This window comes from Hibiscus syriacus, unplaced genomic scaffold (genome assembly GCF_006381635.1).
Source record: "Hibiscus syriacus cultivar Baekdansim isolate YM2019G1 unplaced genomic scaffold, ASM638163v2 tig00111105_pilon, whole genome shotgun sequence".
In the NCBI taxonomy this organism is placed as follows: Eukaryota; Viridiplantae; Streptophyta; class Magnoliopsida; order Malvales; family Malvaceae; genus Hibiscus; species Hibiscus syriacus.
Window position 1 is genome coordinate 3,425,803 of NW_024062987.1, and position 110,010 is coordinate 3,535,812.

The following is a 110,010-nucleotide window of genomic DNA, read 5'->3' on the forward strand; positions in this document are numbered from 1 at the left end:
ACAATCAAACTAAAAATAATAGTCAACAGTGTAGATTATGGATAAATGAAATTATTTTTTCCTACATGATGAATTCAAAGATGGAAACATGAATATAAATTTGCTAAATATGATTGACTTTTAACTAATGATAAATCCACTCAAATGTGCCGAAAAGGTAAATTCCTTACTTGGTCGATCAATTAGTAAAGAATAATTATGGAAAACTTTTTTGTACCTTGGCAAAGTGCACCCTTTAGGCTTCCATTTCCATTTCAGATAACCTTCATCACGCCTTCCATTGGCAAAACAACTAAACTGATGATCCACAAAGGAACAAGACCCGGGTTTATAAAGCGGATACGATTTATCCTTCACCCATTTCCCGTCGAAAAAATCGCAATTCATCAATGACCCGACCCAATTATCAGTCCCTTCATTAGAAGACGCCCTCGAACTAGATTTAGCAGGAGGAATCGTGCTCTGATTTGCTACAACGGTGGAGTTTTCAGTGACGGTTGTGCTCCGATTAGCCTTCGAAACCTGTTTCATTTCACCCTGATTGCTTGAACTAGGCGGATTTGCAGGCGGGAATGGAGTCTGGGTGTTGTTTGTATTCGTGTTAGGAGGCTGAAAACTCGTGTTTTCCGAACTTGTCTTGCCGGAAGAATCAGATATATCCGGGGAATTTTCGGTCTGATTAGCTAAACCGGCACCGTTTTCAGTCACGATTGTAGTCCGATTACCCTCGGGAATTTCTTCCTTTTGACCCTGGTTTCTTATACTAGTAAGATTTGCATGCGAGAATGAATTCTGGGTGTTATTCGAACTGGGAGAACGGGTTTCGGGTAACCGCTGTGACGTGTTACTAAACGAAGAAGATGAAGTGTTGGGAAAAAAGTAATCAAAAAGGGAAGGAAATCGGGATCTATAAGAGTCACCGGAAGTTGAAAACCAAGGAGAAGAAGGGTTCGAAGAAGGGCTAAACGCAAAGAAAACAGTGGAACCGACTAAGGCAAACAAGAAGAAAGCAACCGTTCTTCTCGTTTTAATGATTGAAAACAGATTCTTAAACTCTGTTTTGACGTTTGTCATGAACTTCGCGATTTCCACCATGGAAGGGGAAAGCCTTTAAACCTTCTTTTGAAGTCTCTTTGTAAAAACTCGAAAATAGAATGGAAGTGTTGCAGATAAAGAAAATGGTGCTTGGGGAGAGGGAAAATCGAATAGTAGGAGAAGGTCGTTTATTAGACTTGCATTTTCCTTCATTCCAGATTGAACTTTCCTTGTAAATTTATGCAAATATTTTAAATTGTTTACCATATTTATTCCAGATATGTCTAAACATTTTCAAATACATTTTTTTAGAAATCTACGAATCGTAGATGGTCACATATTTTGATTGAATCCTTTCATCTTCAGATTTATTTCTTAAATTATTAAAAAAAAGTTTACATAATTGAGAGAGTTTCAGATGTATGAAAAAATAAATTTAATAAATTAGTTTTTACTAACCTATAAGACAGTCTCAACTCTATAAATTTAAAACAACATATATTAATTATTAAATTTTAATCGATTATTCAACGTATGATATATATATTCTGAAATTTTTACTGAATGAATCAAAACATCATCAACCAAATCATATCATATCATATCTGTTATAAGACAAAAAAGAAAATGCATAAAATAAATTATTTTAAAATAAGCTATGAATACAATATTGGTTTTTGTCCGTACGATTCAAACAGATACGGCGGATTGATCAGAAATAGTAAATTAGTAATGGAACTGGACGCCAAGTACCGACAGGCCCTGGCGAAATTTGTAATTGATTTGAAAGCCCGGATGCCACGTGGCAACAAGCAAACCTCAAACTACACTTGCTTCGTCGTTTTATTCGAGTTTTGTCAAGTCTATCTGGTAGTGGATGCATTGTATTTATCTCAGCTTTCATTTTTAAATGAATTAATATTCAATTAATTTACGATATAAATTTAAAATTTTAATAATAAAATAGATTCAGACAGATATTTTCATACTAACATATATATATACATTTTTAAAAATATTTTTATTATTTCATTCAAATTAAAGTCTAATTGACCAATCCAGTGTGAAGTAAATCTCATTCAAGCCTACCCAAATTATCATACTTTGACTAAAGTAACTAAAAGAATGTAAAAATTGAATGATATCATCATAAAAGGACAAAAAAGCAATTGTAATGACACCAAATATGATGATTTTTTCTTAAGATTACACTCTTCTTATATGCTTAATTGAAAATATCTGTTAGAGAAAACGTGAGATTGGTGTGTGTGTTTGAATGGTTCACCTACCACTTAAGGATGAAAATGGTGCAATTATTGATTAAATGTCATTTTTGTTGTCGGTCATTATAGACACTCGTTTTTGTCTAGGTCTACAAAAATATATTATTATTATTATTATTTTTATTAAATACTTAATTACATACTTTGCAGGCCTTAATTAACAGCTCAGATACAATTACAATACAAACCCACCAGAAACCCAACAACAGATCCGACCCAATACTGGCCCAAGAACTAACCCGAACCGACTTGATTTTCAACCCAAATCATTTAGGGTTTTAAAACCCTAAATATATAAACTTCAACAGCAACATCCGTCGCCAATAACAACTATTCACCAGACCGACGCGTGAACCCCACCGACTGTTGTCCCAGTTGCGTGAGCCGTCGACGATCACTCCCGAGCCACTGGCGTCATCAATAGAAGCCACACATTGTCCAAAATAGCAAAACATCAAACCAAAATATCAGCCACAATACTAAATCAAAAACCCTAAATTAAAATTCCCCTAAAATCTTGATAAATCGGGAAATTTGTTCCCTACCCTTAGACCAAATCATTTACCCCGAATATCACCCTAAAAAGAGAGGGGGCAACCATTTTTCAAAAGGGAGAGAACCGAAACGAAGGGAAAAAATGAGAGAAAACAAACAAAAAGTAAAAAAGAAAAATCGAAAGGTCTTACCTTTCGAGCCTTCACCGCTGTGAGCATCACTCTGATCTAAGCCACACCACCGTTGAAGGTAAAAATCTTACCTTTGGGTTGGGGTTTTGTTTTTTTCGTTGTGGGGAGGGGTTTTAAGGAGTGTAGATTTGAGGTTTTGAGCAAATAAAGGGTTGGGTTTGAAAGGCTCGTCGAGCTTATTAACCCCGTGGCCACCGATTTACGGTGGCTGGGGCTTTGGGTTCTTTTTCCTCGACGGTGAGGGTGCGAAGAGACGGAGAGGATGAGAAGATTGAGAGTATTTAGGCCCTCTATTTTTGAGGAGAGAGAAACAAATGAGGAAAATGGTGGGTTATGGTCGAATTTTGACCTATTGTTGGGCTTATATAACATATGTGAAACAACACCGTTTAAGGGACTTGGTGTTCAGATTATTTTGGTTTAAGAGTTTAGGGTTATATTAGTCCTCGTTATTTTGTAACATCACACGCGTGTTTTCAAATTTTGGGGGTAAATCGTAATTTCAATCATTTCTCATTTGTAATATCTCATTTTAATTATTAATAAATTTATGTGTTATTTCATTTTAAGCTTCTATTTTGCATCGTTTACATTTAAGTCACTAGTATATTTATTATGCAATATTTGTTAATATTTGAATTTGTTCCTATTTTATTTGATTCTTTTGTTTTAGTCACTATTTAATAAATACATTTTAGGGTTAATTATTATTTGCATATTTGTGTTTCTACTTTGTTTCATTTTAATCCTTAATATTATTTATGGTTATTTTAGTTTCCAGTACTTGTATGTTTTAATTTATGTGATATTGGCTATGGTTTATGGGTATTTATTATTTAGTCTTTCAAGTTGTTATTAATGCTAATTGGTCCCTGATTTATTTGCAATTTTTGTATTATTAGTTTAACCTTGCTTTTTTAATCACCATGGTTTTAATGTACAAAAATAAAAAAGAAATTTCAATGTGAGGGAAATCTATGAAGATATCTCTCAACTAAAGGGAATGTGTCTCTTCAAGGATTTTTTGCATAAATGTTTGTTTTGTATTCGATAATTATCTTTGTTCCACATTTTTTTATTTTGATTATTTTCAACTCTTTTTTACTTTTACTTTTATTTTGTTTTATTTTATTTGCGAAAAATGTAAAATAATAGTTTTTTGTGAGGGGTAATCTATGGGAAAGTCTCATAACTGTAAAGGAAGTGATTTCCCAAAGATTGTTCAAACAAAAAGGCATTCGCAATCCGAATTAACACTTTTTGAATAAATTCGAATAAATAACAGGATCATAATTTAAATATATTTTCGAGTGTGTAATTCCCAATATTTAAACAACATATAATCATTTAGGTACCAAAATTTGGGCGTTGTGGGGGTGCTAACCCTTCCTCACAAGTAACCGACTCCCGAACTCTTAAAAATGAATTTTTGGTAAAATGCATACCATTTTTTGTTGTTTAAGGTTTCCAACCCACCTAACTTAAAGGTTGGTGGTGACTCTAAAATCAAACCGTTTTTCAAATTAAATTTCATCACCTTCCCCGAAAACTAAATTTTTTAAGTCTAACGGATCCCCGGGGAAACGTTATGACAGGTCATATTTGATTTGACATTTCTTGAAAGAGACAATTATCATGGCCCATATAAATAGGTCGTTGTTGAGTGCACATTTCACTTTTTTTAAGGGGTTTTGTATTTATTTGGGAAATTTGAAAACAAAAAAAATTTCCTCGTTAAAAAACCTTCATAATCCTAGGTGAAGGAAAAAGAGTATACCATGTTATGTCGAAAAGCGAATAATCAACCAATACTCATACACAACGAAACAAACCTCACAATGTAATTAATAACCCAACATTTATACATGCAAACATCACTGCAACACAACCTTCCCATGCAGCCTTGGAGGCAATCCAACGCAGCAGTTAACTCTATGAACCAAGCATAACAACCACAACAACAAGAGGACACCAAATCCATAAGGAATCAGTACGCAAAAATGCTCACCCATATGTATTAAATTTGTACTTCCAGCACGACCGCTCTATCACACCCAACACCAAGCAAATCAAAGTTCTCTACAAATAACCCAACCACCATAGCAAAGCAACCATGCAAGCCAATATAATATATTATACCCGCATGCAACAACGCATGAATTCACCAATAACACCCAAAACAAAACAGTATACAACACTGTCACCGGTTCCATCACATTCAACATAACCAGTAGATAGACACTATGCTAAAAAATGTAAAAATTCAAAGACAACATCCCCACAAATCAAAAACTTTTACGCAACAATAACAAGAACTAGCACGTGACCATACATGCAGCAAACCACCAACCTAACTTCCGATAACGTCTAAGGTACCACCAACAATCAACCCATTACCCGATAAAACAGTCTCCAGAAGGACCCATCAGAAACCAGCACAAGCCAAGTAACGATCACCTACCATGCTCGATCGACAATCACACACACCCGCACCGAAGTAACACTAACAAAATTAAACGCAAGTACACCAGCAACACGCTAACACAACTTCTCACTCAAAAATTAAACCATCACAACTGCTGCAAATTTGGCCAGCGAATGAATTCCTTGATGCTAACAAGACTAGAATGTTGAAAGTCTTCATTCGGTGCATTAATGCACCGAATATCATTAGTTAACAATAGGGGGCACCGAATGGAAATGGTCAAATGAGCAGATTTTGTTGAATTTTTTATAAGGAAAAATTACCAAATTTAGTCCATGTACATTAGGATATTTACAAGATTAGTCCTTAAGCTTCAACTATAAATTCCCTGACCCATTTAGCTTCAAAATTATCCCAAATCATTTCTTTCTCCCAATACTAAAGAGTTTATAAAGTTTTCTTGTGAGTTGTGAGTGTTTTGTAAACACCTGTAAATTTTCTCTCTTTAATAAAAGATCTGCAGTAGTCTGGAAACGTATGCATAATTTACTTCCGTTATCAATTTCGGGTATTATTTTTCCACTTTTGTTTCGCATTCTCACTAATTTGATTATAGGGAAATTACTCATTTAATTTTCCAATAATTAGTATCAGAGCTTTTGGTGGTGAATTTTGTCAGTTTTTTTGGCGAGGTTACTAGTCACGTGAATAATGAATTTTGTGAATAGTAAAATTTGGTCGGCGATACGAATTTATCGACGGATATGTTCTAATACACGGTGGTTCGCAGGAATTGTCAAAAACGATCCAAAAAAATCCAAATTCGAGTTGGAGCGATGGTTGTAGACGAAGGGAATGTGAAAATTGAAAAAGTTCGATGGTGCAGACTTTGGCTTTTGGAAGATGCAGATTAAAGATTTTCTGTAATAGAAAAAACTATATCAACCTCTCTCAGGAAAGCAACCAGACGACATGAAGGATGAAGATTGGGCTCTTCTCGACAGACAAGCCCTCGGAGTTATCCGACTAACGTTATTCTGCAATGTTACTTTCAACATAGCAAAGGAAAAAGACCACAGCGAGTCTTATGGCGGCTCTCTCCAGTATGTATGAGACTCCACCGGCCTCAAACAAAGTTCATTAAATTTGTGAATGGCAGAAGGGGTATCGGTGGCTCAACACCTAAATGAACTCAACACAATCATAACCCAATTGAGTTACGTGGAAATTGAATTCGATGATGAAGTTCGAGCTTTAATTATCTTATTATCTTTGCCAGATAGTTGGAATGCTACTGTTACAGTAGTCAGCAGCTCGTCGGGAAACAATAAATTGAAATTCGACGATGTTCAGGATTTGGTATTGAGTGTAGAAATTCGACGGAGAGAATCGGGTGAAACATCAAGCTCTTCAGCCTTGCACACGGAGTCTAGAGGGAGAACTTCAGAAAGAAATCTAAATCATGATAGATCGAAATCTAGAAGAGGAAAATCAAAAACGAGAAAGAAATATTTTAATTGTTATAATTGCGGCAAGAAGGGTCACTTTAAAAGAGATTACCGAGTACCGAAGAAATATATCGGCGTACAGGAATCTGCCAACGTGATAGAGGAAACAGGTGATGCCATGATTCTAAGCGTTAACAGTCTGATTGAATCATGGATCTTGGATTCAGGGACATCTTTCCACTCCACCCCATGCCAAGAAATCATGGAGAACTATGTCAGTGGTGATTTTTGGGAAGGTTTATCTAGCTGATGATGAAACCTTGAAGATAGTCGGAAAAGGAGACGTCCAATTAAAGTTGCCAAACCAGTCCACCTGGAAGTTGAAAGGAATGAGACATATTCCTAGCCTCAAAAGAAATTTGATTTATGTTGGACAACTTGATGGAGAAGGATATTGTACAACCTTTTCAGACTATGAATGGAAGATTACCAAAGGAATACTCGTCATTGCTCGTGGTAAGAAGATTGATACTCTCTATATAACCTCAAACTTAGAGAATATCATTGCATTAGTAGATGTTGATAGAAAATCAAACCTATGGCACCAAAGGCTTGGTCATATGAGCGAGAAAGGGATGAAGACACTTTTATCAACAGGGAAGCTATCGGATCTAAAGAGTATAGATGTCGGATTATGTAAGGATTGCATATTTGGCAAACAAAAGAAAGTTAGTTTTGCAAAGATTGGCAAGACACCCAAGGATGAAAAGTTAGAGTTGGTTCATACTGATGTATGGGGACCATCTTCAGTTCTATCTCTTGCAGGCTCACTATATTATGTCACCTTCATCGATGATTCTACAAGGAAGATGTGAGTTTATTTTCTGAAGAATAAATCAGAAGTCTTTGATATCTTCAGAAAATAGAATATCATGGTGGAAAATGAGACTGGTTTGAAAGTCAAGCGGTTGAGGTCTGATAATGGAGAAGAGTACAAAAATAGTAGATTCAGAGAATTTTGTATAAATAATGAGATCAAGATAGAGACAACAATTCCCATGACACCGCAAGAGAATAGCGTAACAGAGCGTATGAATAGAACTTTGAATGAACGTGCCAGAATCATGAGGATACATGTCAGCTTGCCCAAATTGCTATGGGCTGAAACTATCAATACTACAACTTACCTGATCAACTGTGGGCCCTCAGTTCCCTTAGATGGTGGAATACCATAGAAAGTTTGGAGCATAAAAGAAATAAACCTTTCATACTTAAGGGTGTTTGGTTGTATTTCTTATGTACACATAAATTCTACCAAAAGAAATAAACTTAATGCAAAGTCCAACAAATGTGTCTTTGTTGGTTATGGCGGTGATGAGTTTGGTTACCATTTTTGGGACTATGAAAATCGAAATATCGTTAAAAGCAGAGATGTCATTTTAAATGAGAATGTGATGTACAAAGACATGTCAACCATAGAATCAAGTAGCTCCAATATCAAAGCTGAAACAAAAGAATTTGCTGCGTTAGAGGATGTTGAAAACATTTTGATATTTCGATATAACAAATTAAGTTAAATGAATTTTAAGATTTTCCAAAAAGATTTTCTAAGTATATTCGATATAATTATTCGAATATCAAAATATTACTCCAAATCTTTCAAATGTAATTTTTAATCCTTACTCAAGTGTAAAATTAAGTTTTAATCTTAAAATAATTTCAAAACGATTTTACAAAATATTTCGAATCATCTCAAAGCCAAAAATTCCAGATTGCTCAAAGGGAACCAATTTCCCCCCAAGGGGGTACCGATTCCCCCATGAATGGTTTGGCTCCTAGAATTCCAGTATGCTCGGAGGGAACCGATTCTCCCCAGGGGGTACCGATTCCCCCTGTTTAACGGTCGAAATATTTGAATTTTACACTTAGGGAACCGATTCCCCTTAAGGGGTACCGATTCCCCCCACGCTCCAAACTGTTTTATTAATTGATTTCACACCAAAACGGCTATATTATCTTCATTAATGATCCCCAACATTCAGAAGTGATTCAAGGTGTATTTAAGCAAGCTTAGAAGCCATTGATCAATAACAAGAAACATCACGCAACTAGAATCAAGATAGAATCAAAGAGAAAGCATCAAACCTCAAGTTTGAGCATTTCAAGCCTATTTTTCATTCAATATTCATTTTGCTTTCAAGAACACTTATTGTGCTCAATTGTATTCATTCTTGAGTGTTCTTTTCTTTGTTCTAGAATTGTGCAAACAATCTACCTTGTGAGGATTTCCTTGTAAGTTTGCAAATTTGTATTGTTCTCTTTAGGAGAGAGTGTTCTCAAGAATTTGGGGTATAATTCTTGAGGGTTTGTAAGGTTACTCTTTGTCCTCAAAAGAAAGACAAATTAGTGAATTTGTGGAAAATCCTTAGTGTGGATAGCTAAGGTAGTGGACGTAGACTTTGGTTGAGAAAGTCGAACCACTTTAAATCGCTGTGCAATTTCTTTCAATTTTCTGCAAAAGTTTCCACCAAAATTTTTATTGCCAATTCACCCCCTCTTGGCCGATTCCGTCAATCGATTAACTCAGGAGAGGAGATTTCTGGAAATGATGTTCAGATCAGTCCTGAAGCAGTTCAAGAAGAACCAGTCAAACCAGAACTGAGATGCTCCTCCAGAATTCCTAAACCAACCTAACGTTATTTGCCTTCTTTGCACTACTTGTTGCTGTCTGACAATGGTGAACCAGAGTGCTATGATGAAGCAATGCAGGTGGAGTATTCAGTCAAGTGGGAGTCTTCCATGAAAGATGAGATAAACTCACTTATGTCAAATCAGACGTGGGAATTAGCTGAATTACAACCAGGCAAGAAAGCACTCCATAACAAGTGGGTTTACAGGATCATAAAAGAGCACGATGGGAGCAAACTCTACAAAGAAAGATTGGGTTTTAATGGTTTTCAGCAAAAGAAAGGTATTGACTACAATGAAATTTTCTCTCCAGTCGTGAAGCTGTATACAATCATATTGGTGTTGAAAATTGTAGTTGCAGAGAATCTACATCTTGAGTAGTTAGATGTAAAAGACAACTTTCCTTCATGGTGATTTGGAGGAAGAAATCTATATGAGGCAACCAGAAGGCTTTATAGAGGCAGACAAGAAAAACCTGGTATGCAGGTTAAAGAAGAGTTTGTATGGTTTAAAACAAGCTCCTAGACAGTGGTACAAGACGTTTGATAGCTTCATGGGTAGCAATGGTTTTACCAGATGTCAAGCAGATCATTGTTGCTACATCAAGAAGTTCAACAACAACTTCATTATTTTATTATTGTATGTTGATGACATGCTCGTTGCAGACTCAGACATACAAGAGATTATAAACTTGAAGCAAAAATTGTCGAAGCAATTTGCAATGAAAGATATGGGGGCTGCAAAGTAGATCCTTGGGATGAAGATTAAGAGAGACACAAAGTCGGGGACTTTGATGTTATCACATGCTGAGTACATTAACAAAGTACTCTCCAGGTTCAACATGCAATATGCTAAACCAGTAGTACACCTTTAGGTGTTCATTTTAGACTCTCCAAAGAACAATCACCAAAAACAAAGGAATAATGTGCACACATGGTGAAGATATCATATGCCTCAATAATTGGAAATCTGATGTATGCCATGGTTTGTACTAGACCAGATATTGCTCAAGCAGTAGGAGCTGTTAGCACGTACATGAATAATCCGGGCAAGGTACACTGGTAAACAGTAAAATGGATCCTCAGATATCTGTGGGGTACCACAAACAAAACACTTTGTTTCAAAGATGGAGATACGATACTGACAGGCTTTGTAGATGATGGCTTAGCCAGAAATGTTGACATCAGAAGAAGCACTACAGGGTATGTCTATACTCTAGGAGGTACCGCAGTGAGTTGGGTTTCTCAACTACAGAAGATAGTTGCTCTCTCCATAATTGAAGCATAATATGTCACTGTTACGGAAGCCAGTAAGGAGATGGTTTGGCTCCAAAGTTTCTTGGAAGAGATAGGCAAGAAACAAGAAAACATTGTCTTGTATTACGACAGTCAAAGTGTTATCCATATAGCGAAGAATTCGTCTTTTCATTCTAGGACGAAGTACATACAATTGCGATATTATTTTATCCAGTCTCTTCTGGAAGATAGGATTTTGAAACTTGAAAAGATTAGTGGAGCTCAAAATCAAGCAGACATGTTAACAAAGACGATGACTATGGACAAACTAAAGTTATTTTCAGCTTCGTTGGCATGCTAGAGTAACAATACCAAAAATGTTGTTGCATTGATCAAGGTGTGAAGATAAATTAAAATCAGTCTTCAAGTGGGAGATTATTGAAATTCTTTATTCGGTGCATTAATGCACCGAATAACATTAGTCAACAATAGGGGACACCGAATGGCAATGGTCAAAACAGTAGATTTTGTTAAAATTTTTGTAAGGAAAAATTATCAAATTTAGTCTCTGTACTTCAAGGTATTTATAGGATTAATCCTTAAGCTTTAACTATAAATACCATAACCCATTTAGCTTCAAAATTATCCCAAATCATTTATTTCTCTCAATACTAAAGAGTTTAGAGAGTTTTCTTGTGAGTGTTTTGTAAACACCTGTAATTTTTCTCCTTTTAATAAAAGATCTGTAACAGTCTAAAGACATAGACATAATTGGCCGAACTCCGTTATCAATTTCGGGTATTATTTTTCCGCTTTTATTTCACATTCTCATTAATATGGTTATAAGGAAATTACTCGTTTAATTTCCCAACATAGAAGGTGTAACATCCTCAATACCGGGTTAGTGACTAAATTGGAAAGTTTCAGATTTTAGTGATTAAAGTAGAAGAATGGCTCCAAAGGAATTACAAGAATTAAAGATTCAATTAAAGGAGTTATTGGACAAAGGGTTTATTAGACCAAGTGTATCACCTTGGGGAGCTCCAGTTCTATTTGTTAAGAAGAAAGATGGATCAATGTGTCTTTGTATCGATTACAGACAACTCAATAAAGTGACCATCAAGAACAAGTATCCACTTCCCCGAATCGACGATTTATTTGATCAATTAAAGGAAGCTTCAGTATTCTCAAAAAATTGATCTACGTTCGGGTTATCATCAATTAAAGATTCAAGAAAAAGACATTTCAAAAACGAAGTTTAGAACAAGATATGGTCATTATGAATTTATCGTGATGCCATTTGGAGTTACGAATGCACCAGCTGCTTTTATGGATTAAATGAATAGAATTTTCCAACCGTATTTGGATCAGTTTGCTGTGGTGTTTATTGATGATATTTTAATATATTCAAAGTTAGAAGAAGAGCATAGTTCACACTTACAGATTGTTTTACAGATTTTACGAGACAAGAAGCTTTATGCTAAATTCTCTAAATGTGAATTCTGGTTGAATGAAGTGGCATTCCTTGGACATGTAATTTATGCAGAAGGAGTTCGAGTGGATCCCCAAAAGATTAAAGCTATTATGGAGTGGAAAGTTCCAAAGAATATATCGGAAGTTAGAAGTTTTCTGGGGTTAGCTAGTTATTATCGAAGGTTTGTTAAAAACTTTTCGATTATGGCATTACCCATGACTAAACTGTTGAAAAAGGAAGTAAAATTTGTTTGGACTCAAGAATGTCAAGAGAGTTTTGAAAAGTTAAAGAAGATTCTTACATAAGCTCCAGTGTTAGTTCAACTCGAGTCTGGAAAAAACTTTATAGTGTATAGTGATGCGTCTCATAGTGGTTTGGGATGCGTATTAATGCAAGAAGGCAAATTGGTAGCCTATGCTTCGAGACAACTTAAACCGCACGAGAAAAATTATCCAACACACGACCTAAAAATGATGGCAGTAGTGTTTGCTTTAAAGATCTAGCGTCACTACTTGTATGGCGAAAAGTGCTACTTGTATACGGATCATAAGAGCTTAAAATACTTGATGACTCATAAAGAGTTGAATTTAAGACAAAGAAGATGGGTGAAATTTCTCAAGGATTATGATGTGGTGATTGATTTACATCCTAGAAAGGCAAATGTGGTAGCTGATGCGTTGAGTCGAAAGACGTTTGCAGCTTTGCGAACTCTTGATGCTAGATTATCGTTAAGAGAAGATGGTGCAATTTGTGCAGAATTGACAGTCAAGCCCGTTTGGCTAAATCGAATTAAAGAATTGCAAGTTAAAGATGAAAAGTGTTTAAAGAGGATACAACAGATAAAGAATGGAGAGGGTACGGATTATGAGATTAAGTCTGATGAGAACTTGTATTATCAAGAAAGATTAGTAATTTCGAATGATGATGAATTAAAGAATGATTTGTTAACGGAAGCTCATTGTAGTCCATTGACAATGCATCCGGGAGGGAACAAAATGTATATGGATTTTAAGAGTCGATATTGGTGGCCGGGAATGAAGAAAGACATTTCGGAACAAGTCAAAGGTGAACATCAAGTTCCGTCAGGATTGTTACAACCAATTTCAATTCCTCAATGGAAATGGGAAAACATAACGATGGATTTTGTGACGGGTTTGCCTTTAACTCTGAACAAAAAGGATTCAATCTGGGTAATCGTGGATAGATTGACTAAGTCAGCCCATTTTATTCCAGTACGAACTGATTTCTCCATGGATAGGTATGCTGAATTATATATTAGAGAGATTATACGGTTGCATGGTGTACCTATTTCCATAGTTTCTGATCGGGATCCTAGATTCACATCACGGTTTTGGAAGTCATTATATAGAGCATTGAGAACTCGGTTAAACTTCAGTACATCGTTTCATCCTCAAACTGATGGTCAATCCGAGCGAACTATTCAAATTCTGGAGGATATGCTAAGTGCTTGTGTTATTGAATACAAAGGATCGTGGGAAAGATATTTACCACTTGCTGAATTTGCGTACAATAATAGTTATCAGTCAAGCATCAAAATGGCTCCCTATGAAGCTCTATACGGAAGAAGATGTCGTACGCCCTTGAACTGGTATGAACTTAAGGATCGAGAAGTTATTGGTCCTGAGTTGATTCAGAATACAGAAGAGAAAGTTCAAGTAATTCAAAATAATCTGAAAGCTGCAGCTGATAGACAGAAATCGTATGCTGATTTAAAAAGGAAAGAAATTGAATTTCAAGTCGGAGATAAAGTGTTCTTAAAAGTGTCTCCGTGGAAGAAAATATTGAGGTTTGGACGTAAAGGAAAGTTGAGTCCTCAGTTCATTGGACCTTATGAGATTACTAAGAGGGTAGGATCAGTAGCATATCAGTTATTTTTGCCACCTAAAATGGAAAAGATACACAATGTTTTTCATGTCTCAATGCTTAGGAAATATAGATCTGATCCATCTCACATTGTGACTCTTGAAGAAATTGAAGTCCGACCAGATTTAACTTATGAGGAAGAACCTATTCAAATATTAGCTCACGAAGTTAAACAACTAAGGAACAAGACTATTCCATTGGTTAAGGTCTTGTGGAGGAATCACAAAGTAGAGGAAGCAACATGGGAACGTGAAGAGGACATGAGGATTAAGTACCCCTACCTCTTTGCATAATGAAAATTCGAGGATGAATTTTCTTAAGAGGTGGAGAGTTGTAACATCCTCAATACCGGGTTAGTGACTAAATTGGAAAGTTTCAGATTTTGGTGATTAAAATAGAATGAATAGTATAAAGATTTATATGTAAATGATTGTGTGGGATTGAATTGAAAGGAAGAAGGAATGGAAGGGCAAAAGAGCCATTTGCAAGGAAAATTAATTAAAGAATGGATAAGGATATATATGAGTACAAGTGGGATGAAAAGAAGAGAACACCAAAGCCTTCCAGAGTTATCTTCTTCTTCTTTCTTCCTTGTACGTGTGAACCAAAGCAAAGGTAAGATTTCTGATTATTGAGTTTCTTGTTAAATTTAATATTGGGTTTTGATTATTAGATGATAACTAAGCTTAAGGAAAGCTTAAGTTATCTTAACATCAAAGGATGATTGAGTTAGGAGAGATTTAAGATTTGAAGTTCTTAAATGAAATCTTGGAATAGAGTTCATAACTAGAATTGAAAGTTATATTTGACTTGTCATCAATCTAGTTAAGATATACGAAGTGTTAAAAACGGAATTCAAACATGTTGATTTATTAATGTAATTCTTGAATTACATATGAAGGATAGGATTTGAAGGTTTAAGATGAAATAAATGAGTATAAATTGGTTTAAGGATGTGTACTAGAGTTAAGAATGAAAAAGGGGATTAAACATGAAGGATTTAATCCAAATGAATGAACTTTCGGGTTCAAAAAGAGGATTCTGGGCAGAGTGCACCGATGCACATTCATGGTGCATCGATGCATCAAGGTTAAAACCCAGAAATTGTACGAATGTGCATCGATGCATTGGTAGTGCATCGATGCACTCTTTTAAAATAAAAACATCGAATGCAATTGGTGCATCGATGCATAAGGAGTGCATCGATGCATCCCAGCAATAATACTACATCGAATACCTTTTATGCACCGATGCATCAGCAGTGCATCGATGCATATCTTCATTAAGAGATGAAATTGAATTTTCTCTTAGTATAAAGAGTGAATCATTAGAGTATATTAGTTATAATACTAATATAGATCCATGTGCGATTATGTAGATACTAAAAGTAAGCTTATTCCGGAACGATCAAATGATTAGAATCGAATCAAAGCAAAGCTAAGGTGAGTGCATACTATATGTATATTATAATGGAATAAGACTTGTGATAAGCCTAATCCATATGTTGATTTTTATAATACAGTAGTTGTGAACATGCATACATGATAATTATTGTGATACATGCATAAGATATGTATATATGTTCATGTGATATGATATGTGATATGACCTGTGATATGAGAACATGATATGAAGTGATATGAGATACATGATCACAAGAGAAATGATATGAGTACATGAACATATGAAATATAAGAATAATGTCCATAGTATACGATATGAGAATTATAGGTGTAATTGGCATGCCAAGAGTCGAGGGTATAATAGTCCTTCGGGATGTAGGAGTCCTACGGGACGAATACTGAACTAAGGTTCGGTGCCCCATGAGGGAATAGATACGAGCTGTGGTGACAGCATTAGTGCACAACCTCAATGCACTCACATACCTCTAATCTCAATAATATACATGGGCTATGCAATTGAAATACCGATTTACAGTGAAAGTGATACAAGAAGGTAAGTTTCGTATATGCATTATATGTTATCGTGCGATAGATACATGCATATTGAAATGTCATGATCCAATTGTAAGTATGAACATTCATAAGTTTATTGTTGCATATTCATTTATTGCCTCACTAAGTCTATGACTTAGCGTGTAAGTGATTTACACGTAGGTACCAAGAATCAGGAAAAGTGAAAATAGAAGTAGCACGGACAGCAATACTTCTAAGAGATCAGATCAGAAGTAATTGACAAAGTATGTACTTGGTTATGTATAGAGTGTTGGCATGTAATAAGTGTTAATTACGAATACTCTGATCGATTTTGTATTTTATGGTTTTATGTAAATTAATGTGTTTCTTTTTAATGAAAGTTTTAAAAAAAATTCCCGGGATTTTTAATAAGAGTCAAAGTTTGAAAAGTCAATGTGACACATTGGACTTGTATTCGGGTCGGATATGAGTTAAGGGTGTTACAGAAGGCCACTTGCTTTTGCACTAGTACTACCCTGCATAACATTAGATCAATTAGCTGGTTTTCACAACATGGTTTACCATTAAAAAAAATGTCGTTCTGATACAATCAAATAGACCACAAGATTCCAAATAGGGCCGTGTTCCATATTGTCCTCGAAGCTTTCTTAACCGGATACGAAGCCCAAGAACAAATGAAACCTTTTACACTACCCGGAATAATAAACATGATCGACTACCGGGAGCACCACCTTTGCCAGATCTGCCAAACTATGTTGCAATGACAAAACAAATGTTCAACCTATTCCACCTCTTTGCAACACAACACAAACGTTAGAAACAACGTAAATATCACGCTTTTCTATTTCAAAAAGAGTTGGGACCCTTTGGAGCACTAGTCTCCACACAAAGGCCTCCACCTTAGATGGGGCGAGGTTTATCCAAACTAATTTCCACACCGGGTCTTTGTCAAGTCTTTCACACACAAACACTACTATAAAAACTTCTACAGAAATATATACCATCTCCAGAGAGTTTCCATACTAGATGATCGCGTGACTCGCTACCGTCTACTGAAGTATTTATCATCCTGGTAAACTCATCCCAAATGAGAATCTCCCAATCAAACAATGGCCGACGCAACTCTATATTCCAATGCCAAACTCCATTTTACTTAGAACCAAATGATCTAATTTTCCTGATTTTCTAATTGCGACAGAAAAAATTCAAGGAAACACGCTTTTAACGAATGAACCTTTGTCCAGTTGTCCTCCCAAAACTCAATAGCACTATAATCTCCAACATAACACCTGGTATTTGGTGTGAACGCGTCAACCTCCATCGCAGGCAAAGTGAAGATGTTCCTTCACTTAACTATGTAATTCTTTACTTTAGTCACTGATCTTTTAATTTTGTCAATCACATCACTTAACTGTTTAATTTGTTCAATTAAACCACTAACCGTTAACAATTAATGGATGCGGTGATGCTACAGTTAAAACATTTGATATAATTACATATCTAGTTACTGTTACTTACATATTATATTAATTTGATCTTAATTTTTATAAATTAAAATAAATTTAATCATCGAATCAAATGAAGACATATGTCATCATCTAATTGGATGATTAATTATATTATAATTTATTTTTATTTCAATATATTTTTCACCAATCACATGGTGACACGTGTCAACCTACGGTGAAAAGAAAATGAAGCAAACACAATGCTTTTCACGGGGGTTTAAACATAGAACACAGTGTGAGAAAATATAGATAGACTAAGTATTAGTTGAAAACACAATTTTTTAAAATGGTATGAGATCACTATATAATCAAATTGATGTTTTTTTTAAAGAAATCAAATTGATGTTTTTTAAAGAAATCAAATTGATATTAAATTAATTGAAAATAATTTTTTTTAAAATGGTCTGAGATCACTATTGAGATCAATTGAAAACCTAACTTAATATTAAAAGTATAGATAATATAGATAGACTAAGTACTAGTCGAGTTTAATTTTTAAATGAGAAAATATAAGACATAATCGTCTAATTTAATGTTAAAAAATGATAACAAATTAATACAATTAAAAATATATATATTATTTTCGGTTAAATATAATGTAAAATGTTAAATTTTTAATATTTCCCGTTATTAGATGATCGTACAACATGAGTTTCCCTCCAAGTACCCTTTCTTCCTCCCGTATGTAATTTTTTTTCAATAATTAAAAATATTAAAATTTAATTGAAATTAAGAGTTCTAAAATTAAACTAGTACTTTTTTTCTTTCATGGCAGTCGATCAAACGCGTTTGCATTTGCAAAAAAGCGTATGGGCATCTTTTGATGCAAAACAAGTCTCTAATGATTTTTCCTATCATCTGATCTCCATGTGATCAGTTTAAAACTTGTAAGTTTTGCTCCTCCTTCTTTGGCACCTTTATCTTACTTATCATTATTATTTCACTGTTTTGAGCACAACCCATATGTTATTTGTTTATTTTAATGGTGTTAAGACTCGCTAAGCTTGGAAATCTCAGCTGGGCATCTGATTTTCTTTTTGTCTCCCTGTTTGGGTTTGTATTTTTCTATGATTTTGTTTTTTTTTTTTTTGTTTTTCTTGTGATTGGTAATGTTTGAAACTTTATAAATTAAATGCTTTTGTTTTGCCTCGTTGTTGTTTGTGTCTTCATTAATCCAAATGGGCAAGTTTCGACGTTGCATCGAAAAGGAGGGAGCATTGTTGGAATTTGAAAAGGACCGGAGGGGCTTGTTTTCTTTCATGTTTCCCCTCATTTTCTGGGTTTTTGTAGGGTAAAATCCAATTGAATACTGGTGGATTTGCTTGTAAGTTGGTTGCTTTTTTATGGTTATTTGTTTCATCAATCATGAGATCTTTCTTGTTTCTGCATGATTCAACTTTATGTTTGATTGAAATTGAAAGACTTTTCATTGAAAAAAAATCTGGGAATGTTGCTTTCTTAGATGACCATGTTATCAAGAAAGGTAGCTTGTAGTGACCTGGGTTCTATTTTGATTGATTATATAGCATATTTGTAATAAGAGCTTTCAAAGAGTTCTCATATTATGCTCTGTCTGCCTTGTTTTTTTTTTCTGGATGTTCAACTGCATATGAATTCGTAGTTCGCTTTGGCATGTTTTGTTTAAGTATCTTTCTTATGGGAGTTTATATCCTTTATTACAGGGGAATAGAGAGTGAGCTGTTTGAAAAATAGGTGAATATATTCGGAGTGGCAATGGCTCCTGGTGGCAGTTCTTGCAAAGAAGTTGTTGAATCTCTTCCAACGTTGCAGACTATGATGTTGGTATAACAAAAACCGAGAGTAATCCTACAACAACAAAAAGTTCTGTTGGTTTCGTTGGCAAACACGGAGTTCATTCAAACAATGGTTTTTGAGCTCCTTGAGTGTCCTTTATGCAAAAATTTGATGTACAAACTGTTAGAGTGGAAAACGGGCTATCTATGTCTATTAAAGGAATAGCTTTTCATCTTGGAGATTAGGTGCCTGCATTGTTTGATCTTTACTGAAATATCGTTAGTTTCTATGCGGATTTTGAATACGGTAAAGAAAATTTGTTCTTAACATCAAATTTGTAAAAAGTACTGTTACCGAAAATTTTATACGGTTTGTGTTCAATCTTCTTTTTCAGTGCCCAAGTGGACACACTTTGTGTTTGAACTGCAAGATTAGAGTGCACAATTGTTGTCCGTCATGCCACTATGATATTGGAAATATAAGGTGTTTAGCTTTGGTGAAATTTGCGGAATCCTTGGAAATCCCTTGTAAATATCAGAGCCTTGGTTGCCATGATATCTTCCCCTATTATGGCAAGCTTAAGCATGAGCAGCACTGTCGGTTTCGTCCCTACCATTGCCCCTATGTTGGTTCTGATTGCTCCGTCACAGGTGATATCCCAACCCTCGTTGCACATCTCAAGGATGATCACAAGGTCGACATGCATGATTGTTGTACCTTCAACCATCGATACGTGAAATTGAATCCACATGAGGTTGACAATGCAACATGGATGCTTACTGTAAGTTTATGCTACAATACATGACAATCAATGTTCCTATGCTACTCCCGGAATAGTTTATTTGTGAACTGCGATAAACATTAGGATTATTGAAGTTTTAGTTAATGCCACTCTCAAACTGCAAATCTTATGCTTTGGAAACGATTCCTATTCTTACTCTTTAACTTTCAATGCAATATGTCATAATATGTTCATCTACTGTTCTTCAGATCACATTAAACCCTGTATTTATGTGAATCCCGGTTCTACTTTTAACGTAAACATCGTGTGCAGGTGTTTAATTGTTTCGGAAAACAATTTTGCTTGCATTTCGAGGCTTTCCAGATCAGGGTTGCACATGTATATATGGCCTTTTTACGTTTTATGGGTGACAATAACGAAGCAAAAATGTTCAGTTATTGTTTGGAAGTTGGTGCCAACGGTCGTAAGCTAATATGGCAGGGGATTCCCAGGAGCATCCGGGACAGTCATCGGAAAGTTCGCGACAGTCAGGATGGACTTATTATTCAAAGGAATCTAGCTCACTTTTTCTCCGGTGGCGATAGGCAAGAGCTGAAGTTAACTGGCCGAATATGGAAAGAATGAGATGGAAGACCGTGTAGAATTCAGGTGATTTCTACAGTTTTCGAAAATTTCCCAGTCTCGTTTGCAAACATATGAAGCTTTCGATTTTTTCCCTCGAATAGGGCTTTCTTTTGTAGTTTACGTATTGCTTAGTGGGAAATCATGGTTTGTTTGACGCAATTTGGTTGCTTAAAGTCCAATGCACCATGTATTCAGAGTTCCTGTTGAATCATTGAAAGGCTTTCGCCATCTATTTTGCAAATCTAACTTGATTTTTCCGGCAAATTTTCCGAGAAAAAAAAAATGTAACGTCCCTGGTCGACCTGGAAGCTCGCTCAGACGAGAGACTTTGCACTCTCATATCGAAGCAAAATTGGACTAAATTTAATCTTTCACAACTTTTGCCAGTCAATTCAAACAAGTAGGGATCACATTGCAAACATGCAAAATCATCATAACAATAATAGATTTATCACCGCATATGATGTTTCAATAGTTTCAATAATAATTAATGAAATGTTTACACATATCGGGACTATTTTGAAATAAGTATAAAAGTTGGGTGGCAGACAGACAAGTTATACCAATAAATTACACTTTTATAAACAATTAAGTGAGCTTCGTGTCTAATAATAATTAAATATGAATGTAAAAAAAATAATAACTGGTACTAACATAATTCACACATTCTTCAGCCTCCCCCTCCCCCACCCTCTCTCTTCAGCCTTTCATAGCTTATTATTATTATTATTATTATTATTATTATTATTTCAATTTTATTTTTCAATCATAGCTTTCCAGAGAATTCAATCTAAAGGAGTTTTCTCTGCATGAAAAAAGCTAACATTATTATTATTATTATTATTTCCATTTTATTTTTCAATCATAGCTTTCCAGAGAATTCAATCTAAAGGAGTTTTCTCTGCATGAAAAAAGCTAACAATTTAACATCCTAAGCTATGTCGAGCTGCGGAGGTGCGGAGGAGGAACTCGACTGTCCATCACCGAACCAATATCAAGCTCGGCCAAGTCAATACGGTGGTGCAGGTTATTGCTCCCTCCATGCCCCGATTGTTCTATTTGAGTTAAATTATGGTTTTGGTTCTTATTATACATACATACATACATACATACATACATACATACATACATACATACATACATACATACATACATACATACATACATACATACATACATACATACATACATACATACATACATACATACATACATACATACATACATACATACATACATACATACATACATACATACATACATACATACATACATACATACATACATACATACATACATACATACATACATACATACATACATACATACATACATACATACATACATACATACATACATACATACATGCATGCATGCATGCATGCATACATACATACATACATACATACATACATACATACATACATACATACATACATACATACATACATACATACATACATACATACATACATACATACATACATACATACATACATACATACATACATACATACATACATACATACATACATACATACATACATACATACATACATACATGCATACATGCATACATGCATACATACATACATACATACATACATACATACATACATACATACATACATACATACATACATGCATACATACATACATACATACATACATACATACATACATACATACATACATACATACATACATGCATACATACATGCATGCATACATTCATGCATGTATGTACATACATACATACATACATACATACATACATACATACATACATACATACATACATACATACATACATACATACATACATACATACATACATACATACATACATACATACATACATACATACATACATACATACATACATACATACATACATACATACATACATGCATACATACATACATACATACATGCATGCATGCATGCATACATACATACATACATACATACATACATACATACATACATACATACATACATACATACATACATACATACATACATACATACATACATACATACATACATACATGCATACATACATACATACATACATACATACATACATACATACATACATGCATACATACATACATACATACATACATACATACATACATACATACATACATACATACATACATACATACATACATACATACATACATGCATACATACATACATACATACATACATATACATACATACATACATACATACATACATACATACATACATACATACATACATACATACATACATACATACATACATACATACATACATACATACATACATACATACATACATACATACATACATACATACATACATACATACATACATACATACATACATACATACATACATACATACATACATACATACACATACATACATACATACATACATACATACATACATACATACATACATACATACACATACATACATACATACATACATACATACATACATACATACATACATACATACATACATACATACATACATACATACATACATACATACATCCATACATACATACATACATACATATATGTATGGGTTGTGTAGTAGTAACTCTTTTCTTCATGTTTTGTAATATGATCTAATATATTTCCCCGTAAGGGTTTTACTTTGACTGAAGAAGATGATACTGTTTCTTGGACACTCAGTGGTATCATCTTAAAACCAACTGCAATGTAATTTTTTTGGCAAGTCTGAAGTGCATTAAACAACTGATGTTATTTGTTCAACTGCTAAGTTTTCATTCTTTGTTTTGGTTTTGCTTTTTTTTTCATGCTACTTTTGCTTATTATCTTTTCCGATTTTTACATATGATGGGCTCTATTTTGTAATTAAAAAATTATTCTCCATTGATTTTTTTTTTTGTAAAAATTCTCTATTGAAATTTAAATATTTCTCTCAAATTTAGTCATATTAAAATTATCATTTAGATATATTACAAATTGTTGTTATTATTATTATTATGATAATATATCAAATGAGATTTATATAAAATCTATCAATTTCTATCAATATGATGCTATATCTCTTTCTCTAAAAAAATATTTATTTTATTCCAGAGGGTTTTCTCTTTCTCAACACCCAATCATCTATTTATTTTCAAAGTTCTCAACTCAACTTTAAATTTGATTTGATAATCATTATTGGTGATTCTTCTCTAAATTAAAAGTGAGTCGTCTTCAAATCATTATTGTAGATCTTATCCATCAATACAAAATTATATTGGATTATGGATTTTCATCCAAATAAAACAATATCTAAATCTTTGGTTTAATCATCATTTTTTCATCAACTTAAGCTATTTATCTTAACGCTAGTCTTTGAAAAATAAAAATATTGAAAATATTTAATAAAGAATAAAAACTCAAATTATTAAGCAGGCAATAATGTCTAAAATTAATAATAAAAGCAAAAAAATACTAGTTGGGCTATTTTCTCTTGGATCCTTCTAGAAACCAGATAAGGATTAGAAAGCTATTTGCATTGCATATTTTATTTCTGGCTGCTGGACTGTCTGGTTTTAACCCAGTTTTATCTAAGACTAAGAGAATAGCAATAAAGATTCTTGAACCTAAACAAATAAGAAAGAAATATAAAAGGAGCAAGAAACAACCTTTACTTGAACAAAAAGAAAAGGCAACAACAAATTTAAAACACTCTACTCAGGGATGAACCGAGAGAGTAATCGCTCCTAACAAAAATAATTTTTATATATTTTCTTATATTCTTATTAAAAATATATTTTTATTACTAACATGATTGGTTAAAGTGGTAAGCAACTTGATGTCGCTTAAGCAAGGTCTCAGTTCGAATCATCGTGTATGAAAAAAATCTCTGTTGGGAGACTTACCTAATAACGCCATATATGCGACCCGGTCATTCCAGATTAGTCAAGGCGAAGTCTTCAAACTGAAGGACAACAAAAAAAAATCTATTTTTTATTCTCTAATAATTAAAAAAAAATCATTCCTATAACATAAATTCTTGACTCTATTCGTGACCCAAACAAAATGCTTCCCTACACGTAAACAAATTACAGAACCCTAGACCAATATCCACTTAGCGATTGGTTTGAAAAATATTATTATTAGAGATAATAATATGTAAATTTTTGGTGATTTTTTCGATATATCATCGGTGATTGATAATATTATCGATCTAACACCGATCAGATTATATTTCCCGATCTAACACCCTTAGCAGTAAAGCGCGCCCACTGCACCGCGCTATACAATGATTTGGCGCCACGTGGGGTATAGCGCGCCCCCTGCACCGCACTATACGGTGAGCTGGCGCCACGTGGGTATAGCGCGGCCCCTGTAGCGCGCTATACCTGTATATCTGACACGTGAGGTATAGCACGGTGCAGGGGGCGCGCTATACCCCTAACTACCGACCCCTCCTCCCTATAAATACCCCCATTCTCAATCAATTTTATCACACCAAATTCTCTCAAATTCTCTAAATTTCTCTCAAATATTCTCTTTTTAAGGTATATTTTATAATATTTTTACTATTATATTTGTACTTTATTTAATATTTTAGTAATATAATTCTTTTGCAGATATATAATGGAAGGCAGTCTACTTCGCTCGGATGGAAATAATATATCTCTACACTTTGCTGATACGGTAACATTTTAACATTTTAATTTAATTTAAATTATTAGTAATATTTAGTTATTTATTTAATGCATGATTATTATATTAATAATTAAATATCTCGACACTTTGTTGATACGATAACATTTTAACGTTTTAATTTAATTTAAATTATTATTAATAATTAGTTGATTCATTTAATGCATGATTATTAGATTAAGAATTAATTTTTGTAATTATTTATTTTTAGGAGAAGGACCGTGTATTAGATCCTTTTAGTAGGAATATTAAGTTAGTGATACCCAGTCGTGTCTTGCCGTATTTAGTAGAGGCTGGATTCGGTTACATAGGTAGATATAAGGGTCACTGTAAGATAGAGTCAGACCTAATTTATGCCTTAGTAGAGCGGTGGAGGCCGAAGACCCACACATTCCATCTTCCGTGCGGAGAGTGCACGATCACGCTTGAGGATGTTTCTATGCACCTGGGGCTTCTTGTGGATGGAGATGTGATATCAGGGATAGCTTCCGGTTCTTGGACTGGTTTGTGTCGGGATAGTCTAGGACGTGTCCCGGAAAATTTTATCGGAGGTAGGATACCGTTAAATTGGTTAGATGCCAATTTTCGGGATTTGAGCACAGATGCCTCTGAGGATGAGGTTAAGATGTATGCACGGGCATGCATACTGCAGCTGATAGGAGGGTTGCTGATGCCGGACAAATCACGCAACCTAGTTCACTGCATGTGGTTGCGACATCTTAGCGACTTTCGTCTCGTCGGATCATTCAGTTGGGGCTCGGCAGTTTTGGCTTTGTTGTACAGGGAGATGTGTGGAGCCACTGACTACAGGCGTAATGCTATCGGCGGATGTCTCCTGCTGCTGCAGCCTTGGGCATGATATCGATTGCCCTTTTTATGTCCCGTTGTGAAGAACCCATTCGTATTTCCACTACTTCTGAGGTAATTATAAAACTGATTTTGTATATTAATAATTTTATACAGCGTATAACAAAATTTTTCCCTTGAATAGGTGGTCTACTGATAGAAAAAATCATCAGGAGCTACCCGATGATTTAGAAAAGATTAGGGTGCTAATCTATCAGAAGGCTGGCACACATGTATGAATTTTAATGTTTAAAAATCGATTTTAGATTATAGTTATATAATTAGATTATTATTTTGATAAAAATTATATATTATTTGTTTTAGTTTGAATGGGTGTCATATTCTACTGATGATGTGAGGGCGGTGATCCCACCTGAGTTGAGGGGTCCATTAGATGTTTGGATGGTGATGGTCCCTCTGATCTGTTATGCGACTGTTGAGTGGCACTCCACTGATCGCGTGCTCTGGCAGTTTGGTTGTTTTCAACCAATTCCGGAAGCACCTCGCAATATGGATGAGTTGCATAGCTTAGATAGACACGACAAGACAGATACAGATTGGCTGGTGAGGCATCATGAGTGGGTCGTGTTGTGGGAGGATCGACATCGGCGCCTTCCACATAGAGAGCCCATTTTTACTGACTTCTTGATGTATGCTGAGGATTATTATGAGTGGTTCAACAGTAACGGGAAACCGTTTCTACTTCCCAGGGATGCACGAGGGCATACCTTTCCACGACGTCGACAGAGTCGTTCACCGACATAGCACCATCATCCCCTGACTCGTGGACGGAGAGCAGGTACTTCCGGTTCATCCTCAGCTGCACCAGCAGGACCTTCCCAACAGCCACCGCAGCCATATATGATGCCGCAATCGCCTTTCTATTACCAGATGCCGCTGCCGCCGCCTTTACCTGGTTTTATGACCCTGCCACCGCCACCTTCACAGATGACCCCTCTTGGAGGCCATTATGGGTCTATGTTTATAGACCCGACTTGGGGTTCATATACTGGATATTTGGCAGGTTCAGCCTCATCACCCATGGGCGCAGCACAGACACCGCCTCCTGTACAGTTTTCATACTCAGCGATGTCTGGGTTTTATGACTTTTCCCAGTTTTCGTAGACCGGTGGGATAGTCAGTCATACACCCCCAGGGTCCTTATTCTACGGAGGTGCTTCATCGTCATCAGCTCCTCATGTACCTGCGCAAGACGACAAAAATGACGGTGACGATGACGACGATGGTGATGATGATGACAGCGAGGAGTTAGAACCAGTGATACGAAGAAATCCTCCTCGAGACCGACAACCACCGCCCTGCGGAACACATTCGCGTCGCATGCATCGATAGATTTTATTTTTTATTATATTTGTATTTACTTTATTTTGTTAAATTGTAATTTTTTTATTTCTCATTTAATACTTACTTTATTTTGTTTTTTAATGTATTTCAGTTCGTTTTTTTATTACCATTTAATATCAGTTATTATAATTTGGTTATCATTTACCATTTAATACTTATTGTTATTAGTTTGTTAAAATTTAATGATTGTGTTTGTTTTTTTAATCTTCATCGGTGATTATCAAATGACATTAACTTGAAGTAAATGCAAATTAAAGTAGAAGAATTATTATTTGATAATAAAATACATCATTTCCTCATCAATTGTTACTTGATGACAACAGAAGTGGACATGTTTTTCTAGTGTGTCATGGGTTTCTACAATGCCCACATCTTCTGTCTTGTCTAGATCTTTCTCTAATATCCATATCGCAATGAATTCGATTGGATTTTGGACGACCACACTCCCTCAATAAACTCAGATTTGGTACAATCGGAAGCCAATCTTGAACCTCATCAGGGTCTTTGTCATTACCTATGGGGGAAACTCAAATTCGTATACCTTAAAAACTTCATATAGTAGGTATATGGGATCCTCAAAATGGTTATAGTCTTGACGTGTATGCAAGCAAGCTGCTATCACATGAGAGCATGGATACTTCAGAGCTTGAAAAAACCTGCAGTCGCACGTTCTGTCCCTTAGATTTACTCTTAACGACACAGCTTCAATCCCTTGAAGAGGTCGCGGTAACTCTGTGACACGAAACATTTCATGCCTTCTAGAGAAGCTTGTTACAGACATTCCATTTGATGCAACAATTTTTTTCTGTAGATCTGCAACTAATATAGGGTGATAGACATGACCGCCTTGCATCCAGGTTTGAGCTTGTCCCCCGAGTTTTGCAAAAAGCACCCCCAAACGAAAATATGTAGTCTTTACCAAAGCCATTACAGGTAAGTGACGTGCACCCTTTAAGGTTGAATTGATTGCCTTTGCCAAGTTGGTCATCATGTGTCCATATCGATATCCACCATCATATGTGTTCGTCCACGTTTCTTTATCGATGAGGCTGATGTAATAATATCCTTCCTCGTTCTTCGCCCGTAACTCTTGAAACATTGATTCAAACGTTCGAGGAAGTAGTTCGTAACCTGATTAAAAAATATATAACTTACTAACTTGCTGTCTTTGCAAAATTAAAACGATCGAAAGATAACAAACTTGCTAAGTTTCACTTACACATGCGCATAATTAATTGACGCTCATCATTCTTCTTGTACCTTCCATGGTAGTTCGCGGCAATGTGTCGAAGACAATACCTATGTTGGACAAAGGGTGGTTGCCACATTGGACCCAAAGACTCTATTGATGCTTTGATCCCAGCTCCGCGATCTGAAATGACACAGATGTTTTCCCTCGTGATAACATGTGCACGTAAATTTCAGAGGAAAAAAGCCCAAGAAGCTGTATCTTCTCATTCGACAAGAGCAAAAGCAACTGGAAGAATGTTGCGATTGCCATCTTGGACAACTGCCAATAATAAAACTTGTTTGTATTTTCCATACAAGAAAGTCCCGTCGATCTGGACCACAGGCTTGCAGAATTTGACAGCATTAATGCACTGTGGGTAACTCCAAAAAACCCGGTAGAATTGGCATCGATCGCGAAGAACTCGATCATTATGGTATGCATAGGAGGTTTCGAAGTCCACAATTTTCCCAAGATTCAACGTTCGCACCAGCCTAAACCAACCTGGAAGTTCGTTGTAAGATGCATCTCATTCGCCATGAAGTTTGACAATGGCATTTTGTTTTTCCAACCAAGCTTTTTTATAGGAGACAGTGTACCCATACTGCGATTGTATAGTTGAAATCAACACTACAACAGCTATATGAGAGCTTGCTTTAACCATGGGCATGATGGCTTGACATATCACTTCAGAGTCCAAGTTGGGATGATCTTGGTTGACCCTTCCAGCACAACATGTGTGAGGACCGTTGTATACTGTTAGTTCCCATCTGTTGTTTTTCCTCTTCGATACGCGAACCATCCAATTGCATCCATTTTCGCGCTGGGCACAGCAGCATACATATTTTTCGGTCGTGGAGCGGTCTACTCTGGACTCAACAGAATTACGAATATTGTAATTTTTGATAGCCATCCTCGCTTCTTCTTTGCTTGAAAACTCCATGCCTAAAGATAACTCACCATTATTTATTGATGAGTAATACCCATAGTCACCGAGATGAGGCTTATCTGCAAATTCTGGCCCGTACATTGCATCATAATCAGCTTCATACATGTGTACAAGAGGGTCAGTTTGTGCCATATTTCCTGGAACTTCATCATCATCGGAGTTGAATTGCGGTGATTCTGGGTCAATGAACAGTCCAGTCTCAGCACCATCCGCACCAGGCTCACGAAGCGGTTCTTCTGGTGGAGATGATGGTTCCTCCATTCTCTCCACATTTAGGTCAAAGAACCTACTACTTGCACGCCTTCCCCTTGAACTGGAAGGCATATCGACATTGAGATCGAAAAAGCTCGCAGTCGAATGCCTCCCCCTAGAGCTTGAAGCCATCGCGTCAAATGGAAACTGCACAGATGGTTGCATCGATGGCATCTCCATATTAAGGTCAAAGGGATTTGCAGATGAATGCTTTCCCCTTGAACTGGACGCGATGTTGCCATACGGATTGTTCGTCGACCTACCTTGGTACATATCGTAAGAAGTTGCGGATGAATGTCTCCCCATTATGGCATTAAAATCATTACACATTACTGTCGTCGGACTGTCAACTTGATCAACTTGTTCAGTCAGCCCATAGTGGGAGCTTAATGATTGACCCCGAACAACACGCACTTGAACAAAATGTGCATACATCTCAATAGCGGCGTCTGAATAATTACTTTGAGCTTCAACCATCATTTCAACATCATCATTATTCGAAAGTTAGAACGCTGTATAAGTTAATGGCAACAATGATGTTGGAAATCTATACTACAACGACGACACTCTTCTACTACTTCCAACATGAATCTTCCTCGAAATCTTCGTTATAAGCTCCTCAAGAGTTATGTTTCTGTTGAATGATATTTTAACACGCTCATTTGATACGAAAACAACGCCAGTTTCATCTTCTCGAATTTCACCATCATAATAAACAATAGCTGAAAGTCGCGCCATTATTTGAGTTTAAAAGTGCGACACTATTATATCTGAAAAAATGAAACAAACCTGATTTAATAAATTATATATGAACGAACATATAACACAATAAAATTTTTACACATCAACGTAAATAAATTAAATAATATAATTTAATATTATTACCTGCACCGCAAAACTATTTCGACGTATGCTCCCGCTTTCCAATTTTACAAACACAAAAATTAATTGAAAATAATTAGTGTAATATTTTTTTCAAATAATCATAATAAACAATAAATAACAAAATTATAACAAAATTATCTTATAACGACAAAATCGCACGAATTTCTAAATAAAATATGAGAAGATTACCAGAATTATTGACTCGTTGACGGAATTGTTGTATTAATTTATAAGTTGAGATGAGAGATGTGAGAAATTAACCGGCGGATAATGGTATTTATAGCGATGAAAGTTATACAAAACGCGGTACCTGCCCCGCGCTATATAAAATTATTAGGAGTAAAGGTATAGCGCGATACCTGATCCGTGCTATACCCCTACGTGGCGTATAGCGCGCTGCAGGGGCCGCGTTATACCCACGTGGCACCAGCTCACCGTATAGCGCGGTGCAGAGGGCGCGCTATACCCCACGTGGTGCCAAATCATCGTATTGCGCGGTGCAGGGGGTGCGGTGCAGGGGGCGCGCTTTACTGCTAAGGGTGTTAGATCAGAAAATATAGTCTGACCGGTGTTAGATCGATAATATTACCGGTCACCGGTGATATATCGGGAAAATCGCCTAAATTTTTTATAATCTATTTATAAACATTTTTAAAAGAATATGTTTTTAAATAAACAAATAACTGTTAATTCTTTTTTAAATTTTATACATTATAGAAAAACTAATTATACATTAAATAAAAATTCAATTCAATTCAATTAAAATAACTATAAATTTTTAATTTATAACCATAAGACATCAAAAAATTTATATTTTTATTCATCCCAAATTCTATTTATGATTTTTCTAGTCAACCGAAGAAAACCTTTTAAATTAAAATTTCAAAAATAACCGACAATGATAAATGAAAGGGAAAGGGCCCACCGTGTTTGTTTGTTAGCAAAATTCCATCCTTGATGACAGGGGCATACGTGGCTGTTTTTGGTTGGGCTTTGACATGTAATATTCGACTATGTACTGTCTGATTTGACCCTTTCTGTTTTCCTCATTAAACGGCGTAGCTTTGTACATCCTTTTCTTCAAACGAAAACAATTTTAATTAAATTAAAATTTTTAATATATTAAAGATTATTACTTTATGCATTAATAGTAGCTGAAGGGAATCCATAGAAGCGTTATGTAGTTATAATGTGTTTTTATTTTTTTCATTTTTAATATAATTAGAAGACATTATAATAATACAATCCCTTGTAGAATATTTTTTCTTTATTATGAGTACATAAAAATAATTACCTATATATTAATATTAATTGTTATATAATATGAAAAATATGTACATTAATCACTATTATTGCATCCTTTATGTCATGCTTCTCTGAATATTTTATTCTAAAAATTCATGCAAATGTTCCAGAATAAAGGTACGCTTAACATGTTCTTGATAAGCAATTGATATGTCCAATCGCCTTACTTGTAGATAATCTATTAGTTAATCCAATAGGCCTATGTTGATCTCGATATCACTTATCGATAAATGTCATATTCTATCTATTTGAATTAATCACATGATATTAGAGATATAGAGTATACACTTTTTTTCTTAAGAAAAAATAGGATAATTTATCTCTCTAGGTGTCCATTCTTCTTTCTCTCCCCTCTTGAAAATAGGATAGTAACAAGTTTTTATATTTCATAATTGACATTCCTCTAATTGTTCGTTGTTCAAAACAGAGAAAAATGAATTGTCTTTATTAGTATCCTCGTTCAACGACTTTTCACTCAAACAAAAAGGGGTAACAATAATCAAACACCATCGAAATCTCATTTCTTTAGTCGTACATCAACATAATGATGCAGTGAGTGTGAATGATATTTTCTGACTAAAATAATCATTCGTAATGTTGATTATATTCAAACGCTCCTCTCCTGTAATCAAATTAAAAACACGTTGAAAACCAAATCGTGAATGAAGAGATGCCAACGACACCAAGACATAATTAGTTCACCTAAGATATCGAGAAAAAATTGAATAAATTTTAATTCTTATGAGATGATGGTGATAATAGGATAACATTGAAAAGATGAGAGAAAACACATCATCAATGCAAACAACATCGATCGAGAAAGTAAATATCTCCCAACACCAAATATTGTCACGCGAACAGTCCCAACAACTAAATACGATGCTTATTATAATTCATTTAGCCATGAAAATTAATTAGAAAGAGCTAGCTAGAAAGTATAAGGGGTTATAATCATATTCGGGAAATACATTAATAAAAGTATCTTTAAGAAAATACGAAAGGACACTGTTTTTAGATACGTGTGCTTCTATCGTATACAATGATTCAGATTTAATTTGTAAACAGTTAAAATATATTTTACGTCATATCTGAACTAAGATTTAATATTTGAATTCACTATTAGATCAACTAAAAATTTGATTATTATAGTTCTAAAAAAATAAAATCCTACACTTTAGATACGTCTAGTACAATTAGACCTATTTTTAATTAAAACTAATTATCATCTACATGATTAAAAAAACCCTTATTATTTATTTATTTATATATACCTTTTTACCTCGGATAGTTAAAAACTGTAATGTAACAGTCTTGTTTGCCAATTTAACCGTCCTCGCCTTTCCCCCATTGCCAAACAATGCATCCTCTCAAAATCTTCCCTCACTGATTTTCTCCAACAAATATAAAAGGAAATATGCAGCACCAATTCTGATCTTCCTCGACAATCCCTCGACACCCATCCTTTTTCAATTTTCAGTTTCACCTTCTCTTTTTTTTTCGATCTCTTTCTCAAATTCAATCCGATTTGGTTTTTGGATCATCGTTTTTGTTAAATCCGATTCAATTTTATCGAATTTTAGGATCGGTAAACCAAAAAGGGAATTGAAGGGCGGGAATGGAAAGATTGACAAACAATCATAAAGCAAAGAGAGATTGAGAAATCAAAGGATGCCGGGATTAGCGCAAAGAAATGAGCAATATAGTAATGCGTTTTGGTCTAAGCATAATGACGATGTTAGCTACAATCAGCTCCAGAAGGTATTTGGTTTTCAAATTTTTCCGGTTTATTATGTTCTTATTGGGTTGTATTTTTTGTCGAATCTTTTTGGTGATATAATTGTTTTTACTGAATCGGGATTGGATGTTTACGTTAACGGGTAATTTAAGTTTGGATTGGATCTTAATAGTTTGGATTTTTATTTCTCTTTTATTGTTTACGAGATCCAGTTCATAGAATTTATTTAATTTTTATTTTGTGCCAATTTTCACTCTGGTATTGGATTTCTTTTAAAATGAAATATACCGTTTGCTTAGAGACGATAGACATATAGAGGCCTATTTTTTTTTTTTGTTTAGAGCCAAGGCACTGATATTTTAGTGTTATTCCTGGTTTTGAATTGAGTATTGGAAGCAATAAAAACTAGAAATTTGATAATTATCTTCCAACCTTTTTGGATTTTCTTTTTACGCTTTTTGAGCTCAATGTGGCTTCCTGCTGTTGTCTATTGCCTTTTTTTTTCCTTATAATTTTTTGGTTGTCAAATGAAAGTGACTGAGGAATTGGGAATTTCAGAAATGGTGCTTTTTTACCTATTAGCAAGTTAGGATGGAGCACCCGAATGGTCAGAATGTGGAAACTCTGATTGTGAATTGCATGGGAAGGTGCTTTTTCCCTACTAGCAAATAAGGATGGAACACCCAAATGGTTAGAAACTTAGAATGTGAAACTCCGAATAACACAAAATGGTGTTTTTTCCCTACTAGAAAATAAGGTTGGAACACCCAAATAGTTAGATTGTGAAACTACGATTTTGAATCACTGGTTCGAGTCCTTAAGATGGGAGTTGGCAGGGTCTATGGATCATACAAAAGACCTAGCCCTTCATGAAAAATTAAATCCAACTAAGATATTTATAAGAATTTTCTAAAAATTTTTGAATCCCCCTGTAACTGGTTTGAATCAACTAAGATATTTAGATATTTAAAAAATTCTTCTAACTTTTTTTTTCATTTTTTTAATTTTTTATATTCATGAAGAAATTTTGAATCCGCCTGTAACTGGTTTGAGTCCTTAAGATGGGAGTTGGCAGGGTCTATGGCATAAGTTAGTGCTGCCCCCTGTTGTGTAACCCAAGACGTAGCCCTTCTCTGCACTCGGCTCTCCTTGCTTCAGTTTATGAAAAAAGGGGTAGTATTGATTATGCAATTTAATAATGGATCTGTTTTATAAATATGTGATTTATTGATTTTATTTTCTATTCCCTTACTAAGAGCTTTGGTTTTGTTTTATAGTTCTGGAGTGAGCTGTCATTGCAAGCAAGGCAGGAGCTCCTTAGAATTGATAAACAAGCCCTCTTTGAGCGAGCTCGCAAGAATATTTACTGCTCCAGATGTAATGGGCTTCTGCTTGAAGGTTTTCTGCAGATAGTCATGTATGGAAAATCCTTGCAGCTGGAGGGAGTAGCTGGTAACCTTCATCACAACAGGTCAAGAGTCCCAAAAAATGGAATTGATGATGGATTGAGTTTGACAAATGGGACACAAGAAGAAATTCAAGATCCATCTGTTCATCCTTGGGGAGGTTTGACAACAACTCGTGATGGTTCATTGACGCTTCTTGACTGCTATTTGTGTCCAAAGTCACTGAGGGGTCTACAAAAAGTTTGTATTGATCAAATTGTTTTCTCTGGGCATGTTTTCTATTTTCTTGTGGTTGTTAATGTTTCAATTGAATCAGGTGTTTGATAGTTCACGAGCGAGGGAGCGAGAGCGCGAATTGCTGTATCCTGATGCTTGTGGAGGGGAAGGTCGGGGTTGGATAAGCCAAGGAATTGCAAGTTATGGTAGATTCCATGGAGCAAGAGAAACATGTGCACTGCACACTGCCAGGCTTTCTTGTGACACCTTGGTGGATTTCTGGTCAGCTCTTGGAGAAGAAACTCGGCGATCTCTTTTAAGAATGAAGGAAGAGGATTTTATTGAGAGGCTCATGTACAGGTGTGTTTGTGGTTAAATGTTTTTCATTTGCTATATTGGTCTGCTAGCAAACTTTATGAAGACAGATGACCATTGATCAAGCTACTCTCAGTAGAGCTAAAACTACAAGACTAATGGCTATAAAGAAGAAAAAAGTTTTGTTTGATGGTATTCAAGACATGAAAGTTCCATTTTCTAATTGATTTTTCTGCAATGCTCACATGCTTATTATCTTTTTTTTTACTTCTTCAATTCAGTCAATATTTGTTATCATGATGGAGTCAAATTTCTCTCTTTGTGTCTTTATCTCAGGTTTGACAGCAAGAGGTTTTGCAGAGATTGCAGAAGAAACGTTATCCGTGAGTTCAAGGAGTTGAAGGAGCTAAAACGGATGCGTAGAGAACCTCGATGCACTAGTTGGTTTTGTGTTGCTGATACAACCTTTCTGTATGAGGTGTTGCAACCATATCTTTAACCTTTTAGCGCACTGACTATTGATTGATACTGTCATATGTTCATCTCTTATTCTAATTGTCCATAAAGAATGTAGACATAAACTTTCTTCTTCTCTCTTTACTACTTCCCAGGTATCTGATGACACAGTCAAGGCTGATTGGCACCAAACTTTTGCCGACACTATTGGAACTTACCATCACTTTGAATGGGCAGTTGGAACTGGGGAAGGAAAATCAGATATTATGGAATTTGAAAATGTTGGCATGAGTGGAAGTGTTCGAGTCAGTGGTTTGGATCTTGATGGCTTGAGTTCGTGTTATATTACCCTGAGGGCCTGGAAATTGGATGGCCGCTGCTCTGAAATTTCTGTAAAAGCCCATGCATTAAAGGGCCAACAATGTGTGCATTGCAGGCTTGTAGTTGGAGATGGTTATGTTACAATCACAAGGGGTGAAAATATTAGAAGATTTTTTGAACATGCCGAAGAGGCTGACGAAGAAGAGGTAACTCATACTCTGCGAGACATAGGGAAAAATTGTTTGGATATTAGAGATGTTATACTTTTGCTCATTTTTTCAGGATGATGATTCCATGGACAAGGATGGAAATGACGTCGATGGAGAATGCTTCCGTCCCCAAAAGCATGCGAAGAGTCCTGAACTTGCTCGAGAGTTTCTTCTTGATGCGGCTACTGTTATATTTAAGGAACAGGCATGTTCCTATCTTTTCTCCTATGTTATGCTTTAGAGTCTTGCAATATGCATGATAATTTTTTCAATTCTTTACTTAAAAAACTCTGTTTAGAATAATGCTGTCATTAGGAAGGTAACAAAAATATGGTGTATATAAATGAGTAGATGTATCTGTTAGCAGCTAGTTATTAGTCACACTTTCATCTAATTTTTTCTTGAAAGAACACTGTTTCAATTTTTTTTTGTTGACTCTTGTTATTTAGAGTAGCAGGGCTAATGAGAAATTAAGAAGTTGCATTTGGTTAAACTTCAAGAAGGATAAGCAAATGCTTTAAACTCGATGATTGGGAAATCTCTATACGAGCAATAAATAAGTTTGAGAATATTGTAACTAGTTTGAAAATACTACATTGGATGTTCATCATAATTTAGATACTCTGCTGGAGCGAAGAAAGGCAATTAGTTGTTGTGTAAGCAATGATATCATGAGACAAGTATGACTTTATGATTGTAAACTGACTACATGCTGTTAGTTTGTTTGGAGACAAATGCTAATATGACATCTTGTTAGTTGCTTTGAAATTGTCAAACAAATCCCTTGCAGGTGTTCAACCTCATTCACTTTGCTCAAATTCATGTTAATACAGAGGCGGTAGCGCACTTTTTACTTGAGAAAAGCAAATGTTTTTTGTTGTAGTTTATAAAGATACTATTTCTAAGAAATAATCAGTAATTATTCACTCTAAAGGAGCAGTAGTACACTAAAGATTTTGAATAGGTAAGAGCACCAGGGTTTGCCTGTCCAGTAGGGAAGTCGGCGTTGATCTTAGTTTCATAATGAACTGCTTTGAGAAGAGGAACATTGGAAACTATAATTTAAGTGAGGGCTGAGGCCATCTACAATCAAGGCTAATGAGATCAAATTTAAGGCTACATAAATCCTTTCTTCTGATGTAGTTGATTGCCATAGTTTGGATTTTTTTTAAAGAAATGATTTGTTTATATACATGATTAACACGAGTTTTAAAAGATCTTCTAACTGAATCACGGAGTTAAATGAGTTTTTGTTGAATACCCATAAAACTCGATGGAAATTAGAATAAACTTTGGGCTTTGTTCGGTGGTTCTTGTGGGTTGGGTTGTCTATGGCGTAACGGCAGATCAATCATACAAGTCAGACTGTTTCAGTTGTTTGTTTGCATTAACAATTGAATTTTGATTTTCAGGTTGAAAAGGCTTTTAGGGAAGGAACTGCACGCCAGAATGCACACAGTATCTTTGTTTGTCTTGCAATAAAGCTGTTGGAGGAACGTGTTCATGTTGCATGCAAGGAAATTATTACATTGGAAAAGCAGGTCTGAATAATTGGGCATACTTCAAAATAGGCTTTCCTTTCTGGGTATTAGTAGCTATAGGGGGTTACTTTTCAATTTTTGATAAATATTACCAACGTTAAATGGTTCTGCAGATGAAGCTTCTCGAAGAAGAAGAGAAGGAAAAGCGTGAAGAAGAAGAACAGAAGGAGAGGAAAAGAAAAAAAGAACGAGAGAAAAAGCTCAGGAGAAAGGAGAGGCTGAAAGGAAAGGAAAGAGAGAAAGAGAAAAAATGTGCGGAGTCGAGCATTGCACCTGCTGCTCCTGATTTATCCAAGGAATTATCTTCAACAAATATCGAAGTTGAAGAAAATATTGCTATTGATTGCAGTGACTCCGTGAGTGAGACAGGTGATATGATTGTGTGTACACAGGATTCTATAGACAATCTAGGAGAACGGTTTTTAGATGAGGATTCGACTACAAGTTTGCAAAGTCACTCTTTTGGTAGTCCTGACGGAGAAGATGCAAAAGTAAAAGATGGTAATGGCTCTTTCACTATGGAACGATCAAAATTTTCTCGACGGAGATTGAAATTTTGCAAGGATGGTCAATTTGATACTTCTGTGAAATGGTCTGATCGGCGTCGGTTTGCTGTTTCTGAAAGTTCTCCTGTTAATAGATGTGAAGCTAGATATAGAAGTGAAAACTTTGAGGTTCCTTCAAGGAGCACCAATGGATTAAATAGGCAGTCCAGGATAAGCAGTGCAAAGTCCAGTAGCCGGAATTCTGATGTTAAGTATGCTGAAAAGTTTCAGTGTCCAAACAGTCGGAGTGAGAGATATGAATTTTGCAGTTGTGGCCAACACAATGAGTACAGAACCAAGATTGAGCCATATGTTTCTGCTACTAGAGAAGGCCGAGAACTGAAGTCCGTAAGCAAGTCAAATTCTGCATTGGATGTGTCCAAGCAAGTCTATCGTGGTAACAAGTATAATCAACAAGAGTACATACACGAAGAATGTGGAAGACTAAAAAATAAAATTATTGCAGGTAACAACCTTTCTGGTCGAGATTCACTTCTTTCCAAGAAAGTTTGGGAGCCAGCAGAAGCCCAGAGAAATTACCCACGGAGCAACTCAGATACAGATGTTACTCTAAGGTCATCTAGTTACAATGAAGGAGCTGGAGCTGATCATAACTTTGTTAAGTCATCTGGTGAGACATGCTCAAGCGAAGCTAGTTTAAATTTGGGTGAAATTAATCACGAGCACAGCAAAGTTAACAAGTCAAGCACTCTTGCAACAGATGAGGACTGTTATGTTGAAACTCAGGATAAATGCTCTTCGCGGGATGCAGCATCCAAGGAAGTTGGAGTTTGTGCTAATAATAGAAACCCTACCTTGAATGGAAATTCTCATTCTACGATGAGTAGCACTTCTAGTTCTGATAACTGCTCTTCATGCCTTAGCGAAGGAGACAGCAATACCTCCTCTTCTAATCATGGGAATTTAGAATCTTCATCATCAGATTCTGAAGAGATCAGTCAACAATCAGATGGGAAAGATACTTCAATCTCCATTCAAAATGGTTTCTCTGAGCATCAGGTGAAAGGGATTGATAGCATACAGCATGCAAATGGAGGGGTTGCTTTGGAAAGCCAGCCATTGTTTGGACACTCACCTAATGGGAGAGATTCTTCAGTTTGCATTCAAAATGGTTTCACCAAATGTCGAGCGAAAGGAATTGATAAAAGTCAGGATGTCAATATAGGGGTTGCTTTGGAAAGCCAGGCATCGTTTGCACAGACACCAGATGGTGGAGGGAACAAGGTTTCCGGAAATCCACCGACGACCGTTGAAATTCCTGATAATGAAAAATCAACTGCTATTATGGGTTCTCAAGATCAAGGCATGTTCCCATCAGTCCATAACCAAACTATACAGTTTCCGGTATATCAAGCTCCTTCAACCATGAGTTACTACCATCATAATCCTGTTCCTTGGCCAGCTACACCTGCTAATGGATTAATGCCATTTCCTCCACCAAACCCTTACTTTTATACCGACCCTATTGGCTATGGTTTAAATGGGAACTCAGGTTTATGCATGTCGTATGGCACTCTGCAGCATTTTGGTAACCACCTGCTTAATCCTAGTACGGTTCCAGTGTATCAACCAGTTTCAAAGGTCAATGGCTTGTATGCCGAGGATCATATTCAGGTTCTCAAGTCTGTTACAGCAAAAGAAGAAGCTTTCACCGGAGTTAATACCGGGAGGGTTACTTCTGGCAGGTTGCATACAATAGAACAAGCAGCAAATGGAGAAGGTAGGCGAAACGATGTCTCTTCCAAATCACACAGGGATGACACTAACTTTTCCTTGTTCCATTTCGGTGGGCCGGTGGCTCTTTCAACAGCATGCAAATCTAATCCCACCCCTCTGAAAGAGGAGATTGCCGGAGAACTTTCATATCAATTTTCAGCATCTCAGGTTGAAAATGATCATGCTTGCAATAAAAAGGAGACTAGTATGGAGGAGTACAGTTTGTTTGCAGCGAGTAACAGCATAAGGTTTTCGTTCTTCTAATATAATTAGATAGGTAAAGGCGACTGATTGGAATTTCAGTCCCTACCTTTATTTCACAGAATACCGACGTTTGTAATTCAGCATACAATAATCTTTTACGGTGAAAGGAAATCCAATTTTAGTTTATAGTTTTTCTTTAGCGGATTGCTACCCAAATTTTCTCATTGTTTTGCTCTCTTTTTATATTGTAGAGGATGAAAATGGTGGTTTGAGGCTTTATGTACTCTTGTTTTCATTAATAAAGCTTTGCTGGTTTGAGGTTTTGCTTTCTCCGAACTCATTTGGGTTTTATTCTCATTTCTAAATTGTTTCAGATTCCCATCTTATTTTTATTTTGTTTGTGGTTTTGCTTTCTATGGGTTCGAGCAACTGTCTGCAGGGTATGTGTATGAAAATGGGGTCCTTTTCACCAAATTCTTTTCATTTGTGAGTTGGGGGGGGGGGGGTTCAAATTTCACCTGGGAACCATAATCCGTAAAACCCCAAACATTTGATTCAACAGTGAAGACCATAGTTCTAAGCACAAATCCAAAAAGAAAAAAGTTAACCAATAGCCTTGGAAAATTTCAAAACAGCAAGATAAAATCCAGGGTCATCTACAAATTCAGTAATCTCAAAGGAATGATCAGCTGCAACTTTCTGTAACGGCTTTTTCTCCGGCAAGTTTCCGATTATAAGGTCAGGGAACTGTTTCCGTTGCTGCTCTAGCTTTTCCCTTCCTAAGGGATAGCTAATCACCACTCTTGCACCTATACAAAAGCCAGTCAGAATCTCATATTGCAGAGGAAGCGACAAATGAACTCAATGGCCTGAACGGTTTTGGATACCGATACACGTCTAGCATCAGCATGTTCAAATTTGTTTTCCCATGTATTTGGAGAGTTCTAGGAGAATTCTTGCGGATGGCAAAACATCTCGAAAGTGTCAACTTCCCAGTTCTGGTCGCACGACCTTGTAGAGGTATTTTTTATAAAAGAAAAATGGGGCCAGTCTTGGAACTGAACTTTTCTAACTTGGTCCATGCACTTGGATCTTTAGCCCTTTCGATGATATGGCACCACGAGATTGTACCACGTTTTTAGCTGAAAATTTTAAAAATATATATTTCTTTTTTTGGTGATGACACACTCTAAGATTGTGTCATAACATCATGGACTAAAAATTCAATTTCAAGGACAAAGTTGGGGAAATTTGTCAAGTTCAAGAACTAATGTAGAAAAAAAAAATCAATTGTCAAGTTAATGACTGAACTCTGATCACTAAAACTAACAGGTCAAACCCAACATTCTATTATTAGATCAGACAGCTACTGCCTTCTAACTGAAGATACTAATTTTTTACCCATTTTACTTATTTATTTATTATTATTATTATAATTATTATAATTATTATTATTATATATATTATTATTATTATTAAAAAATAATTATCGGCCCAGTTACAAACAACCAGTTAGCCCAAACTAGATAGAAACCCTAAAACATTTAGGGTTTCAATTAGGGTTTACTAACCCTAGCCCCGTGCGCCGCCGCCTCAATCTCAGCCGTTGGATCTCCAACGGCCCACACTCATCCAGCACAAACCCTAGGGTGATGATACCCTAGGGCCACGCGGCCACCGCAGCTACTCCCACCATCTCCACCGCTGCCACGTCTCGTCGAAAGCTTCCAGAAGAGCCACTCCAGCCGCACACATGTCGCCCCACCGGTGAGTCACCACTGGAAGTCCGGTGACTCACCAAACTCCACTCTTTTACCCGGTCCGAGACAAGCGCCGGTGATGGCTATAAAGCCACCACCGAACCTGCAAGGAAGAAAAAAAGGGCCCAACAGACACAAAGAAACAAAACCGAGAGCAAAGATACAAAAAATAGAGACCAACTCACAACAACCAACACCAAAATAAGCAAGGAAAAGTCGGAGAGATACTTACTGAGGAAACTGCAACATCACCGGAACATTCACGCATCATCGGAAACCTTCGAAAACCGAAGGTATTTTCGTAGATTTGCTCCGATCGGGGTTGTTTTAAGGGAAACAGTCATCGGAACCATCAATAGGATGGTCCGATCTATATTTAGGTGTAAAATTTTTTTTTCGACCACCGAATGCGGTGGCTGGCGGCGGGGTTAACACCGGCGAACGATTGCCGGCCGGTGATCGGCTTCCCTGCGATGAGGGAAGCTAGAGAGAGGCGAGAGAGTTTTAAACTCTCTCAGTTTAGAGAGAGAGAATAAACTGAGAAATGAGAGAGCTGACCCGTTTCGGGCTTAAATAGCCCTTCCCGAACGACGTCGTTTTGGGGAGGGCTATTTGTGTAATTTTTAAATGTTAAACCCTGTCCGTAGTCCCTCTGTTTTATATATTTTACATTTTAGTCACTAAATCGAATTTATGATCCTTTTAATTTGGTCTCTAAATTTTATTTATTTATATTTTAGCCCTTAACTGTAATTATAAATATTTTGGATAAAATATGTATTTAGTCCTTTAGTTTTAATAATTAATATTTTAATCCCGAGTACATATTTTTAATTTATTTTAATCTTATATTCGAATTTTATATAATTTTATTTTAGTCACTCAAATTTTAAATGATTAATTATGAATTAGGTATTTAATTCTATTAGATTATAATTTAGTCACTAATTTTAAATATTTTCATTTATTATAAAATTTTATTATTTTTAAATATATAGTTCTAATTTTATTTTTATTATTGTTTATTTATGTTTTAATTTTACTTGTTTATATTTAAATATTATATTTATTATTATTATATAGTCATATAAATATATATATAATAAATATTAATTTATATTAAATCTTAATTTGATTTTACATAAATTATTTTTTTAATCATATTTTAATATTTATTTATTTTCCAATATCAAAGAAAAGGACATTCTTAATACAACTGGATGTCCTATTCTGGTATTTTTATAAAAAAATTTATAATTTTATTTAAATTATTATAATATTTAATATCGAAGAAAAGAGCTGTCTTAAGGCACCTAGAAGTCATTTTCTGATATTATTAAATAAGTAAATATCTTATTTATGTTTAATATATTTTCATAAAATCATAAATTTGAAATAAATAAAAAATTATAAATTAAATATATCTTTGAATTCTTAAATTTTTAATAATATAGACAATTTTTAATTAATAAAGTACCAATTTTTGGCGTTGTAGGGGTGCTAATCCTTCCCTAAACGTAACCGACCACGAATCCCTTTTTTATTAAAAAGAACGAATTTTTGGTTATAAACGCAGATCAGTTCATCTTTTAACTGATGTTTTCTTAAAACTCTTTTAAAAGATAATTTTTAGGTATTCGACCTAACTGACCCAAAAGGCCGATGGTGACTCCCAAATTATTTTATTTTTAAAACCATTTATTCATATCACTTTTCCCGCCAAGTAAAAAATTCGTGCCCGGACGAAAACCAGTTACGACAGCTTGGCGACTCCGCTGGGGACCGTCAAACTTTTAAAATCAATTATAAATTGTCTCTATTAATTATAAATTAAAAATTCATATATTTAATTTATAATTCTTTCTTTTCAAATTTTTTATATACTTTATATTTTTATATTATTTATATTTCATTTTACTTGCAAGTATTTTATTTCATTATTTATTTTTCTGTCAGAGGTTTGAACATTTCTCCTCACACACAACACTTACATTGCATAACATAAAGCTCTATAACTGAGTTTGTCCCTTTTAAGTGGGAGTGAAAGCGACGTCTTCGTGAGAATTTATTCTCCGTGTCAGACCTAGCAAGTAACTTTCGGGGTTCATATGCTCTATGTCTTCGGGAGAATTTATTCTCCGTGTCAGGCATAGAGAAGTGTATCCCCTCGAATTGAACTCGATCCACTTTAGTCTGTGATGGACTAGGATTAAGGGTTAACAGCCCAAGGGGGGCACTAACAAGGACAATTCGGGTACCTTTATTCTTAGATCTGAAACCCTACATATAATAAACCCTAGAAACTCTTCCGATCTGAAGCCATGCCGAAATATTGTCCAAAATAGGTGTACACACAGGAGAAATAAATTCTAACTTTCCCTTTAGTTTATTTATTTATTTTCTTACTGATTAAATTTCATGTGAATTTAAAAAAAAATTTAATATGAAGAAAGCATGTTTAAATAAGGATATTTAGGTAGATATTATTATTAAATTTTTTATTATGTAAACTAATTCATTTCTTTTTGTGTGTTCTTTATTTTTTCTATTTGCATAGCATCATACAGGATAAAAGGCATTGATCCTCGTGTTAATTGTCTCATTGGAAAACCTTCATCCATGGATAAAAAGTGTTTAAATCAAATAGTTCTAAACTCAGAAGTAAGACAGTGGGCTGAGGACTTACAAAGACAAGGAGGAAACAGTCTGCAAGATGACTATGTATCTGACTTAGCCAGTTATGCTCCAGTTTCGCTAAAAAGAAATGACATGCAAGATTTGCGAAGCATTTGGGAAAGCTGGGATTCAAACAAAAAGTTGCAGTTTTATCAGACTTGCGAAGACATTCCATATTTGCTCTATGTCGAAGTTGATGATGACTTACTTCGAGCCCTAATTCAATTCTGGAATCCAGTGTACAATTGCTTCACTCTCAATAAAGAGGACTTGGTCCCTACTATTGAAGAGTACACAACTTTGCTACATATAGAAGGGGCTTTGGAGAATCGAATTTATTCAAAGTCAATTAAAACTCAACCTTTTTGAGTTAAATTAGCAAAGATTGTTGGAGTACGAGAAGAATGGGTGGCATCCCGTACAAAACAAAAGGGCGAAAGCGAAGGCATTGCTTGGACCAACATTAAAGAACTTATTCAGAGTCATCCAGACACTAAAGTACGATTCGATCTCTTTGCTCTGGGTATGTATGATATGATCATCTTCCCAAAAGTATTGGGATATATTGAAGCTGCAGTAGTAGATTTGTTTGAGCAGCTACCAAAAAAGATTAATCATGCATCTGCAATTCTAGTAGAGACTTTCAGATCATTAAACGCTTGTAGAAAGCTAGGAGGTGGAAGATTCTCAGGGTGTACCCAATTGTTATATGTCTGGATCCGTAGCCATTTCTGGAGGACAGAAAAGGTTTCATACCGACGCTTTAATACGGACTACTCACCATTGAAAGAATTTCTGGAGCAAGAATGGCCGAAAGAAATTAAGAAAGATATGTGGATTAATGCCTTTCGAAATCTGCAAAGCAATGATATTGTTTGGCGAGCCCCGTGGCAAATCCAAAGGGAATTCTTTTACAAATGTGGTGATTACAACTGGATAATGCTGCTCGGATTGTGGGGAGGAATTGGATATGCACCACTTCTGGTCATAAGACAATATGAAGGTCGTCAATTTGTACATGTCACTACTGGATTACATTCATCTGAGTTCGCATTCCACAGCAAAAATTATAAAAGAAATATCATGGAAGCCTTTACAGCTTGGAAAACAACTTTTTGTATCCGAGCTAAAGCAGCAAAAGAAATGCTAACTCCTGATTATGAGGAATGGAGATCTGTCAGGAAAAATGAAAATATTCCTCTACCAGACCAAAATGAGGATATCTCTATGGAAGATCGCATTAAGGTGGTTCCATCAGAGATTGAAATCCTGAGAGCTGAGTTTGAAGCAGAAAGAGAAGGTTGGTCGAGAGAATTAGAACAAATGAGACGAGATAAAGCTATGTTGGGTATTGATATTGACTTTCATTCATCACAATGTGCAATGTTGAGAGAAAACAAAGAAAAAGTTGATAGTGAATTCAGAACATTAAAGAAAAATTACCAGGAGTTATATAAATCCCGGAAAGCATCAGGACCGAGCCGATCAACAGTACAGATGGCCAGAGAATTGAACATCGAGAAAAGTCGAGTTGAAGATCTGAAAGGAAAGAATAGCCGTCTACTCAAAAGCCTTGAGAAAGGAAAGCAAAAAATGGAAGATTTTGAGGTTGACAGAAGATAGCGAATCATAAAACACAAAGCTGAACATCGCGAGATCATGAATGAAATACAAAGAGAAAAGGATCGAGCCAAAGATTTAGAAGAGATGAAGAATGACATCTTTGATAAATTTGAAGGTGAGAAAAATATCATGTTCAAGGGATTTGAATCTGAAATGAACCATCTGATTGCCGAACTTGAAGTCAGAGGCCAAAGGATTGAAGAGTTCAATGTTGAAAAAGAAAAATGGGAGCTGGAAAGAAAGAATTTCAACACCAAACTTGAGGTAGAGCAAGAAGTGGCTAGCAATTGGATGCAAAGATGCAGAAACAAGAATGTTCAAATCCAGAAGCTTAATCAAAGAACGCAAGAAGCACGAACAAAACTTGAAGAGGATCTGGATCAGTCTAGAAACAAAAACTCAGAATTTAATGCTTACATTTTGCAGCTTGAAGAGTCATTATTTCAAGAAAAGGTTCGTCTAGGACCTAATGATCTTAAAGAAAGTAATGAGGAAAGTGCTTCACTACGAAGACGCATTAGAGATCTTGAAAAAACTCTGCACAATTGTCAAGCCAGAATCACTGAGTTAGAGCAAACTCTCGAAGGAACTAATGAACAATGGCAAAAATCAACTGATTTCTATGTAGAAAGAAGTGAAGAAAGAAGTAATATGGTATTCGAGGCCATGGTACAAATGAGCGAAGTTGCTAGATATGTTGGGGAACTAGCTGTTGAAGCAAAAATAATTGAGCATCACGTTGATCCAGTTTCTAAATTCGGAAAGAATGTGTCATGGCTAATGAAAGAAATTATAGAGCTTAATAGGAAAGCTACGCCTTATCTGTAGTTATGAACTATTAAAGAAACTTTTGTATGCCGATGAAAGTTGTTCTATGACAGTTAACTTTTTGGGATCAATACCTTTTGCAGACATGCATTTTGCATACATTCATTATTTATTGCATTATTTTCTTTATGTATAATTTTTATAACATTCATTAATTAAAATTTGAAAAAATAATATCAAAAGATTTTTCAATCGTAGCTATTCTGGCCAAAAAAGAAATACAACATCACTACGGTACTAGACAAGCTACTAAGAGAGTTATGGAGGATAAAATACAACGTATTGAGGAACAACATAATAAAGAACAAGAAGAAATGAGAATGAAGCTAGAGAAAATTGAAGCCAGTATTGCAAATTCACAAGACAACATGATGCAGAAAATAGAAGACATGTTTAAAAGGCAGGCTATCATTGGAAAAATGCATGAAAATCATGTATCTTTCGACCAAGAACCTATGTATCCTTAAGGTTTTCCACCATAACCAATTTATCACTCTGGTACTACACCTATACAAATCAATACCCGCACATCAGCATTTCAAGAAGCCAAACCACATGAAAATCGACAAGTGGATCCTGCATCTTCAAGCAAAAATCCACTTATATCAGATGTGAAAATAGGGGATTTTAATACTGAGCATCTAATCCCAGATTTGAATGAGCTGAATGAGAAAGAAAAAGTAAATGAAGAATTGACCAAACAGATCAAGAGCTTAGAAGAACGAATGAAATCCGTGGAAATAACTGAATCATTCTATGGGTTTGACGCTAGTGAGTTGAGTTTGGTTCCAGACCTAATTCTCCCCATCAAGTTCAAAGTTACCGAATTTGATAGATATGACGGTACCACGTGCCCTTCATCCCACATTACCATGTTTTGTCGTAGAATGGCAGGATACGTGAAAGACGAGAAATTGTTAATTCACTGCTTTCAAGATAGTTTGACAGGACCAGCCATAAAATGGTATACTCAATTGACCAAAGCCAACATTAGATCTTGGAAAGATCTGGATAAAGCATTCCTAGAGTAATACCGCCACGTAACAGACATGGTCCCTGATAGATGGACTCTCCAAAATTTGGAGAAAAAGAATAACGAAACGTTCAGACAGTATGCTCAGAGATGGCGTGACACAGCAGCCCAAGTTCAACCACCTTTGTCAGAAAAAGAAGCCACAATAATATTTGTCCATACATTGAAAGCTCCTTATTTAAATCATCTAATGGGGAATGCAACCAGAAATTTCGCAGATTTGGTCATTTCTGGAGAACTCATTGAAAATGTCTTGAAAAGTGGCAAAATTGAATCAAATGAAGGGTCTAGTTCCAAAAGATCTATGTACCAGAAAAAAAGAGAATGAAGTCAACAATGCAAACTCTTACAACAAGGATTCATCGAAAAGTGTTACAATAACCCAGCCAATGGTTAAGAAAGAGGAAACAAACACTAATCGAGCATAGTCCAGAGGATCTCGAAAGGAAAATGAAAGGTTGTCTTTTACACCTTTACCAGTACCCTATGCAGAGATCTATGATTCGCTGTTAAAAGCAGATGTCATACGACCCTATCCTTTGGTCCCCATGCAACCACCATTCCCTCCATGGTATGATGTAAAGGCACACTGTGTTTACCATGAAGGAATTACGGGTCATTCTATTGAAAACTGTTTGGCATTCAAAAGGGTGGTTCAAAATTTGATCAACACTGGAAAGTTGGAATTCAATTCACCATCTACATCAAATCATCCATTGCCAAATCATGGAGATAAAAACGTGAATGCAATTTAGGAAGAGAACAAAAAGAAAGCAAAAACTGACATTTCTGAAATTAAATCTCCTTTTGTTTGGATATTTCAACAACTCTCTTTAGCCGGTATAATTCCACAACAATTCAGGCCAAAGCATAATAAAGGCAAGAATTATTGTGAATATCATCAAGAGAAGGGGCATGAAATTCAAATATGTCCTGAGTTTAGGGATTTGTTACAAAAATTGATGAATAGCAGAGAGATAGAATTCTTTGAAGAAGAACCAGGGAAAAAAAGAAGATGATGTTTGCTCATCAGAAGATTCTAAACCTAGTCAGAGAACAAGTGATCCTATGATCATTAATGTGAAATCATCTACGGTGATTCCTACACCAACAAAGCCGAAAGTAGTTATCACCACTCCTCTACCATTTCCATACAAGGATACCCGCAGAGTACCTTGGAATTATACTACCAATGTTTCAATGGTAGGAGGATCTGTTTCTCTGGAAAAAACAGAAGAGAAAATACAGAGTCTGGATTTGACGTCTGAAGCAGTGAGTGAAGTCGGATTCTTTACAAGAAGTGGGAGATGTTACTCTCCCGAAACATCCAATGCCTCAGAACAAGTGAAAGCAAAAGGAAAAGCCATGGTAATACCCCAAAAGGTATTTGATGATGAATCCCCTCCAGCATTCAATGAGCCTGTAACAGAAAAACAAGCGCAAGAATTTTTGAAATTCCTGAAACATAGTGAGTATAGTGTGGTTGAACAACTACATAAACAACAAGCGTGAATTTCTATTCTTGGTTTATTGATGAATTCAGAAGCACACAGAAATGCTTTGATGAGAATGCTTAATCAAACCTTTATCCCTGAAGATATATCCCTCAATAAACTTGACAGAATTGTGGGACATATAGCCGCTGACAATTACATAACGTTCACGGATGATGAAATACCTGAAGGCGGAATGGGGTCAGTAAAAGCTTTGAATATCACTACACATTGTCATGGTCATGTTTTGCCAGGAGTATTGATTGACAATGGATCCGCTCTCAACTTGATGCCTCTAGTCACACTTCAAAGAATGCCTGTGGATAAATCACACATGAAGAGTTATCAGAATGTAGTGCGAGCTTTTGATGGCACTCAAAAAGAGGTGCTTGGGAAAATGGAAATACCGTTGTTAATCGGACCAGTCGTGTACAATATTGACTTTGTGGTGATGGACATCCACCCTACATATAATTGTTTATTAGGGAGGCCATGGATTCATTCAGCATGAGCCGTTCCTTCTTCATTACATCAGAAATTGAAATTTGTTGTTGATGGATAACTAATATGCGTAGGAGCTGAAGAAGAAATCATTGCATCTATAACAAGTGATGTTCCATATATTGAAACCAATGATGATGCTCTCGAATATTCTTTCCGAGCTCTTGAATTTGTCAATGCAACCTTTATTGCAGAAGGAAGCAAAATTCCATATCCCAGATTATCTGATTGCACCAATATGATGGTACGACAGACTTTAGGCATCGGAGTTAAAACTGGGAAAGGTTTAGGAAAGAATCTTCAAGGGAGTTCAGTTCCTGTAAGTATAAAGATGAAGAAAGATCGTTTTGGGCTTGGATTTAAGCCCAATTTTCAGCAAAAGAACAAAGAGATGAAAAGAAGATGTGAAGATAGAAAGGCAAGGTTGAAAGGAGAAGAAATCCTTTGGAAACACATGTTTTTCCCACAGTTGAAGACCACATTCAGATAAGGGGGAACAATTAATGTAGAACAACAGCTTGTTGAGGCCTTTAAAGAAGAAAAGTTGACGAAATATCAAAGCATAGTTGAAGAAGCTATGAATGGATTATTTATCAACATGATCATGAATGACAACAAGACTGGCAAATATTTGGATAGGATTCGCCCATGTTTTCCTGGAGAAACACTCAACAATTGGACCACTGAAGACCTTCCTGTAGTTTTTAATATTAACACAGAGTAATATTCAGAACTAATCTTTATGTTTAGCCCAAAAGTATGAAAACTTTTTGTTATCTTGTAAAATAAATTAAGTTAAGTTCACCTAATATTAAATATAAGAAATTTTCTTTTAAATTTTCAGATAGCAATCATTCTTTACATTTTCTTACATTTTTACATTTATTTATTTCATAAATTTACTATATTTTTTTGGAAATATGTCCGACTTAAATTTGCAGGTGTCACAATGTTAATAACATGTTTATTCCTAAAGTTAATCGAGAGATAAATTTAGAGCAGCCTATATGTCTGGAGGAAATCAATGAGTGTGAGGATGAACTGGAATGTGATGTTCCTACTGAATTATTAAGACTGGTAGAAAAAGAAGATAAACAAATTTTACCTCACAAAGAAGAGATTGAGACTGAATCTGGGAACAGATGAAGAAATGAAAGAGGTGAAAATCGGTACTACTCTGACAATCCAGATAAAACAAAAATTGATAAATCTCCTTCAAGAGTTCAAAGATATCTTCGCCTGGTCTTATCAAGATATGCCTGGTTTGAGTACATATATAGTGATGCACAAGCTTCCAATCAATCCAGAATATAAACCGGTCCAACAAAAGCTCAGGCGAATGAGGCCAGAAATGTTGTTACAGATCAAAGAGGAAGTGATGAAACAGATTAATGCAGGTTTCCTACAGGCAGCCAAATACCCAGAATGGGTAGCCAACATTGTTCCAGTACCAAAGAAAAATGGGAAAGTTCGAATGTGTGTAGATTACAGAGATCTCAACAAAGCTAGTCTGAAAGATAGCTTTCCATTACCCCACATAGACACCTTGGTGGACAATACTGCAGGACACGCATGGTTTTCATTCATGGATGGCTTTTCAGGATATTATCAGATAAAAATGAATCCTGAAGACATGGAAAAAACAACATTTGTAACCATGTGGGGCACATTCTGCTATAAAGTAATGCCATTTGGATTGAAAAATGCAGGGGCAACGTATCAAAGAGCCATGGTAACTTTGTTTCATGACATGATGCACAAAGAGATTGAAGTATATGTAGATGACATGATTGCCAAATCCCGAACTGAAGAAGAACATATTCAAAATTTGAGAAAGCTTTTCCAGAGATTGGGGAAGTATCAATTAAAGCTTAACCCCGCTAAATGCACTTTTGGGGTAACTTTCGGGAAACTTTTGGGATTTGTGGTCAGCAAAACAAAGAATCGAGATTGATCCAGATAAAGTAAAAGCAATTCAAGATCTTCCACCACCCAATACAAAAAAAAAGAAGTTCGAGGTTTTTTAAGAAGATTAAATTATATATCTCGGTTCATTTCTCAATTAACTGACAAATGTGATCCAGTGTTCAAATTACTTCGAAAGAACAATCCTGAAGTCTGGAATGATGAATGTCAAGAAACTTTGGATATTATTAAGAAATATTTATCCAATGCCCCCATTTTAGTATCACCAATGGCTGATAGACCGTTAATTCTCTACTTGACAGTCTTTGAAAATTCGATGGGATGTGTACTAGGACAACATGATGAATCTGGAAGAAAAGAAAAAGCCATTTATTATCTGAGCAAGAAATTTACTGATTGTGAAATTCGATATCCACCAATACAAAAATTATATTGTGCCCTGGTGTGGGCTACTCGAAGACTCAGACAATACATGTTATATCATACTACTTGGTTGATATCCAAACTTGATCCTTTGAAATTCTTAATGGAATCACCAGCTTTGACAGGCAGAATGGCTAGATGGCAGATGTTATTATCCGAGTTTGATATTGTATATGTCAACCAAAAAGCAATAAAAGGAAGCGTCATAGCTGATTTTCTGGCCAGTCGTGTATCGAATGATTATCAGCCTTTGAGTTTCAATTTTCCAGATGAAGATTTGTTGTGTATATCCATGAATGAAGAAGTCGGAACAAATGATGCATCTGCATCTTGGAAGCTTTACTTTGACGGAGCATCCAACGCCTTGGGACGAGGAATCGAGGCAGTGTTAATTTCTCCAGAAAATATTTATTATCCCTTTACAAGTAGACTGGAGTTCTTTTGCACCAATAACATGGCGGAATATGAAGCTTGTGTCATGGGATTGAAAGCAGCCATAGAAAGAAAAATTAAATGTCTCAAGATATATGGAGAATCATCGTTAGTGGTGTATCAATTACGAGGTGAATGGGAAACAAAAGATCCCAAATTGTTGGAATATCGAAATTTTACCCTCGAATTAGTGAAAGAATTTGAGAGAGTCACCTTCAATTATCTCCCTCGAGAAGAAAATCAAATGGCAGATGCTTTGGCTGCATTAGCTGCTATGTTTCAGGCAACTAAGAAAGTTGATATGATGCCAATCAAAATGCAAGTATATGAAATTCCTGCACATTGTTATAGTGTGGAAGAAGAGGTAGATGGTAAACCATGGTATTATGATATCCTGCAATATATCAAAAATCAAAGTTATCCACAAAATGCATCTGAAATTGATAAAAGAACCTTGAGAAGAATGGCTGCTGGATATTTTCTTGATGGCGAGATTATGTATAGAAAAAGCAATGATCAAATGCTATTGAGATGTTTAAATACCAGCGAAGCCAGAAGCATCATTGAGGAAGTACATAGTGGAATATGTGGAACACATGCAAATGGTCTTTCCATGGCTAGAAAAATAATTAGATATGGATATTATTGGGCTACCATGCACACAGATTGCATTGATTATGCAAGAAAATGCCATAAATGCCAGATATATGCAGATAAGATTCATGTACCCCCATCTCCTTTACATGTAATGACAGCACCCTGACCATTTTCTATGTGGGGAATAGACGTCATTGGGGCAATCACACCAAAAGCATCGAATGGACATTGCTTCATCCTTGTGGCAATTGATTATTTTACCAAATGGGTTGAAGCTACTTCATATGCCAATATTAAGAGGTCCACAGTTTGCAAATTCATAAAGAAAGAGATAATTTGCCGGTATGGCCTACCAGAAAGGATCATTACAGATAATGCTCTGAACCTGAACAACAAAATGATGACCAAACTTTGTGCACAGTTTAGGATCAAACATGCAAACTCAGTGGCATATCGTCCAAAGATGAATGGGGCAGTTGAAGCGGCAAATAAGAACATCAAGAGAATCATTACAAAGACCACTGAAACTTACAAAGATTGGCAAGAGAAGTTACCTTTTGCTTTATATGCATATCGAACTATTGTTCGAACATCTACTGGGGCAACGCCTTTTTCTTTAGTCTACGGGATGGAAGCAGTCTTACCAATTGAAGTTGAAATTCCATCGCTTCGAATTTTGAGAGAAATAAAATTGGATGAATCTGAATGGATCCAAGCTAGATTTGATCAATTGAACCTTATTGAGGAGAAAAGATTGAAAGCTATTTGCCATGGACAGATGTACCAGAAACGGATGATGAAGTCTCATGACAAGAAAATACATCCAAGAGAATTCCAAGAGGGTGATCTAGTACTAAAAAAGATCTTGCCTATACATAAAGATTTCCGTGGGAAATGGATGCCTAATTGGGAAGGGCCATACGTTGTAAAAAAGGCCTTTTCTGGAGGAGCGTTGATCTTGGCAGAAATGGATGGAAAAATTCTGAGAAATCCAATAAACTCGGATTCTGTCAAGAAATATTATGCTTGAAGAAAAAAAAAAGAAGAACAAAAAAGAAAAAAAATGAGGAAAAAAAAGAAAAAAAAAGAAAAAAAAAAGAAAAGAAGAAAAAAGAGGGGGTCAATATGAAAACCCGCAAAGGGCATCTTGTAACCAAAGGAAGGATTTGAGTTGAAAACCTGAAAGGGCGGCTCAAATGCATGTTGATATTAGGCATCTGGCAATTGAACCCTCTTAAGATTTTGATAGTTTGGGAGGAACTTCACATCTACAAGCATTCTGACAACGTTTGAGATCTTTCAGACAAAAGCTTACATCAGTACTCTAAATTATATCAGTTTGATTAATTTAGAAATACTTATGCTAATAATTTGTTGAGTCATTTGAATTTTTATCATTCCTATGCTTGCCATAACTTTGAATACAATTCTATCTATTTATTAATAAATTCTAAGTTTATTTTCTCTAAATTCAATTTTATTTGAGATTCAATTTATTTTCGAAAATTCAATTTATTCTTTTATTTTGTAAATGGATTAACATAATTTTGAAATAAGTTAAAGATTTCTGAATATCACTTTATGTTAATACTTTTAAAGGCATGGAATACAAAGTAAGCAAATTTTCACCATCATAGAGTTATTTGGAAGTGGAACAAGAAGAAATCTGTTCTCAAATTGGCAGATTATGAATATAGCCCCTTTTCAGTGTAGCAGCATGAAAATACTTCGAATCTACAAATTCTGGCTCTACATCGAATAAATACTGTGATATTCCAGTCCAAACATTAACTGGAGCAAGTGCTACGTTCTCATAGTAGAAATAAGAAGACCTAATAGCATCTTCTGGAAGTGTTCTTTGAGTTATCTGATCTGATTCGGTATAAACCCCAAAATCAATCATTGGATTTGAAAGATGAATTTTCTCATAGTAGAAATACGAAGACCCAATATCATCTTCTGGAAGTGTTCTTTGAGTTATCTGATCTGATTCGGTATGAACCCCAAAATCAATCATTGGATTTGAAAGATAAATTTGCTCATAGTAGACATAAGAAGACCCAATAGAATCTTCTAGAAGTTTTCTTTGAGTCATCTGATATGGTTCGGTAGGAACCACAGAACCAATCATTGGAATTAAAAGATGAACTGCATGATCGTCTTCATTAAGAAGCTTCTTTTCAAGCTTCTTCTGCTTATTCCTTTAAAAAAAATCATAGCCCAAGTTTCGCCTTTTCTTGTAATTGGGATCATTGCATAATGGCTTCCTATCTTTTACCGGAAGAAGTGTGTCAGCAGCCTTAGCCATTTGAGCAGCACATATAAAATCTGTCAACTCTGCAATTAATGAATCAGGATTATATCTCTATGACTATTGAAGACATAGCATTTGAGTATCCCATTTTCGTCAAGTATAACAGTTTACTCTCCTCATCAGAATCAGAATTCAAGATTTTCTCGATATCAAAAGAACTATCGATATCTGTGAAATCATCTTGAAAGATCACTTCATAATTAGATGAATAGTTATCAGAATCAACATGTTACATGAGTGCAAACTTTTCAAGAGCCTGTGCCATTGAGTTTTGTTCTCAAGAGATTTTGTGACATTATATCTACATCTACATTTGTCAAAGATGATAGATTCTCCGATTTGAAGAAGAAAGATTTATTGGATTTCTACACAACTGAAGAAATACTCAGTTCACCAATTTGAAATCAAATAAACTTAACATTCATGCATCATATTTAGGCATTTGCAAAAATAGGTGCATTTTCATTCATTTTATCCATGTTGAATTTTAACAGGAATTTCAAAGATTTTAGCAAAGATTAAAATCCATCATTCAATGGATCAACATTTTCAGTTAGAGTTCATAATGAGAAGAACTCATTTGAAGAAGGAAGAAGAAGTTCATAATGAGAAGAACTTGTTCAACTTTTTGCTTGAATTCATCATTCAATGGATCAACATTTCCAGTTAGAGTTCATAATGAGAATAACTCATTTGAAGAAGGAAGAAGAAGTTCATAATGAGAAGAACTTGTTCAACTTTTTGCTTGAATTCATCATTCAATGGATCAACATTACCAGGTCGAGTTCATAATGAGAAGAACTCATTTGAAGAATGAAGAAGAAGTTCATAATGAGAAGAACTTGTTCAACTTTTTGCTTGAATTCATCATTCAATGGATCAGCATTACCAGGTCGAGTTCATAATGAGAAGAACTCATCTGAAGAAGGAAGAAGAAATTCATAATGAAAAGAATTTGTTCAACTTTTTGCTTGAATTCATCATTCAATTGATCAGCATTACCTGGTCGAGTTCATAATGAGAAGAACTCATCTGAAGAAGGAAGAAGAAGTTCATAATGAGAAGAACTTGTTCAATCTTTTGCATGATTCTATCACAGAAAGAGATAGATCAACATCAACACTTCCAGATTACATCACAGAAGGAGATAAATTGTCATCCCCAAAAGTTCATAATTAGAATAACTAATCCCAAAGAAGAAATTATTCAACCTTACCATTATAATCAAGTGAAGTCAAATGGATATAAAATTTTATTATCTTTTCGTCTTTGCCCTATTCTTGTTAACACAAGAATGAGCAAAGAGGGGCAGCTGAAGATACTAATTTTTTACCCATTTTACTTATTTATTTATTATTATTATTATTATTATTATATATATATATATATATTATTATTATTAAAAAATAATTACCGGCCCAGTTACAAATAACCAGTTGGCCCAAACCAGATAGAAACCCTAAAACATTTAGGGTTTCAATTAGGGTTTTCTAACCCTAGCCCCGTGCGCCGCCGCCTCAATCTCAGCCGTTGGATTTCCAACGACCCACACTCATCCAGCACAAACCCTAGGGTGATGATACCCTAGGGCCACGCGGCCGCCGCAGCTACTCCCACCATCTCCACCGCTGCCACGTCTCGTCGAAAGCTTCCAGAAGAGCCACTCCAGCCGCACACATGTCGCCCCACCGGTGAGTCACCACTGGAAGTCTGGTGACTCACCAGACTCCACTCTTTTACCCGGTCCGAGACAAGCGTCGGTGATGGCTATAAAGCCACCACCGAACCTGCAAGGAAGAAAAAAAGGGCCCAACAGACACAAAGAAACAAAACCGAGAGCAAAGATACAAAAAATAGAGACCAACTCACAACAACCAGCAACAACCAACACCAAAATAAGCAAGGAAAAGTCGGAGAGATACTTACTGAGGAAACTGCAACATCACCGGAACATTCATGCATCATCGGAAACCTTCGAAAACCGAAGGTATTTTCGTAGATTTGCTCCGATCGGGGTTGTTTTAAGGGAAACAGTCATCGGAACCATCAATAGGATGGTCTGATCTATATTTAGGTGTAAAAAAAATTTTCCCGACCACCGAATGCGGTGGCCGACGGCGGGGTTAACACCGGCGAACGACTGCCGGCCGGTGACCGGCTTCCCTCCGATGAGGGAAGCTAGAGAGAGGCGAGAGAGTTTTAAACTCTCTCAGTTTAGAGAGAGAGAATAAACTGAGAAATGAGAGAGCTGGCCCTTCGGGCCAGCCGTTTCGGGCTTAAATAGCCCTTCCCGAACGACGTCGTTTTGGGGAGGGTTATTTGTGTAATTTTTAAATGTTAAACCCTGTCCGTAGTCCCTCTGTTTTATATATTTTACATTTTAGTCACTGAATCGAATTTATGATCTTTTTAATTTGGTCTCTAAATTTTATTTATTTATATTTTAGCCCTTAACCGTAATTATAAATATTTTGGATAAAATACTTATTTAGTCCTTTAGTTTTAATAATTAATATTTTAATCCCGAGTACATATTTTTAATTTATTTTAATCTTATATTCGAATTTTATATAATTTTATTTTAGTCACTCAAATTTTAAATGATTAATTATGAATTATGTATTTAATTCTATTAGATTATAATTTAGTCACTAATTTTAAATATTTTCATTTATTATAAAATTTTATTATTTTTAAATATATAGTTCTAATTTTATTTTTATTATTGTTTATTTATGTTTTAATTTTACTTGTTTATATTTAAATATTATATTTATTATTATTATATAGTCATATAAATATATATAATAAATAATAATTTATATTAAATCTTAATTTGATTTTACATAAATTATTTTTTTAATCATATTTTAATATTTATTTATTTTCCAATATCAAAGAAAAGGGCAGTCTTAATACAATTGGATGTCATATTCTGGTATTTTTATAAAAAAATTTATAATTTTATTTAAATTATTATAATATTTAATATCGAAGAAAAGAGCTGTCTTAAGGCACATAGAAGTCATTTTCTGATATTATTAAATAAGTAAATATCTTATTTATGTTTAATATATTTTCATAAAATCATAAATTTGAAATAAAAAAAAGATTATAAATTAAATATATTTTTGAATTCTTAAATTTTTAATAATGGAGACAATTTTTAATTAATAAAGTACCAATTTTAGGCGTTGTAGGGGTGTTAATCATTCCTTAAACGTAACCGACCACGAATCCATTTTTTATTAAAAAAGAACGAATTTTTGGTTATAAACGCATATCAGTTCATCTTTTAACTGATGTTTTCTTAAAACTCTTTTAAAAGATAATTTTTAGGTATTCGACCTACCTGACCCAAAAGATCGATGGCGACTCCCAAATTATTTTATTTTTAAAACCATTTATTCATATCACTTTTCCAGCCAAATAAAAAATTCGTGCCCGGACGAAAACCCGTTACGACACTAACCATGAAAATATAATAGTTATAGCACAAACAATATATGATCAAAGTAAAAACTCTTCAAGGATTATATGCCAGAAATTAAATGTGGATCGAAATGGATTACCTGATGAACAACGTTTAGCCATTGCCGCAAAGATCTGATCGAGTTCGAAAGGCACAGCGGGCAGGAAATAGAGAAATACAACATCCAACGGCGACCATTTCTCAGGCACATAAATCAATTCCCCTTGCCAACACTTAACCTCATCATTTTTTTCTTTAATCATGGCTAACACAAATATAGAATCATGTACTACAAGCAACAATTGGGTAGGTGAAGATTCAACTAGATAATCCACAATTCCTTCCGAACAGACCGAAACTAGAACCCTAGAAGTGTCTGATATATTTCCAGCGGACGTGATGAGTTCGATATTCTGTTTAGCTTGATCAGAATTTAACTCATCTGAATCAAGAAATGACCAATCTTTTTCATTGAAATCTTCAATATTGATAACTGACACCACCCCATCACTCGTAGCATTTGCAGCTTCAGCTAATGGCTGGTGATTGTACATTAGCGACTTACGAGAAAAAATGGGTTGACAAGAAAGGTGAAACAGGTATCTATTACTATGAGAGAAGTAAGGTCTAATATTTGAGGTCGAGACTGAAGTTTAGGAAAGGACCTATGAGAAATTGACGGAAGGAATAAAGAGGAAGGCACCAGGAGCGACCCCATTGAAGCTTAACTAACTCGAGTGTTAAAAAATGGTGATAATTTTTGTCGAAATCCAGCAAATTCAAGCAATTTTAGAATACACCTTAAGATGTATGAGTTTGATTGTTCATTCTATCATTTACTAATTTTCAGTATATTTTAAGATCAAGCATTCCCTTCTACACTACCTTCCTGCCATCAACAACAATAAAATGTCAATGCTTTATGCTTTAACCATGACTCAAAAGTATAAGATACATGTTGAACAACATGAAAACGTCAAGCATACATGAATTACTCAAAATCTGCATAAGATGAAGATTTACAATTAAAACTGGAAAGCCAAAAATAAAATCGAGTCATCCCTACTATGCATAATCATATAGCTAAGAAATAAATGTAAACGGAAACTCGTAAATCTTATGAATGTTCAATGAAATAATAATATCCAAGCAGAAAAAATATGGGTACCCATAATTCAGCATAAGCAATTATGCCCAGAACTTGAATAAAAAAGAGAACAGCCATTCCATAGAAGTTTCTATAGAAAAACAAGGTTATTTGCAGAGGACTCTGAATTATTTTTATGCCAATGTTTCGAAAAGTTTGAAATATTTTGTAATGGTTTATAAATTTTGAAGGGAAATGCAAAGGAAAAGATAAAAGCGAAGCAAACTAACCAGACAAAGCAACTTCCTAGAGGCGTGAGCACAGCAGTGCCAGCGGTTTACAGGTTGAGGAGAAGATAAGGAGTGGACTCGACGCTGAATGGGAAGCCCATTTTGTTTTCAGTTTCGGTTTTTTTACCAATACCCCTTTTATTTTCAAGCAATTGCTATAGTACACATGCAATTCGTTATGTTGAGTTGATGAGTTTTCTCAAATATTATTTTTAAATAGTCTTCGATTAGTTGACCTCACGTGAGTCATTATTTTATTATAATTAATATGACTTGTTATGTCGAGATGATGAACCTATTTAATTTTTTTCTAAAATTACAAAATTAAAATTATAAATTAAAAAAAAAAAATAGAACTCGTCACCTCTTTCAAATTTAAAAAAAAAAAATAGTTGTTTTGTAACTGATGGTCAACGAGCAGACGGGACAACGGTCAACACAATCACTTAGAACTTGTCACCTCGAAGTGAAGAGTTTTGTAGGATAAAATTTAAAAAAATTAAAATTAAAAGAAAATTAAATTTATTTATATTTTAGAAAATACATAGTAAATAAATAATTGCAAAAAATAAATTTTCACATGAAAATTACAAATAAAATTTATTTATATTTTCTAAGTTTTTGACGATGTCGCGGAGTGGTCGAATGATAATGTCGCAGGGCTCGTTGAGTATGTCGGGTTGTATGCCTTAATCGTCATCGTCGTCTTGTCGAGGAGGTGTACTTAACACACTCTACAATCCACCTTCAAAATATGATGATGTATTCATGACATTTGACGCCATCATTGTCGTAATTGCTTCGACTTGACTGTTACTTTGTTGACCATATAGGATTTGGTCCCACTCACTTGCAATCGTATGTTGTCGAAGATGATTGAGTGTATTGTGATGCATCTCATGAAACTCCAAACTAAGTCGGTCGAGTCTCGGTTGAAGTATGATATGGAGGATAGAAACCAAAACTAATATGAGATGCATAATAGTATTATTCACCTGCAGATGTTGAAGAGGAAGAAGACAAAGACAATGCTTTATTCTTGGACTTGGACTTAGTGCATGTAGACTGATGATATTGTCATTCTCCCCTCTCTTTCGGTGTCGTTTAATTTGGAGATAGGGAGAATAGTCGAATCTAGGTCCAACGGTGTAATATCGTGATCGGGGGGAGCGATAGTTCACACTGATTCCATAGGTCGATGTAATAAGTATGCCTCACCGACAAATTTTTGTTATACTTCCCACGCGTATAGATTGTATGGAGCGCGTCAATATCAACCATTTGCGTAAGAATCGACTGGTGTGACGCAAACTGTCTCATCACTTTATCAGCGGTGTGCTGCTCAACAATCGCATAACACAATAATATCATCACGACACACCATCAGTGGGACCCCTCAAAAAATCACCCTGGCAATAACTGGTTGATCTCGTCGTCAATATACGAAAGCCAAGAGAACTATAAAGATTAAAGATCAAAGTTAATATATATAAATTTAAAAAGATTACAAAAAAAACCCATATATCATATCGCATATCGACCGACAATATCAATCATCATCCGTATATCTCGTGCAATGGCACCAGCCAACTTCGTCTCGGATATTTTATGACGCCATCTAAAATATTTAAAAATAAAAATATTATAAACAAATAAAAAATAATTAAATTTAAAAAATTTAAAAAAAGTTAAGTAACGAAATTAAATAATTACCTTGCAGCCAACGGAAACTCGATCGAGGGTGATGTAATTGGCATCAAAAACGAAAATTAATACCAAGCCCACGACTGTAACAGTATTAGACAACCTGCTACATCAGCTTTTTCGACCTGGCTAGACAATTGCAACCTTGGAAAGATCCCGATACAAAAAGGCTAGAATGTCGAGCCTCAACTGGTATTATGACACACATCGAAGTCTCGTAAATATTGCAGATACTGAGTGTGCGCCAAATTAACGGATTTATCCAGTAATAATACCCCTTCAATCACTTGGAGAAGAAATGCTCGAGATATGAAAATAATCTCCGCCTCAGTACACTCGGTTGTCACTTGAAATTTAGATTCCAACCATGTTATCCGTAACCGATAGCCCTCGATGACGTCGGGTGGTGTTCATTTTCCCAAAACTTCGTAGACCAACGTCATGGGATCATAAATATTCTGGCTCACCACGGGGGCTCCATTCACAGGAACACCGAGTTGATAAGTGACGTCTTCCAAAATAATCATCGCTTCACTACTCGAGAAATAGAATATGTGAGTCTCGAGCCGCCAACGTTCAATCAGAGCCTTAATCAATGTCGAGTACAACTTGAAGCCACATACATATATGGTCGAAAATAGACCGGATTGCTACAGGTATATCAGTATCCGCTGATGCGACTCTCTGTATGTCATTCCCCGCTTACGAATATTCTATTCATTGTCCGGCTGACGTTGGATCGACGAAACATGGACGTTATCCAGGCGCAACATATATTATCGAGTTGTCATTTTTCGAGATTTCACACGTATGTTTTTTTTAATTTTTTCAGATTCAGGGTTTGATGAAAAATTAAAACCCCAAACCTCTATATATAACCTTACTCTCAACGGATAGAAATTTCAAATTTCTGACTGAACTCGTCATCTCGAGATGACGAGTTCCAAGTGACTGTTGCCCCGTCTGTCTGTTGACCAACGACTACAAAATGACTATTTTTATTTTGTAATTAAAAAATAATATTTTTTGAATAGACTCGTCACCTCGACGTGACGAGTCATATTAATGATAATAAAATAATGATCTAGATGAGGGCTCACTACTCAGAAACCATTTAAAAATAATATTCGAGAGTGACGAATTCCATGCGCACCGTAAAAATTATCATATTTTACAAAATAAAAGGTGACGAGACTCAATACCCTAAATAATTAACTGGCTTGAGGTATTAGGCAGAAGAAACCTTCAGTTTCGGCCTTTTGGGTTCCAATGCTCCCTCATTTGATCCCACTTATCCTTTTCTTAAGGGTAAACTCCATCCAAGGTCACTTACTTGTGGATTTTGTAATAAATTTGTCATTTTTTTAAATTATAAATATGTCTCTATATCATTAAATAATATACAGGATATTGTTATGATTTGCTATAATAATAATAATTTTAATCTTTAAAATTTATATATATTTTTAATTTAATCCTAATCTAAAACAATTTAATTAATTTATCCGAATAAAAATTCTTTACATTTAAAAAATACATAACTTTAGTTTGTTTCCCCCCCCCCCCAAAAAAAACATTATATATATATATTTTTTATATAATAACATTTTTAGAGTAATTTATTATTATTTCATGACATAATGAATTTATTCAATTATTATTTTGATTGATGACCTCACTGGGTTTAGCAGTATCCTAAGAGAAAATACTAAAGTTGATGAAATTTTCAAATATTAAGGATTAAATTTATTATATTGTTTTGAATTATGACAAGTTTAACTGAGTTCATAAATTCTCGAGATTAAAAATATTACTATATTGAATTAGATTAGACGTATATTTCAATTTGAACGACAGAATGGTTTGTTTGTAACAAGATTTTAATTGAATAACATGTTCATAATTTTTAAGAATAAAACGGCTTGTCTTTATTAAACTCATAATTAAGTGGCATTGAGCGAAACTTTTTAAACAAAGAAAATAAGATTTTCTGCCTCTATCTACAATTTAGAGATTTAGTTTTAATCCACATTCATTTTTTATGTTCTACGTTTCCTATAATTATGACTGCCAATTACTCTCTTGTCATGTCTCATGCAATGACTGAAGAAGAGTTCATCTCATTCAGAATGCCGTAGTACGTAAAGAAATCCGAAGTGCTGCGGAATCCAGGAATGAAATCTGAAAAGAATCTCAAAACTGCGGCCGGATGTTGGGGGTCATTGGAGGTAAATGCTGCTTCCAGAAATAACGCGGGCCGAATGGTAGTCACCTGAAACAATTTAAACTATGATTTGATGAAATTCCATATGTTACTCGGATTCAAGTGCATGTTTTTAGATGTGCATATGTGCTGAACACGGGTATGCTTAGATTATTCTACGTTTTCCATGCATTTGGAGCATCCTTAGAGGGTCAAATCCGGACATGGGTATTTCAAGGAAATGCCATCAAATACCTATATCTTTCCAGCAATTTCAAACAAATAAAGAATTAGGTAACAACCTAATATTCAGAAATATGCATAGTTACAGCATGGGAAATCTGAAACAAAAACCACCAAACATAAAGCGAATTTACCGACATTTTGGTGAAACCAGACAAGGTTGCTTGTCCAGGTAATGAAAGCCTAAAATATCTCAAAGAACTTTAATAACTATGGCCGGATGAAGAAATATTACTCCCCCAGTTCTAGATTCATAAAATTGGCATTTTAAATAAACAACTAACAAATTTAATTTCGGATGCAGTCATCTAATGAAGGATTACCTTATGCTTCCGTGCATAACGTAAAGCTTTGAGATAATATCCATCTTGCACCAGTAACAATACATAATCCTGATGTAAAGAAAGCAGTCTCAGCATATCTAAGCCCAGTTTCCTAATTTGGAAATTTTGACGACCAGATTCTAGCAGCTGTAAAGCAACTTCTTTCGAGGGCTCAATAATCTGAAACAGAAGAAATTGAACTCTTAAGAAATCACAATCTATATTCAAACGTCAGTACTTTCATTCTTTTCCAAGGAACACTTATTGCGAAGGTAAAAAGAGACTTGTAAACCTTGTTTATGACAAACAAACCAAGTTCCGCATGTTGCCCGCTGCGGGCCAATAGTTGAATAGTTAACACGAACAGATTTGGATGCACTTTGACCTTTTCCAAATGGGCACTGCAGAAAGTAAACACGCAAGATTTCACAGAACAAAGTACAAACCAAACTCACCTCCTTTTCATACGAATACCATAACCATGTAGGTCAATAAGCAAGGGTTTAGCTTAGTTTATGTATTTGTTAGACCATGCATTTAATATTCTTCTACCTGCTCTTGACACAGTTATACTTTGCTTTCCTTTTCCCCCAAAGCATCATTATATTTATAACTGCTCTAAAAAGGAAGGGTGTAGCTATATAGTTTATTTGATGCATATATGTACACACATATATTATAAACTTCTAAAAACTTTCTAAGGCCACATAAAATCTGCTGCTCAGTTGAAGGGTAGGCCAAGGACTTCCTCACAGTAACCGGGACATGATTTATTGAATAATCTATGTTTCTATTGACCACATAAATGGTTAAGAAAACATGATTTGACAACAAGTTTATCCACAACAGGGAGGCTTGTTTATATATCCAGAATATGACTATAGTAGCCCTTAAGAAGATTGAAGTCCATTTTAAGAATCCTTTATAATTGTTATACACACTAGTCCTAAACCACTTCAAATGATTACCATAACTTCGAAAAAGTTCAAGAATAATGGAAACTAGATAAGAAGGCTCTCCAGTCATCTCTTCCTTGATAGGAGCAAAGACAAATCTGTACATCTCATTAGGTGAAATTGCAGGTGAAGTGAGCTGAGACTCCTGCTGTTCAGAAACACTAGCATTTGTCCAACAAAAAAAAAGAAACACTAGAATTTAACGGATTATGAGTGGTAGAACTTTCAGCAGCCATATCCACTTTGCCACCATCAAATTGAGTATCATTTGAGCTGATTTTTGATGGTTCAAAGCTGGAACTGTCCTCTGTCTCTGAAGATGAATAATTTGAAGGCCTACCGACAGATACACTGTTGACTCTGGAAGCAGATTCGTGTTGGACAGATTTTCCAAGTCCATCGGTTCTGCCAGTGTTTACATCTATGCCTTGAAATGGGCCACTCACATTTGACACACTCGAGGAGGTCCTTTCAGTCTTAATTCCCTTGAAATAACTGCCATTTTTCAGAGAGAGGGAATATGAGGTGACTAAAACATCCATTGCCTTGGCAACCATGGCGATAGGTCTGCATTCTAGAATCATTGTTTGTGTAATTGCCAAACACAGTTGTTTAGCCTGAAATATCGAAACAATATATATTAACACTAGTCAATGATTATATCACCCTTCATTGTGGAAAGGGAAAAAAAGTCAGCTGAGAATTGACCTTGTTGGCTTCCAATTTCCGTCTTTGCATGAATTCTAATATTGATGGAACTTCTGAGGAACTAGCAGAAATTGCCTACAAGGAGATAAAGGGGGCAATTATGACGAGAATTAACTACAACAAATTATAAAAGTATGACCAACAAGACTTGCCTCCAAATCCAAGTGGATTTTCCATAAACCATTATTTGCAAATTATAAAAGTATGACCAACAAGACTTGCCTCCAAACCCAAGTGGATTTTCCATAAACCATTATTTGCAATATCACAAATAAGGTCGGGAACCAAAAAGGTCCAGCCATCTCCATAAATAATTGCTTCGTTATCATTTGAATCAGAGGTCTCCAAACTTTCACTTTCTTTGGTGCCGGGTCGAGATGTAAAATTATCGGATCTTGGAAAGCCCCTCAACAGTACTGGAAGGGGAGCAGATATGGGAGCCCGAGAATCTGAAAATATATCATACAGTATAACGACCTTTGCATCTACTTGGTGCACAAGTAGCACGTTATCAACCACACTCACAGAAACCTTGCTCGAATAAATTGGTAATGAGCCCTGCAAATGGAACGAGTAAGGTTATGATTCCAACACAACCAATTGAATGAAGCCTGTACCAGAAAGGAACTAGGAGTTTCGAGTAACACTTACCTGTTGGATAATAGCATCACGATAAAATCTATATGAATGCAGTACCATTGAAACTCTATCAACTTGCAAGCAGTATATTCTCCCATAGCTGCCAAAAGTATAAAAAGCATATATAATAAACATATATATGATTTAGCAAGCAGTATAGTGTACCAGCAAAAACAGGTAAAAAAACCATACACGGTGACGATATAAACATCTTCTGATGCAAGGACAGGCTTACTGATAGCTTCAGATTTAGCCATTACCATCTCAAACTTTGGTAATCGAATAATTCCAGCAGATGAAAGCTGAAGATAAGAGATAGCAACATGTCAAATCATTGAAATTAGGGGCAAAAAGGATCATAATCTATCTGTACTGATCATTAAAGGCTCCCTATCAGAAGAGAGTCCGGCACGTGAATACTACAGTCATGTGCACTTAGTAGTTGAGTAATTTCATTTTTTTTTTTTTTTTACCATTTTCTCACATTTACCACCAAGACCAATTTCAATGTTAACTTTCTTGCATGGTGCAACCATTATCCAGCCAAAGTAGAGCAGATCTAAGAGCATTCTAGAAATTGAGCTAGTGAAGCTCATAGCCATACCTGAAATCCATGGAAAGACTTGCACTGCATTCCTGAAGCAAGAAGTACCAATCTGCTCTCGTGCGTATAGACATACCAACTAACAGCCATTGTCTTTGTCTCAACTAAGGCAAGTGACTTCGAAGGATGATCATAAGCAAACAAGTCCAACCCACTGCAATTAAATTCCATTTCAGCAAATAGAGTACATTAAACCTTTGCTGCCAATAAAAGTAGAAACATGGTAAGGAAAAATATAAATAAGAATGCAACATAACTCAAAAAGGTAAAATAAGGATGATTATTTTCAGCAACACGGACAATGGTAACTGCATGTCTAGATGATTGACTTGGTATTAGGATGCACAATCCATTTAAGTTGCTAAATGAAATTTAAGTGTATAAAATATAAGGAAGGTTGTTGATTTAGCCGTGGGAAATGATCTGGATCCATACTAGAGCCGTATCTCCCCAAAAATAACTTTCAAACTTCATTCTCCTTCGTGGTGGTACTGGTAATTTTTCTAACAACAAATATTTTCAGAAATAATAATCATTTTCCTCTCTCTTTTCATACTCATCACTTATGTCTTTGGTCATGCAACAAAGACAGCAAAGTTCCGTGCATCAATAGAAAAAGAAAATCCATGGTGCCATGACTGAAACAAATGTTCTAAAGCTTCTGCACCTGGTTGCATGACCTGAAAGAGTATCATTGCTATAAATAACAAGGGTAGGATAAAGTATGATTAGGTGATAAATAGTTGGTAACTACAAATTTCACACTCAAGCTTAGTTCGAGTGCTATGGGTGGGTAAAAAAAGTGGCTGGTAATAAAAAAATTCTCATAAATAGAATAAAACAAGAAGCTTATACATTAGATATCCAAGTCAGAGTAAACTAAGCATTCAGCTTCAAAGAAACATTCCTATTACATGAAATTTTATTCCTTTTCAGAAAAATCATATCTCAATTGAAGCTGAATTCTTACATAAAATATTAGTTTAAGATATTCACAATGACAAAATCGTTAACCAATGTGCATGTAAAGGAAGCTTCTCCCTACCCGGTCTTCACAACTACAATATCACATGATGGGCAATCTGTCCAGAAAAACCACAGTATACTCTCTGACTCGGACATGTACCTTTGAGTTAAAGCTTCCCCTGTTTCTCTATGCAAAAATTGTATAGAAGTGCTGAACCGTTGGACTGCTATAAGTTTTTCGTCTAGAGAAAATCGGATGGAGTGGATAGGCCCTTCGGTTATTGAGTCAATGTTAGGGGCAGCATTTGGAGAAAATGGAGAAGTTTTCCATGAAAAGACCTGTGCAGACAGCAATGTAAAATATGGAACAGCAATATAAAAAAAAAAAATCTACCACACTATTTAACTTCAGAACTATCAGACCTGGTCAGATGTAGGAGAGAGGAGCAATTTATTTCCATCATCATAATAGAAACCCCTTGACCCAGGAATGTTGTAACGAAGAGGGGGATATTGTATGAAAACATGTGACACGGCACCAGAACCTAAACCACCAACACTGGCTTGCGTACTTGAAGCTTTCCCAGCCATTCTTCAAAGGTTATGTTGTATTTTCAAACTCAAATTTCTAGAGAACAATAACACAGAAAATGCACAAAAGATAGTAAGAGTAAAATAAAGAATGAATCAGAGCTTAAAGACTAGCATAAAAAAATAAACAGAAAAGTTCATCGGATTTAACTTATCATACAACTTTCAATCCCAAAGCTCAAAATGTTACACCTTTCCACGGAGCTGAAAACCAAAACCTTTAATGTTAGCACACTTTTTAAAACGAAGAAGTTAAGTTACTTGCAACTCAATTATCTACCACAGTATACTTCTTTCTTTTAATATATAAAAAAATGTTTCTAAGCAATCATAGACTATAGATACCGTATTCTGCACGCAAGTCTTCAGTGCAATAAATTCTTTCAAACACATATCACGTTCAACTTGAATTTTAGCTGCAACACAAGCCCGTATTATTTTGCCTGCAAAGACAACATTTTAGTCAAAACAATGAGCAATGTGAAAAGAGATTTCAACAGCATGTTCAAGCAAAAATATCTTTAAGCAATTATGCATTTGTTTGTTTTCAAGTTTCAGCTTCAACTACTCATTATACATAAACTTAAATCGTAATGCAAAAATTGGAAAGATTGATCGAGTGATAATTGTTCGTTGATTGATGAATTTAGGGTTTTCAATTAAATTGACAACAAAGAGTTTGAAAAATAAAAATCAAATCCGAGAGATTGATTACCTGAGCAATTCAAGCAATTCAACATTTTTATTACGCGGGATCCAAAGAACAAATTTCCGCTTTTTTTTGGGTACCGAATCTAAAGAGTTGGTTTTTAAACTACGAGGCGAGTTTACTTCTTCAACTACGCCCAACGGTCTTCAATCTTCATCTCGAAAATTAGGGGAGGTAGGTCGTAAGGCAAGCAACCGCCCAAGGTTTCTGGGTAAACTATGTAGATACTCTCCCAATTATAAGAAACCTTTTTATAATCACCTGACTTAATAAAAATAATAAATTGACCTGTTAAGAAATAAATGACTTGACAATTAACAATATTGATATAATTATAAATTTAATTATTAATTATTATATATTATTATAGTATAATCTTAATTCTAGAAATTTAATCATCAACATTTAAATATTATATTAATTTAATTTCTCTTATAACTCTTTTTTTTTATTTCTTCTCCCTTCCACCATCTTCTTACATCATTCAAACTTGATACCATTTTGTTTAATGCATCTTTCGTCGTCACTATTGTCCCTTTGCTTTTCCTTCTTTTAGGTGGTGTATTTACCACCACTTATCGAATACCACTATTGAACCAATCTACCATGGTCAATGTTGAAATGAAACCCAACACCATCACCATTAGACAATCAAACATGGAATGATAAGTAATTATTCACCAACCAAACCATTTACAGCTTCCTAAATAACTTATGGCTACTAAACACCATAAAATAAAAGCACTAATCAACCCAATTCTTAGACCCAAATTATAGTTTGTTATATCTTCATAATTTGTTACTTCGATAAATTAAGAAACTTAATTGTTACAATCTATAAATTGAGTGACTTAGTTATTATAAATGATAAATTGGATGACTTAACTGTTACATATGATAAATTAACTTGATTATTACAATTGATTGATTGAGTGACTTGATTATAATTAAAATGTTACTGTCTATTTCATTTTTAATGATAAAGCGATGCATCTGTAATAATAGATTAATCAGTTTGTATTTTTTTATAGTTTGGCGATCTATTTATAATCTTACTAATAATTAGTTGACCGGTTATGTATTTTACCCATATATAAATATAAAACATGTGTTTCCAGCAAATGGGCTAATATCTTTCTGTTTAATAATATATAGGCTTAAGATGTCAGTCCAATCACATTTACATATAGCATATTTATGATTAATTACTGTAGACATCCATTTCTGTACAGAGCTTATTTAGTGTATATATATAATAATATAGTATAATTTTTTTGAAAATAATTTTGGAAAAAGTGTAATATATAATTTTGAAAATATATTTTTGAAAACATATATAATATATAGTTTTTTAAAAATTGGTTTTGGAAAACCTATAATATATAGTTTTGAAAACACATTTTTGAAAACATATAATATATAGTTTTTAAAATATTTCTGAAAACATATATATAATATAATTTTTGAAAACATATAATATATAGTTTTTAAAATATTTTTGAAAACGTATATATAATACAGTTTTTGAAAACGTATTTTTGAAAACGTATTTTTGAAACATATAATATAAAGTTTTTTTAAAATATTTTAGAAAACATATAGTATATAGTTTTTAAAATAAATATAGTATACATATTATTTATATATATTATTTATTATATTTATTATATTGTTATTAATATTATTTTTTATTTTTTTAAGGTTCAATAAGTCCAAAAATCCAAAGTCCAGGTCAAAAAATGAAGGCCAACCGAGCCTGCAAGCCTGACCCAGCAAGCAGACCCGATGAGAAGCCCAGCCACAAGCCCACCTGACCCAGTTGGCAAGTTTTTGAGCTCAAGAAGCCTAATAGGTTAGGGTTTCAACATTTATCAAAGACGCGGCAAGCATGACAGTCGTTGGATCGGATCAATTGATCCAATGGTCCATAACAAATCAGGAGACCCAACAATCACTGATCAATAATGCGTGAAGGTCACGGGCCAGCAACCGACCAATATTTTCGAGGCAGCGCAAATCGAAGTATGATTTTAAAATCAAAACAAAACTTGGAAAATATTTTCCCGAGATACCCGACCAACATGAATGGCAGCAGGCCCGAGTAAAACAAAGACGATGGAAACGTCCCCCGTTATGATCGGAAACGGCCCCGTTGGGGGCTATATAAATACACCAAGAGAAACCGAATAGAGGACATGAGATAGCAACACAGAAACATAAGCACGAGAAACCAAACGAAAAGCATCGAAGCATCAAGAATCCCAATAATCAAAGTAGTAAGAAACAAAGCATCAAGCCAAATAAAACATTCAGTATACTACCAAAAAAATCATAAAAAACCAAGTTTAAGCCTAAGTTTTTGCTAGGAAAAACCGTCGGAGCCTGAAGAGTTGCCAAATTAAAGGTAAAAAAAATGAAACTTTAAATATAGATCTACGTCGATTAGGGCATTTTGGGGTAATCAGACTTTGATTTCATACTCACGGGGTTAAGAGGAACATTTTGGTTAAGTTTGTTTTTTCGGGCCACCGGAGGCGGTGGTCGGAGCGGCGGTCCGCGCGTGGTTTCTCGTCGGGAAGTGCCTGGTATTCTGCCGGCTAAGGGAGGGTTGAGAGAATATTTGAGAGGAAGAGTGAAAATGAATGTATTTTCTAACTTTTTTGGCAATTTATAAGGGAGACCTTGATGTAATTAGCAAATATTTAAATTATTTTCGCAGTCCTTTTAGTTTTGATGCGTAATTCATTTTGGACACCTATTGTAATTTTTCCCTTGGATTTTGAATTAATTCAATTTAATCCCTATTTATATTTTTCACATTTTGCAATTTGGTACCCTAACCTTTTTGTTTCTCCTTGCAACTCACTTTTAGCATCAATTTGATCCAACGACTTCAATTTGTTCTAATTTGATCCTTTAAATTTTTATTTATTTCTTTATTTCTTTTTATTTATTTATTTTCTTTTAATTTTAACATGTTCTTCATTTTTTTATTATTTTTAAACATTTTTTTTATCTTTTTTTTATTTTCTCTTTTAACTTTTTATATATATTATTTTTTTTTCCTTCTTTTAAAATTTGATATTTTCTTCATTTTTTTCTCTTTTAACATTTTTTTAACTTTTTCCCCTCTTTTTGATATATTTAATATTTATTTTATATTTTATAATATAATGTTTTTGACTTTTTAAGGGCAATTTTATTCGATCAAAGGTAAGTAATTCGGATCGAATTTTAATTTTTAATTTAACTTTTAATTTTCGCAATTAAGACAACCGTGAAATTAAACTGGTACCGAAAGGGCAGTACAAGGGTGCTAATCCTTCCTTGACTGTAATCGACTCCCGAATCCGATTTATTTTTGGTAAAACGCATATCAGGTAAAATGGTAAATTAAGGTGTTCAGCCAACCTAATTTGTTTAAAATGATCAATGGCGGCTCTAACACGTTTTATTTAAGTCGAAGCTCAATTCCGAACCCACCCGAAGGACGGTTATGACAATTACATTAAAGAAGATCCCCACATTATCATTCATATTTTAATTTAGTCCTTAAACACTTAAATATTCCAATTAGAATCTTAAAATATCAATAATATATCAATCATATCTTTTGATTTATCGAACCGACAGTCTAGGAATTAAATGTCAGCTTAAACTTAATACGAATTATATTAAAAATATGTGTATATATACTACACCGAGTCTCCGATAGCTTATATCTAATATGTTAAAAAGAATGTTCATACTCTAACAACTATATTAGATTAATACCCATTAATACTTTATATATTTAGCATTAAAGAATGGGAAACTCTAGAGTGAGAATCTTAAAATAAAGTAAATTTAAGTGACAATCACATTAGACATTATCAAATTATATAAATGCTGCAGTTTATATAATATTTCGTGTAATATCTAATTATTTAAAATATTATTAAACTAGATGAATAATAACAATTTTATGCGAGTATTACTCACAAAAAATATTATCAAAATTATATAACAATGTATATATTCTATGTGATTGCCCCTTAAATATGCATAATTTTAGGTCTCGTGGTGGAACTAAACTACCCATGAAGAAGTAAATTACATAACTTACAAGGCAATGTGTGGACACTGGACAGCATTTTTGTAATTGTTATACATATTTGTTTTGTATGCTGTCCTTCTTATGCTTGCCGATACGCTGCAGTTTCCTACAATACATATCGAGAAAGCTCGACCTTCATATTTATTTTATAATTTATATTTTTTACATATTCAATATTTTTTTATCTTTATTTTATAAGTTTTTTTTCTTAAGTATAAGTTTTTATCTTATCTTATACAGATTTTAGTCTTACTTTTATTAGTTTCTCTTCAAGTTTAGCACTGTGGCCACTCCTTTAGATGACAGATGTTCAACTATTTTTCATCATATTCTTTTTGTTGGATCAAATGGATTGTTAATTAAAAATAGCAAGAAAATTAAAAATTTTAGAGACAAAAGAAATGAACATATCAAGGGCTAAAACAACTTGTTTAAAAAGTTTAAAGACCAAAAATATTATTAGATTTAACGTTCAAGATAACGTACGAAATTTTTGTTACAAATTTGGACTTTCTAAAAATAAAAAATCAGACTGTTCAAATTATATATATATTTTTAATTAATATGGGTTGATTACAAGTGATTGTATTAGTTCTAAACAATTTCAATCATTTGACAATGAATACTCAAATACCCTAAAATCGTTGGTGCTCGAACTCGAGATCACCAAAGATAACAATTATCTCTTTAACCACTTAAACCATTTGATTCGTGCAAATTACATAGCCTTGTAACAGCATTAATGATCTAGAATAAAATACAACACAAAAGATTAAAACCACAAAAATAAGTAAGTTCACATCAAATGAAGGAGGGAGGCCAAGGCCCACAACGTTAAATGCAACATCTGAAAAGATGCCCACAATTGTGAACCAAAAACCCTCAAGCCGAAGACACAAGCAAAATAATGATAATTTTCAATGACCCACCAACCTTTAATTCCAAGGAGTTCAAACAGCTATCCTTATGTTGACAGTTAAAGGAGGGTTCTTTATATGTTTGAACAAAAACAATCTCATCTTCTCAGATCCATGCATCATACTGTTTCTCTTTCTTTTAATGTCATTTTACTTTTATTTAAAAAAAAGAATGGTTGTTTCAATCCTTTTCAAACATAAATGGAGGGCTCTCATGTGCTTACCTTATCTTCCAATTGTATGGGTTATTTGACAACCACATTGCTCTCATCTCCCTACACATATATCCATCTTCAATTCTTTCAAACAAAACATTAATTTTGGATTTTCTTAGTCTGATTGTCAATGATTTTGAATTTTGTTCAATTGATTACCATGATCACTCTCAACACTAAAAAAAAATACGACATGAAATTTAATTTTTACGACCTTTATTGACTGCAAAGTGAATCAACATAGATATATTAGAATTTTATCGCATTTCATTCATCTTGTACATGACAAATACTCATGGACATCTATTAAAGATGTGTTAAAAATATTATTTTGATCACTGAACTTTTAAAATTTACAAATGATCATTATTTTTTAACCATTATAAAATAATCATTAGATTTATCAAATTGTTATAAAATAGTTATTAAACTTATCAGATTTTTACTATTATTTATAACGATAGAATGTTCATTTAAAAGGGTTAAAAAATTTGAAAGATCATTTTATAATTTTTAAAAATTCAATGACGAAATAAACTGTTTTAGCATGATTAAATTATTTATGAAATACTTTATCATTTATTAGAAAAACATATTTGGGTCCCCCCATCAAAATTTGGGTAATACATAGCCCAAAAGTTAATTTCCATCAAGGTTGAATTAATTATAATAACATGGAAGGATTATTCAAGAAATGGGACATTTGAGTTAGAAATTTTACAAGTTAATACATATTTAGGTCTAGATTGCTTCATCTCCAATTACTATTTTCATTTTGTCAAATAAATGGATTGATTCACATTATTTCGAACTTTTTTCAGTTCGAAACTTCTTGGAAATTTAGCATTTTAAGGTTAAAATATTAAACGGTCCCTTAAACTTTGTTACTTTATTTAAATAAGTTTCTAGAATTTTTTAATACATCAAAATATGTTTTTTTTGGTTGCCCTCCGGTTCCAAGGATTCTCCTTGACTGATCTGAACTGACTCAGGTAGCACACATGGCTTTGGTGGGTGAGTCTTCCAGCGGGGATTTTTTGCATACACAAAAAATCAAACCTGAGACCTTGCTTAAGCGATATTAAGTTGTTTATCACTTGAACCAACCCCGTTGGTATAAAATATGTTTTTTAAACTTCAAATTTGCATCAAGTTCTTGGTACTTAACTTGTATCCAAATAAGTCTCTAATCTTTAATTTATTGCTAAATAAATTCTTAACATAAATACATATTTTATTCAAAAGGGCTAAATTAAGTACAAATCAAAATGATGGTTTTTTTTCTGGTTAATAAAATATTCTATTTAATAAAATGATAAGGGTTTTGTAATAGTTTAGTAAAATTTTAATTAAGTGATATTTTTGGGGACCATGGAGATGTTCCCTTAAATATATATGGAATACACTTAAGATTGTAAATAAATCGAGTTTGAATGAATAAATCTTTGTTTATGTTTGTTTGTTAAATTCTAAACCTATTCTTGTTTGATTTTCTTCATTAAGAATTTTATAATTATGTTCGTGTTTATTTATTTAAAATTATGTGTCTGTTCATTTAATCTTTGGGAACTTGTTCATTTAATATCTATGAACATATTTGTTTAGTATGTTCATAAAGACTAAACGAATATGTTTGTAATCATCAAGAAAATATTTTTTTTGAATATATTTATAACATATAATTAAATATGTTAATGATGAATGATGAAGTCAAGATTGAAGCATGATGAGACAAATTGTTTAACTTTAATAAGATCTTAAAAAAAATTAAACCATAAAAATTAAAAGATGAGGAGTTTAATTCCACTAAATTTAAAATTCAAATGTCTGAAAATAATGAAATCAGATAAAACAGGGGCAAGACTTAATTCCATTAATTTTAAAACTGACAATGTCCTAAAAAAATAATTATACCAAGAAAATTTGGGAGTGGTGAAGGCTTAATTATAATGGTCTCAAAATTATCAATGGCCTAAAATGTAATTAGACCATAAAAGTTCATAGAACCAGTACCCCTCCTACCTATAACGCAAATGATAAACAAATAGATGGTAAATGAACACATTTAATATTTTTAAGTAATAAAATAATCAAACATAAATGTTAATAATATATTATAAATAACACAACACCTATATATTTAAGAATCTTTTATAAAAAAAATATAAACATAAAATTATAAACTAATAAACAAGATAAACATACCTTTGTTCAAATTCATTTAATTAATAAATAAGTAAACTTTATCTATACTTGTATATTCAATTTAATGTGAAAATAAACGTTAATATATAAACAATTCATGAATAGCTTGATAAGTATTAATTTTTCAATAAAATAATAATTTAAAATTAATGAAGACTTAAAATAGAAAGATGAAGAATTTGGGGGCGGAGACACCTCCCACACTGGGCATAGTTCCTTCCCCGAAACAACCAACCAGCAATGTGAAGAGTCCCCCTCCAGTCCAAACCACAGCCTCTGCGACTACGACTTCAATGGCAAAGAAGGTGTTTGCATGAATGAAGGGTTCCTGTTTTAAATTACATTTTAAAAACGTTATATAACTAAATAACAACAGCCCCAAATAAATTATGACTTACACAAAGAGAAAAGGAACAAGACAGTGACATGTCATGTAATGGCAATGAAAGGTGGTAGGAAGGGAGAATTATGATGAAGGCATGCACTATAGAATAATTGCAACACCCAGCTTATACCAAACATCACACACTCTCTTCTTCTTCTTCTTCTTCTTTTTTCATATCTAAAAAAAGCTAAATTATAAAGCCAAACAAACCCACACGTGATGATATATATATATATGTTTGGGTAAATTACGCATTTAGTACCTAAAATATCAATTTTGATATATTTTAGTATCTAAACTTTAATTTTTTTTCAAAATCATACTTAACGTTTAGTTTTAGTTTCATTTTAGTACCCCGCCGTTAAAATTTTAACGAAAACTTTTGCACCGTGACATTTTTCATGGGTAAATTATATCATTCATCCCTTAACTATCTTCGCACTCCTATTTTGATCATTGAAGCTTAAAAATTTTCAATTTAGATTCTCAACTTTCTAATTGCTCATGTTTTAATCACTCTAATTTATTTTATTAATAATATTTTGTGACATGGTAATTTTATTATTTCATTAATAATATTTTGTGACATGGTAATTTTATTATTTCATTAATAATATTTTGTGACATGGTAATTTTATTATTTCATTAATAATATTTTGTGACATGATATTTTAATTATTTTATTAATATATAATTAAAATATAAAAAATTAAATTTGAATTAGAGTGATTAAATTAGGAGTAATTTGAAAGTTAAGTAATTAAATTAAAAATACTTAAACTTCAATGATCGAAATAGGAGTGAAAATATAGTTAAGGTATATTTACCTATAAAAAAGTGTCAAGTTGTAACAAATTTGTTATGTTTTTAATGACAAGTATTAAAATGAAACAAAAACTAAATGTTAGGTATAGTTTTAAAAAAATTGAAAGTTTAGGTACTATAATTAGAGATGGCAATGGGTCGGGTTTTTGGTCAACCCGACCCGAAAATATGCACCATCCACCCGAACTCGACCATAAAATTTTATACCCTCCACCCGACCCCAACATGAGACCCGACCCGATATAAAATAAGAACTTAATTAAAATAATAATAAAAATTTTAAGGAAATTATATTATTATTCTCAAATCGGGGTCGGGCTAAAGTTTTTTACCCTCCACTTGAACCCGGCCCGACCCAAACCCAATTTTTTTAATAAAAAAATATCCGACCCTATTGTGTCAGATCGGAACCCGTCGGATTCTAGTTAAATTGTCATCTTTAACTATAACAGACCAAAACTAATAATTTAGATACTAAATTTTTAATTTACCCTGTATGTTTTATAATGCAATAGTTTTTTTTTTTTACTTTAACAGTATATAATTATATATCTTATAGGTTAAAAGAAAGAGAATGAAATAGGTTGACTGTGTAGACCATGACGAATCTAGAAATATTTTTAAGGGTAGGCACACATATATTAACAATATAAAATTTTTAAATTGGATGAGTATAAATAAAATTTCAAGGTGGACATCACCCTTAAAATAAGTAACTAATCAAAGAAATCTCAGAATTAAATATGGGCACGAAAAATTTCAGATAGATACAATCAGTAAAATAAGTAAAAGAAAATTCGGATTTCAGGTGTGCTCCCAGCTTACCAAGCCCAATGTGGGTAGATAACAGATGTATTTGTTCAATAAATGGTGTAAATTGTGGTTAACATATTTTTATTAATGGAGGACCACGAGAGCAGAAATATAACAGCCAACCGCTACCAAATGATATAAACCCCTCTGGTCCTTGAGAGAGATTGTTGTATTGTGTGTTTGCCTCCATGCTCAGATCACATGATATCTAACTAATTATAGAAATATTAATTCTTTATGCTTATTGCTTAATCATTAAGAATAGGGAAAAATAAAGACTTGGTAATATTCAATATATATAAAGATACCTAAACATCCATATTATTCATGAAAATAATAAGATTTGTAGATAAATAAATATTTTATTTTGGCAATGATGGAGATAGCTTTTTGAAAATGCAAATCATACAAATGATTCTATTTGAAATCTTATAAAATATTTAATATTTCTAATATTTTATACAATAAAGGTAGCTTTTGAATGGGATAGGAGTAAAAAATGTTAATTTTTTTAATCTATGAAATTTATTTGGATCATATTTTAATCTGATTTAAACAAATAAGTTATTTGTTTAAATTCAATAACAAGACTGGAAGAGGGATGAAGTGTGGACACAAACAAGATGCCAATTTTGAATTAATAACAAGCTATCTTGTCAACATCACAACAAGTAGGAAAGGTAACACGTGTATATGACTCTCATATATTATTCGAAAACTGTATTGAGAGAAATGTATTAGTGATTAATTAATATCCTTTGGTAACTCAATTAATTTTTCCGATTGATATATGACAAACAAAACTCTCTCTCTCATGGCCTCACAGTTTGGCATCATGCATATACATTTATTGCTACGTATGGTGGAACAAAGATGTTTTTATTCCCTCGTAATTTTCGTTTTTTTAGTGGCAATGAATTAATGATCGGAAGTGAATTGGTGAACTAAAAGTAGGTTATTTATTCATTACTTGACATCAAACTAGTAATCAATAATCTATAAGTATATTCAAATATATTGTAGGATTAGAACTAGTCAAATTTGAAAACAAATCTAATTATTTTGAATTTTCGTAATGCAAAGATAAATTAAAAGGGGTTAGAAACTTCAGCCAACAACTAGTTAATATAGTAGGTTGAGATATTAAATTTATTAAACAAGGTCAGAGGTTTAAACCCTGACGTTTGCGAATGAAATAATATGGGTTGAGGGGTCGCCCTCGTTTCTACAGCGTCCGATCTTAACACTGCAGAGGCGAGGGTGACATTTTCAACTCAATTTGTTCTATTCGCAAACGCCAAAATTTAGACCACTGACCTTACTTAAGAGACCTATTGCTTTATCCCATAAGACCAACTAGTTGCAGGTAGATTTAATATATTCTTTGATAATTAAGAAAGATTATAATTTATGATTATGAAAATAATTATAGAAATGAGTATTACATAATCTTTTAGTTACTAATTAATTGGGCCGATTATAACAATAAATAAAACGCGGATATATGGGTATGAAACGAAAAAATAATCGTCCCCTTGTCATCTTATTCAATGTCATATTCATGGCCATGGCTGCTCCATTCCTCCATCGACGAATCCCTTCTTTTATAGGCCCCACCTCCTCCCCTCCCTAGCTACCTCCATTTCTCTTCCTTTCCTTTCTTTTCTTCCCATTTTGGATTCCCTTCAATTCTCTCTCTCTCTTCCCAAAAAAAAACTTTCATGAAGAAGAATAATGGGAAGGAAACACATGATTTCATGAACGTGGAATCCTTCTCTCAGCTTCCCTTCATCCGCCTTTCCCCCATTAAAGAAAAGGGTATCCGTTTGTTCGGAAAGGAATTCGGAGGCCGCGACTGTGTTGACTCGGCCACCGTCAACGATTCAGAGCCAGACTCAGCTCACAACAACAAAGACACGACCAAGGAAAACGAGAATGAAGACGATAACAATAGTATCAGCAGAAGATTTGAGTGTCACTATTGTTGCAGAAACTTCCCCACTTCCCAAGCTTTAGGCGGTCACCAAAACGCTCACAAAAGGGAACGCCAACACGCGAAACGACATCACCTAACCCTGCAACACAGTTCTTCACCTCATGATGCTCATAATATTTATGGGTTCTTCAACTATAAGCCAGCCTCAGCTCGGACACCGACAATGTCGACTTACCCTTCGTGGAACAATAGTATTAATAGCAGCAACGGTAGGTTTTATGGGAACCAAAGCTCGTTTTCTCAGCCACCGCTCATCAATGGCAGCCCACTGGGGGTTATGGAGAATCCCGGCTTCTACAGTTCAAAGTAGCGCGTGTAATTTCAATCGTGACCGTTCATCTACGCATCCTCTGCCATTTTTCGCCGGCGATGAGTTGAAGCAGCCATCGCAGGTGGTAGCCAATGTTTCGAGTTCTCAGAGTCGTCGGTACGTTTATGAATCGAAACCTAACGTTAATGACCATGTTAGCTTGGATCTACATTTATAATGATCATTTCGTAACAACTTTCATCCATCTCCATCACCCTTTTTAACATCTCGGATTTTACTATTTTTCGGTATGATTTCATATTGTAAATGAAATAATTTACCATCTCTTCATTAATCTCAGAAAAAAAACATTTTGATTTTGTATTATTCTTAAATACTATTATTTATGGATTTATTTCCGCCATATCCCCTAAAAGATACACTTGCAAAGTGCAAACTGGGTCTCCCCTAGATTCAGAAAATCTTCACACGTGTGAGGAACATTTTTGTCTTCGAAGTGGCTATGAGAGGGGAGCACATGAACATCTCTGTAGCTACACACGTGTACTGTGCACATAAATCTGCATGTTGCTGTCTGAAACAGCTGCAAAGCGTGAGAGACAAGTACTGCAACCGAGACAAAAATCACACGTACATATATATAACAAGTTATGATTCATTTATATTTAATGTGAAATTTTTAATTTTATATATTTTTGGATTGTTAAAGAAATAAAAATAAATAATTAAAATTATTATTTTTCATGTAAATAAATATTATCCTAATTAGAAGTTAAAAAAAATACACAATTGATTATATATATATATAAAAGTATTCTCATCAGCAAAAGGTTTTTTGTTTTTGTTTTGCCCTAAGAAAGAAGATTTTGACGAAGGAAAGGGCACATACATGAAGAGTGACAATTAGTCCACCATCTTTATATTCTCACCTTTTCTTTGTACCTTAGCCTTTTAAGACTGAACCAGAGCAATCAATGCACGTCATTCAGTGGAAATTTCAAACAATCTACTTATCTTCACCTCTTGATATTTTGTTTCATATTTGGGATTCGTGGTTTTCAGCTCTCGCACCATTCTTGCAATGTCCTTGGATCATTTGGGTTAATTGCACTGACGTCCTCGTTTTTATGGACTTCTTTGGTTTAATCTTTAAAGCAGACAAAGATAATTAAAGTTTGAATAATTGTAAAAATGAGAGAATGGGTTAGTCATCGCTTCAAAATAGATGGGGAGAGGCTATCTGTGGTTTGACTTAAGGTTAAAAAGATTGCATGTCAATATTACAATGCTTGGTGAAGTAAGTCCATTGCTGAAGCAATTTCTAAAGGTGTGTTCATGGAGCCCTTTCAAGCAATGCCTTAAACTAAATCTAGTTTTTTAGAATAGCCAAAGTGCATTTCATGCGATGGAACAACTCAAAATAGTTGAGAAATTTGTCAACATACTCAAAAACAAATTTTAAACAATCTTTGGGAGTATCCACCATCACTTGACATCACATTTAACTTTACTATAATATCAATTAATTTAAAAATCCAAAGAATCGTAGATGTGTACTGAAGATATCCGTTTTTGTCCGGATTATAATTTTTTTATTATTATTATTTTATTTTTCAGGTTACAGGCCTGAATATACAACCCAAACCAACAAACCCAAATTACAAGCTCAAACATGCCCAACATTTGAAAACCCTAAATGACTCATAATGTTAACATTTTAGCTAATCTTAACTTAGGGTTAGCAATTTTCCGCCGCCGCTCACTACCGAGGAACCCGTCGCCGCCGCCATCATTCATTTTGTCCACTGTCGAAGAGCCAAGCCGAGAAGCAAGTCATCGACGCTGCACCATTCACACCGATTCTGAGCCATCTTTGTTCCACCAAACCATATCAAATCAAAATAAAATACAATAATAGCAACCAATCCCAAAAAATTCGGAAGCCACACCCAAAAAATCTGGGATCCCAACCGTGACCCATTCCCCTATCAACTAAATCACCATAGCCATCATTATCATATGACAAAAAAAAAAAAACACACAGAGTAATAAAAGGAAAGGAGGGAAGAGCATAGAAGGATTTTTTTTAGTTGGGACCAAATTTTTTTATTCCAATCGACTCGATCGAATGTTTACCCTACATGTAATATCATGCTTCTGACGGAAATTAACAACTAACAACACGATAATCTTTTGATGATTAATTTATGAGTATCAAAACATTACTGATAAAAAAATCATTTCAACTTAATATAATTATTATTAGTGTACTTTTATCATTATATTTAAAAGGTATAAAATTAAATCTTCTTACTTTATTTGTTTAAAAAAAATACATTAATCTTTAATACTATTTGTATTTATGTCAAAATCGACTTGTTATAAGGTATGCTTATTATACTCATGATAACTTATGAAATTAATATGACTATATTATTGTTATTGATGACAATTTTTATATTAGGTTATGGTAGTTATAAAGTAATATATTTTTAAAAATATTTTTTAATTATTTAATAATAAATACTTAATTATTTTTGTAGTCACTGATATTTGAATCCGTGATCTTTAAACATAATAATGATTCATTTAATCAGTGAAATAATTTGGTTCATGCTATTGATAACAAATTTTAACAAAATATATTTACGATGACAATGATAAATAACATAGAGTAAATCACAAATTCCATTTAAGGGTCTGCCTACTAAAAAAATTGATTAAGATTATAAATTATAGGCTTAAATATAAAATAAATCCATAAACTATATTGTTTTTTACGAATTGTGTGCTTAAATTATTTTTTAATCATCTAGGTGTTTAACTTTACAAATTTTACCACTTTAGTTGGTTGAGTTCTAAGAGGCACTAAAATAACCCATTTAATGATACGTGTGACAATTTAAAAAATTTATTTAAAAATATTTTATTTTCGAAAAAGTCCCAAAATTTTCTAAAATACAAAAAAATTTCAAACTCCCTAAATCTCTTAACTCCACATGGGATAAACCCAAAGCATCAATTTGTCGTCACCCACCTCAATCACCGTTGGTTGTCGCCGACGACCTACTCATCGATCGTCGAACTTCACTACCGACCATTCCATCACTGTCAACATTGAAACCCGAAATTTCTCTAAATTCTAAATCAACAAATATTAAATCTCTAAATCCCTTTTAATATCTAAATCAATTTCACATTGCTATCGCCATTTCATGTCCTTGCTGATGGGGAATGTTCTCAGTGTTGTCGTGACTGGAGTGTAGTGCTGGTTCGTGGGTAATCCAATTGGTTCGTGGGTAATCCAATTATTTGGGTTTCAATTGCACATCAAGTAAAAGGGGAAATCAATTGCGCAGGGAAATCAATTGCATGGGTAATCAATTACATAAAATATATCGATTTTAACTGAGTAATTAACAAAAATGAGGTATAGTGGCCGACGGGTGGGTGGTTGATCGCTCACGATGATGGCATCAATCGTCAGATCCCACTTCCAGCCACTCCTTTGTCGCCGGCCAAAGAGGAAATTAGGTTTTTGTGTTTTGGAAATTAGAGTTTTTATGAACTGTGAGGTATTCTATGTAAAATCGGAATGTTTAGGGTTTTTTTTATAAATATAATAATATTTTATTTTTTTTAAAATAAAATTTAAAATTTATCAGATTATGACACGTATCTTTTAACGGACTTTTTAACTATTGTTATAATCGAGACAATTAAAATAATAACATTTGTAACATTAATCATTTGAATAGTTTTAGAAGTAAAAATAAAGATACTGTGAAAAACAATGTAATTTGAACATTTATTTTATATTTAAGTCGAAATTCTATAGATAAAATATTAAAATTAAATTCACTCTGGTCGGCTATGATGATCATGTTTCCGAACCAATGAAAAAGGGGTATAAAATTTGAACCGGACCCGAGTAAAACGTCTAATTAAACGCAAGGGCAAGGCAGAGTTTTCAGTCAAACGTAAAAAAGCCAAAAGGATCGTTGAAAACAGTTACAATGAATATAAAAGTGAAGAAGGAGAGGCCTTAGGCCTATTCTTTTGAGCTTTAGCTTTATTTTTCAGATTTTCTTCCTCTCTTTATTGAGATGGCCAGAGGTTTTCTTTGATCATAAGTTCTGAATTCTCAGCATTCAATATGATGGAGGTATTTTTGTCATTTTTACCAGCTATGTTTGATTAATGGATTAATTAAAACTTGGTTCTCCTTTTATGATCCTCTAAGATTTAGTAATTTAATGTAGTTTTTTTTGTTGTTGAAATTTTTGGTGTTTGGATCTGTAGAAAATTAATTGCAATTTGTTCTTAGGTAAGGTTTGAATTATTCCTTTTAGTTGAATATATAATCTTGAGAGAACCAGAGCGGTAAAAAATGAAGCCAAATTTTGGAGGTCTAGTCGTTAGATCTCTAAATTATTCAGCATTTGGAAATGAGTGAAACGTCTCTCTTTTTCATTTTTTCACTTTTCGTGTTACGTCTGATTAATAGAAAAATTAGACTTTGATTTTCCAGTTATGATCCTTTTCGTTGCCCAAAATCGGATAGCTTTTATCTTTAGAAAATTAATTGAGATTCGTTATACACCAAATTAAGCACAAAGAATGAGCTGAAAGATTAAAGAAATTGAAAATTTGTTCCCAGGTAGAGTTTTGATTGATTTTACATAAATTTTGCTGCGTTGCTTTCTCCTTCTAGAAATATATCTTAATTTTTGTTTACTCCTTAAATAGTCAAATAGCTAGCAAAATATATTTCACATATTGATCGAGGGATTGAATTTGGCGATGGACATTTTTTTGGGATGAAATCTGGTTACCCATATAAGTTGTTTTCTGTCATTGATTTTGTCTTAGAAGTTGAATCAATAGGTTTCCTTATTTCTGAAAGGGTTTAAGACTTGGAAGACTTTTTTGGTTGTCAAGTAGATTTGTTACCAAACCAGATACTTACATGTTGTAGTTGGCATCATATTTGTGTAGGCATCACCAAGTACAGATCCGCCTACAACCACGAATCCGCCTGCAACCACAGACCCCCCTACAACTACAGACCCACCAGCAAGTACAGACCCTCCTGCAGGTGATGTAGAAAATGATCCGGGCAAGATCAAAGATGCAAAAGAGGCAGGTCCTGCATTTCACTGTGATATTTGTGATGCAGAACTGCTTTTCAAGATAACTCAAGCGCTCCTCCCAGGGTTAGCTACTGCTTGTGTTGACAATACAACAGGTGGTGTTTTCACGTCCCCGGGTTCAGTAGCTGCGGACTTAAGAAAAGAATTGGTGGAGTATCTTACACAAAGAACTGAAACTTATGTGGCTGAATCTGTTGTCTTGGAAGGTGCTCCAGAGGTGGAAGCATTTGACAATCCTTATGATATCATTGCTTTTCTTATTGATGAGTTTGCTGTTTCAAAGAGGAATTTATTTAGTCGGGTTTCAGCATTGCTACTAAGCGAGAGGAGAGAAGACAGTATCGACGATTTTGCTCACCAGATGGAAATTAATGGGTTTTGGCCGGTTGACAAGAGAGAAGCGATTGTACAAACTCTGCTGAAGAATGTTGATGTCAAGAACGAATATCACTGTAACATGAAATTTGAAACTGCAGAAGAACTTTTGCTGCATATGCCAACTTGCAGCTTTAGGGTAATGACCTGTTCAAGTGAAGGGTGTGACGCTAGATTTTCGGCTAACAGAGCAGAGAAGCACGATTCAGTTTGCCCTTTCAAGATAATTCCATGTGAACAGAAGTGCCCAGATTTCCTCATGAGACGTGATATGGACAGACACTGCATAACTGTCTGTCCGATGAAGCTCGTGAACTGTCCTTTCTTTTCAGTGGGTTGCAAAGCAGCCGTACCTAGTTGTAAAATTGAAGAACATCAATCTGAAGAACTCCATTATCACATCCTTTATATTCTTCAAGGCATGTACAAGGAAGCATCTGAGGAGGTTTTAAAAGAACGGGTTGATAAAATAGAGGAGGTAAGTCAAGATGTGATTGGGAATTTCTTGCTCTAATACATATCTTTCGTTACTGTTTTTTAAGTCATTGAAAGAATCATCTTGATGAAGAAGTTCAAAGAGTTTTTTTAACATTACAACTTTTATCACTTAAAATCTCTCTCGAAAACAATTGAACTTGTAGACACCTTTATTAGTCCAGTTTTTTGAACCAAACAGTTAGTATGTACTTACGATAGCCGAATAACTCTATGTGGAGATGAAAAATGTTAATGAAAGTTGCATCAAAAGGTGCCTACAAGATTTAGGATATCATGATAGATACGATATTTGAAGGAGTTGCTAATGCACATACATATTGCAGCATTTCTTTCACATATGGTCTATTGCTTTTCAATATATGCTTTATAGACAGTCAATGCACATCTACTTGTGATGTTGATTCTTGCAGATTTCGTTGTTGCATATCACTGATTGTTTCCCAAACCCCAAGCCTTGGTTGTGGAAGTCATTAATCGCCATGCTTCTTTGCTGGTCTTTATCTGCTTTTGTTTATACATAGATGATAAATTTCTTATCTCTTTCGATCAAAGCTCTTACATTTACATTTTCATGGCAGAAAGCTGGTTCTAGGCTAGCAAATGCGAAAACTGTGCGATCTCTAACATCGAAAGTCAAGGATATAGACGCGAAGCTCCCACCCTTGGTAATTGAGACAGAGAAAAAAGAGGAAGAAACTTCAGAGGTAGAAGCAAAGCCTGAATCTACTGAAGTTAGTGGCACAAATGAGAATTCTGAAAATGCTGCCAAAACTAAAGAAGCAAATTCCAGAGCATTGCCTCCATTAGAAGTTACTCCATCAAGCAAAAATAGTGAAGAAGCTAAGAAAAGTGAGACTAAGGATTCCGAAGCACAGCCGCTGTCACTAGATATCCCGCCATTAATGAGAGATGGTGAAGAAGTTTCTGAAACCGAAACCAAGGATCCTGAACCAAAGCTGCCTTCGCAAGAAGTTCCACCATCAAATGAAAATAGTGAAGAAGCTTGGAAGACTGTTGTCGAGGATAATGAAGCTCCTGAAGCAACAATGGAGAATTCTGTCAAGGGTTTGGATGTTAAAGAACGAAACTAGTGAAGATTGAAGATGGCAAAAGGCGCTTCATGCCATATGACTTTAACCAGCCATTGACTTGATATGAAGAAAGCTTCAGCCTCTACAATATATAGCTGTATGTGGATTTGCCCCCCAATATTATTTAATTCTGGTTGAATTTTGGATCAATATTTTTTTACCCTTGTTCTCTGTTAAAATTTTATTTTTAGCACGTTGAGGGAGGGAGAGAGTAAAGAGGACACTTGGTTATTCTAATCTCTTCCATAAGAAGAAATTTAGAAGATGAATAAAATTCGGATTTTCGTTGATGTTTTGAACTTTCCATTTTTATATTCCATGTGTTTTCCCCCATATAGTATCTCCTTTATTATATATTGGGTTATTTTCTTCAACCAAAGAAAAATAAAATGAGGGATAAAGGAAAAATGAAGTTCAACAAAATCCTAGGGCTCTTGGATAGTGACATCCATAGATTAAAAATACAAAAACTGTATAACCAAAGTTAAATGGCCTTCTAAAATGCTGGACTGTAAAGAAGTAACGTAGCCGGAGATTGATAATTAATTCCAACTCCCCGGTTGAGACTGACCATGCGAGCTGAAGCATCCATCACACAATCTCTCATTCCGGAACCTTTCCTTCCAGAATATCCTCGTGACGATCTCTTGAATAACCAGCTTCAATAGACTATCCTAATGCCAAAGGTCTGCTACGGGAACTATATCCGGAACGCATGGAACCACCTTGCCTTCCTTGAGTGAAGGAAAAGTCCTAGCCGGTGACATATGGTTATCTCCCTTGATCTTGGCCTTCAGCATGGGCTCTCGGTTTCTTAGAAGCTTCCAAACATCTGGATAAATATCGGTGTTGAAATATCCATATGTTGGGTGTTATCCTGCAAATGACTCATCAGCTGCAAATCACGAAACCAATCAAAAAGGGCATGGTGAGAATTATCACAAAAGCATGGTACAGGCAGGCTTTGGTCTGTCATCTCCATTTTTGTATATGAGAGTCACCAGGACATCCGTTGAAGTGAAGAGTTATTTTCAGGGAAGGTAGGCTTCTAAGAAGCAAGCTATGGAGTAATGTCAATTGAGAAATGCAGATGGACACACTGACCTTTTGTCACTTGAGGCTCATCACCATCTTTTTTCCACTTCCGGTTGCTCCACCAGTTTCCCCATTGCATCATATACCTCTTATGGCTTATAATAGATGAGTCCAACACGCCCGACAGCAATCTTAGCAGTAGACTTCAAATTACCAGTATGCTCTAATTTCTCCTGGATGTTTTGAGCATTAACCAATAACATATATGCCTGTCCAACACACACACACCACTATGTGAGCTGCTCCATCTCCAACTATTTCTTTCTTTTTAAATAATTATAAGGGGGTGTTTGGATGGGGGAATGTGGGATTCCCATGGGAATGGAATCCACATTCTCCCGTTTGGTTAGTCCGGGAATCTCATTCCCGGTAATATAAGATTATCGATAGTGAATTTTTGGGGTATATTACCGGGAATGTCATTACCTCCCTTTCCTTAGATATTGTTGGATTACCGGTGTTTTGGACTAAAATGCCCTTAAAATTTTATTTTTTTTCAAAAATATCCTTCTTCTGTCATTGAATAATAAAAATTCTACGAATGTTAAATTACAAATTTATCTTTAAATTATTTTAGATTTACAAAAAAATATAATTAAAATTTTATTTAAAGTTCAGGGGTTAAAATAAAATTTTACCTTTTCATTAAACCTTTTTTTTATATTTTTAATTTTGTAAAAAAATTATATAAATATTATGAATTTAATTTTTTAAAGAAAAAATATAAATATTTTCCAACTTGTAATATTATAAAAATATATAAAAAAAGATAATTTGGTCAAATATACATTCCAATAATCTTTTATTCCTTTAACCAAATACGGTAATCTTACATTCCTGTTAAGCTAACCAAACACAAAATATAATATTTCCAGTAATCCTATTCCCTGATAATCTTACGTTCCAATGATAATCTTACATTCCGTGAACTAAAAGTACCCTAAGAGATTCAGAATTTTTCTTCATCTATTATTGGCGCATACACTCCCTATCAAAGTCCTCACGTAGACACGTACTACTAATTTGGATTCTTTTAAGAACAACAAAGAGTAGGTTGATCGGACGGTTTAAACATGCGAAATCAAATAACTACTACTAATTACTACTGACCATGGGCCTCACAAAACCCGAAACCTAAATCAGATAGCGAATTACTAAAATGGGCAGGTTAAACAAGACCAATACAATGGGCATAACCGTCTATCCAATAATCATGTCTATATATTAAAACACCACATCTAAGGTGCGTTTGGTTCACGAAATGTAAGATTACCAGTGGAAATAAAAGATTACCAGGGAATATGATTATTGGGAATGTTGTATTTTGTGTTTGGTTGGTTTAGCAGGAATGTAAGATTACCGTGTTTGGTTTAAAAGAATAAAAGATTATTGGAATGTATATTTGACCAAATGTCCTTATTATATATTTGTATATATTACAACTTGTAAAATATTTATATATTTTCTTTAAAAAATTAAATTCATAATATTTATATAATTTTTTTTTACAAAATTAAGAATATAAAAAGGGTTTAGTGAAAGGGTAAAAAATTTTTAACCACTGAACTTCATATAAAATTTTAATTATAGATTTTTTTTTGTAAATCTAAAATAATTTAAGGATAAATTTGTAATTTAACATTCGTAGAATTTTTATTATTCAATGACAGAATAAGGATATTTTTGAAAAAAAATAATAATTTAAGGGCATTTTAGTCCAAAACGCCGGTAATGTTACAATACCTAAGGGAAGGGAGGTAATGACATTTCCGTATAACCCCAAAAAAATCTACTATTGGTAATAAAACATTGTCAGGAATGAGATTCCCGATCAACCAACATGAGAATGTGGGATTCCCATCCCATAGGAATCCCACAATCATGAACCAAATACCCTTTTAGTCCAAAACGCCGGTAATGTTACAATACCTAAGGGAAGGGAGGTAATGACATTTCCGGTAATATACCCAAAAAAATCTACTATTGGTAATAAAACATTGTCAGGAATGAGATTCCCGATCAACCAAACATGAGAATGTGGGATTCCCATCCCATAGGAATCCCACAATCATTGAACCAAATACCCCCTTAGGGTTTATCATACGCCCTCGTCCTTCAAGCTCTCATGAGAAAGCAGTCGCTCCCCTGTCCATCTCAAAATTTGATTATAAATTCGAAAGAAATTTAAAATTTTGTATTGATTTTAAATCTCGATTATAATGGTGGACCAAAGAAAGAGCATAGCAAAACATGGAGATTTTATGCTTAAGATTAGGAAAGAAAATGATTGGATAAAGAAGAAGATGCTTATTTTCAATTTAGATTATAATGGTGGATTAAAGAAAAAGTAGAGCAAAACATGGAGATTTTATACTTGGAGATATGATGCTTTAAGATTGGGGAAGGGGAGGACGAGATAAAAAAGAAGATGATGATTTGGAAACTTTAATTTATAAAGAAATATGATACGGAAGTTGTTGGGGACCATGTATGAGGTGGTGAAAAGATTTCATGTAATAATTTCTCGAATTTATATATATAAAAAAACTGTTTTCAAGTCATGTATGTATTTTCTTTCTACTACAATTTTCTTTTAGAAAAAAACATGAAGTTGGGAAATGACAGATTATAAAAATGGGATAAGGGGAAACTAACAATGAAAAGAAGTATATTTTTAAAACAAAACCCATTGTTATTATACAACTCGATTCAAGTCATTGTCGATGCTTTAATAAACAGGTAGCCTATACCAAGTCTTAAGCCTAGTTAATACATCTGTTGATTTTCCGATATCTTTAATCGTAATGATATTTAATAAGCTTGGTTGCTTCTCTTTGATTGGTCTAACAGTGGTCCTCGTGAAGATGCTACTCGTATCGGTTCTGCTGGCGTTGTAAGGCGTCAGGCTGTTGATATTTCTCCCCTTCGCCGTGTCAATCAGGCCATCTATCTCTTAACCACCGGTGCCCGTCGCATTCAGAAACATTAAAACCATCGCGGAGTATTTGGCTGACGAGCTTATTAATGCTGCAAAGGGATCAGCTAACAGGCAAATTACTTCCAACATTGCTCAAATAGTTTGGATCACTGTCCGTTCCGTTTCCGTTGATGATATGTACTTGATTGTGCAGCTATGCCATCAAGAAGAAGGACGAAATCGAGAGGGTAGCGAAGGTCAACCGTTGATGCTTTACACCGTGGCCGTAGGGGAAATTTTGTTATCTTAAACATGCAATAATTTTTGTTTGCTAAGTGGACAAGTTAGGATTTTTCTTTTTTTGGTTGAGTTTCAGTAGGTATTATTGAAATGAAATAGTTTTGGTGATTGTGATTTTATGAAATTATTTTATTTACATATAGAGACAACACATAGACTTACTACCTCAGTCCCATAGTATTTATCTATTATTGACTTTTTAAAAGTTGGAGTTTTAAACTTTGATTATAATTATTTTAAACAATTAAATTTTATAAAATATATATTAAAAAATACTTGATTGAAGATTTTCAAAATATATTTTCTCATATTTTTATTAATAATAAATTAAATAATAATGAGTCAAAATTATAAAAATTTGGCCTAAAAATCAATAGTAAACAGATTTGACGAGACAAAGGAAATATTTAACGAGCAGCTTATAGCAAAACGAGCACTTACTTATGCACTAATTAAGTAAAATAAGTTAATTATTGATCCTTAATCTCCCCCTTGAATTTAATGAAACCAACGTTCGGAAAATAAAAATATTATCCAACGAGTGACCTACTAATGATGGTGAAATCCTTCCCACGTGTTTTTATATTATGATGGTTACATATAATAGAAAATAAATAAGAGAAAATCGCCTCAGTGACCAAAAATGCCTTATAATATACGATTTTAATCAACTTTTTTTGGATTTGTCAAAATGACCAACAAAATCGCAACGCGATCCCCAGAATCGCAAATCAGTTTCCAAAATCGCAACGCGATTCTTAAAAATCGCAATGCGATAGTACAAATTCGCATTGCGATTTTCCAAAATCGCAACGCGAATATGAAAATCGCAACGCGAACACATAAATCGCAACGCGTATCCGTAAATCGCAACGTGTATCCGTAAATCGCAACGCGTATGGGTAAATCGCAATGCGTATCCGTATATCGCAACGCGTATCCGTAAATCGCAACGATAATCCGTAAATCGCAACGAGAATCTGTAAATCGCAACGGTATATAACACTGAAATCATAAACTAAATCCCTAAATCGCAACTCATTCCATCTCCATCTATCACTCTCTCCGGCGACATCCGTTCCTATATCCAACGACATCCTTCCCAATCCGGCAACAGGTTTTAGTTTCGCAGCTCGTCTGTTTAGTAATTAATTTAAACCATGAAATCATCTAATGTTGATCATGTTTGGATAGATTTGTGTTTGGAGGGTCATGGATAATGTTCATGGTGTTTTACAAGCCTTTACCCATGAATCTTCAACTAAAATTGTCTTTACAAAAGTTAACTTATGAAACTCTAATGCTACGTGTTTCAAATAAATTGAATTTAGAGCCCCTAAGTGGATTTAGGCTATCTTATCAGAGAAATGGTAAAGTTTATTTGTTAACCGACAATGAAGATGTTGAACGATTCATTGCTTACATTAGTGTTTCACAAGATGATGTTACATTGTATGTTGTTGAACCTAGAAGTAGTATTGTTGGGTCAGTAGCAGGTAGTAATCAACTAAGTTTTTCTCAAAACCCATAACCTTTCTCTAATCCAAATCCCAATCAACTTTCAGCACCAAATTCCGGTTTTCGTATTGACCAGTTAGACGATGATGAGCCAACAGAAAAAATTGTGAGTACTAGTCAGTATTCGAAATTTGGTCTTGGTCAATATCCGGACTTTGATATTGGTCAATACACGGATTTTGATGATGTTTCAGAAGAAGAAACAGACCCTGCGTGTAATGATTTTGATGATGAAACAGCCGTTGCCGAAGAATGTATTGTTGATGATAATGAGGAGGAAGTTACGACTGTGAATGAACATGTTTCAAACTTGCATTGTATTCACCCAAGTCATTATTCTATCATAGTTCACAAAATGCATCAGATAACAAAGAAAAATATGTTTCAAACTAATACCCTGAAGTTAGTATTTGTCTTTGTTTTGTCTATTGGTTGAAGTAATGCAATCCATTCAAGTTTCAATTTGCAGAAGAAGAAATAGTTTACTTTCGCAACACGAAACTTAAAATCGCAACGCGAAATGATAATCGCAACGAGAAACCAAAATCGCAACGCGAAACCAAAATCGCAACGCGAAATGAAAATCGCAACGACAGAATCGCAATGCGAAATGAAAATCGCAACGCGAAATGAAAATCGCAATGCGATTTTGGTTTCGCGTTGCGATTCTTTCGTTGCGATTTTCATTTCGCGTTGCGATTCTGTCGTTGCGATTTTCATTTCGCGTTGCGCTTTTGGTTTCGCGTTGCGATTTTAAGTTTCGTGTTGCGAAAGTAAACTATTTCTTCTTCTGCAAATTGAAACTTGAATGGATTGCATTACTTCAACCAAAAGACAAAACAAAGACAAATACTATTTCACAGTGTTAAAGAATACACAGTTTAGCAGAATTGGCAGCAACCGAACAAATTTACTTTCAACCAAAAGACAAAACAAAGACAAATACTATTTCACAGTGTTAAAGAATACACAGTTTAGCAGAATTGGCAGCAACCGAACAAATTTACTTTCAACCAAAAGACAAAACAAGACAAATACTATTTCACAGTGTTAAAGAATACACAGTTTAGCAGAATTGGCAGCAACCGAACAAATTTACTTTCAACCAAAAGACAAAACAAAGACAAATACTATTTCACAGTGTTAAAGAATACACAGTTTAGCAGAATTGGCAGCAACCGAACAAATTTACTTTCAACCAAAAGACAAAACAAAGACAAATACTATTTCACAGTGTTAAAGAATACACAGTTTAGCAGAATTGGCAGCAACCGAACAAATTTACTTTCAACCAAAAGACAAAACAAAGACAAATACTATTTCACAGTGTTAAAGAATACACAGTTTAGCAGAATTGGCAGCAACCGAATAAATTTACTAAGCAATCTAAGTGAAATGGCTAATCTAAGTGAAATTACGAGTAAATTTATCATTAAGTTAAATATGGAAAATCTTAAACTTACCTCGTTGCGTAGAGTATGAACCTCATTCTGCAACGATACTATCATCTCACGTAGAGCGGCAACCTCACCACGTAAAGTTGACACCTCCACACGCCATGCACCATCGTTATCGCGTAGAGTACCGATCTCCTCACGCAAGGCATTGACCTCATCACGTAACTCCCTTGACTCATCCCGTGGAGGTGGAGGTGGAGAACAGGGAGATAGGAGTCGTGGCATCTTTGCCGGTCGCCTATCATGAGGTGATGGTGGAGAAGAGGCTCGATGATGTGACGGGATAGGTGATGGCTCTCGTTCTAGAGGTGTATAGTCGGGTCGATCGGGTGATGGCTCTAGGTGAGGTGATGGCTCTCGAATTGGAGGAAGTGGATGCTGCTCATCATCCGTGCCATCAAAAAAACTCTGACTAGCTTGCCACCAATCAGTGGCAAGCTCTTCCTCCGTGGGTGTCAGTCTTTGTAATGGAATGTTGGCCTCCTAAAATATAAAACTCAAACAAAGTTAAACGTCTACTATTAATAACTTGTTTATATATTATGAAAGATTTGTGTTAACTTACATTATTTATTGTCGCATATGGTATTAAGTCTTCCCAATCCAACAGAGTTTTCCTCTTCCAGGAAATAGCCCTGGGAATATCATTTGACGTTTTATTGCATATGTACGCATGCTGGGGAAAGCCTCGAATATCCAAATCTACAAACAATATAATAACAAAATTAGTAATTGTTAAATAATTAATTATAATTTTAGAAACATTATATAGAAATTCTTACCTTAAAGGCCCAAACAAAGCCTGACAAAGTGTATTTCGACCCATCGCTACGCAAACTTTTGCGGTCATCAAAGGCAGTAGACAACTTAGTCCAGGTAGCTTTCCATATATACGAACCCACGGAAACAGATTCCATGCATTCAGGTCCTCTACCAATATTATTAGCTCCCGAGGAATAGGTTGTCTGGCCTCTCTGCCTAAAAAGCCGCATACACAAGTAGTAGAAGGCATACTCGGACAACATCGACGTCATCCATCCGAGTGAAACCAGCTTTCTTATTAAACAATTTCTTCAGGTCGTCGACGTGTAGGTTCGGCTTCTCCATTGACTCATCCGGAAAAACCCGGGATAACCATGATGGGCGGGCGATATGACGAGTGTACCGGCCTACATCATCGTGTCCGAATCGTAGACCAGTGATTAAGCAGAACTCCTTCCGCCCAAAACAAGTATACGCTGGTGGAAAATGAAACCATATCTCTTCCTCACCACGTGTATACTGTCGGGTAGATTTGATGTCATGGTCTGAAGCCACAAATGGGTCAAATTAGCATCTCCACCCGGATGCTGTACTCTCAGCCATGGCCCGAAGCAGGTTTCCAAACAATTGTCTTTGAGCAGGTGAAAGCTTCGAAGCAATTGTAGTGGCTAGGCTAACTTTATTCCTTAATGTCAATGAAGCCGAAAAAAATTTCTACAAAAACAATAAACATACCAAGTTAGATATACCAAAAACTACACTGTGAAGATATACCAAAAACAATAAACATAAAAAGTAGTAGTTTATTCTTGAAACTAAAATTTGCAACACTGTTTTGTCTTTTGGTTGAAATGAAAATCGCAACGAGAGAATAGCTGTCGCAACGAGAGAAATTAAAATCGCAACGAGAGAATCGCAACGCGAAATGAAAATCGCAACGAGAGAATCGCAACGCGAAATGAAATCGCAATGCGATTTTGGTTTCGCGTTGCGATTCTCTCGTTGCGATTTTCATTTCGCGTTGCGATTTTCATTTCTCTCGTTGCGACAGTCATTCTCTCGTTGCGATTTTTATTTATCTCGTTGCGACTCTTCTGCAAATTGAAACTTGAATGGATTGCATTACTTCAACCAAAAGACAGAACAAAGACAAAGACAAATACTAACTTGAAAATCGCAACGAGAGAATAGCAACGCGAAATGAAAATCGCAACGACAGAATCGTAACGCGAAATGAAATCTAAGTGAAATGGTTAATCTATTATTGAAATGACCAGTAAACTTATCATCAGTTTCAATATGAAAAACCTACAATAATGCAAACATTTCAAAATAAAAATAATTAAAAAAACTAACCCTCGGAGGTTGATTTTCCATTTCTGAATATTGTGAGGGATTTCTGACCGTGAATGGTTGTGAGGGATTTCGCCGGAGATGGGGACGAAAATCTTCGGAGATGGGGACGGATTTCTTCGCCGTAGAGAGTGAGAGATGGAGATGGGACTGAGTTGTGATTTTAGGTTTTAGGTTATGAGTTGCGATTACGGGATTTTGTCTTAATATTCGTTTTTGTAATTTGAAAATAAAATACGCGTAGCGATTATAATGGCGCTTTAAATATCGCGTTGCGATTTATGGATACGCGTTGCGATTTTATGTATTATCGTTGCGATTTACGGATACGCGTTGCGATATACGGATACGCGTTGCGATTTACCCATACGCGTTGCGATTTACGGATACACGTTGCGATTTACGGATACGCGTTGCGATTTATGTGTTCGCGTTGCGATTTTCATATTCGCGTTGCGATTTTGGAAAATCGCAATGCGAATTTGTACTATCGCATTGCGATTTTCAAGAATCGTGTTGCGATTTTGGAAACTGATTTGCGATTCTGGGGATCGCGTTGCGATTTTGTTGGTCATTTTGGCAAATCCAAAAAAAAGTTGGTTAAAATCGTATATTATAAGGCATTTTTGGTCACTGAGGCGATTTTCTCAATAAATAAACATAAGGTATGTGAAATCTCAGTGTTAGTAACTTACTATGTTAAATTTGTTATTTATATTTAACAAAAGGTATATGAAATCTCAATTTTAGTACCACTACATCAGGACCCTTTCCACGTTGCACAAAAACCTTTACTTTAAGTTTAGCTATCACTAAAAAGGTTTTCGTATATTAAAGTTTTTGCACGTGATCATTTCTCAAAAAAGTTACTTCCAGTTAAAGTGGTAGAATTATTTTAAGTATTTCAGTTGAAACAGCTATGTACGTTTTCTATTTTTTATTTATTCATGATCTGGTTTGATCGACTCAATCATGATATTGAAGGATGGGACCTTTTCTCGAAATTATAGGCACTTCCTTTACTTTTTTTTTAATTCCATCCCACGTCGTTGGTATACGTATAAAACTCTCCTAAAATATAACTTAAAATCATATCTTTATTATTTAAAGGAATCTGGAATAGGAGTGATTCATTGATTAAACCTTCATGAATCCATTTTTTTATTCTTTTATTTTAGGTAAAACGTTCTTAACATATCAACTATGGTAGGACAGGAGGAGTTCTATTAAACAACCTGTGTTTTTTTTTACAAATGGGAAGTTTCAGATACAATTCATATTTTGGCCACATTACCATATATAACACAAAATTTATCCACTAATTCCTTCTAGTCGAGCCTCTCAGTCTGTCATTTTACCCCGAGAAATAGAAAGAATTACAATATGTATCCTACCTTAAATTCTAAGAATTTGTTGATAGTTAGAATAGAAAAAAGACTCATTATAAGACAATTGTCTCGATTCAATTTATTTCATGCATAACATTAAAATTCAAACTTTGGATCTTATTTTAAAAATATAAAATTTTATTATACTAAATCAACTAATGATTATAACTTTTCACAATATTATTAATAGATTTAAATTGATAATATTCTAAATAGTTATCATCAGTTATGGATTAAGGGTGAGACAACCGCCTTTGAAAATTTAAAATTATCATATATTTTATATTTTTTTATGTATTTTATATTGAAAATATGTTTTTACCCTCTATAATTTTATATATTTAAGTTCACCTCTAAATTTTATAAGTTCAAGTTTACCTTCTAACATAAAATCTTACATCCGTTTCTAGTTATCGTTAATATGATAATGTAAAATTATTTTATTATTAAGTGATAATGTAATTATTTTATTCTTAATAATGTAGTTCCTTAATTATTTATATGTTACCTGAATATAGACCGTAATTAATTGTATACCAAATTAAACACACTAATAACATCATAAACCGTGAATGAATAGATTATGTTCTATCAAATTAAAATAAAATATTAAATATTCTTAGAATTAAACAATTAAAATATAATGTAAAAATATAAAAATATACGATAGAACGAATCAAAAGAGAAGTTAACAATATAAAAGATATTTGAACTTATTTTAAGAAAAAAAAGTATAGAAGAGCTAATCTTTAGCGTCGTATTTTCCTAGGTTTCTGTTGACTTGTTATTTGTTAGAAAAATTAATTGAAAAATAAAAAATAATCTGACATGAAAATAGTTGATTGGATTGTGTAGATATCGATTTTACAAGATATTTCGATATTTCGATATTTCCCATGGAATTGAATCTCAATAATAATAAAAAAAAAACTCCGGTAGTTGTTGTTTATGGTCGACACGGAAACCGAGAAGCCTAAACAAAACTGAACAAGAACGAAAAACACTTTCTCACCCACCAAACAGACAAACATCCAACAAGAAAGGGTTAGGGTTTCCACTTTCTGATTTCTCTTTTCAATTTCCCTCCTATTTTTCCTTTTCCCTCAATCACAATTGCAATGATTACCGGTTTTCGCTTGGGAAACCGATTTTTGGCTATTGGGCTTGGTGTCAGGCGATTGGTTTTCTTTCAAATGAGAAGTTTGATAAAATTAGAAACAAGACAGAGCTTGTCTTTTCTTCTCTAGATGTTTGTATTCGCGGGAAAATGACTTTTTTTCAGCTCGCTTTATATCAGCTTCCACGGTTAGTTTCATTTTCTCACTTCACTCTGTTTCATAAAAAAATCCATTTCAATTAGATTTTCTGGAGAAATTTTTAGTATTTGAATGTTAACTGAATTGTTTATAAGGATTCCTGGAAAATTTATTTCTAAAAGGGAACTTTTTAATTGCATATCTTTCATTAATTTTTTTCAGGAACTTTTCTTTGTGGTTGATTTATCCTGGAGGAATTTATGTAGCTGGTGGGTGGAGTAAAAAAGAGAGGGGAAATATTCATTGGAGGATACAAGATTCAAGAGAGAACTTTTATAAGTTCTTATATGTTCTTTAGATTCTTTTTTGTATTTAATTGTCAGTAAATAATTAGATTGCTTGAGTTTGAATGCATATATTTATAAATGGAGTCAAAAGTTTCTTCACCTTCAATTCCAAGGAATATGGTAAAATGCTGTGAGTGTGGCCATCCTTGGAGTACTTGGTTTCGATCTGTGAAACGAAAATACGATGAGTTTGAGACAACAAACAGGTTTTCTGTTCCGGAGATGGATCTTGACTCCAATGCCAAAGTCCAAGTCGAGAATGAATGTGCTGCTTTACGGGAGACGGTTAACAGCCAACAGGCTACAATACAGGAGTTGAATAGAGATTTGGAGGAAGAGAGAAATGCCTCATCATCGGCTGCTACCGAGGCCATGTCGATGATATTGAAGTTGCAGAGTGAGAAGGCGGAGCTCCAAATGGAGGCACGGCAATTCAAGAGTTATGCCGAGGAGAAAATGGCACATGACCAGGAGGCCATAATGGTATTGGAGGATCTGTTGTTTAAGAGAGAGCAGACTATTCAAGCTCTTACATGTGAAGCTCAGGCTTACAAGCATAGGATGTTGAGTTACGGGCTTACAGAGGAAGAGGTTGAAGGTGAGCCGGACGGGGAGTTTCACAACATGGCTGAGAACTTTGGTGATTCAGAAGATTTTCTTCCATATGATTATCCACCTCCTATGTGCAATTTGAACGAGAATCCTGATGATGATGTTGAAGATATAAAGAAATATTCATTTGTCGAGACCCCCCGAGAATACTTGAGAAATCTGGAACAAAGGATCTGCATAATGGAGAGGAATCTGAGCAGCAGTCATCTGAGTCAAGGGGATGGATGTTACCCTGCAACAAAGAATGTTTCAGAGAAGGTAATAGTTGGTCAATCTCCTAGGCTACCAAGACATTCAAGGAGGCATTCGGGTGATAGTTCAAATTCGGACCTTCCTAAAGAGACCGGTTCAGAATTTATCGGTGATTCTCCCAGGTTCGACAATAGCTTCAAGAAGATGGAGTTCGTTTCAGAAACGGACAAGATTTCCGGCTCGAGAAGAATGGATAATGCTTCAGAAATTGAAGATGATATGAGTGACAGAGTTTATACGATTGATTCAATCCATACTGGGGTGCCATATGAGGGAACCTCCAAGCCTAAACCTGGAGTTGGAGATTGTGACAATTATGGATACACTCAAAGGGATGCATTTGATCTGCCTGATGTTTGTGATCCCGATATCAAGAAGCTCTATGCGAGGCTTCAGGCCCTTGAGGCTGATAGGGAATCAATGAGACAAGCAATAATATCGATGCGAACTGAAAACGCACAGTTGGTATTATTGAAGGAAATAGCTCAACATTTGTGCAAGGAAATGTCACCTGAAAGACCAGTGACTGTGAGGAAGCCATCTATTCTTGAAAGCCTTCCCTTCCAGTCATTCTTCAAGGTAATCTTTGATTGAACAGAAGGTTGCTTTTTGGATATATTTTACACCATCTGGCTCTATTATTGACATTCTCATGTCTGTATATTTTGTGATGCCTTATTCTTGGAACTTTTCAATTTACTTGTGGTTTTTTATTCGGTGCTCTCAAAATTGGCTCTTCTTTTAGTTATAATGTTCAATGACAGTTGAAATAGCTGGAATATACAGTCATAAAGGTGTTTTGCAAGATGAGTTGCTTGTTTCCGAAACTACTATAGGATAGACTATGCAGAAATGAGTTAAATGTTCAATTACTTTGTTACATGAAGAATACCTTTCATATTTTGCTGCATCAAAAGCCTGCCTCTCATCTCTAGTAGCTTACTATCATACGTGTGTTCTATACTCACTATTCTTTAGTTTCATTCCTCTTTTTACTAATATATTTTTTTTGTAATGTATATTTTGTTTTCTTGAATGGAACCCCTCATTTGATTGTTTACTCTTAACATTGTCAGAAGCATCATCAATGGAGCTGTTCTATGTTTCAACATCATAGTTCCACTTGAAATATATCATGTTTTGATTTTTTTTTCTTTTTTATTTCAGTGGATTATATCCTTATTTTTCTGGAAGCGGAATCGTCGAAGCAAGTGAGTAGCATACATGATATGTAAATGGTTACTGTTGGACATAAATACATAATTTTGTATATTCTCAAATAATATGTTTTATTGTATTCATATAGGTACCCGTATGGATTGTCACCAAACAACATAGGTCTGCTAATGCTTCTGGACAAGGGGCCTCGACTGAGGCAGTGGAGATGCATTTTAAGTACACAAGTGTGAAAAAAGATTCATCTCAGCATGACGATGAAACCAATAACCGTAATGGCGATTGAATAAGCATTCATGTATAGGCTCCATTGGAGCAGCTTTTGGCATATTGTTCGACGTTCTTTCATTTTTTACATTTTTTTTAAAGTTTTGTCACCATTGAATGAATACATTTTGCTGCAAACACATGAATCATATGAGTTATGGGATTTCGGTTTAAGCTATTTTTTGTTGCTCTGGTTCCTGTATATCTTAGATTCTTGTATCCTATCTTTATTCTTTTCTATTTCCAGCAATGGCTAGTTCACTAGAGTTATTGCTGAATCTCATTGAAACTCGTATAGATATTTCAAGGATAGAAAATTTCCATGGTTCAACCCCATTCGAAAAAAAAAGTTTTTCTATTTTTTTATTTTAAGTTATTCGATGAGTTGATTTGGTTTTTTATTTAAATTTTGACTTCCATTAATTTTGTATTTTGATGAAAAATAATAATATAATCTATGTTATTTTAGCAACAATAACAATAGTACCTATTCTTTAAAAACAATGCTTAAATTATAAATTTAGGTAATCAATAGTCATCTAAATTTGGTATTAATATTTGATTTAAAATGTCATGTAAATAGATTATGGTTGTTATTTATTTTGATTTGATAGTGTTAAGTTTTTCTGTTTCATAATGGTTAATTTTCAAGAAATAAATAATTATTTATTATAATAATAATTTTAAAGCTTATATATGTATCTATACTTATGTTTTAATTTAAATTAAAAAATCAAGGCTTAATATAAAAATAAGTGTATAAACTATACTCAAAATTAACTTTTGGTACCTAAAGAATTTTACGCTAAAAATAAGTGCCTAAAGTTTTTTTTGTTACACTGTTAAGTGACACGTGTCATGTCCAATTTTTTCTTTAAAAAATATTTTTAAATAATATTTTACTTTTTTTAATATAAACGTGACACGTGTCACTTAACAATTTTTTTTAACGGTAGACACCTAAAAATGTAACGGAGAAAACTTTAGACACCTATTTTTTAAAAAAAAATTCTTTAGTCACTAAAACTTTAATTCTTTATGCACTTATTTTTGTATTAAGGCTAAAATCAAATGATCTTATAGTATCATCTACAACAAGATCAATATAGGATGGATAACAAATTTGTTTGTAATGAATTATTTCTATACACAAGCTAAGAAATGCAAGGAAGTTGGAGACATTCCAAGGACTTGATCATGACCATCAAACAAAGTGTCCCGCTTACTCATCTTCTTCATTGATTCATCATCCTCTATCGGAGGCATCCATGCCGATGCTGATGCCGATGACGGCTTGTTCGTGGAGTCCTTCCCGGTAAGGCGCTGCACGACTTTCATGAACTCATCCGGTCTTACGTGGATAATCTTGGGTGACCTGAGATAGATTACAACGGGTTTAATAGCCTTGGAAATTCGATTCGGATTATCATGTGATGACTTCTTGATCGTCGTCGAAGAGCTGCCGCCTAGTCATAAAGCTGAAGGCCTTGGACCTTGCAGTTTTCTTCCTCTACTGGAGTTGTTTTTGATTTCACGACTTCCACTACCCATTAGAAAAACTACGAAAAGATTTTTGAGACTGAACTGAGATTTTAAGCTTAATTAGTGAGCAACCACGTGTGTGTGTATATATACACATATACGGCAGCAAGTAAGAAAGAGTCGATGTCTGCTTGGCTAGAAGGAAAATGGAAGAGAAATTAGAAAACTGGGTCTGGGTTTTGAATATATCGCCGGCTACGTTTTCAAAGATTTGGAACAGCAAGGGGGAATTAAGACAGATTCATTCAGTCAAGACAAAGTCAATTCACCTCCTTTTTTTATTTATATATATATTTTTGCATCCAATCCTGAATTCCAATAATGCCAAAGCAGCTTCTTTTTAATGTATAAAACAAATGAAAAAACAATATCAAACCAACTATTCTTCGCCATTAACTAACCTTGACCTTGTGGTCTGGAAATTTTAAATTAAGGGCAAATTACGTGTTTGTCACCAAATTATTCTCGTGGTTTCATTTTTAACACTCAATTATTTTTTTTAAATCATACTTACTTTGATTTCGTTTTGATCACACACCATTAAAAGGTTAGTGGTGATGATGACGTGTCAGCATAAGGTACTAAGTTAGTGCAACATTATCATTGAAAAATAAAATAAAAAATTGTCAAGTCAAATAGTTATGTTAATTTTTTAATGGTGAGTGACAAAAACATAACTAAAACATAAGTTTAGATATGATTTAAAAAACTAGTTGGATGATCAAAACAGAATCGTGAGAATAATTGAGTGACTGAATATATAATTTAACCTAAAATTAATTAGTAAGACAATAAAGAGAGCGTTGTACTAATATTGAAACGAGGTGGTAAATATTTTAAACAAAATTAAATTTGAATCTTAACATTATAAAAAGAATAAACATTCTTGAAAAAGTCATTCCTATAATATATATTTTTTACCGTATTCATTTTGGATTAATCAAACAATGAGTCAAATATTGGTGATTATAAAAAATAAATAAATAAAGAAATATTATATCGTATATATTTTTATACCTATACTATATATTGAATGTTTGATTGAATTAGTGTCACCAATCGACCGGAATCTCAACAAAATCGTGAAGTTACAAAAACTCTCTTATTTTATATGATTGTAACTAGTGTCCATCAAAAGACTTATGAGAGTCTTTGAGTCTACATCTAGTTTAAAGGAAAGTAGGCTCTTCGGGATTAATGTGGCCATCCTGACCCTAGCAGATTGTGGTGACTCCGTGGGTTGTTTAGCGGGTTCATTCCCCTTCGAATACTTGGTGTTCCTTTAGGTGCAAGGAGGAATTCTTTGTCGCTATGACATCTGATTATTTGTAATTTTCATCAGAGACCTGCTAGCTGGAAAACAAATGCTCTATCATTGGCAGGGAGATTAGCATCGATCAAAGTTGTACTTTCTAGTCTGTTGATCTTTTATCTGTCCATTTTTCGACTTCCTGCCTCTATCCTCCAGCGTTTCAACTCCTTAATGAATATTGAATCATGTTTTCTGGGGCACTAATCAAGAGAAGAAGAAGATACAGTGGGTGCGATGGTCAGAGGTCTGCTTGCCTTTGAATCATAGGGGCTTAGGGGTGAGTGATCTCACCGTAAAGAATCGAGCTTTATTTGAAAAATGGATCTGGCGCTTTGAGAATGATAATGGGAGCTTGTGAAAATGGATAATTGTATGGAAGAATAAATTCGACTGCTCGGATATCCTACTGTGTAATAAAGCTTGTAGAGCTACTTCTTGAATCAGTCATCTGATTCATTTTTGGCAAATCTAATATTAAAAACGCCATTAATACTGATCTATTCGATGGTAAAACCCTATGAATCAGTCATCTGATGGCTGCATGGAAATCGATTTCTTTTTGGCCATAATAATTAAATGCACGCACATGCAATGGACGTCTTCTAATATATATATATATATATATATATATATATATATATATATATATATATTTCCGAAGGTCCAAACCTAGCTTAAATCACGGTTTCCTTTTGCCCTTCCTGGGATGGCACCAAATGGTAAAATTTATTGTCTAGTCCCCTTAAAAGTTGTATCATTCTAAATTAGTATAAGATTTGATGAATCATTTGCTTTCTAAACTATATTAATTATTCAATTTAAATTATTTTGACACAACTGAACCCTTTGAATATTTTAATTTTATATCGATCTTCCCAACACAATTTCTAGTTTCACCCTTGTACCTAAATTACTAACAACTACATGAAGGCGTGTGGGACAGCCCCTTGTAGAGGTGTAAACGGGCTAGATTAAGCCCAATTCAACAAGGCCAATGTTTAGCCTCATATGTAGTTGTTGAAGCTCGGGCTTCTCTGAATATATGAATTTGTATATATTATTTAATATTTAGTATTTGTGTATATTTTCATTTTGTTAAAATTTTCAACATAAATAATTTATTATATTTTAAAATTTTCATTTTAATATTTTAATATTTAAGTTTCATACCATACAAGTTACATAATATATAAAATAAAATGTTATAAACTTAAAAGTGGTGGATTAAATTTTAAATATTATAGCCCAAGTCTAAATTTATTTTAAGCATGCCTAACTTTTTTAGTCAAATCTATTTTTTAAACTTAATATTTCCTCAAACTCTTTCAAAAGTGTCATATATGATATATGCCCTCAAGCTTGGGTTGGTGCTTTTATACAAGTACTGATGGACAACGAGTGAGATTGCGATTTACAAAGATTCAAAATGTTAAATTATTAAAATAAAATGTAAATACATAATTGAGTGGAGCCTATGAATTACTAAGTGTTAAATTATAATTTGCTTCCAAACGTAAAGTTAAACATGAATAAAGTTAAAAATCCTAGCTTTTGCAATCGGTTAGAAACCGTCGTTTTCACCGTATTTTTTCTTCATTTTTACCTAATAAAACTGATTTTACGATCAAAGCAAACTTTTTTAACTAAAATCACTTTTAGAAAATCACACCAAATGAATTCATTAGACAAACTTGTTTCCCTCATTTAACTCATGTAGTCCAATAATTATATGTTCATACTAAACAAACGAACCATCAATCATCAATTAAATATCTTCATTTCTCACTATTTGAATCACAATGATAACCTTACTCATTATCCATCAATAACACGTTTACACCATATCATAGAAAACTAATATAAAAAATTCATATATAAAAGATGTGAAATAAACCTAAATGTCTACTTTGATAACTGATGCGGAGCTTGCACTGCTCCCCCTGGCAGCGACCGCGGCCTATGGGTATTTTTAAAGTCAATGTTGACGGTGCTAAGAGGGATGCGACAGGTTTTGCGACGTGTGGAAGTGTCATTCGAGATGCCGGGTGGAATTGGATTTGGGGTTTCTCAAAACCCATTTGTAATTTTTTTTATCATTAGTGCAGAACTTTGGGGTTGTTTTGAAGGTATTTCTCTGGCTGGGAAAGAAAAATTATTAGATGAATTTGACTTATCATATCATCCGGTTTTTCAATTAATAATGTTTACCTTTTTTAAGGTGAATTTTTATTTCTTTTCTATATATAAAGAAAAATAGATATTTATTTGAAAATTATCTTGAAATAGATAGATTTTATTGATTAATACTATGGTTGACGTAATTAACCTGGTTTATCAAATATTTTCTTTTGAGGAAATGAATATGGTTGCTGACTACTGCATGGCTAGGTTAGCATGGAGTCTATCGCCTAATATGCACGTGTTTCAGAAACCTCAAACAACTGTTATAGCTATTCTTCATAACGATAACGCTGTGTCGAAGTGTTTAGACCTTTGATCGCTCCTTTTATTAAAAAAATGTGTTATCATTTTTAAATAAAAACATAAAAAATTTAAATTTATATCATAATTTAAAACTCAAATAT

General features: G+C 34.3%; 7 protein-coding genes and 1 pseudogene across 8 annotated transcripts in view; 5 read left to right on the forward strand and 3 right to left on the reverse strand.

Annotated features, from left to right (window-relative positions):
• LOC120153932 (protein trichome birefringence-like) overlaps window positions 1-1,251 on the reverse strand; it is a 2,921-nt gene extending 1,670 nt beyond the window's left edge. Inside the window, exon 1 of one of the 2 annotated variants that reach the window (XM_039165791.1) lies at window positions 218-1,251. In XM_039165791.1, the coding sequence (XP_039021722.1) occupies window positions 218-1,095 (878 nt within the window). In that variant the 5' untranslated portion in view covers window positions 1,096-1,251. The remainder of the gene's footprint in view (window positions 1-217) is intronic. The other variant, XM_039165792.1, reaches the window with a different exon arrangement.
• An 18,086-nt stretch (window positions 1,252-19,337) lies between these two features.
• LOC120153809 lies at window positions 19,338-20,887 on the forward strand (annotated as a pseudogene).
• Window positions 20,888-33,592: 12,705 nt separating this feature from the next.
• Window positions 33,593-41,260, forward strand: LOC120153886. Its single transcript, XM_039165750.1, has 8 exons — window positions 33,593-34,003; window positions 35,258-35,626; window positions 35,703-35,962; window positions 36,254-36,395; window positions 36,529-36,900; window positions 36,977-37,108; window positions 38,316-38,444; window positions 38,558-41,260. Exons 1-8 carry the CDS (start codon window positions 33,914-33,916, stop codon window positions 40,988-40,990), a joined length of 3,927 nt encoding a protein of 1,308 aa, XP_039021681.1. The 5' UTR covers window positions 33,593-33,913; the 3' UTR covers window positions 40,991-41,260.
• Window positions 41,261-41,533: 273 nt separating this feature from the next.
• LOC120154151 lies at window positions 41,534-60,579 on the reverse strand. Its single transcript, XM_039165964.1, has 2 exons — window positions 60,109-60,579; window positions 41,534-41,739 (listed from the first exon to the last, which is right to left on the reverse strand). Exons 1-2 carry the CDS (start codon window positions 60,560-60,562, stop codon window positions 41,534-41,536), a joined length of 660 nt encoding a protein of 219 aa, XP_039021895.1. The 5' UTR covers window positions 60,563-60,579.
• Window positions 60,580-65,149: 4,570 nt separating this feature from the next.
• Window positions 65,150-70,362, reverse strand: LOC120153813 (regulator of MON1-CCZ1 complex-like). Its single transcript, XM_039165684.1, has 12 exons — window positions 70,155-70,362; window positions 69,811-70,070; window positions 68,766-68,919; window positions 68,354-68,463; window positions 68,174-68,261; window positions 67,745-68,080; window positions 67,523-67,597; window positions 67,167-67,431; window positions 66,814-67,006; window positions 66,151-66,259; window positions 65,859-66,038; window positions 65,150-65,361 (listed from the first exon to the last, which is right to left on the reverse strand). The coding sequence occupies exons 1-12, from the start codon at window positions 70,320-70,322 to the stop codon at window positions 65,182-65,184; spliced, it is 2,118 nt and encodes a 705-aa protein (XP_039021615.1). The 5' UTR covers window positions 70,323-70,362; the 3' UTR covers window positions 65,150-65,181.
• An 11,747-nt stretch (window positions 70,363-82,109) lies between these two features.
• Window positions 82,110-83,092, forward strand: LOC120153812 (zinc finger protein 8-like). Its single transcript, XM_039165683.1, is given in 2 exon segments — window positions 82,110-82,754; window positions 82,756-83,092. Coding segments are annotated over 2 exon segments (762 nt in total). The 5' UTR covers window positions 82,110-82,208; the 3' UTR covers window positions 82,972-83,092.
• A 3,617-nt stretch (window positions 83,093-86,709) lies between these two features.
• LOC120153728 lies at window positions 86,710-90,036 on the forward strand. The gene is made up of 3 exons (XM_039165629.1): window positions 86,710-86,919; window positions 87,753-88,760; window positions 89,359-90,036. Exons 1-3 carry the CDS (start codon window positions 86,911-86,913, stop codon window positions 89,869-89,871), a joined length of 1,530 nt encoding a protein of 509 aa, XP_039021560.1. The 5' UTR covers window positions 86,710-86,910; the 3' UTR covers window positions 89,872-90,036.
• Window positions 90,037-101,647: 11,611 nt separating this feature from the next.
• Window positions 101,648-104,652, forward strand: LOC120153819 (myosin-binding protein 7-like). Its single transcript, XM_039165690.1, has 4 exons — window positions 101,648-101,966; window positions 102,140-103,707; window positions 104,296-104,339; window positions 104,435-104,652. Exons 2-4 carry the CDS (start codon window positions 102,343-102,345, stop codon window positions 104,535-104,537), a joined length of 1,512 nt encoding a protein of 503 aa, XP_039021621.1. The 5' UTR covers window positions 101,648-101,966; window positions 102,140-102,342; the 3' UTR covers window positions 104,538-104,652.
• The last annotated feature ends 5,358 nt before the right edge of the window (window positions 104,653-110,010 follow it).

Excerpts from the sequence above, each read along its gene's own strand:
- LOC120153813 (XM_039165684.1), bottom strand. The coding sequence starts at position 70,322 with ATGGCTGGGAAAGCTTCAAGTACGCAAGCCAGTGTTGGTGGTTTAGGT. Across the intron at positions 67,598-67,744 it reads AAATCCACTTGGGTTTGGAG|GCAATTTCTGCTAGTTCCTC; the intron begins GCAAGTCTTGTT and ends ATCTCCTTGTAG. Across the intron at positions 67,007-67,166 it reads ATCTGCTTCCAGAGTCAACA|TGTTTCTTTTTTTTTGTTGG; the intron begins GTGTATCTGTCG and ends GTTAAATTCTAG.
- LOC120153728 (XM_039165629.1), top strand. Across the intron at positions 88,761-89,358 it reads GGGTTGATAAAATAGAGGAG|AAAGCTGGTTCTAGGCTAGC; the intron begins GTAAGTCAAGAT and ends TTTTCATGGCAG.
- LOC120154151 (XM_039165964.1), bottom strand. The coding sequence starts at position 60,562 with ATGTACAATCACCAGCCATTAGCTGAAGCTGCAAATGCTACGAGTGAT. Across the intron at positions 41,740-60,108 it reads GGCTAAACGTTGTTCATCAG|GTGCAAGAGTGGTGATTAGC; the intron begins GTAATCCATTTC and ends GCTTTTGTATAG.
- LOC120153886 (XM_039165750.1), top strand. The coding sequence starts at position 33,914 with ATGCCGGGATTAGCGCAAAGAAATGAGCAATATAGTAATGCGTTTTGG. Across the intron at positions 35,627-35,702 it reads CACTGAGGGGTCTACAAAAA|GTGTTTGATAGTTCACGAGC; the intron begins GTTTGTATTGAT and ends CAATTGAATCAG. Across the intron at positions 37,109-38,315 it reads CTGTTATATTTAAGGAACAG|GTTGAAAAGGCTTTTAGGGA; the intron begins GCATGTTCCTAT and ends TTTGATTTTCAG.
- LOC120153819 (XM_039165690.1), top strand. The coding sequence starts at position 102,343 with ATGGAGTCAAAAGTTTCTTCACCTTCAATTCCAAGGAATATGGTAAAA. Across the intron at positions 103,708-104,295 it reads CCTTCCAGTCATTCTTCAAG|TGGATTATATCCTTATTTTT; the intron begins GTAATCTTTGAT and ends TTTTTATTTCAG. Across the intron at positions 104,340-104,434 it reads AAGCGGAATCGTCGAAGCAA|GTACCCGTATGGATTGTCAC; the intron begins GTGAGTAGCATA and ends GTATTCATATAG.